Source organism: Trematomus bernacchii, unplaced genomic scaffold, assembly GCF_902827165.1.
Source record: "Trematomus bernacchii unplaced genomic scaffold, fTreBer1.1, whole genome shotgun sequence".
NCBI lineage: Eukaryota > Metazoa > Chordata > Actinopteri > Perciformes > Nototheniidae > Trematomus > Trematomus bernacchii.
This window is the reverse complement of record NW_022988058.1, coordinates 783,132-905,027: the sequence shown is the minus strand read 5'-3', so window position 1 is coordinate 905,027 and position 121,896 is coordinate 783,132. Positions and strand designations below refer to the sequence as shown.

The 121,896-nt window shown below is 41.1% G+C and overlaps 1 protein-coding gene across 2 annotated transcripts; it reads left to right on the top strand.

The window, feature by feature from the left end:
- Positions 1-837: 837 nt before the first annotated feature.
- Positions 838-78,682, top strand: LOC117474461 (leukemia inhibitory factor receptor-like). Of its 2 annotated transcripts, none has more exons than XM_034120259.1 (18): positions 838-1,042; positions 1,141-1,296; positions 9,943-10,094; positions 10,303-10,441; positions 10,546-10,815; positions 10,907-11,033; positions 13,416-13,555; positions 13,636-13,778; positions 14,063-14,216; positions 14,322-14,383; positions 15,944-16,154; positions 61,475-61,654; positions 61,752-61,853; positions 61,960-62,121; positions 76,592-76,720; positions 76,871-76,964; positions 77,072-77,123; positions 77,950-78,682. In XM_034120259.1, exons 2-18 carry the CDS (start codon positions 1,161-1,163, stop codon positions 78,433-78,435), a joined length of 2,739 nt encoding a protein of 912 aa, XP_033976150.1. In that variant the 5' UTR covers positions 838-1,042; positions 1,141-1,160; the 3' UTR covers positions 78,436-78,682. The 2 variants fall into 2 exon arrangements, with proteins under 2 accessions (XP_033976150.1, XP_033976149.1); XM_034120258.1 differs by having other exon boundaries at positions 10,291-10,441.
- Positions 78,683-121,896: the final 43,214 nt, after the last annotated feature.

Genomic DNA, 121,896 nt, shown 5'->3' with positions numbered 1-121,896 from the left:
CACAGATGACATTTTTTTATGGATTTTTTTAGTCAAAGCACTATTATATATATATATATATATATATTCATTGCTATCGGGATGTTAAGAGAATTCCATGGAATATAACAAAAAGTGTATCTCGAGCCGGTTTCTCAAACTTACCTACCCCACCTTTAACTGACACCAACTATATAATATGTACCTTGTTCATTAAAAAAAAGTTTAAAATTAAAGTATTTTTTAATGACAATCTAGAATGTGGGAAGAGGTGGGGCGGCGCCCGCCACTGAGTTTAAAACACGTAAATCATCATAAATGGTTTGTTCTCTCCTTAAACCAACAACCTCGCTGTTTGATTGTCGTAATTTAGCATAACAATTAATGTGCAGTTAATATATCCTGAATAGGATTTTTTGTACTCCCTAGGAGGAGTTGTAAAAGTTTGCTGAAAACACGAAAAACAGTACCATGAGCAATGTGCGTGTCAAATATTGTGAATATTTGACTAACCATATGTGACTACCACACACTAGGGGGGGGGGGGGGGGCTTCTGAGCTATTTTAATAAATATTTCCAAATGTTCTGTACATTCTCCAAATGGTCATTGGTTGAGACTTTTGTAGCTAATTCTAGGTCTTCGCAAATTGAGCAAACATCATGGGTCCTCCACTGACTTCTTTCTGGAGAGTGATTCGACTACACATCGTCCCTTGATCAGAGAGTGCTTAGTAACAGTCTGCTATCCTTAGCTGAACGTGTTTTTTCAAGTCATTTCCAGGAATCAAAACATTGTGAGCACATGTCTGATCTGGAATCTCTGACTCACTATTACCAGAAAGCAGCTTCCCATTTCCTGCATCAAAGTGTGCAAGGATCTCACAACCCTAATGACCTAAAACAGCAAATGGATTTCCAAAGAATGCGTCATTGGCTGCTTGTAAATGGAGTGTTTCTTCAGGGAGTAACTTGATACTTTCTTCTGTTGGATTCATAGCATCTCAAGCCTTTAGACTGAATGCGTACTTGTACCATCCATAACAATCAGTCTGACTTCTTCATGTAAGTACGATTTATGCATCCTTATAAAAATGCCTTGGGAATAAGCTTTTTTAAAGGATTTCTTTTTTTGACACTGACATTTTTATTTATTTCTTTAGGTATTAGCTGTGTGAAGTGGATGTTTTTGAGATCTTTTTTTATAGTGAAAGCACATTTTCCAAGAGGACTGACAAACTGGATTGTGATGATCATTTGGATTGTATTGCTTTCACTGTTCTGCAAGAGCACACAAGATGAAAAAAGCCAAGAAAATGGTGAGTGTGTTATCCTTTAACTTTGAACAGCATATAAGTACCAAGAGAGGCATTCTTTAAAGCAACTATACCATATAAATAGGAAAAACACACTTTTTGATGTCTTTTATACATAAATGTGTCCCCGGTGTGTAAGGAGACTAACAACGTGTCAGAAAATAAAACCCTCTCTCTTTTCCTCCTTACCCACATCTCTGAAAACGGGGGCACAACGGAGCTGATCCAGATTTGCTGCGGTCATGACATCATTACTAAAATAGGCGCGTTCACACCAAGTACTTTTCCCACAATAGGCGCGTTCACACCGGAGTACTTTGGAATACTTTTCCCACAATAGTTCATCAGAACTACGATATATTTGCGTTCACACCAAAAAGCCCCAGGAACTAAAGTAGTTCAAATTAGTTTGTCTGACCCGCTTTTCAGTCCCTGCTAGAGAGCAGGGACTGTTGTGGGAGAAAATAGTTCATACGTCTGATTGGCTGTGCGGAATGCAAACCACGCCCGTTTGACTCTGATTTTTTTTTTTAAAGCGGCCATTGTATTTGCTCGCTTCGGGCAGCGCACCCGAAGAGATTACTTTTGTGAAAGCAGTTATTATAGCAACACTAAATAAATCATCGGAGCGGTGGAGTGATGAGGATGTGTCGGCGCTTCTGGCGATTTACTCGGAGGACGCGAAGCGCCGCATTCAGAAGCTTCTACTGAATGCAGTTTCCGTGGCTCAGCAAAGTTAGCAGACCTGGCAAAGTCATGTCGGGACGACTATGAAGGTAAAATAAAATACATGCACTGCACTGTTTTAATCTGCACAATAATGGTCTTAGATGTACTTTTATTTGCTCAGTAGATCGAGCTAGCCATGCTAGAACTTGCTAACGTTAGGTCCAAGCTGGCTAACAACATCTAGCTAGCTAGCTATTCTCAGCCGTGCCCGCTATGAACACGTTTTGACTTGTGAATAAGTGTGCAATGTTCTGTAATTTGCTTCACTAACTCATGGCACTAATTGTGTGTTTCAGGCGAGGTGTTTCTCTCAGGATTAGAAACTAGTTTTCCCCTCCGGGATAAAACGATAATATAACGTTAGAAATTAGCATGCTAGCTGGACATAATGCTACCTCTAACAATACATTGTAGTTGCTATAATTTCAAGTCATTTGCAACATTCATTCTACATGTTAATGGTAAAAGCTTAAAGTTGATTACCTGCATGCCACAAAGACTGATGTTCTAATATGTTTTGCACATTTAAGTAGAAATGTAATTGAAATTCTATTTATTTTTCCTTTTTTTTATTGATTGTTATAATTGTACTCAGCCATGTTATGTTAGATGTCAATCCACTTACACTGTAACTACTCTGGCCTTGAAAGAAGGTTACACATCTAACTGATGTCCACTAATCCCTATAAAACAAAGTTCAAGCATACATTAAGCACAAAACAATAAATAAGGGCACTTTGATATTTATTTTTTATTTGATATTATTTGATCCTATCTTATCTTCTACTTTAAACCTGCATTTTGTACACTGTCCCTGCCTGCACCATGTCCAATGTTGGACAATGTTGTCTCGTTGTTGCGATTAAACTGATCTTGTATCTTGCATATTTCACCTTAGGAAAGTGGGCACGCGATGACAGCTTCCTTGACACCATCATGGCGATGGACCGCCGGGCCATGGTCAGCAAGGAGAATGAGGACCTGCGTGCCAAGGAGATGCACGACGAACGGCTGCTGCATTCACACAAGGCCCAGGAATCGAGGTGGAGCAACAAAATACCTTTCAGGCTGGGCTTCTGGCAGTGCTAAGCGATTAAATCCAACAGGCCTTCAATACAAAAATTAAGAAAAACTTGTCGTCGTTGATAAACTGTACAATGACTTGTTGGGAGGCGTGTGGTGCAGTGGTCTGGTGCGTTCAGGGGAGCACAGGTTCAAACCCTACTGCAGTCAGGATGTCGTTGTGTCCCTGGGCAAGACACTTCACCCCAAATTGCCTACACCTGGGACAGTTAATTTTGTATTATTGTGATTATATATATATGCCACTGTTATTAATACTGACACCTAACTTTGCACTAAGGTGTGTCTGCTGCTGAGCCTACCTATTGTTATTATATATATATATATATATATATATATATATTGCCACTGTTATTATATTGTTTTGATACTACTGACACTTATTGATCTGCTGCTGATAAATAAAAGAGAACCTACATGCACGGCACTAGCATCATGACTGTCTTTGTTTAAACCAGCAGCAGTGCAGCAGTACACAGACTAACCTGTGTGTGTGTAACGCAGTTCTTCAGGTGTGTATGCTTAACATGTATGTATTTATCACAGTAAAGATGGTATACAAAAGCTTTTTAAAGAGCTTTCAACCTCATCCCATTGTCTTTAACACACATTTAACATAATAATATACTCATATTAATATACAAATATACAGTATGAGTACTGTTTTGATACTGACATTTAATCTTTGCACTAAGGTGTGTCTGCACTATTGTAATTGTGTCTGTTGACTGTGGTAAATAAAAGAGAGAACCAAATGCACTGTACAAAAGATCAGCTTTATTGTCAATTTACAATTTCCATGCTGTTCAGATGCCTCATCAGGGCTGTGCGCGTGTCTTGCCCCGCGGTGATTTTTTTAGGTTGCGTCTCCCCAACGTTGCTTCCAGGCGAATACAGAGGAGTTGAAAAGAGCCCTTGGACATTCGGAAATCTTTGATCCACTGCACATTGGTGTACGTTGGCACTACCTTCTCCCACCAGGCCGATGTTCTATTGTTCACCCAGAGAGACGACACGACGCGTTCCGTAGTATTCGCATATCTGGAACACATACAAAGACACAAATTAGCCCTACATAACTCCATAAATCCTACATTAGATAGTATTAATGTGATTGCTGTTCTTTGGGCGTGATAACGGTCATCATCCTCAGCTGTCCTACGGTGAAACATGTCCATAGCGTGTGCTTTTCGTCGTCCAATCCTTTTGTTAAGGCTTCTTAACCGCCTTCGCCTCCGACTCAGCATTTCTATTGCATTTGAATGGTCGATCTGTATTTGTATTTGTGGCTGAGTTATTGGCTTAAATAACTCAGTTACGAAGCTGTATAACACGAGCACCAAAACGTCAACTCCATACCGTGTCTGAGGTCGGAAGGTAAACAGAAGCATACAGCGGAAGCGGAAGTTTTTTTTCTTCTTCTTCTCTCGGTTTTTTGGCGAATTGCAACTTTAAGGTGCATACCGCCACCTACTGTACTCGCCGTGAAATTGTTTGCGGCCTGCCAGTAAACCCAAAGCAGAAGAAGAAGAAGTGACGTCAGCGGCTCATTTGCCTAATCCACCCCCAGGAACTCATTTTGGTGTGAACGCGATCTGCTTTAGTTCATCAGAACTAAAAGAGCTCTCATGAACTAAAGTTCTCATGAGCTATTGTGGGAAAAGTACTTGGTGTGAACGCGCCTATTGAAAATGATTTGGGCCTACCTTTGATGATCAAATCACTTAAACACAAAGTCCATCCTCCTGTCCTTTTGGATGAAGCACTTGATGGCAGGGTCATGCAGCTGATCCTTTGCCACTCCAGTTTATCATTGTAACTCAATCTTGAAAATGACTTGGTTAATAATTTCGCAACAATGTCATCACTATCACTGACATGAGCCATCATGAACGAACTTATGCTAATCATAAATCTATCGATCATAAATCTATCGATTAGATTTGTGATTCGAAAATCATAAAAGTAGGGTAGACATGTAGATATTATCCGGCTGAACAAAACGTGCATTTATCTAACAGGTTCGTTTTCCAGACCTTATTTCGAGCTATTTTCCAAAATCCTATGGAGAAATCCCAATGCTTTTGTGTCGAGGGAACCCATGCGCAGCTTACTTCCGGGTTTTAGGACGCGTCACTGCACCACTTTATACACTTGCATAAACTTCACAGCGGGCGGAACTTGTCATAAAGTCCACGAAAATAAAGCCCACCCATTTAGAGGGAAGATATGATTGGTCAATTGTACTGTCATTTGCAACACACTCTCACTCCCTAAGCGTCCAGGAGCGATGCTTGGTCAGGGTCCCGTGGCGTCCAGTTGTGACGCGCCGAGGCTCCTTCAGCTTCATAAACAGACGCAAAGAGCTTTCAACTGATTGCAATGTATTCCCATCGGCGGCAGTATTTGACGCTTAGGGAAACACGGCATTCGTTTGTGTCGGAGGCTGTTAAAGGCAATGTGAGCGTCCATTCCCATTGGATAACGGAGAATTGTACACCCGGAAGTAAGTATTCCCCTTACTGTCGATTGATTTGACAGTGATATCTCCACTAATCATCAACTCAAAAACACCAGATTATCCTTGTTAATTACACAACATTGATAGGTTTTAGTGTGTGTACAATGCTTTTGTCACGTTTTCCTCTTCAATTCTGAGAAACAAGTCGTTTTCTATGAGTTTTGGATGGCCGAAGACATTACATTACCCACAATCCTCTGTAGCAACCATAGACTGTATACAAAAATTAAATAATACATTATTCCGAGTGTGCTTGCTTTTCTCTTTGAAAGTCATCACATACGTTTCGGCTGCATTAAATATGACATATCTGCCGTAGTTAACTATTTATAGAGCCCTGATGACAAGACTTCTAGACAAACAGGAACTGAAAACTTGACGTGGATCTTAAATATATAAGCAATTAAACAACATCTTACATTTCTTTTCACACAATACGTCTCCTTGCAGTATCAACACTAATTCGGCTGACTTTTGTATTTGATCCAATTGGTAGATAGGCTGTATTTACGCCATAACGGTGCACAGCTGATAGAAAGGGACACCTACTGGTTAAAGCACCTTATTGCATTTTATAATTGTATTATTAGATATTAATAGGATCCCTATAAAGTATATTCTTTACTCGTCGTTATTCTCTACTAATAGTTAATTAAAGACTGTATATAATGACTATTTTGCACATCCCTTTCAAGATTTCAAGATTTTCTAAGGTTTATTGACATATATTATACACAACTACGGTGTAGTTATGCAATGAATGAAAAACTTGGGTCACAGGTTCCTCAACAGTGCATTACAAGACATCTATCAATATGTGTACCTCCACCATTACATTGTCATATTCTAAACATTTCTTATACTATCTACATACATCTTATAAGAGTATAATACATATGTATAATATCAGTTAAAATAAGTGCTTAAACATAGTTAACATTACAGGAAAGCAATATATTAGACGTTAAGTACTTTGTCAGGCTTAATATTTATCTGTAGATACAAATGTCACTGTGTGTGCTGTGTGCTCTGCATGTGTGACCATCAAAGAGGATTTCATCCCTCCATATTCATCTTCTATACCCCCAAAGCTTTTTTCTTATTCAAAAGAAGACCTTAACCTAAAGTATTCTTTAATGTTTAAATAAAGCCTTATTAGTTTGTCTGTTTTGCACATCCTCCTATTAATATCTAATAATACAATTATAAAATGCAATAACGTGCTTTAACCAGTAGGTGTCCCTTTCTATCAGCTGTGCACCGTTATGGCGTAAATACAGCCTATCTACCAATTGGATCAAATATAAAGGTCAGCCGAATTAGTGTTGATACTGCAAGGAGACGTATTGTGTGAAAAGAAATGTAAGATGTTGTTTAATTGCTTATATATTTAAGATCCACGTCAAGTTTTCAGTTTTGGCGGCAGTTCCTGTTTGTCTAGAAGTCTTGTCATCAGAGCTCTATAAATAGAGTTAACTACGGCAGATATGTCATATTTAATGCAGCCGAAACGTGTATTACAATGCCGTTATGTGATGACTTTCAAAGAGAAAAGCAAGCACACTCGGAATAATGTATTATTTAATTTTGTTATACAGTCTATGGTTGCTACAGAGGATTGTGGGTAATGTAATGTCTTCGGCCATCCAAAACTCATAGAAAACGACCTGTTTCTCAGAATTGAAGGGGAAAACGTGACAAAAGCATTGTACACACACTAAAACCTATCAATGTCGTTTAATTAAGTTTTTGAGTTGATGAGTAGTGGAGATATCACTGTCAAATCAATCGACAGTAAGGGGAATACTTACTTCCGGGTGTACAATTCTCCGTTATCCAATGGGAATGGACGCTCACATTGCCTTTAACAGCCTCCGACACCAACGAATGCCGTGCTTCCCTAAGCGTCAAATACCGCCGCCGATGGGAATACATTGCAATCAGTTGAAAGCTCTTTGCGTCCGTTTATGAAGCTGAAGGAGCCTCGGCGCGTCACAACTGGACGCCACGGGACCCTGACCAAGCGTCGCTCCTGGACGCTTAGGGAGTGAGAGTGTGTTGTCATTTGACATTACTCTCTCATTGAGTTACTATAGCGGGCCCTCTGTGAATGTACAGAGGGACCAACAAGCTCTCCCGTCTTCACATAACTCGCAGAGACGGCATTCCAACAGAAACTGAACAGGCAGATTCGAAGGATTTATTTATTTGGAAATGTTATTTTAAATACAATTAAAACTAATGAAAAATATAACTAAAAAAATATTTAAAAACAAATGTTTTTCTTTTAAATGTTTTCAAATATTATTTTTTAGAATATCTTAGGCCCTCGGAGAGGGCCTAGAGGGCCCTGACGGCTCGCCACTGGTAGAGACAGTATAGGGAAGACTGCTCCATTGGCTCTAACATGCAGTGCTGGTGAGCTGTGCTGATGGATCACCTCATCTCGAACTTTGAAAACAGACACACAACTGAGGGTCGACAGGAAACCATCTCTGGGGGCCAGTGAGGTGGACAAAATATTTTCAAGGTTATTAATGGTCCACTAGGTTAAGAGGCTGCATGTGCCTTTTTCTTCCTGAATTCAGGGAAGAATTTATGTTCTCATCTGGATTTTAACACACTAGCATTTGCTTATAAGCATTATAGTTGCCAACTTTGCTTACCTGCCTTGCTACTAGACAAGATTTATGAAGTCATTAACTGACTTACTGATAAAGTCATAGAGACAAAGAGAGAAAAAGAGGGAAAAAAGAGGAAGAGAAAAAAGAAGTTCCACCAGGGCTGATAATAGTGAGGGGCATCTTTATGGATGGACAAGGAGCTTGAAAAGAAACTTCATTTTTATAGAATTTAGTCTATGGTCTATGTAGACTGGAGTCTCTGCTATCAGTGAGAAGAAGGATGACAGCTGTTTATAAGAATGCGATATGAACATAATATGAATTTGATAGTTTTCCAGATGTTTCAGTCTAATGGGTGGACCGTCATTACCATCCATCTATGACACTTGAATGGCTAAAAGCCTGTCTGCTTAACAACATAATTAACTATGGCTGCGTCTACCTTCACACCTTTAGAAGTCGAAATTCTTCAGATAATAAATGTACCCTTATATTGCATTTTATGCATACGGCTAATGCAGACCAACAGCTTCTGCTGTTAAGAGCAATTTTTAATATGAAGTACTTCACCATTAACTTCCTGTCAGCTAGTAACTTATTACATCTTGCGTAAATGGACTTGCATTTAAATAGCACATTCGTAGTCTCCCGACTCACTCGCTCTATATGACAACATTTACCCACACCAGAGGTTGTGCTAGACTTTTTCGCTGTCAAATGTACGTCAAAATCCAGTATTACCAGTCGGGGGGGGAACTGTTAGCGCCGTGTTATGCATGCCCACTGCACCTCGTGGGAGCGCGCACAGCGCAAAGCAAAAACTTGCAGACATTTCAATGATTTGTACGGCAAAGTTAGGTTTTGAAACGGTATCATTTCCTTTTTGGCGGGCATGTATAACATGGCATAACACCGGGGAAGCTTTGGCGCAGTTCCGAGTTTGTTCTAATCTGTCAAAATGACGGACTGCTTTCAGATTTTTCCGTCATTGTTAAAAAAAATCCGTCATAGACGGAAAATATTCGGTTAACGCGACCTCTGACCCACACACACATTCACACTGAGATCGTGGCAACATAATGCTTTGTGTTTTAGATTGTTTTTCATTTCTAATAGTGGGTGGATCCTGGGAAAATGTTAGTGGTGGATGCAGGTTTAAATCTGTATCATTACAAGAATACTGGCCAATAGTTTAAGTCTGTAGAGACTTGTCTTGGGAACTGAAGGGTCCTTGGTTCAAGTCCCAATCGGACTTACTACAGAGTGTGGACTGGTATTTCGAGGGGGGCCAGTTCATCCATTCAAGGCACTGCCAAGGTGTTTTTGAGCAAGACACCAAAGCCCCGAGTGCTCTTGGTTGCATGTGTGTGATGTGATGTAAAAAACACCAGAGTGAAAATGTAATTTCCCCTCAGGAACTACTACCGATAAATGGTTCATATCTAATATTTATGTCAAATATAAGGACACAGTTAGAACTTTTTTAAATTGTTAATCATTTACTTTCTGTTTATACAGAGGTTACAGATGCTCCACAAGAGATTTTGTTTGACGAACACAATAACAAACACAATAAATTGTCTTCATATCTGTCCTTTTTCTGGGCAGCTGATGATGTCCTGCCTTTGGTTTTTCTCTTTGCTCCTCATGATGAGGAAGATTCTTTAAATGTTCTATGATCATTTTCCTTAGGTTTCCTTTACTGTGGCCCTCAGAATGTGACCCTTCAGCACTCTGGTCGGATGCTCCTGTTATCATGGGAAGACCAGCCTTCATGCTCTGCAGTACAGGATGTGCTCATCTATCAACTAGTGGTTCTCAGAACAGGCCAACAAGTCCATTATGTAAGATCATTTTTATCACACCAACATTGCTGACTTCCATAACAATGCAGCTTCTGGGTTATTTTACCTAAACAAACATGTGTTCTTGTATGTTGTGTTGTACGCCAGATATCTTGTAAAGATAACCAAGACAAATGTAAACGAGTGATATTGGACAATATAATTCCATTTCAATTTTTGATGGATTGACTTCTAGTTTGGTTTTAAGGATGAAGTTTCTGTGACATCTGACCAGATAGAATCGACCCACTACTGGAACTGGACTTCCTCTTTGGCCTTGGAGTGTGCTTCCCATTCAGTCAGGCTCAGGTCCCAGACAAGCCCTTGGAAAGAGCAGACAATTCCTGGTTAATACTCGATCATCAAAAAAATATTCAAGCTATTATTATTCCACATTTCATAGTGCAACAGTCCTTCAGATGCTTTATTTCACATTATTATGTTTTTGCAGGGAAGCAAACCTCAGAAGGGCCAGAGGTTTTTCCAAAGGACGAATGGTTCAAGGTTGGCAGTACAGTCACTTTCTGCTGCATTCTGCCTTCAAGGGAAGCCTTCAGCACAATGTATCTGACTGGCTATGATGGAGCACCAGTGAACACTACCAGCTATCAGACATATGCCCTGACCGTCTATCTGAATCAAGTGTCAGAAAACAGCTGTACCAATGTAATATGTAAAACAAAAACAAACAAGGAGAATGGTGCCTGTGTTTATATTGGCTGTAAGTATGACTTGGTGCTGAAATGTAGTGTAATATCTGTGTAATAAATGCTAACCGTATAAATGTTTCTATCCTTGGCATCACCACTCAGACCCACCTCGTTACAGAGACCTTCAGTGTGAAACCCGAGATCTGGAATCAGTTGAATGTCAGTGGACAGTAGGAGGAGGAAAAGGCTGGCCCTTTAAAAAGCCAAAAGATCCTCAGCTGCTGGGAAGGTATATTAAAGAGGACATATCCTGCTCATTTTAGGTTCATTTTTGTACTTTCTGCTGGGTGTGTACTAGGACATGTCTTCATGCTTTACTGTTCAAAAAGCTCTTTATTTGTCTCATACTGCCTGTGCTGCAGCACCTCTTTTCACCCTCTGTCTGAAACCAGAGCCCAGTCTGTTCTGATTGGTTAGCTGGCCATCTCTGTTGAGATTAGTCAACTGCTTAGAGATGTCCCACCCCTTAGCCTATCACGTACAATGTGTTGGAGCACGAGGCAATGTAAGTAGAGTGTACAGGGATTTTAGCCTTTGCAGACCATTTACACACTCAAGGAAAGGGAAAACCCTGAAAAAACCCGTAAAAGAGCCTCTTTAAAATGTAAGAGAACCACACAAAAGAGTATTAAATCAAATTAGAGAATAAAGATTTGATATTTAAACTACTAGCAAAAAGTGTTCTACTTGAATTAGTGAAGCACACCATGTTTTCAGAATCATAATGGACAGTCCAATCTATGATTAAGATGTGTTGAGCTAGTAGTCTTGGGCAAGATGTTGAACCCCAAAGTTCTCCCGATGGTATAACCAACCATTTGATGATGATGTAGAGCAGCGGTTTTCAAAGTGTGAGGCGCGCCACCCTGGGGGGGCGCCAGAGAGCTTCAGGGGAGGCGCAGCGTGAGAACAAAAAAACGAGAAAAAGACGAGTAAAGTGTCACTTGCACACTTTTGGCTGTCTGTGGAGACCGAGTTCCCCCACCTCGCCAAAAAGGCTGTAAAAGTGCTCATTCCCTTCACCTCCACCCAGGGTCGTCAGCGGGCCGTTGACGACCGGCTCGTTCGCTGACGGCCGGCACCGCCCTTTATTTTTTAATGTTTTTAAACGGCATAATTTAAGTTGCGCTGACAGGTGACTGAGGTCCGTTCAGCGGCCCGTTTCCACACAGCGAGGCTCCCCCCCAGTTGACAGTTCACGAGAAACAGCAGTGAGTCATTTCAAATGGCGTGCTCAAAAAAGAGAAAGGTAGGCAGCGAAAACAGAGCATTTAATTACATTTTCTCTTACTGGACCTCTTTGAAATGCAATTGAATACACCTGCATTATAGCAACAACAACAATAATAATTAGAGATGTCCTGATCCGATCACGTGATCGGGAAAAAAAGTTTTTATAAAATATTTGTATTATTTTATTTAATGTTACAAAACAAAAATGACCATGTTCACGTCTTAAAGTCATCCTGAGGCCTTAGTTTTGGTTTAAAATTACACAACATCATGTATGTGTTGCTTCTTTCTCTCAAATCTGGCAACAGAGTGGGCAGGGCGCAGTGTCTAATAGTAGCAGTAAGCTAACGAGAGGCTACGTTCAGCTGGTGACTCGGGAGTCGGGACAGAGAAAATGTCAGGAGTTTGGAAGTATTATAAAATTGAAAGCGAAGGCAGTGTAACAGCCAGATGCAATGTTTGCAAGGCGGAGGTTCCGCGTGGTGGAAAGAACAGAGCTACATTCAACATGACCAATCTAATACGCCACCTGAGAAACAAACACCAACAACAACACAACGAGTACACAGCGGCCACTTAGGTAACGGCACTGAAACAACCGACACTTTCAGAGACTTTTAAAAGGAAAGAGAAACTGCCCCAGAACAGTGAAAAGGCCAAAAGAATAACAGCCAAGATAGCTGAATTCATCGCGTTGGATGACCAGCCGTTATCTGTGGTGGAGAACGTGGGGTTTAAGTGACAACTTGAATGCTTTTCTCCTTTTTTTTCTCTTAATGCATTGCATAAAGATTGGATCGGGAAAAATCGGTATCGGCAGATTGTCAAAATCAAATGATCGGATCACGAGCAAAAAAAGGTGATCGGGACATCCCTAATAATAATATTAATAGCAATAATAATTGCGAGGGGGTCGCGGCTGTTCTTATGTTCTCTGAGGGGAGGCTCACCTTCCCACACTTTGAAAAACCCTGATGTAGAGGAACAGGAAGATGTTTCAGAATGTGAGGATCACATTTCTGAGAATTCTAAGTCTGACAGTGACTTTGAAGAAGAGGATGAGATTGAGCATCAGCTAGTTACAAAAAAAAGACGAGCCACAGGACCAGCCGGTCAGCAGGCAAAAATACGAGTAGCACTTTCATTCATTAATGTGATCTAACAAATGTAAAAGGGCAAATATTAACCATATATATGATATATGATGTAGTAAACATCTATTGAGTATTTTAACATAAAATAGTTTGATTGTGTTGAATTGAAGCCAAAAAAGACAGCGGGTCCACCAGACCCACGAACACTGGCTGAGTAACAAAAATATGAACACCACACAAAGGATATATAAGGAAAGTGAGGTAAACTGTCTTTCATCTTTCAGGCCATGCCCAATGACGTCTGAGGGCAGATGCTCTCAAAAGGTGGAGAAAGTAGGTGTTGGTGAAAGAAACTGGAGATTGACAGCACAAAATGAGTTTGGGAAGGCTGAGCTTTCAGACGCTGCAGACCTATCCAAGAGAGGTATGCCTTTATTAAAACATGCATTGATTTGTGAAATTAGATTGCTGAATTCAGCTGAAGTTCTTTGTCTTTTGTTTCAGTGCATATGTTTGCTCCTAATGGAGTGAAAGCTTTGACTGTGAATGCCAGAAGTGTCATTCTGCAGTGGGATTGGACAGTGCAACAGTACAACATTCTCAATATTACTTGCCAAGTACACATGAGCTGTGGTGAAATTACCATTGTAAGTTGATAAAAGAAGGATGCTGATACATTAGCATTTTCATTTCTTAAATACATTTTTAGGCAAGAGAGTGTCTTTATTGGAGGTGCCGATTTGAAGGGGGGATAGAGGAGAGGACATTGCCTGAGACGTTCAGCAGGGCTCAGAAGTCAAACTTACTTGGGAGCGGACACCAACACCTCTAACCACCTAGTTATCCAACAGCTTTATTAGCTTTAAAATAAAGTAAAATCCTTTTCTGAACTACACTACCGTCTTCATTATTGTCAATATTGTGTTCCCAGATTGAAAACTTTGGAGTTGGTCTTAATCGTACAGTTTTGAATGACTTGATACCAAATTGGACGTATAATGTGACTGTAAGATGTGGAACAGCACAATATTTCTGGAAATGGAGTGACTGGAGCAAGAAAGTCCTCTTTCAAACCGATGGTGATGGTAGGAAACTTAAAAAGGAAAACAGTTTAAAATGTTATCCTATAATGGCAATTTAACAGACAATGTTTCCATTTTCTGGTCACTGATTGTATATTTGTCCCACAGTTCCAGATGCTCTTGATGTGTGGATGCAGATGGAGGGCAACCAAATAAAAATTATCTGGAAAGTAAGTCAGATTTGAAGGCATCACTTTGTCATTATTTGCTATTTATTAGTTGATATACTGTATTTGTGTACCCCAGAGTTCCCGTTAGCCGGTAATTACCGGACTATGACCGGTAAAATATGCTGAAGACCGGCAAATCTAAATCTCTCCGGTCAAAATGTCCGGTCAAAATAATTTTCCCTTAGCGCAATACCGCATCAGTTGCGCCACTTATGTGACAGACAAAAGAGTATGTGACAGACAAGAAGAGTCAATTCTAATGTCTAACACTTAATGTGGAGAAAGAGATGTCCTGTATGGGTTGATTGTGCGTTGATCTGTTGGCAATGCCTCGGGGTTCCGGTGGGCATGTAAACAAATGCATAATGCTGCGCTATACTTTGTGGCCTCACCCGGTTGCATAGCGACGCTTATTGTTTAGGTGTCTTTTAATAAGCAGGTAGTCATATCATTAGCTAGAACTAGCTAGATCTGATCGACATGGAGATAAACGCGAGTAAAGTCTAATCTGACGAGAGAGAGAGATCTGCTGCTGCTGACGAGTCGACACGCAGCTCTGCATGATCCCCTGCAGCGGCGAGCAGAGCAAAACACACTTCAGGTTAGAACATCACACGTAGCTATTTTAATTACCTCTCAGACTACCTAAACTAGTTAATTAATTAATTAGTTTGTGTTACACACACACTCATATGGAAGGGGCTGAAATATGTTACAGCATTACTACGTCGAAAACTGTTCCAATACAAATATTTCGTATATCAATATTTTAATAAGGTAGGACACTGGTTAATAATATTGTAGCGTGTTCAAGTAACCAAGGGATATAGTAGTTATCAAATAAGTATAAGATGTGCACAGTTATGATAAGTTTTACAGTTATGTAATGCACAGACAAACTGCATGAAGTCCAGTATGTTGCGGAAGTACAAAGTGTGTGGACCCAAAAGCACGGATGAAGATTGAAGGGATAAGATTGATGAAGATTGTGCAAGGGAGTGGGATGTCTTTAATTCTGTTTCCTCTACCTATGTCGGATACCCCCACTTTTTCCACGTTGGTTTCACCACTTAAGGAGGAAATGCATGTTGTATTGAATCCTTTAGTACGGATTGATTTGAAAAATGCGGCTCCGTGGATGGCTGCTGTGTCTCGAGCTCCTCTCCAACATTATATTTTTATGGTTTTATTTTGGTGTTTGTTTTTAACTTTTACGCACTGGACCATGTTTATTCTCCTGTCCGACAAGGATATAAAGCTCTCCCTGGCCCTCTATTTGGCAAATTGGCCCACATTTATTGTTTTTGATTTGATTTATTGTTTGCTGTCTTATATATATTTATGTTGCATTGTTGGAGGAGCCTGGGATTTAAGATTTTCATTTCTTGAACTACACTGTAGTTTTGAGATGTTGACCGCAGGTAGTATGAAACATTCCAGAGTACCAATGTGGAGCCAAGAGGACTGTTCCATAGCTGCAAACTCATTTTATACATTTTTCTATTAATGTTTCAGCAGGTAAGCTGATGTCCTAATGTTATCTCTCTCCGGATGACACAGGCCAAAAGACATGGACTCATCAAAGGCTATGAAGTGATCTGGAGAAAGACCACAGAGAAACAACAACACCATATAACCAACTTGGCTTTCAACAAACAAAGTTTTTCCCTCAGTCTGAACAGTACTAAAGAATATATCGTCACAGTTACAGCTAGGAATATAAAGGGCAGCTCAACTCCATCCACCATCACCATTCCCAGCCTCAATCCAGGTATGAAAATAACAGAATTACAGATTTCTTAATATCTGGCAAACATGGGTGTCACTTTGTTTTTAACCCGTTAAGCCCAATTCGCGGGCGGGGGAAAAATCGCAACATCTGCAAGAAACAGCGTCTGAGGGCTTCTTAACATTTAAAAACCTATTAATGTGTCATAGCCACTTAACGGGAAGAAACTCAGCTATCAATTAATATTAACCATTTTTAGCAAAACGAAACATAAGGATAATAACAAAGGCTCTGAATTAGCCCTGAGCGAACAAATGCTAACACACTTAGGATAGAACTCACGTTAAAATACCCTTATTACTTATCGTATCTGCACAAACAAGATATCGATTAGCAAACTGAGATTGCACAGATTTGAGGTATTGGTATCATTACTGACCGATCCGAACTCGCGACATGAGAAGCTAACAAAGACATCACACCACGTAGCATTAGGTAGCCAACACGGCAATATGTCTTACCTTTGTTGTTTTCTGATCAAAAAGGTGTCTTCAATGGCATTAAAACGATAAAAACGCTGCTGAAGGTTAATCCAATGTGTCACTTTGAAATGATTTCTGATAATCCATCAGCAATAAAACTAGTTTTCAGTGTTCAGATTTCAGACCGTAAGATAGGTTTCGCTTTGGGCAAACTGCGTGCGCATAGCCCCCACTTCTCAATGGTAACGTGTGTGTGTATGTGGAAATTCACCTTCGATTCTATTGGCTCTAAGGGTTCAAAAGAGATGTCAATCATCAAAATCGACCAATGGGTTCCAGAGAAACGGCAAATACACCCATTTCCACCCAAATGACCCCAGAGGTGTTTTTATTTTTGCTAAACCTCTCTAAAAAGGTAAAATGTCACTTGTTTTGCATCAATCTTGATACAGGGTACTTATTATATGTTATAGTTTGGATTCCTAAAGCTTTTAGTCTACTATCCCATCATTCAAGGGTGGTTTTCACTATAAGTAATGGTTTATTTTTGGACGGACACTATCATTTTTTTTTTTTTTTACTATGTTCAATCTGAATTTACTTTAAAATAAAAAAAATCTATATTGATTCTGACTTTTCTACATCCAACTCACAGGTTTATCATTGCTTTGAGGAAAAAGATTATTAATTTACGCCTTTTAGAAGGGAAGTTATTGTCATTTGTTCTGGGAATGTCATTTTCGAGCCTGAGACCTGAAAAACATTTTTACCAAAACAAAACACAAGTCTCGTAAGAAGCGTCTAAATGACCCCTGAGCGAAAAAATGCAAACTGACTTTGGCACACAATTCAAGATAAAGATACCCTTATTACTTATCGTAGCTGCACATACAATATATCCAATTAAAGCTGAGACTCCACAGATTATTTAGGTATAGTATCATCACTGAGCGATCCGAACTTGCGACAGGGGAAGCAAACACAGACATCACAACACGTACCTTTACGGAGCTTTTACAGCAGATCGTCTCACCGTAGCTGTCAATTATGTCAAAAGACGTGTTCAATGGCATTAAAACGAAAAGAAAAAAATGCTACAACTGTTGATCCATAGGTTGATAATGTACCTGTGCCTTTGAAAAAATTATTTATAATCCATAATTCCATTTTTATGTAAAAATCGGAGCGGAAAAGTTAGCTGCTAATGGTAGCCACCATGCAGCTTCCGGTTTTGGTTACGCGTCACTCTCACTCCTTATTTGTTAACCTGTTTCACGCCTTCCCCCCGGTACCGGGCGGATAAACGCGTCATTTGCAGGAAACAACGTCTAAGGAATCTTAATATTGAATAAAACTATGAATGTGTTATATCCATGTAACGGGAAGAAACTCAGCTAACTGATCTTTTTAATTTTTTTTTTCAAAAAAAACCCACAATGCTAGCACTCAGCCTCTGAATTAGCCTCGATCGAAAAAACGGGACCGACAAAGGCACATAAACTCACTCAGAACTCCCTTATTACTTATCCTAGATGCACAACCAAACACTATTTTTTGGTGTCCTGGAAACACTGAATCTAACGGTGCCCACCTCAACACTCAGTGATAAACATTCGCGACGCTATCAACGAAAGCGTACATCATCACATGTGGAGCCAAGAAGCTAAACATGTAAATATGGCTCACCTTGGTCAAAAGTGGTCTTCAATGGCATTAAAACGATAAAAAAACGATGCTGCAGTTAATCCATAGGTTCATCCTATGTGTCTGTGCCTTCTTTGAAATTATTTCTGATAATCCATAAGCAATACAACTGCGTTTTAGTTTCCAAACTCCAGAAGGAGACATTCCTCCAGTTTAGTTTCGCTTTCCACACGCGAAGCGGCAACATTTTTTCTTTACAATGTGTGTCTATGTGAGTATCCTCCTTCGATTCTATTGGCTCTAACGGTCACAAGGGTATGTCAACCAACCAGATCGAGCAAGGGGGGCCAGAGATAGGTCAAATCCACCCAAATGACCCCAGATGGCCCAGTTTTTGGCTAAATCTCTCTAAAAAGGTCAAATTTCACTTGTTTTGCATCAATCTTGATACAGGGTACTTATTATATGTTGTACTTTGGATTCCTAAAGCTTTTAGTCTACTAACCCATCATCCAAGGGTAGTTTTCACTATCTGTAAAAAAAAATTTTTGGACGGACACTATAATTTACAGTTTTTTACTATGTAAAATCTGAATTTTCTTTAAAATAAAAAACATTTATATTGATTCTGACACTTCTACATCCAACTCACAGGTTTATCATTACTTTGAGAAAAGATTATTAATTTAACCCTTTTAGAAGGGAAGATATGGTCATTTGTTCTGGGAATGTCATTTTCGAGCCTGAGACCTGAAAAACAGGCTCAGAGTGGAACAGGTTAACGTTTTGGTGTGTATAGAACTTTCCCTCGATTCCATTGGCTCTAGCGGTTATAAAGAGATTTCATTCATCAAAATAGGTCAAGATAGGTCAAATCCACCCAAATGACCCCAGAAGTGGGTTTTTTCACAAATTTCACTTGTTTTGCATCAATCTTGATACAGGGTACTTATTATATGTTGTACTTTGGATTCCTAAAGCTTTTAGTCGGACGGACACTATAATTTACAGTTTTTTACTATGTAAAATCTGCATTTTCTTTAAAATAAAAAACATCTATATTGATTCTGACTTTTCTACATCCAACTCACAGGTTTATCATTACTTTGAGAATAAAGATTATTAATTTAACCCTTTTAGAAGGGAAGATATGGTCATTTGTTCTGGGAATGTCATTTTCGAGCCTGAGACCTGAAAAACAGGCTCAGGGCTTAAGAGGTTAACTTCTGTGTCAGAGGATTTTAAAAACCTTTGTATCTCTGAATGTTACTCAGATTATAGACAGTCCTACTCGCCCTAACATTAAGTCCCCAAATAAATCCTCCTTAATTGATCTCATTTTAACTAATGTTCCCCATAAATACTCATCTGTGGGAGTATTTGCAAATGATCTGAGTGATCACTGTGTTGTAGCCACAATTAGGGACACAAAAGTCCAAAAGGTTAAACCTCGCATTATCAGTAAGAGACAAAAAACATTTTGTGGAGCAGGGTTTTGTACATGATCTGTTTGATTTTGATTGGGGTAAAATCGATCTGTGTGCTGATGTAGGAACGGCATGGTCTTATTTTTATCTTGGTTTTATGGAAATTATAGATAGACATGCACCCCTGCGTAAATTTAGAGTGAAGGGACGAGACAACCCTTGGTTTTCTGCTGACTTATCTAGTCTCCTACATGAGAGAAACAAGGCCTGGGCAAAGGCTAGGAAATCAGGCTCAGAGGTAGAATGGCTACGCTTTAGGCAGCTAAGAAATAGCTTCACATCACAAATAAAAAGTGCTAAGTCTAAGTATTATCTGTCAGTTACCACAAAGAACCTGAATAATCCTGAACAATTTTGGAAAGCCATAAAATCGATATCCACCCGTGATATCCGTAATGAGCTACCTCCGTGCATTACCACAGCATCTGGCTCTATATCGGACAGGGCCACCATGTTAAATTGTTTTAATGAGCATTTTGTGTCCTGTGGCTCTCTGTTTGATTCTGTCACTAACTCTGCTTCTGTGAACACCACAGAAAGCAACATAGCTTCAGAAAGCAACATAGCACCATCACTGCCACAATGAAAGTGGTGAATGATGTGGCGAGTATTTTAGATAATAAGCAGAATTGTGCAGCTCTATTTATTGACCTGTCCAAAGCGTTTGATACCGTCGATCATCACATTTTGAAGCAGAGGCTGGTCAGTATTGGCATATCCAGCCATGCAGTGGGGTGGTTTGTGAACTACCTCTCTGAAAGGTCCCAATGTGTTCATTTTGATGGGCTGTCTTCTGAGTGGTTAAACATTACTAATGGTGTTCCTCAAGGTTCTGTTTTAGGTCCACTTTTATTCTCCATCTACATCAATAGTTTAGGTGAAAATGTCGATGGAGCAACCTTACATTTTTATGTGGACGATACCGTTATGTGAGGGTTAGGCTAGGTTTCTTCTACAGGAACAAGTCCTGTTTCTCGCTTGAGGCCAGGAAAAGGCTAGTCACTGTGACCTTTTTACCTGTACTGGACTATGGTGAATTGATTTATATGAATGCACCTGCCAATTGCCTGGTCAAGTTAGATGCTGCGTATCACAGTGCACTGAGATTTGTGACAAACTGTAAAGCATTAACCCATCACTGTACCCTGTATGCAAGGGCTGGTTTGCCTTCGCTAACTGTACGGAGGCTCAGTCACTGGTACATTTTTATATACAAAGCCATGTTAGGGAAACTTCCATCCTACATCTGCTCCCTGATCTCACGGCGAATTGTAAGTGGCTACTGCCTGAGATCGCATGCTGTGGTTTTATTAAATGTGCCAACTGCTAGGACTGTCTTAGGGAAGATAGCATTTAGATGCACAGCTCCACTGTCTTGGAATAGTTTGTAATTGAAATGGAAACTGAGCAATCTGGTGCCACTAAATGTTTTTAAAGCTCGGTTGGATGCTTCTCAATCGGAAGCTGTTGGTACCTGTGCATGTGGATAGTATGTAAATTGTAATCCCTGTAATGATGCTGTATGATGTCCTTTTTGTTGTTCTGTTTATGTTTTTATGTTTCATGTGGAACTTACTTAAGCAGGTCTCCCTTGAAAAAGAGATCAATGATCTCAATGGGATACACCTGGATAAATAAAGGTTTGAAATGAAGTTGATTTACTTCGATCTACTGTACTGTGTAAAAACACTACAACAATATTACAAAAAAATATACTGCATAAAGCAAACTATTGTAAAGGTAAAAGTATGAGCATAAACAATAAAGAAGTGTAAACATTTACATTATTATGATTATTTAATATATAAAGACTATATATTATTGAATTACAATTAAGATAATAAGATTAGATATACTTTATTTGATCTAAAATATTGATGTTTTTTCGTTATAGCAGCCTGTGAAAACCATAACAAATAAGTGATTAAATGCTACAGTATTCAGCAACACAACTGCAGAGCTGCAACATTGCAAACAGACTAAGTTCTACAACACCAAGTTGTCTGTGTGTATTTGTGAATGAAGCGCCATCTCATGGTTAAATCCTGTAATTGAACAAATGGGGAAATTTGGCAACGCCCTCTAGCAATTTGGCAACACCCCAGCCACTGGGATCCGCTGGGTTTCGCTGGGTTTTTGGTTGGGACACACCCATTGGAGTCCTATCTGGAGTGCTACATCTGTACCTACCTACCTACTAAACACTGAGAGAGTCCTTTACCTCACTGAGCTGACGTTATCTGACAGGAGAGGACTTTCCTTTCACTTAGTTGTATAAACAGCTTCTAATATCCGTTAGCGCAGCAACAACAACCTTGCTCTCTCGCTCGCTCACTCGTCTGCTCGTGCCACACACACGGAGCCGAGCTTGAATGAAACACCCAGAAGTAGGCTACTTGTACTGTACTGTAGCATATCATTTTCGAATCAATCATTTTTCAAAATATGAATTTCACATATATAAAAAAAAAACATACAGTTCTTGGGGTTGCTTAGCAGTTGCAAGGCCAATTGTTGGTGTTGCTGTAGCAACTGCAAGCTACCGCCTGGCGCCGCCCCTAGATAGATAGATAGATAGACGGATGGATGTATAGATAGATGTATAGATAGATAGATAGAAACAAGTATAAACATAATAACATAAAATACAAATAAAAGCAATAGACAGGAATATATGCATATACAGTAGAAAGGACACAATGCATATTATAACATTTAATGTAGCCTTACTATGAAGGCTTACCTAAATACGGTGCTTTTCTACAGATTACCTTACCACTGCACTGGTAAGGTAAAACTAGGCCGACTAATAAGTGCTTTGTAACTTTGACCCGCTTGACTGAATACACAAAAAACAATGAAGAAAGAGTTATCTCTGGGCTGCTTCGCTGCCAGCTGCTCCCCCCGGGACCCGAAAGTGGCGTAGCCTGTACTGTACTTCAACATCAATGCATACGAATGGGCTCGATATATGCTGTATTGAACCAATAAACTAACACAAACTAACTATATCACTATAACATGATGATGAGGGTGATAAAGAATGCATCTAATGTTCCGCTGTTCATTATAATACAAAAACAGAGCATTAAACAAACCATCATGCTCTTACTTTGAAATCGTGCGGAAATGTCGTCATCAGCAGGCTATCACGTGGTTTCCGAAAATAACCGAGTGACACGAGTAGATTTTAGCTGAGACCGGCGGAATATTTGTCTCAAAATTCCATGTGTGTAAAAAGACGATCCACAAGCAGAGATTTGAGATCCACAAGCAGAGATTTGAGATCCGTAAGCGCATTTTTGGTTGACAAATACAAAATGGATTCACAAATGCCTGATCGAAAGTTGTCAATGTTAAAGAGATATTCACAGATCTTTTTTTTATTTGTGAAAATATTTAGCGTATTTGCAGATCCGTTTTACATTTGCAAATGTATTTGTGAGTTTGAAAATATTTTAAATGCATTTGTGGATGGTGTTTTACATTTAAAAATCACATATTTACACAAATTATTTTTCTGTTCACACAAATAATTATGAGACATATCTAAGCCCATACACGTCAAGATACGGCTCGAGAAGCTGACTCAGAAAAGGAAATATATGATATTATGATGTGATATGATTGATGATATGAAATGAATGATAATGGGACACACATCGACGTCTGCACTCACCGTGTCGCGGACCGTACGTAATGTTACTTTAATCCGGTTACTTATGTTGTGGCAGATATTTAAGTAAGCTTTCTTAACGCTAATGTTATAATAGTCTGATTGCTCTGAAGATAGGAGGTGATATTCCAACCCAGTCTCACGGCATTTCGTGTTATAGTCACGAAATTAATTAAATCTATTGATTCGTGTTCACCAACACGATTTTCGCATTTCTTTCGTGTCACACGGAACGATTAAAAGCAATGTATTCGTAGTATGTTTCGTGCCTGCACCACGTCTTTTTGTCCGGTCGGGTCCATTGGAAGACCAGAAGCTGTGTGGTTCATAAAAACATTTTCTCACTCAATATCTTACCTTAAGCCTAACCCTATCCCTTTTATTTTAAATTGTATAATGTCGGAGTTATTTCTGTCCGCGAGGAAAAGAAATGGGGCTCAGAGCCTCAGAATACTGAAATCTGTATTTTTTGTCATCTTTTTTTACTTCTAATTTGTTATTATTTGGTGCAGGCACGAAACATACTACCAATATAAATACATTGCTTCTAAAATCGTTCTGTGTCAGAATACTGAAATCTGTATTTTTTTATTATTTTTTTCCTTCTAATTTGTTATTATTAGGGGCCCGAGAACGGAGCGCGAGGACCCAACGGCGTCCTAGCACGAAGTGCGAGGAACCTATTGTTATCCTAGGTATTATTCTTATTATTCCATTTCGGTATCCTGTTTTTGAGGGCTTTAGGATGCTTCAAAAGTTGTATAATTTTGCACAGATTCCAGGATCGGTGAAAAATTCAATATTCTGGAGTCAATGTGTTCAAATTGTCCAACATGCTCTCTAGCGCCACCTATGGCCATTTCCATTTTTGGAAAGATGTACAAAGTCGCACCGTAACTCCAAATGACCTGACATTTTGCACACTTATTCGGGTGGACCTGCTCTACATATAATCTCCTTGAACCCCAAAGCTCCGCCTTTTTAAATTAGCATACATTTAAAAACAGTTAAATATTCACTTAAATTTCAATTTTTAGTTTTTCAACACCAAACTTAGTATACAGCATCGGTGGAGGGTCAGACACATTACCGTAGGAAATGAGCATGTTCAGTCGATAAATATGGCCGTCATTACTCGGGGCGGGGCTTAGATAGAAATGCTCATAACTCATCAACAATGTATCCAAAAAACACACATTTTGGTGGTAAGGTGCAGTCTGTATTGGGGAATAGGCATTTTCTTTTTGAACTATAGGGGGCGCCAAAAACATGACAAATGTATAATTCAAGAACTGATGGACGAAATAATTATAATAAGAGACATAATTATTATTAATTATTATAATAATTATTATAATAATTTATTTTTTAGACATACTCTGGGGGTGAGTATGAACTTATATTTAAAGTGTTGCAACGAATGACAAATGTGGGCGTGGCCTGTACTTTTTTTTTTATGACGATGTGCTAAAATGTGCTTCGGAACGCAAAACTTACTTTTTTTGTTAACCTGTTAAGCCCTGAGCCTGTTTTTCAGCTTTCAGGCTCGAAAATGCCACTTACACAACAAAGACTATATCTTCACTTCTAAAAGGGGTAAATTAATAATCTTTTTTCTCAAAGCAAGGTTACATCTGTGAGTTGGATGAAGAAGTGTCAGAAATCAATATAGATGTTTTTATTTTAAAATAAATTCATATGGAACATAGTAAAAACATGTAAATTCTATCTCCGCCTAAAAAAAAACCATTACAGATAGTGAAAACCACCCTTGGATGATGGGTTAGTAGACTAAAAGCTTTAGGAATCCAAAGTACAACATATAATAAGTACCCTGTATCAAGATTGATGCAAAACAAGATACATTTGACCTTTTTAGAGAGATTTAGAAAAATAAAGTCCAGGCGGACTCACCTCTGGGTAATTTGGGAACCATCAGTTCCATTTGACCTTTTTCACTGTAAAAATCATTTTATTACTTTGAATTATCACTATAGGTATTCATTCCATCCAAATACAACTGTTGTAAAAAAAAAAATATATATATATATATATATATATACACAAAATGAAGTTTAACTGGAGCAGATTTATTTAAAACTTTACAACTTAGCATGCCATTCCTCGTAACAATTTTTTTTGGAAGTGAAGCACAGAGGGACCTCACACTTCCTGCAGTACACAGCTGTCTTCACCTTCTTTTTGCCAGCATCATGGCAGTTCCTGCAGTTCTTCCTGATCCGGACATCTTTCCCATAAAACTTGGGCCCGCATGTGAGTGGTGGTGGGGGTGGTGGGGGGGTGGTGGGGGTGGTGGGGGGGGGGGGGGGGGGGGGGCTGGAGGTGTTCCAAATTCCAACATTTCTGCAGCAAGCTGCTCCCTGAAAGTCTTCTGTGTGTATGGCTTTGTCCTGCTGGGGTCACTCGTCATCTTGTGCAGCTCCTTGTGGAGAATGAAGCTGTTCACCACGGCAATGTCCACAAAATGGTAAAAAAAAGTCTTGTACCATTTCATAGTTTTGTGGAGAACGCTGTAGTACCCGATCAAAGCGTCAGACACATCCACGCCACCCATGCTTCGGTTGTAGTCCAACACAGCGTCAGGAACGGGAACAGTCTTAGTCTGCCACACACCAGCCTGTTTCACTTTCCGCTGGACCGTCTGACCGCTGAAGGCCTCGTGCACTGTGGAGCACATGGTCACTTCACGGCTGTCCATCCACTTTATGAACAGGAGTTTGCCTTCCCTTATCCACCGCAGTTCTCCCCTTTCAGCCTTCTTTGGTAGGCCATTCAACTCCGTCTGTGGGAAACCAACTCGATTTTTTCGAATGGTCCCACAACAGCCAATGTTTCTTGTGGCCAAATCCCCAAAGAGGGCAGGGCTAGTGTAGAAATCGTCCACAAAGAGTGTGTAGCCCGCACCGAGCAGAGGGAGGGGCAGGAGGTCGGTCACGGACGTGTAGCTGAGTCCCTGGCCTGAGAGGAACGTACTCTTCCCTGTGTACACATTGAAGTTCCATGTGTATGCCGTGGAGGAATCCGCCAGCACAAACAGTTTGTATCCCCACTTAGTTGGTTTATCCTTCATGTACTGCTTCATGCTGATGCGGGCCTTTGAGGCGACCATCCTCTCATCTATTGAAATGTTTTGATGGGGCTGGAAATGTGCTTTGCAGGCAGTAACGATGTCCGTGTACAGGGGCTTTATCTTGAAAAGTCTGTCGTACTCAGCAGTGTTCCTTTTGCGATCGTTTTCCTCGTCTTCTTCAGGGTTGCTCAGGTGCAGTGACCACATGATGGCTCCGAAGCGGTCCCGGGACATCGAATCACCTGGGAATTTGAAGTTATATGGCCATTTCTTCCTCCAGTAGTCCGATCGGTTGGGAACGGTGACGAGGCCTGAGAAAATTATAATGGACAGGAAAACATAGAAATCCCTCACAGTCAGCATTTTCCAAACATGCTTCTTTCCAGCCTGCAGTCTTTTCAGGGCGTTGGCGTTCGTGTTGGCAATGATTGTATGAACCACTGAAGCGCTAAAAAAAAGTCTAAAAATGGAGAGGGGAGACCATGCTACAGTGGGGTCGAGCGCTGGGTCTGGGACCCTGGCTGGTGTGAAATTCAGTGGCTCTGGTGTTTGGTCATTCTCCTCTCTGTTGCCACCCGAGTTCTTCTTCTGTCGTTCTGGAAGAGGAAGAACCTCGGCCACGCTTCCTGCGTTTTACACATTTATCTGATGCTTTTCCTTTTCCTGGCTGAGGAGCGGGAGCCCCACCTCGGCCACGCTTCCTTTGGTTTACAGATGCATCTGACGCTGCAGAAAGCTGGTAGAAACCAGACGATGGTAGCTTTGGAAGTGAGTGCTTTTTGGATGCAGGCTGAGTGGCCAATACTGGTGCAGATCTCTTTCTAGAAGTTGAGGAATGTGATGGTGAGGCAGGTGTGGCAGGTGTGGGCTGGGTGAAAGTAGGCAGTGGTGAAGCCATTTCATCCTCATCTCCATCACTATGAAAAGAAATGTGGAAAAACAAAGCCATTAGATTAATTCCTGTTTCCTTGGCAGTAAACATGCCATTTTGAGTGTGTGAATGCAACACATTTAGTGACTATAGAGCCATTTCATCCTCATCTCCATCACTTTGAAAAGAAATGTGGAAAAACAAAGCCATTAGATTAATTCCTGTAATTCCTGTTTCCTTGGCAGTAAACATGCCATTTTGAGTGTGTGAGAAGTGTATAGAGCCATTTCATCCTCATCTCAACACTGTCTCCTAAAAATTATGTTCCCACAGAACTAAACTCCAACTAAATACGTTTATTTTCTACAGATGAAGCGTCTTATTTTGGACAGTTTAAAGTGCGAGGGTCGTGATCGGTTCGTGCACGTTCCGTGATGGCCGGCCGGCCCCCAGTCTGACTTGATACCGCCCCCATGATAAATACATTTAATTATTGTGAAGCCAGCTGCAATGGATCATTGATCCACCAGGGGGTGCAGTGGGGTTCCACACTGGAGTCATGTGAAATCAACTTCTTTGTTGTTAATAATGTTGTTTAGTCGGAAAAAACGAACGAGCCGGCTCTCCCGATTTTTAATCCTAATTTAATCATCATCATTGATGTTTATGTTCGCCGAATTGACATGAAATCACTGACAAATATGAATATTCTGTATTCAACTTCATTGAAACGATCAGGATGGGTGTTATTTTTCCCCACAATGACCAAGTCGCTGCAAATGATCCCATGTATTACATGTACATGACCATATTCTCAACAAAGTTACGTAACGAAACATTCTGTATTCCTTGCTTACTTTTTATTTAATGCTTTATAACAGCTGGAATAGTTCGTTTAGAACAGGCACCTCACTCGCAATCTGCTCCTCCGCAACGCCTACCACCTACCTCCGGCTGAAATTATGAATGTACAGTAAGGCATAGTAATCATAGATAACACGGCAGGGTCCGTTACAGTTTGTTTTCATCTGATTTCAAATATTTCAAATGTCTGAAGTTAATAAATACATTATCAGTGTTCAAGTCAATAATAGTCATATAAGAAAAGTACTGATCTAATAACAGAGATTTTATAAGGACTTTTCAATGTTCGACATCGCTCATGTGAAATACAGTAAACTGGATGTTGTGGTGCCGAGAGGCGGGGTATCAAAAGTACAAGCTAAACTTTTATTTAGCATCTGAACACACTTGTAAACAACGTGATGCCCGGGAAGCGAAGACCCGGCGGAAACAGCTGGTCTGGTTCACTAAAATGTCCGTGTACAGTATATCTGGTACTAATGTATAGCGGATCTTTGTTAAGATCCATATGTCAGTAGAGATGGGATGGCAGAAGGTGCTATATATATATATATATATATATATAATTCCAAAGCTGGTAAAGACCTTTCAAATTTAGCAATAATAGTCATATAAGAAAAGTACTGATTTGTTCTTGAATCAACTTTTTTATAGAAAATGTTTTATGTAATTTTATTTCATTTTAAATAAAATGAAAGACATTCACAGTTAATGTAATTAGATATACATTATTAATGCCATACATTTTTAAATGTAATTAGATATACATTATTAATGCCATACATTTTTGCATAAATATTTATTCAGTATGATAGCTGTCTAACAGAAGTTAAATCCATTTCTCACTTATTCTGACAATGTACTTAACCCCAAATAAAAGAACCCAATAAAAATAGTTGTTAAATAATAGTGAAGTCACGTTGTAATAACAATAACTCATCTCTCTCGGTTTTTTTTGTTTTCTTTGTGTGCTTTGCCAAAAGCCACTGTGTCAAGTGTCCTAGTTGGGTTGCCGTAACGAACAGCAGCCGGCTCTCGATTTTTAATCCTAATTTAATCGTTTATGTTCGCCGAATTGACATGAAATCACTGACAAATATGAATATACTGTATTCAACTTCATTAAAATGTTATTAACGTGCCTAAACTCAGTAATTCAATAAAAATTACTGATCCCTCCGCGTCGCGTCGCGGAGGGATCTTGATCCCTGGGTGTTAGTTTTCCCCATAATGACCATCCAATCATCCAATGACTGTTTCCACTCGGACTTCAATACAGCAACACCATTGTTTGGTTTCCATGGTAGCGTGTCTCTTTAGTAGCGTGCACTCCTTTCCTGTAAATTACAGGTCCAGCCAGGCAAAACAGTAATATGAAATATGAACGTTAGTTTTTAACTGAAATGATCAAATAAAGTCAAAATGTCACAGTGTTTACAAACATTGACCATACCGTTCACCAGCCCCCACCCCACTATGTTGAGTATAGCCTACTCTTTGTTTAAAACGAATTGGCCATCGGAATGTGTGTGTCCCAACCCCCCCCTGTGATATCTCTTCACAGGGGGGAGAGAGTTAGACGCTCGTGAATTGTCAACGGGGGGGGGGGCTCTCTGCACGGAGGAGCCGCGGAGAAGTGAATCACAGTGATCTGCTATTTTAAAGTAAATTCAACACATATCGACCCTAAATATAGCATATATTAAGAACGAGAAAGTGTTAACATCGTTTTTTGTAAACATATGACCAATGTGCGAGGGTGATGACATCAGAGCATCGTCCTATGGGCTTAGCCCCGGACAGGTACAACAGGTATTCACTCAGAGGGGGGTAGTTACTCATTTACATGTCAAAAAGCAACATACAGTAGGCGGGTGGGGGATGGTGAACGTTTACATTTCTCTACAGCAGTGGTTCCCAAACTTTTTGTGCCCAAGGCACACCAAAGGACAAGTAAAAATCTCAAGGCACACCTATTGTGCGAAATAGCCCTTATAACACGTGTTATCACTCATATCATGTAAAATATCTGTAAATGTGCATAATTATTTACTAATGCCAAATAAAATGTGACAAAGACAACTATATTACTCATGGAATATTTATTAACGAAATATTTCAGAAATTAATTTGAAACTTTATCAAATTAGGCTTCATCAAAGCACAGGGATGAAACGTATACCAATATAATCTCAGGGCTCGACATTATAAATGGCCCGCTGGCCCGGAAGCATTATTTAGACACCGCGGCCAGCATAACGTACTTTCAACTCGCCCCACAGCTGTTTGCTGCGGAGCGCAGCGCGAGCAGTCTCCCGTGAGCGGGAGCGCACTCCTTCACTACAGACTGTCTCTATCTCTCTCTCTCTCTCTCTATCTATAACTATCTATCAATATATCTATCCATCTATCTCTCTCTCTCTCAATCTATCTCTCAATCTATAAGGAACCGCAGTAGACAAAAGGCGTTGCTATAGCAACACGTTATGTTTATATGAAAAGGGGTGGGGTCAATATGACCCGCTGGGCGGAAATAGGTATAAATTGACAATTTTTAACAACATAGGGTGCTACATAACACACTTTCAGGAAAAGTCACGGACTGGAAGACTTTAATATTTTATTGAAAAAAAGTTACACAGTTCTAGTGTTGTCCTTCAGCCTTCGATGTGTCACGGTCTTATAATTCCCACCTGCAACTGCATTAACAGCGAAATATGGGGTTCTGTGAGGATTTTTTTTTAAATAATTATTTTTAGGTATAGGGTTTGCCTCTGTATTATGAAATGAGTGCATACAAAGTACTGATAGAGTAAATAAAAAAATTATTATTTTTGTGTAGTTGTATATTGCAATAATAAGCATTGCCCTTCTCCTATTCAAACCAAAAGAGAAAATGCAGATATTACACTCTGAAAAGAAAGGGTAGACATATCTGTACTCTTAGTGCCAAGTAGCTAAGCTATTCATTTGCAGAAATGTAAAGTGATCTATCTAAGTTCTATTCATATTCTTGACGGGAAGAGTTAGTATACAATAGAGTTAGAGTTAGTATAGGGGAGACCAGGGATAGTTGCAACACTTTTTGGGTTTTTCCCCAATAAGTAAAAAACCATTTACAATAGGATAGCCATTTTGCTATATTATACATTATCAATATGTCAGCTACTGAAACAATGTATTTAAGATGTTTTTATGAAATAAGTACAGGTTGGAAAATGTATTTAAAAAAAAAAACTCAACTGTTACAACTGTCCTTGTGTACAGGGACAGTTGTAGCACATGCCAGGCACGGTTGTAACATGTTAATAACGGTTACCTTTTTTCACACTACATGACAACAAATAGGGAAAGCAGTCAAATTCTAAGGCAACAAGATTTTAATGGGGTTTCACACATCCTCCAACAAACAATGAACAATTAACAGAACTTGAACAGAACTTAAAACAGAACACCAGAGTTAATCAGATTCACAGTTGTGGCAGGTGTAAAAGGCACTTCCATCTGTGCAGTCCTTGTGTGCCCAGGCTTTACAGGAGCAACACTGCAGCCAGATCTCCTTGGACCTGGAGTAGCTCTCCAGGCACACAATGCAGTATTGAGCCTCATCTTCATCAGATGAGTCCTGTATCTTCTGCTTCTTGTTGGGTTTGTCTGACTCTCCAACCTCAGCCTCTTCTTATGGAACCGGTACAGGGTGACATGGCATATATCCAGGGACTTTGCCACTTCCCTGAATGATTTGCCCTCCTGAACTTAATTTGAGCCCATCTGCAGCAGAGCAAGTGGCACTCCCCTGTCTGTCTTCCTCTTTCTGACATTTGGCATACTGTAAACACACACACACACTTTAGGCCTACTGTACAGTATTTTATTCTGTTTATTTTTACAGGGACAATGCACACCAATCAACAATACAACTGTATGCTTGAATGAACAATTGATAATTCAAGCAAATGAGCCATCATTGTAAATGTGCCATGTTACAACCGTCCCGTTACAACCGTCCCAGGACCACCAGTCTTGCTTTCACCCCCTGTGAACCTGCCTGATTGCTAGCTTGACCCATATTTAGCTAGTTATATTTGTAGCTTACAAAACAGTGATTCTAATAATACTAGTTTGGATTCCTAGACATTTGAACTCAAGACAGTATCCAAAAAATACATCATATCATTTTAGTTAATATTTTACCTCAGAAACACACTTTTGCCGATATCTTACGCGAGAAATTCAAACGTGGCTCCGTTTTTTCTCATCGATCTCACCATCTAACTGCGCATGTGCAGAGTGAGTGTCATCACTCTAGCTTGTTTGTGATTGGAGATATTGAAGGTGTTACAACCAACCCGTGTTCCAACTGTCCCTGGTCTCCCCTACTTTAAAAGCCTTCTCCAAATCAAACCAAGATATCTTGGGTATTCACTCAGAGGGGGGTCGGTGAACCGGGCAGAGTTTTTAAACATTTAAACATTTATAACTAGTTTAGGTTGTTTGAGAGGTACAGCTACCATTCTTTAATTAGATGTTTGATAAGTGCAGATCACATAGTAAAACACGTACACAGATACATTATTTTGTATTTTTATTAAATTCGACAATGTCAATTTCACTTTCCACTATGTCCACCGTTGTTTTTCACAACCAATGGCAGAACTTTATTGAGGCCTGTAATTAGTCAACTACAGGTCTCTTGGGTCAGTCTTTTTCTTCCAAAAAGCTTGTGACAAGATGTTATTGCTCTTGGGGCATTAAAAACAAGATTTTAACTTTAGTTTTTTATATAATATCGGCATTTTCTATTGTGAAAAACGAAGTCTTAGTTATTTAATATATAGCGCCATCTCCTGGTTAAACCCTGAAATTGGAGAATAGTGGGAGGGCCTAACATTCCTGAATACTGGTCTTTGGCAGGCAACTGGCTGGCAGTCGGCAGGAAGCTGTATGCTGGGGTCCAAAATAAGAGGCTCCATCTGTACATATTTTTGCCATTTATTGTCTTGCTTATAATAATGATAATAGTCATTTATAAATACCATTTTAGAGCACACATTTGAAATCGATGATCGGGCTCGATATATGGTTAAATTAAAATCAGTAGGCGAGGCTGTAATTTCGCCAGCTCTCTCATGAGCAAGGCAGAAAATAATAGTTTTATTATAGCGCTGTATTATTATTTATTAACTATATGAATAATCGTACACCAAATAACTAAGTAATAGATAAAAACAGAGAGATTACATACCTTTCCCGTGGTGGAATTTCATCATCAGAGTCACAACGCTCCGGGTTCCGTTCTGGTTGCAAGAGATCCTCGTCGTCTGACTCAGAATCAACAGGTAACATATCTACATCGCTGTCAGCATTAGTCACCATTTCCATTAAAGTCGTAAGCATCTCTTTCCTGCAAGCCATTATTACAAGTATAGCAAGTATAGCAAAAGTCCTAAACGCCAATCTTGTAGTCTGCTCCGTTATCTGCTGTCCGCTCTGCGCTCTGGGTGCTGCTGCAATTCCTCTTGTTTACGTACTAAACACTGCGTAGAGTGTGGTGCGTAATGTGTGTGCCGCTGGCATTCACAATTTATACTTTACGCAGGACCATATCTATGGAACCCATTGGTCGATTTGAGTGATTTACACCTTTTTCTTAACCATTAGATCCAATAGAATCCGATGGGCAGTTCCAAAATCACGTAAACATTACCATTGCGGACGTAATAGAGAAGCAAACGAAGCACATCTGAAAGTACAAGCCTTGACTGCAAAACTTTATACCCAGTTTATTGCCATAAATATGATGATGTATTATCAGTAAAAAATTCTACGTGACACAGACACATTGGATTAACCTTGAGCGGCGTTTTTATTCCGTTGAACACAACTTTTGATCACAAATCAAAAAAGGTAAGATGTAATTATTGTAATATCTTTGAAACCGGATGTTGTTTACTTTCTCTTTTCTGGCTGAAAGCTCCGCAAATTCGGGGTCGTACAGTGATGACACTACATGTATGGAATCTGTGGAGTCTCAGCTTTAATCGGATATCTTGTTTGTGCAGTTACGATAAGTAATAAGGGCATTTTGAGAGTGAGTGCTGGTGCTACACATTAATAGTTTCATAAATTTAAGAAGCCCTGAGACATTGTCTAAAAGAAAAAAAGTGGGAGGGGTCCAATGGGGGGACCGCCGGGCTTAAGAGGTTAAAACAGCTCAGTAGCGCCCCCTATTGTGTGGTAGTCACATACAGTTTCTCAGAACTTCACGAATTTTGGCACATACATTCCTCATGGAATTACGGACATATTACTATCTTGCTTCCATTAGCCCCGCCCCCGACAAATACGGCCATTTTGAAAAATGTGCGTTTTTCATGCATTTTAAGCACATTCTTGCGAACTCTTCCTAGGGGAATGATCAGAAAAATTCCAATCCAGGACAAGTTCAGCCCCTATCCAATATGATGCTCAATTGCGGAGCACATTTTTGATAAATTAATCGTGGAGGTCGTAAGCTAACAGCGAATACACCATTTTTGACGATTTACATGTCGCAAATTACTCCAAACTACTCGAATATAGTTTTTCCGATATTCACGAAACGCTGTATACACATTGCTCTTATGATTGCGGACATATTTCAAATTGGCTTTCATTAGCCCCGCCCCCCAGGAAGTTGGCGATATTGAAGAATGTGCGTTTTTCATGCATTTTAAGCACATTCTTGCGAACTCCTCCTAGGGGAATGATCGGAAAAATTCCAATCCAGGACAAGTTCAGCCCCTATCCAATGTGATAATAAATTGCGGAGCACATTTTTGTTAAATCAATCGTGGAGGTCGTAAGCTAACAGCGAATACACCATTTTTGACGATTTACATGTCGCAAATTACTCCAAACTACTCGAATATAGTTTTTCCGATATTCACGAAATGCTGTATACACATTGCTCTTATGAATCTGGACATATTTCAAATTGCCTTCCATTAGCCCCGCCCCCCAGAAAGTCAGCAATTTTCAAATATGTGCGTTTTTCATGCATTTTAAGCACATTTTTGCAAACTCCTCCTAGGGAAATGTTCGGAAAGATTCCAATCCAGGACAAGTTAAGCGCATATACAATGTCATGCTACATTGAGAAGGAATAGTCCTTCGCTCGAACAGGGAGCTCGTAGGCTAACGGAGAATGTAGAATATTTTACCATTTATATGTCAGATAAGCTACTGAGACCTGCCTGTCTGCCTGGCACATCAACTCTCACACACACACACAAACAGACACACAAACACACACACTCACCTACTGTTTGTCCAACAATGCCCTTTGCTGGCGGCATATGCATTACAACAGACACCTATACACTCCCTAACCCTAACCCTACTGTTTATTTGTAGATATCTCCTAAAGCCTACAAATAAAGTGTGAAATGTAGGCTTGTTACATATATTATTGAGCGATATATATTATACACACTGTTCTGCTTTCTGCACTGACCTCAGCAGCTGTTCTCACTGTAAACATTGCGTCACAATGAAAGCAGTTGTATAAAAAAAATAGCCTAACATCCAGAGGAGATGTGATTAGTGAGTAAACAAATGGTAAAGGGCAGAAAGTCTGATGCACATTTGATCTTCTTAAATAACTTATAATCACAACAGGAACAGTTTGCAGAGCTGTGCTTCGTTGACATAAGTCCAGCCATGCGTCACGCCTCTTTTAAACATCATTGTTGGCTGAAATCGACTCCGGAGAATACATCGGTGTACCCTTGGTTATAGCTCCTCCAGAGAGACTCCTCTCTCCTGTTGTAGCAAACACTGTGGATGGTGGCTTAAAGCCCACCTCCGCTACGCGCCGTTCATTAGATGAGCCTGGTTATATTTAATAAAAAAAGGAATTCAAAACACCGGAATAAAGGTTATAACAATAATCTGATTTTACTGGTAAGAAACAAAACACGTATACAAGTTTACAGAGTACTCCGGACTTCAGGTTCTACTGCTGTGCGATACAGGTATCGGGACCAGCCAGTCAGAAACAGGAAGCATTTTACATGAATAAACAACAGTATTCATAGACATTTTTGGGGCGGAGATGTGTTGACCCTTCCTTCCCATTTTACTCCGAAGCGAATCAGAGAGTCCGTGGGGAGGAGCTGTGTGAGCTGCTCACTCCCCCAGATGTTTTTACTGGTTGGATTCACTTCTGGTCGGGTCCAATACAGCGAATCAGAGTTCTGGAAAAAAGTATGTTTTCTTCTGAGCAGAGCGTGAGATTCGGAAGTTCACAAGGAGAGAGTCAATCTTATCTCTGCACCTATATTCACTCCTTTACTTTCCCAAGGAATATTTCACACAAACTATTCTTTCCCAGACAATCAAACATTGTTCACAGATATATTGATGCCCAGAAAGGACCTTGAAAAGAATATGTGTGTGTAACAGGATCTCTGGGTCAGTGAGTTGTAAATGAGAAAGACAATATATATATGGGATTACTTAAAACAGTTCAAACAATACATGTTCACTAAAATAAAATTCAAAATAATACATGTTTACAGTTTAGAACCATATCTGTTTACTTGAATCCCTCTTTTGATCTCACCTCACGAGATCAACATATACACAGCATTTGAAACATAACCACTGTCATTCTTTTCTACTGTGTCTGTCCCAACATTTATATAAATCCATCAGAAGCTGGGATTTAGAGCACTTTAAACCTTTACGAACAGTCCACCACAACAACTTCTTATGACAGTGGAGGGAGACCAAAATATGTTAAAAAAATTCGTCCTTGTCGGCTGAGTCATCGTACTCTTCCCCCTCCGATGCATAAGCCAACAAGGGCATTTGGTACGAAGGGGAAGGGGCAGCTTTTCCCTCAATGGTGGAACTGATGAGTCTAACACACAATGATAGGTTTTTAATGGTAAATGCGGGTCCCCACATATGTCAGTAGTCTGCCACCAACTGATCCAATTTAGCAGGGGTGAGGGAGCTACCCGGGTTTTATTACCTATCTCACGGAGGTCTTCTAAGCGCCTCTGAAAGGTACTCGTGTTGCTCGGAGTCTGAAGAGAGATTCCTGTGTCTGCCCCAAAAGAACCTTTCAACATTTCCTGGAACCTTTAACACATAGTTCTGTAGAATAAAAATAAACAAATCCCTTAAACAATGGGCAAAAAATATACAAATCCCTTAAATTATGGGATAAATCAAAGTCCCTCAAATTATGGGATAATAAAGCAAAGTCCAAAGTTCCTCAAAAAATGGATTGTTAAAACAAAGTTCCACACCGGCTATATCAACCTGTTTCAGCGGGAAGTGGAGTCCCCTGTGCCGTCTTGGTTTGCCGTGTCTTTGTCCCCCCAGCCCGCTGACGGCGGCTTCTGGGCTGCCTGCTAGAGAGATGTCTTCTGGATTCTCCTCCTCCGGCCCGCTGATGGCGGCTTCCGGGTCGATGCTGGAGAGATGTCTTCCCGATCCTCCTCCTCTGGTCCGCTGATGGCGCCTCCTGGGTCGACTGCCTTGACGAGGGCCAGATCTGTCCTGATGTCGTCTAGGGTCCTCGCAGGTGTTTTCCCGACCGCACACTGGCTCCAGTGGTACCAGTTGTCTCCCTTTCCTTCTAGGCGGGCTGCGTGGGAGGTCCTTTGGGTCACTCGGTAGGGGCCGGAAAACCTGGGGTTGAGCCACTTAGGCCTGATGACTTTCAGCCAGACGAACTCTGCTGTGTTGGCCTCGTGTTTCTCGGGTCCCCCTTTGGCGTCAGCAACCTGTGTGGAGAAGTCTCATACCAAGCCCTTAAGTTGCTGGAAATATGGTTTTGAACTCATGACCTCTACTTTCTTTCCTACGCTCAAGGCTCCGGGGCCTGGGAACTGATGGCCGTGGGTCAACTAAAAAGGGGAGAAATCTATCCCTCGGTTAATAGAGCTTCTGATTGACATAAGAGCTAGGGGTAGTGCATCTAACCAGTTCATGCCTGTTTCATCACATGCCTTGCTGAGCTTCTTTAAGCATGGATCTTATCCACCCTGGGGGCAGGACAGGTTCCCATCTGGGGAGAGCCATATCCCGTCCTTCTTGGTAGCTCCCCTGTCTAACCATACTGATTTATCCTGTGGGGAGCCTTCTTCTTCTTCTTCTTTAGTGTTTATTGGCGGTTGGCAAACCAACTTGTAGGTGCATTACCGCCACCAACTAGACTGGAGTGTGGACAAGAGACTATGCAGAAAACAATAAACAAAAGAAATAAAACAAAACCAAACAAAAAACAAACAAACAAACAAAACAAAACAAAAACCAAAACTCTAGATTCTTTTAAATGTATCAATTTCTCTTAAAAACGTAATAATCTCACATACATATTGCCTGATGTTTTTTCCTAACAGTCCTGATAGCGACAAGTCATGGAATGTTGCTTTCTTCAGTGTCTCGAAAAGCACATCTCTCTGAGTACTATATTTCTTGCAAAGCAGTAAAGAGCCTGCTTCCTGTGCTTCTTTAAGAGTGTCATCTGTTACGGCGGGCAGCAAGTCAGTGGACTTCATGACGAGCATTTGGAACTGTCAACTCTGTCCAGTGTGATACTTATGTACATCAATATTGACCTACATCCCCCCTTTTTCTGAAATAGAATGCCGTTAACGGTGTTCTCATTTTCAGAAATATCGAGCCTTATATATCAGTTATTAAATATCAGTTATATATTATATATTATTATTACTTATATATCAGTCATTAAATATCAGCCTTCTTCCGGTCCCCCAGTTTGATCCCACTAACGATCAATCTCTCTGTCTGCCCCCACTGTTCTCGTAGACTCCCTGGTACTGGGACGCCTAGCTGTTGTTCTTCTCGTTCAAATTCTAAATATAATATAATATACAATATGTCCAGCAGATGGAGCCAAACCTTAATTTACCATTAGTCTCTGTTTGTTTTGTGCCACACCCTGTTGGTAGCACCTGACCAGGAATGAGCTTCACTTCAGACACAAATTTAAAAAAAAAAAATGTTATTCCACTGAAAATCAATCTCTGTCTGTTCCCATTGCTCGCGGAAGCTTCCGGAAATTGGAACGCCTAAATCACTTTTTTTTCAAACTCTCCTTCCATGATTGACTTTGTTTCTATTATCTGACTAGGTTGATATGTGTTCGCTTGTATTTATTTAATATACTGGACAATTCTTGTCTTTACTCTTAACGTCCTTATCGTATTTATTGGAATGCCCTGTCCGAAAATTAAAGTTGTCCAGCGTAAAACAATGCAGAATATTGTTACACACCCTGTTCGCCACCAGAGGGCAGCAGCTGACCACGAATGAGCTTCCCCTCTCTGGTGGAGCTCCGCACAGTTTATCTCCACTCAACTACTTCAGCTGTTTTCCTTTCAATTATTACACAGATTTGACGTAAAAAATCACACAGAGTTTATTCCCTTATAAAGACTTCGTACTATCTGAATTCTATCTCTGTGTACTACTTATTTTCTAAGTATGTACTGTGTACAGAGTGGTGTTCTTAAATTATGTTTGCAGTTTTACATATATTTATCCCCGTACAGTCAGGCAGATTTTTATTGTGCGATGTATATTTCAACAGATAGCGTGACTTCCTGAAGCAAGCTTCTACAACCCCCTTACGGCGGCTGCGGCTTCAGGCAAGGAGTCGGAATCCAGTCAACAAAATCTCTTTATCGTCACGTTTAATGAGCCTGATTAACCCCACAGCAAAAGTTGTGATGAGATTCGGTCGTTCCAAATCGTTAGTTGGAAGTCGCGTATCTCTCCTCTCGTATTACCCACATATAACAATTCTAGCAATTTTCAAAGAGGGATTGCCCACTCGATTGTTATTCAATAGGAAGTTCTTTATAACAACCTTTTACCTACGAGACAACCGCATAATCCTTACTTGATTTGCGGGGACTTTAACCCATCTGTTTTTTACGTCCTCGCAGTCTACACATTTAAAGCACTAACAAGGTAACCGTATAATCTTTACTTGATTTACGGGGATTTTAACCCATCTGTTTTTTACGTCCTTGCAGCCTACACATTTAAAGCACTAACAAGGTAACTGTATAATCTTTACTTGATTTACGGGGATTTTAACCCATCTGTTTTTTACGTCCTTGCAGTCTACACATTTAAAGCACTAACAAGGTAACCGTATAATCTTTACTTGATTTACGGGGATTTTAACCCATCTGTTTTTTACGTCCTTGCAGTCTTTCTTTAGTGAGTGAAGGCACGGGACTTAGCTACCCGCCTCTTACAAACACGTTATAACTTATAATTCTCTTTGTGCCTTAGGTACAGGAATGCTCTACCTGACTCTAAGCACTTTCCCAACTAGAATATGTATTGTATTTCTTACCGTGACTAAGAACACTGAGAACGCCGCTGACAACTCTAAAATGTTGTAGTATAGTCAATCACAGATTTTGGTAATCAAAAGAGGTGTCTGCTCACCTTTTGTATATGGCCATGGTTTAGTTGTCAGCAGTGTCGAGGTGTCCTCCCCTGGACTGAATTCCGTCCGCTGGCTGTCGGTGTTCCTTTCTAGAGATCAGCACACATCACGTCGCGGGTCACCATAATTGTTGTAGCAAACACTGTGGATGGTGGCTTAAAGCCCACCTCCGCTACGCGCCGTTCGTTAGATGAGCCTGGTTATATTTAATAAAAAAGGAATTCAAAACACCGGAATAAAGGTTATAACAATAATCTGATTTTACTGGTAAGAAGCAAAACACGTATACAAGTTTACAGAGTACTCCGGACTTCAGGTTCTACTGCTGTGCGATACAGGTATCGGGACCAGCCAGTCAGAAACAGGAAGCATTTTACATGAATAAACAACAGTATTCATAGACATTTTTGGGGCGGAGATGGGTTGACCCTTCCTTCCCATTTTACTCCGAAGCGAATCAGAGAGTCCGTGGGGAGGAGCTGTGTGAGCTGCTCACTCCCCCAGGTGTTTTTACTGGTTGGATTCACTTTTGGTCGGGTCCAATACAGCAAATCAGAGTTCTGGGAAAAAGTATGTTTTCTTCTGAGCAGAGCGTGAGATTCGGAAGTACACAAGGACAGAGTCAATCTTATCTCTGCACCTATATTCACTCCTTTACTTTCCCAAGGAATATTTCACACAAACTATTCTTTCCCAGACAACCAAACATTGTACACAGATATATTGATGCCCAGAAAGGACCTTGAAAAGAATATGTGTGTGTGCTGGTGGGAGGAGGTGTATGTGTGTGTAGGGATATCTGGGTCAGTGAGTTGTAAGTGAGAAAGACAATATATATATATGGGATTACTTAAAACAGTTCAAACCATACATGTTCACTAAAATACAATTCAAAATAATACATGTTTACTTCAATACAGTTTAGAACCATATCTGTTTACTTTACTCCTCTAAATCAGTGTATCCTCGGTTACGGCTCCTCCAGACAGCCTCCTCGATAATCGATCCTCGACGAGCCTTTAGAGAAATTGTTTTGCTTCGAGACGGCGCGCGGACATCCGTTTCCGGGTCGCTGCCGGAGGGCCTGGGAGGCTGGGACGCGAAATTTATAGAAATGACAAACGGCTCATTTCGGAGGCCTCGCGCGCGTCTGCTTGACGCCGGGACGACCGGCCGCCCTCCCCGACAGGCGCACACACTTCTGTGACCGCAGTTTTAATTTACATTGCTTTTAAAATCGTTCTGTGTGACACGAAAAAAATGGCGAAATCGTGTTGGTGAACACGAATCAATAGATTAATTTCGTGACTATAACACGAAATGCCGTGAGACTGTGTTGGATATTCTATACATGTTCACGTTCGCACAGTCGGTGATTTTTGCCGGCCGTCTTCCCGGCATACGGTTTGCCGTATATTTCCTTTATCCTGTAATATGACTTGATAGCTTTAAACTCCCCACACTGAGCTCTGATTGGTCAGCAGGCAGTGCTTTCACTGGGTTGATATCTTATCTCCGGAGCAAGTTAGGTGTTCAGCATAAGTTATCATGGAGACCTACCCCGGTAAGAAGTGAACCAGCGTCGTAGGACCGGAAACCCAGAGTTAAGCCTGAAGTTACCTCGCTAACCGAAAATCCGGTTTCGTAGTACAGGGCACTGGGATCTCCTTGTATGGTTTATTTTTGTACTTAATATAAATAGAAGGGGATGTAGATGAACAAGCACATATGGTGTTACAGCATTGTCTCATGGGAATTGTAATCCTGTTAATGTGTGTGAGTGTGTGTGCGCGCGTGTGTGTGTGTGGTTCTAAACGAAAAGAAAAAACTTCAACATGAAATCTAACAACTCTCTACAGTTACAACTACAGATACATATGCACAGATAAAGGCTGCCTCTCAATATGAACTTACTTTTAAATTATACATAAACAGTTGGTAAACTACAGACTTTATTTGACAAATTACAGACAGAAACTGCTATATTTAAATAACAAACACATCACATACTTGAGGTCAAACACACACACACACGCACAAACCAAACTGAACCTTAACTGTGAACATTGTTACAAGCCAGCAAGCATTAACACAAAGGGAAAGTGGCCTAGCATCAGATCACATCTCTGTCAATGCTTCTTCACATTAGATTAAGCTTTTGTACAACTTGGTTTCCCTCTTTAATGTTGTTAACCTGACTTAACCGCGTACCCGATGTTAACAGTGAGAGCATGTAAATCTAGGACTAGTAGAAACTATTTCAATAATTCGTAAATGTTTCCGATCAGTGCATACTGCAGTGCCTGTTGCCCCCTGCTGCACAGCGGGAGCAATGTTTGGTTTTCTAGATTCTCTTATTTACTTATATTAAATGTTTCAAATTAGGGCACTCGGAGCATAATAAATGGTGAGAATCGACACCATGTCCTTGAGATTGTACATGTTCTCTTGTGCCAATACACCTTTCTCAAAGTGTTGTCATTTATTATGTTTATCCAACCCACTCTCTTCAGTCTGCGTACAAATGACACGACTTTACACATTGGAAATGCGTGCAATAGATACGCAGAAGTCCGATTTTGCGTGCATATGATACGCTAACCATTCCCATTGAGATCTGAGGCCGAGTTTTGCGTGCAATGATACGCCACATTAACCCACTCTCTTCATTATCTCAAATACGTTTATTTTCTACATATATTGAGAGAATAGTCAGGGGATTTGGGTGATGGGAGACACATCTATGGAATCACAATTTCAATAGCTTACCATTAAATGACGGATATACCTTTCTGTCTGTGATGTTTTACAAATCAGATATTAATGTGTAGAAGTAAAACATGAGAAATAATATAGCAATATCCTGTAAAATTATGTAAAAACATGAATAAAACTACACATCTTCAGATGTTATACATACATAAGTGTCCTACACTAATAATACAAAGTTATTATGTGTGTACCTTGTGTGCACCGCCTAGTGATTAAAGCACGTTATTGAATTATTTTTGTTGAATAATGTTATTTTTCTTGAATAATGTTATTTGATGAAAAAAATATTAAGAGTACATACTTTCATAGGGGGAAAGTAGAAGGTCAATGATAGAAATATAGAATATAAAAAATCAAGAAGATACTGTAAGTGATCTCTACAATAAAACAGTTTAGTGCCGGATGTACAAAGATATTAATATGAGGATGTGCCAAACAGACAAACTAATTAACCTTTATTAACCTGTTAAGCCCTGAGCCTGTTTTTCAGGTCTCAGGCTCGAAAATGACATTCCCAGAACAAATGACCATATCTTCCCTTCTAAAAGGGTTAAATTAATAATCTTTGTTCTCAAAGTAATGATAAACCTGTGTATCTTTATCTTGAGTTCTGTGCTAAGTGCGTTAGCATTTTTTAGCTTAGTGCTAATTCAGAGGCTTGGTATTACCCTTGTGTTTTGTTTTGGTAAAAATGGTTCATATCTTCAGTTAGCTGAGATTCTTCCCGTTAATCTGGTGCTACACATTAATAGTCTCATAAATGTTAAGAAGCCCCCTCGTCCTTAAGAGGTTAAGACATTAAAGAATACTTTAGGTTAAGGTCTTCTTTTAAATAAGAAAAAAGCTTTGGGGGTATCTACACATAAATATTAAGCCTGACAAAGTACTTAACGTCTAATATATTGCTTTCCTGCAATGTTAACTATGTTGAAGCACTTATTTTAACTGATATTATACACATTAAAGTAGGGTAGGTAAGTTTGAGAAACCGGCTCGAGATACACTTTTTGTTATATTCCATGGAATGCTCTTAACATCCCGATAGCAATGAATATCTTAAGTGCTTTGACAAAAAATCCATAAAATAATTTCATCTGTGGAAGCCGTAATACTGTAAAAAGTACGACCAATCATTTTAGCCGGCCTGGCTAAAATAACTGGATGGCCTACCTGCCCGTCAGCCTTCCATCTGTGCACAAAATTATCTCGTGCCCTCATTGGTCCTGTGCGCGTTCGTGTGTGTTGGAGGAGGGGCTCTATAAGGAAGTGGCAGATTTTCTCCGGTTGTGTATTTTCAAATTCTAGCGATCTCAAGCCGGTTTCTCAAACTTACCTACCCTACCTTTAATTATACTCTTATGTATGTAGATAGTATAATAAATATGCAGAATTTGACAGTATAATGGTGGAGGTATACACACATATTGATAGATGTCTTGTAATGCACTGTTGAGGAACCTGTGATCCAAGTTTTTCATTCATTGCATAACTACACCGTAGTTGTGTATATGATATGTCAATAAACCTTTGAAAATCTTGAAATCTTGAAAGGGATGTGCAAAATAGCCATTATATACAGTTTTTAATTAACTATTAGTAGAGAATAACGAGTAATGAATATACTTTATAGGGATCTGCAGATAAATGTTTAGTCTTCTCAAGCACCAACTATCAAATATCTCTCCTGATTGTTGGCACTTGACAATCACCTTCCCTGAATTTTACTCAGGTGTAACTAAAGTCTGCTTTAAGTGTTGTTTATATTTCACATCATTAATCAGAATCTGCAAAGTAACTAAAATAAATGTAGTGGAGTAAAAATACCAGGTTAACCTCTGAATTGTAGTGGAGTAGAATTACAAAGTAACAATGAGCTGTCATGTGGGTATATATTAATGCTGCGCATTATGTACACAAGCGATTTTCACCCATTTATTAAAGGTGGGGTAGGTAAGTTTGAGAAACCGGCTCAAAATACACTTTTTGTTATATTCCATGGAATGCTCTTAACATCCCGATAGCAATGAATATCTTAAGTGCTTTGACAAAAAATCCATAAAAAAATGTAATCTGTGGAAGCCGTAGTACTGTAAAAAGCACGACCAATCATTTTAGCCGGCCCGGCTAAAATAACTGGATGGCCTACCTGCCTGTCAGCCTTCCATCTGTGCACAAACTTATCTCGTGCCCTCATTGGTCATGTGCGCGTTCGTGTGTGTTGGAGGAGGGGCTCTATAAGGAAGTAGCAGATTTCTTCCGGCTGTGTATTTTCAAATTCTAGCGCACTCGAGCTGGTTTCTCCAAAATTACCTACCCCACCTTTAATGACATGTTTTACATTTGTACACACCAATTTGTTTCCTATCGCCTAAACCTCCAGGGCTGTACACAGTTTAATACTGTCAACTTCTAATTTTGGGAAAAACGAAAACGTCTTTTAAAACTATAATTCCCAGTAGAGACGTGCCATAAAACATGTTGCGAAACACAATAGCCAGCATGTGTAGTTCTGGGGGGGGGCGTTCAAGTCCAGTTTTGGTTAGTCTGCCGTGGTTTCGTTCCATTTCAAGAGCTGTTTGACGCTCTGTGTAACCTTGGCGCACTGCCACTCCAACATCCAATCCCAGAGCTTGAAGATTAATCACGGGGTTTGTCAACGGCACTGTAGTCCCCCTCGATTAGCATCTCCTGGAGACACAGAATCGTTTGGTGCCCACCTCAACACTCAGTGATAAACATTTGCGACGCTATAAACGAAAACGTACATCAAAACATGTGGTGCTAGGTAGCTAGAAACGCTAACATGGCTTACCTTGGTCAAAACTGGTCTTCAATGGCATTAAAACGATAAAAAAACGATGCTGCAGTTAATCCATAGGTTAATCCAATGTGTCTGTGTCCTCTTTGAAATGATTTCTGATAATCCATAAAAAATAAAACTGCTTTTTTGTTTCCAAATGTTAGAGCGAGAGATGATGGGTTCCATTTATAAAGCACTTCATATTCGAATTCAAATCCCGAAGTGCTACAGGCAGTGAGCAGGAACAGTATAAATAGACATGACACAACACGGTAGAATTAATAGAAAGCAATAAAAAATAAATAAATAAAAATAAAGATAAAAGGATGGTAAAAGGGGTCTAGGCAAAGGCTCTTTTGAAAAGATGGGTTTTGAGGCCTTTTTTAAAAGCCTCCACACTCTGTGGTGCTCTCATGTGGTCGGGGAGAGCGTTCCACAGACTGGGGGCAGCCGAGCAGAAGGCCCGGTCTCCCATGGTACGGAGCTTAGTCCTGGGGGGTTTGAGCAGGTAGGAGTTGCTGGAGCGGGTGGTCCGCAAGGAGGTATGGGTGGTGAGGAGTTCCTTGAGGTAGGGAGGGGCAGTTCCATGGACACACTGGTGGGTGAGGACGGAGACCTTGAATTCTATCCTCAGTTCTACGGGTAGCCAGTGTAGTGCTTTGAGGATGGGGGTGATGTGGTCATATTTGCGCACCCTCATCAGGATCCTAGCAGCGCTGTTCTGTATGTACTGGAGCTTCTGGATGCTTTTGTTAGGGATCCCGATGAGGAGTGCATTGCAATAGTCCAGCCTGGAGGAGACAAAGGCGTGGACCAGTTTTTCGGCGTCGGACAGAGTGAGTGTGGGGCGGAGTTTGGCGATGTTCCTGAGGTGATAGAAGGAGTTCTTGCACAGCTGTTTAATGTGGGCCTCAAAGGTGAGATGGGCGTCCATTTTAACACCCAGGTTGGTGACTATTGAGGAGAGGGTAATGTCCTGGCCGGAGAAGGTGATGGTGGTGATGGTGGATGACTGAACCTGGTGTGGGGTGCCAACTATAATGGCTTCGGTCTTGGAGCTGTTGAGTTTCAGGAAGTTTTGCTTCATCCACGCCTGTATCTCCTCCAGGCAGGCAGTGAGTGTGGGTGAAGGCAGGGCTGATCGCTTCACTCTGGTGCAAACCTGCATGCGGGAAGCCCCCACCGTTTGTTTTCACAACGAGTGTGTGTGGGGGCCTCCCCCTTCGATTCTATTGGCTCTAACGGTCAGAAATAGGTGTCAACCATCCAAATTGACCAAGGGGGGCCAGAGATATGGAAAAAAAAACATTTTCACCCAAATCACCTCAGAGGTGGAGTGGTTTTGGCTAAACCTCTCTAAAAAGGTCAAATGTCACTTGTTTTGCATCAATCTTGATACAGGGTACTTATTATATGTTGTACTTTGGATTCCTAAAGCTTTTAGTCTACTAACCCATCATCCAAGGGTAGTTTTCACTATAAGTAAAAAAGGATTTTTGGACGGACACTATAATTTACAGTTTTTTACTATGTAAAATCTGAATTTTCTTTAAAATAAAAAACATCTATATTGATTCTGACACTTCTACATCCAACTCACATATGTAACCTTGCTTTGATAAAAGAAATTATTCATATAACCCTTTTAGAAGTTAAGTTGTAGTCATTTGTTTTGGGCATGTCATTTTTGAGCCTGAAACATGAAAAACAGGCTTGGTGCTTAACAGGTTAAAAAAATACAGATTTCATTATTCTGAGGCTCTGAGCCACATTTATTTTCCTCACAGACGGCAAAAAAAGTCCGACATTATACAATTTAAAATAAAAACAATAATCGTGGCTTGGTATTGAGTAAGAACATGTTTTTATGAACCACACAGCTTCCGGTCTACCAAGAGCCGACCGGACAAAAATAAGTGGTGCAGGCATGAAACGTGGCGTGTCATATGCACGCAAAACTCGGCCTCAGATCTCAATGGGAATGGTTAGCGTATCATATGCACGCAAAATCAGACTTCTGCGTATCTATTGCACGCATTTCCAATGTGTAAAGTCGTGTCATTTGTACGCAGACTGAAGAGAGTGGATTGGTTTATCAGTTCAGACTTGCATCAGTCTGGCTCTAGGAGCACAGAGCAGAGTTGTTCAGATCGGGTCAATTTAATTCTATCAATACTAACGGGGGCTTACCAGTGGATACTTAGACTAATCCCTGTTTTTGACATAATCTTAGTTACTTCGAGAGTGACTGCATTGTATTTTTAGATTTCATATTGAACTAGAGAATGCATTCCTCAAGAAATTGCTAGTGGGAATGCTTTATGCTGAAAAGCTGACGCTAAACTGCTATGCTGAAATGTAATGTGTAAGAAGAAAGTGAAGAATTTAGATGAAATGGTTAGGGCTGTCAAGTTAACGCGTTAATAGCAAAAAAAAATTAACGCCACTAATTATTTTAACGCGATTAACGCATGTGTATTTTTTGTCCTCGGCCGCCCCGTAGTTTCAGAGCGCATCGAATTTAAAATACCATCTACAAGCTGATGCTGACAGCCCCGCTCCTGCCGCCCGCTTGTGGCAGACCACACTTCCACGCTCACCGGCAGGCTGGCCATCGGGAGGACCGGGAGCGAGCGAGGCACACCTTACGTGTTGTTGTTGTTGTTAGCATCTGGTGCTAGCTAGCTGCGCTAACGGATATAAGGAGCTGTTTCAATGAAAACAGAGGAGCGACATTTCGCCGACAACTGCGCCGAGCACTTGACCTTATGCAGGTAGCCAGACAGTGGGACATTGTACGAAAAGTCAGCACACTCAGCACGGATAGTGCGCGCAACATGATTGCAGCGTCCAGGCAGCTCCCGTTCGAGCATATATGCCTTGAGCTGCACCAGAGATGGAGTACTTGAGTCCTGGACTCGGACTCGAGTCGGACTCGAGTGCCGATTTTCGGGACTCGTGACTCGACTCGGACTCGCGCACTGATTGACGCGACTCGGACTTGGACTCGTGAATTCTCGCGCACGATGACTTGGACTCGGACTCGGACTCGTGAATTATCGCGTACACTGACTTGGACTCGGACTCGTGAATTTTTCCCCCCCACAATGACTCGGACTCGACTTGTACATTGACGCTCCGACTTGGACTCGGACTCGAGCAAGTTTTCTATGGAGTCTGATGTCCTCTATCCCTGCGTGTGCACCGGCTGCGAGGCAAGTTCACGTACTGGGCCCCGCTATTCCAGTCTAAAGATGTCTAGAGACACACCCCGCATTGTGCTGTATGCTTTCACACATTCTGCTTCCACATTGGAAAAGAGCAGCGCAAAATGCTCTATGTGGAAACAATATTGAAGAGAAGGCTCCGTAACACATTACTCTAAACATCGAGTTCAGACATATAGACTGTCTTGAACACTATCATCAGAGTAACGCAGTGTTGTAGTCAAGTCACCAATTCACGAGTCCAAGTCCAAGTCACTCTCGAGTCACCACTCTCCAAGTCCGAGTCACCAAGGGAGAGTCATAGTCGAGTCCGAGTCCAAGTCCGAGTCACCCAAGGAATGTCCGAGTCGAGTCCGAGTCCGAGTCATCATTACCTGTCCGAGTCCGAGTCCAAGTCCGAGTCACCCAAGGAGTGTCCAAGTCGAGTCCGAGTCCGAGTCATCATTACCTGTGTTCGAGTCCGAGTCCAAGTCCGAGTCACCTAAGAAGAGTCCAAGTCAAGTCCGAGTCACAAGTCTTCATGTATTAATCTTCGTGGATATATGTGTTGAAATGTAGCTGCTCCTCTACATTGCTTTTATCCTGTCATGTTATACTAATCTGTCTATTGAACTGCTGTGAAGCCAGTTTGGCTACAATTCTTGTAATAGGTGCTATACAAATATAAAGCTTATTACTAATATTAATATTATTATTATTATATATAAATAAACTATGTTTAAAATGAGTTACCTTTTAGAGAAGTGATTATATTTGTATGCCAATATTTTCCTATGGTAAAGTTTTCGTTTTGCACTTTTATTTTGATAGTAATAAGATCGGGACTCTTATTTATAAGAGGAAACAGCCTATGGTGAGATCTCAGATTTGGCGTAGAGCTGTTGAGGCATGGACCAGTGATATACAAGCGAAGTTTGGGGGCGATCGGACCGTGTCCATTGGAGTTAAAGCGACATCGTGTTTCATGGCGAGTGGTCTGTCGCCATGGCAACGGCATTTGATGACACCCCATACTACGCTTAGATGCGTTGATGGCTGCATCGTTACCAAACCTGTGAAGTTTTGGGCCGTTTGGAGCATTTTCACTGAAGTTATGAGAAAACCGTGTTTCATGGCGAGCATTGTGTTGCCATGGCAACGGCCTTTGAAGAAACCCCATAATTGACGTAGAGCTGTTGAGGGCTGGACCGGTGATATACAAGTGAAGTTTGGGGGACGATTGGACCGTGTCCATTGGACTTACAGCGACATCGTGCTTCATGGCGAGTGGTCTGTCGCCATGGCAACGGCATTTGCTGACACCCCATAATACGCTTAGATGCGTTGATGGCTGCATCGTTACCAAACCTGTCAATGTGACATCGTGTTCCATGACACAGGTGTTTATATTTGAGCTAACGACGACAGCTGTGTGTCACCAATAATGTATAAAATAGGTGGAACATGTTGAAGTCAGTATGAAGTCTCCATCAGACAGAAAAGAATAGGCTCAGACAGTCTGTTAAACTCCCGTGACCACGTCGTTAGCTCAAACATGAACACCTGTGTGTTATGACATCATGTTCCATGACACAGGTGTTTTGTTAGGTTGCGTGGAAAGGGTAGGACCCAAAAGCAGACTACAAAAAAGGTAAAAAGGTCTAGAAACAAAAAGCGAGCTTTATTTTAAAAGCTGAACAAAAACATGGCATGAAACACATAGGTACTGTAGCACAAAAACTGACCGTGACCAACATGGAGGAAGACAAGAAAAACAATGAACCGACAAGGCACACAGGGGAAGACAAGACTAAATACAGAGAGGGGTAATCACAAGACAAGACACAGCTGGGGTAAGGGAGGCAGAAACACAAGGGCAACAGGTGAACACAATCAGACAATCAGACACACCAGGGAAACTAACGACAGGAAGGCAAACACAGGAAGAAGGATCAGACAAGACACAAGGAGGAAAACATTTCAAAATAAAAGGTGGAAAATGAAAACAATCAAAAACCGTGACATGTTTATATTTGAGCTAACGAGGTGTGCAGAGATCAAAGGTTTCCATTGTTATGAATGAGAGATAAACCTCTTACATGTGAATGTTTTGTCGAAGAACCGTAACAGATATCTGTGAAATTTCAAAACGTGAAGCATGTCAAGGAAGTTGAGTATCTGAAGTGTAATTTTTGTATACTTTCGGGTTAATAATGTGGCCTTTTTGGCAGTTTAAAGTGGACCTATCATGCTATATTTAAATGATATATTGTAGGGCCATACCTATATAAGGTATATTTATACGTTTCTGTTTTCAAAATACCAAACAGATCATGCATTTTAGCCATGCCTCATTTCGCTCTATGTGCTGTTTGCTGTCTACGGGTCTGATTCTGCTGACCACGCCCCCCCTGCAGGAGAGGGTAGCCGTGCTCTGATCAGCTGCTGGGCTGTCAGAAGAGGGGGAGAAAAAGAGATCTCCGTCCTCCGTGTTTTATTATATAGAGTCGTTATTCATTTGTTTTAAAGCTCAATAAATAACAAAGAACCGGCACTTTTCTAATTTTGTCCGGAAGATTTAAACATTAACGGACATCTTGACCGGCGAAAGAAACTGAAACTGAAACTCTGCCGCACGGTCCCCTCGTTCCTTGGAAGAGGCGGAGAGGTGGGTGTTTGTCATCTGCTGGTGGACTAACCGGAGAGAATTACAGTGCTTGCCTCGACGGGGAGGGATTGCATTGAATTAAAGCAGCGGGAGCAAACGCTTGCCTCGGGGAGGGAGAAAAAAAGCCACAGCGGAGAATAAACAGAAGGGTAACCATGGTAACTATGGGCGGGAAGTCTTCTTCGCTGCTTTTGTGGCAGACTACAGCGCCACTTACAGGCCTGGCATATGTACTACAGCGTCTCCAGCGCTTTCGAGCGGCAATGGCCGGCCGTGGCCCAACCCCACATTCCCCTGATAGGTGGAGAGTTGGCCCAATAGCCGTAGCGCCACTTCTGTGACAACATAGAAGTGTTCAAATCTGGATCAGTTTATCAGATCCGTTGTAGCCCCTTTTTTAGAGATTTGGGTATGGAGGAAAATAGAGAGGGTTGTGTTTTCTGACACTTGGTGAGTTCCCTGGAACACCGGGGACACATATTCATGTATAAAAGACGTACAAAAGTGCATTTAGCATGATAGGTCCCCTTTAACTAAAGGTGTGCGGCTGCTACCGTGAGGAAATATCAACCTGAAATTACAATGGGCTTTAATGGAGGCATGTTGAAAGTTTTTGTCACTTCATGCCCTCAAGAGGCATTTTGTTTAATTATTTGTCATTTTTCAAGCTACGAGATGTTTTCCTACATTTGTCATGAAAAATGATGTCTCAGGAATGTAGGGTTTGGGAATTATGGCAGTTTTAAAAAATATATGAAGGCAAATTTCAAAATTTCCTACACTCTAGCTGTGACATCACGCACTCTAGTTAATGTTAAAATCTGAAGAAAGCCTCTTTACCAAGGTCTGAACAATGTTTAATATCTCTAAAAGTAAGAATCAGATTTAAAAGTTGTGTTACACGAATAATGTCAGAAATATGTGTAATATTTTAAAGTTGGAATGAGGTTTCTGAGTGAAAGTATGAATGAACAGTTAGCAGTTGAAGTCGCATGAAGATTTGTTGAAGTCTGAAGAATTTCTCCATTGAGTATCACTCGGGAGGGGGAAAACCGAGCCGATAAACCCCCCCCCGGGGTCTAGACACTGGTGGTGGTGGAGCATGAAGGGATAGTTGAAGGTCGGTCTGAAGAGGAGTGGTTTAGCTTGACCCTGGATTTGGAAGAAAGGAAGGTGGAAGGGGTGGAGGAATGTGCCTTGAATTTTGAATAAATCACCAACAGTGTTACCAGCAAAACCCCCCCACACCATCACAATTCCTCCTCCATGCTTCACGGTGGGGAACCACACATGCAGAAACCATCCGCTCACCTTCTCTGCGTCTCACAAAGACATGGTGGTTGGAACAAAAATCTCAAATTTGGACTCATCAGACCAGAGTAGAGATTTCACAATTCTCTTCTTCTTCTTGTTCATCCTCAGTAGTGGCTTCTTTGCAGCAATTGGACCATGTAGGCCTGATTCACCCAGTCTCCTCTGAACAGTGGATGTTGAGATTGTCTGCTACTTGAGCTCTGTGATAATTTATGTGGGTTCTAATCTGAGGTGCTTTAGTTTGAGGTTTCTGAGGCTGGTAACTCTGATGTATATATACTCTACAGCAGAGGTAACTCTTGCTCTTCATTTCCCGGGGGGGTCCTCATGAGAGCCAGTTTGATCATAGCGTTCGATGGTTTTTGAGACTGCACTTGAGGATATTCAAAGTTCTTGACATTTTCCGGATCGACTGACCTTCATTTTTTAAAGTAATGATGGACGGTCGTTTCTCTTTACTGAGTTGAGTCGTTCTTGCCATAATATGGATTACAACAGTAGTCAAATAGGGCTTTCCACTGTGCACAACACAACTGATGGTCTCAAACACTTTCAGAAGGCAAGTAATTCCACAAATGTACTCCAGTCAGACAACTTACGTATTTCTTTAACATGTTTATTAGAAGCAGCATATAGTTGAGTTTGGCGACTAGGCTCGGGCATCATCACTCCACAGATATACATAGCACGATGAGTGATGATTAAATAACTAACCCCCAAAACTGCGTGGAGATTAGATACTATCCCCCAAAACTGCTTAGCCCGAGCCTGACACTGTAAGACTGATAAGTAGAGGGCCTGGCGAGCTGCCACGTGGCCGTTCCCCCTAAGCACAGCGGCTTTAAGGGGAATATACTACCTAGTGACTGCTATGTGAAAGCCCGGGAACGCCCCGAAAGCCATCCCCCCCCGGCACAGCGGCTTTGAGGGGAATATACTACCTATATATGCTACCTAATGAAACTGCTATGTGTAGGCCCGGGAACGCCCCGAAAGCCATCCCCCTCCCCAGCACAGCGGCTTTAAGGGGAATATACTACCTAGTGACTGCTATGTGAAGGCCCAGGAACGCCCCGAAAGCCATCCCCCCCCCAGCACAGCGGCTTTAAGGGGAATATACTACCTAGTGACTGCTATGTGAAGGCCCGGAAACGCCCCGAAAGCCATCCCCCCCCCAGCACAGCGGCTTTGAGGGGAATATACTACCTAGTGACTGTTATGTGAAGGCCCGGGAACGCCCCGAAAGCCATCCCCCCCCCCAGCACGTCGGCTTTGAGGGGAATATACTACCTATATATGCTACCTAATGAAACTGCTATGTGTAGGCCCGGGAAAGCCCCGAAAGCCATCCCCCCCCAGCACAGCGGCTTTAAGGGGAATATACTACCTAGTGACTGCTATGTGAAGACCCGGGAACAACCCGAAATGCCATCCCCCCCCAGCACCGCGGCTTTGAGGGGAATATACTACCTATCGAGACTGCTGTATCTAGTATTGAGGCAGCGACAATGAGCTTACTCCCCCAAGCATGCAGCTATGAGGGGAATACACTATAATGAAATAAATATAATCTAACCCAGCAACCACCTGGTATGCAATAACAGAATCCTACAGATATACATCTTTGAACGTTTACTCATCATAGAGTAATGCAAGAGTTCATGGTTGTTTGTGCTGAAAGGATCTCATTCCTGTGAAGCATGATGTAGCGCTGGTGGGCAGAAGATGACCGACGGCCCAGGATACTCAGGGTTGAGGTAGGCGGATATAGCACTGCAGTTGTGGCTGCGCAGATTCTTAAACAGTGGGAATAGCGATCTGGGGGCAGGTCGCAGCTTAGGCAGAGATCACGCAGCTTGGAGGAGAACCCTCGTCGTTGGTTTTGCAGCCATCGAATACACATGGGTGCCGACCCATGTGTCAGAGGGCAATGATGCGAGAAGTTCAGCATGGAAGATAAAGGATAAAGAAAACAGTGTTAGTTTTAGCAATGATTATTCGGGGTTCCTTGACTCCACAAACAGAACAGTCAGACATTGAATGTTTCAAAACAGTGTGTATATTTGATCTACAAAGTTAATTCAGTAAGGGTGAGATTAAGCTGAGGATTAAAAGGTGAGAGGTCTGTGTATATTCGCCACCTGAGAAACCCATAGAAAGCTGTAACAACTGCATCTGACGTTTATCAATGTATAGTGAAACCCCTTTGCCTGAACTTATACATTAACCTTTGCACGGGTGCAAAGTTAAGAGGCAGTCTTTATCATTGCGTGGAGGACGTGCCTTCTTAAGGCCCTTGAGGAGCAAATGAATGAACTCTAGTGTGGCTTTATACTTAGCACTTGAAGATGCAGGATTCAAATGAAAATACAATTAATGCATGAACAACTATTATATCTATTGCATAAGTACACAGGAGGTTGGGACAGAAGAAGATACAAGTACCAAGCTGAATTGTATGCTTTGAATCATGCTCTTGGTTGGAGGCAGAATATGGGAAATCCTTGAGGGGCTTGGCGTGTAGAATCAGAGTCATTTGGTTGAACAAAGGGCATGGCAAGCTGGTGGGGCAGACCACTCACCATTGTGAAATCCCCCAAACCAGCAGAAGGCGCAGCATCTGTAAATAACTAGAGGATCTGAAGACACCGCAAGGTCATTATAAAAGAATGAACACAACATTCCACTCGTCGCAGAGGGGCTAAGGACCAAAGATCTGAGCAATAACCATCTCTAAGGTTGCATTCATGCCGAATAGTCCGCGTCTTTACACCAGACGCAAGTGTATTACATCGTTTCATTAGCAGAAGGTTGGGTTTGCGTTCACCCAAGCAACCTCAAACGGACGAACTGTAAACTAAAGTCATTGTACGGAGATGCTTTTCAACAATTGGCGGGACATTAAGCGGGTAAAATGCAGATCCCAGCAATTTCTACAGTAGCCTGCATCATAGAGCATTGGAAGTTATTTCATGCTGCTGTTAATCTGGAGAGTGTATCAACAGACTCTGCGGCCGGCGCATAGGATTACAAATCAGACAACGTGCATAAAAACATTAACACATATAATGAGACGTTATGCAGTGAGGAGGTTTCACCGATGACAGGTGGCTCTGATTTTATTGTACCACTGCCTTTCTCTGTGAGGTAAGCCGTCACCAGAATGAATGCATGACCCTATAGGTTACTGGATGTTGCACACATGGCAAAACAAGGCGATAACGCGCAAATAGTTTGTTTCCTAAGTTTGATGCGGACTACGTCACACTAGCAATGAACCGCTCCAGAGTTTACTAGCGAGCGACCCGAGACCACCTCTTTAGGCGGAGCAGAGGTATCGGACTGCTTCCGCACCAATCCAACGAACCGCATCAAGGGGTTAACGCTCCAGGACCGATTCAATAGTACTAAACAAGGCAGGTGTGAATGCGACCTAAGACTATGGTGCCTTAAAGGGGACCTATCATGCAAAATGCACTTTTGTACGTCTTTTATACATGAATATGTGTCCCCGGTGTTCCAGGGAACTCACCAAGTGTCAGAAAACACAACCCTCTCTATTTTCCTCCATACCCAAATCTCTAAAAAAGGGGCTGCAACGGATCTGATAAAAACTGATCCAGATTTGAACACTGTCCTGACGTCAGGACGGTGGCGCTACGGCTATTGGGCCAACTCCACCAATCAGGAGGAGACAGCCACGGCCATTGCCGTTCGAAAGCGCTGGAGACGCTGTAGTACATATGCCAGGCCTGTAGATGGTGCTGTTCTCACAGAATCTGCCCTTGCAAAAACAGAGCTAAAAAATGTCAAATTGAGCAAAATGAGGCATGGCTAAAATGCATGATCTCAAAAAAAGTATAAATATGCCTTATATAGGTATGGTCCTACACTATATTATTCAAATATAGCAAGATAGGTCCACTTTAAGGTTTGGACAGAAGGCTAGAGCTCGAGCTAGTTTTCTTATAAATATAAAACATCTCTTTTAGAGAGACTACGAGTGGAGACCATGATTGAAGGCAGTAATCAGTATTGAATGTATTACAAGTCTAATATGTAGTATAACGTAGAGCACTTTGAACACTTGGAAAGGCGCTAAATAAATAACATGAATTGTAATTATGGCTGTTCTGATGCGGGACAGCTTGTCTGGTGGCAGTGAAGCTTGCATCAGCACACTATCGAAAATGATAACGATAATTCTAGACGTGTTTAAGGGCTTCCATTTCCTGTCTGAAAGAGGTAGGCCTAGCTGTTGAAAAGGTTTTAACTGGGAAAGTCAACTACTAGGAAATGGTTAAGAGATGGACACACCAAGGGGTGCTTGCAGGTGTTGTAGAGAATCCAGCATAATGCTTCTGACGAGGTGTCAAAGAAACGTGGGCTCCTACGGCAACCAAGTGACTTGAGTATAAAACTTTAAAATATATATGCCACAGAAGGCATATGATATGTGATGTCTGCTTTCCCTGCCATGTCATCTACAGAGCATAGAAACGGGAAAAATCTTTAGTAGTTATTAATACTCTTGACAGAATAATCGTGAGGAACTAACGGCTCAATGAAGAAACGTTGCTAGAATAAATCCTCCTAGCACTAGGCTAGGGGCCTGTCATGTTTTTAAACGTTTAAATAGCAGCACGAGTAATACTCCTCCTTCAGTGCAACTTCAGTCTTGAGTGCAGGTTTTAACAGACATGGGTCCCTGGGAGCCAGCATAACCTGCTAAGAAACCTTGATTTAAGCCTGTGATAAGGTCATTTGACAAACATCTGATTTAGAAAGCGCTTTGGAAACGATTTGCAGCATGAAGCCTCCTGAGGCACATCCAGCGAGGGGGCAGAATATTGCAGGTAGCGCTTAATTCCTGTGGGGAAAAAACTCTTCTTTGGTAGGTGATTAGATGTACATGGCCGCTTGGCAGAGAAGGATTCATGGTATCCATAGAAGAGCCACTGTAGGGGAGATCGAAGTCTAAAATGATGGTCAAAAATGTATCGAGCTTCCCTTCATATTAACGTAATGGAAATTGATTAATTTATTTCCATTTAATTTAATTGATTTATAGAAGTATAAATACTTATAAACTTACAACTTCTGTATAATTGCCTCAAATATGACTTACTGCAGGCTAAATATTCCCATAATAAAACATAGCTTATGCAGAATTGTATTATATACCTGCTAAGATGCCATTCCTAAGGAATTGCTGCTGCAGGGGCAGGAAGCTAGAACTCGTGGCTGGATCTGGGACTCCAATTCCCAGCATCCTCGGGGGGGTGACGTCAGTGGCACAACGTGGTTGAACGCGGAAGTAGAAACATTTGTTTACATTGCAGGCAGAGGAAATCGAGTTTGTTCAAGGGAATATATCGTGGAATTAAAGGCTTCAAGCGCTGATTAACTTTGAGAAGGTAGGACAGGATGGCAGGTACTTGGGAATGCCGGAGTCCGCTTGCTCCTGCCTTTTATGGTGTTTAAATACCCGCCGACCGAGAGACAGTGCCACTCTTAGCTGACACACAAGAGAGGGGTTGTTACCGGTGCTGGCGTAGAACTCGGGACTTCCTCTGGCCCAAAGGATATTAAAAGCTACTCCAGATGAGGACGGAAGGGACACCCGGATGTGTCTCGTGCAGGAGCTGTGGCTCGTTCCAGCGGCGTCTGAACCATGTTCTGAGCTGGCCTGTGTTTCGGGAATGAGGCATTTCTTACGGCTTCTTGCGTATGATGATTCGGTTCCAGAGTCGGAGATTGCAATAGACATTTGCAAGGACAGCACCGGCAGGCAAGCAGCAGGCAAGCAGCAGCAGCATGAAACACAGCAGTAGCAATGTGAACGCAATAGCAGGGCACGAACGCAGCAGCAGCAGCAAGCAATGCATGGAGAGAGATCTGGCAGGTTAAATAGAGCGGCATATTAAAGGTGGGGTAGGTAATTTTGGAGAAACCAGCTCGAGTTCGCTAGAATTTGAAAATACACAGCCGGAAAAAATCTGCCACTTCCTTACAAAGCCCCTCCTCCAACACACAAGAATGCGCACATGACCAATGAGGGCACGAGATAAGTTTGTGCACAGATGGAAGGCTGACAGGCAGGAAGGCCATCCAGTTATTTTAGCCGGGCTGGCTAAAATGATTGGTCGTGCTTTTTACAGTATTACGGCTTCCACAGATGACATTTTTTTATGGATTTTTTGTCAAAGCACTTAAGATATTCATTGCTATCGGGATGTTAAGAGCATTCCATGGAATATAACAAAAAGTTTATCTCGAGCCGGTTTCTCAAACTTACCTACCCCACCTTTAAGGAGACTCTGTTTGGTTGGTTGTAGAGTGGCAAGGGGCATTATGTATGAATGCAGCGTAAGTGCTCGAGTTGACTGCCTGAACTAGCTCGCAGGCTTCGCCCCATTCTTGACAAGGCACAAGTGTTAATTGAAAACCATTCCAGGTGACAACCTCATGAAGCTGACTGAGAGAAGCCAAGAGTGTGCAAACCTGTCATCAAAGCAAAAAGAAGGCTACTCCTTAAAATCATATTCTGGACTTTTTACACTTTTTTGTTTACTAGATAATACCATATGTGTTCTTTCATAGTTTTGAAGTCTTCAGTATTAATCTACAAAGTATAAACAAATACAAATACACAAAAACCATTGAATGAGAAGGTGTGTCCAAACTTTTGACTGGTACTGTATGTCTACCAAATGTCAGACTTGTAGGTGAAAGCACAACGAAACACTGCTTGTTAGGGGGCGCTATAGAGCCATTTTGCATGCGCCAATTATGAAAATATCAAATATCTCCCAGGCCTGACAAGTGTGCGAAGAATCTCCACATTTTGAGCATGCTAAGGCCCTCAAAAAGGCAATTCATTTGGTAGAAAAATAATAATAAAAAGAAAAATAATCACAACGATTTCAATAGGTCTTCACTCCGACTCTGTCAAACTCAGGCCCTAAATATCATTTTCTTATATATAGCCTAATGCATAATATTAATTGTTTAAAGGAAAACTGCTCATGTATATTCTTCAGAAAGATTATATCAAACTAGTAGCCCTCTCTATTCCTCGTTATCCTTCAGTTAGCTCTGTGTCAAAAAGGTTGGTGACCCCTGCTAGTGACTTAACAACAGATGTTGAAACTGCTAGAAGTCTTTTCTTTTTTTTTCACTCACATTAACTGTAAATGTCAAGTTTAAATACATTTGTATTAAGGGTGAGTTATACAAGTAATTTTCATTTAAGGAGTAGTTGGGTTAAATACGCTTACAAAGGGTTTAATACTAGGAAAAATGCAGCTCAATCATCACAGATGAGTGGGGGGGAGGGGGTATACTTCTGAAGTTTGCACAGGCATCTAGGCGTGTGCTCAGGGCCAACTTTCAACTTATATCCAGAGAGAGAGAGTGGTAAAGATCATCAAAAGTATACAAAACGAACATACTTTAATATATTTTTAAAACATAATTCAATGGAGGAAACATTAAATGTATTTATGTAATATTGCCAGCTAGCAGGAGTTCTGTTTTCCTGTTTCCACAGCAACATGAAGTTGATATCGGTAACTTATTTCACTGTAGCTCCAGATTTATTCAATTCAAAGAACTTCTGTGATGACTATTGGTTCGATGGTGATGACGGTGGTTTGTTTCTGCTTGTTGCTGTGAACTTGCAAATCATAAATTCACAATAAATTGTTCTTGTGCCGTTTTATAATTATATGGTGTGATGGAAACATTATATAACAAATATGTCTTGAGAGTAAATCCTATTTAACAAATGTCAACCATTTGTTTATCGCTGTGGCTATGATTAGCAAAACTGTTAATGTATTTCTAATGCCTTTATGGGACAATGATGTTAAAGGAAATGTTAATAATTAATATAATTATATTGCTTTTAAGATATGATCTACTCTGCAACAAATATTAACCAGATCATTTCAGCAATACGTTTATGTCAAACCTAAGTTTCAAAGAGTCTTCATTTTCAGCTGGACACAGAGTGAACACTTCTCGGATCATTGGCAGTAACGGGGGCTTCGTCCTGTCCTGGTCTGCCAGTCCTGCCGCCAGCTGTGGGTACATAGTGGACTGGTGCCCTACGTCAGGGCCTTGCACTGTGGACTGGCTGAGAGTGCCTCCCAATAAGACCAATGCCAAAGTATTTTCAAGTAAGTTTTATTCTTTTCCCACAAAACAGTTATCAATGTAACATTACATTTGATTGTGTTACAGCACAACAGCTCTCCTGTTATTTCTCTACCCCAGAAAACTTCACCGACGGACAAAGATTCTCATTTTCCGTGTACGCCTGCACCCAGGGAGCTCCACTGCTACTGGACAAAAGAGAGGGCTATTTCACAGAGAAAAGTATGATTGAATCATTTGACTTTTCTGTGGACAAATGCTTGCATTACAAATGTGTCAGTGGCATAAAATAGCACTTTCACTTACACTGTTTTACCCATTTCGTCAGGTATAAAAGAAGGCCTGTTTAAGTCATTGAAGGGGAAACAGCAGGATTCCGATTTCGAAGTATCCTGGGACCCTATATCTCTAAAAGAGCAGACTGCTTTCATACAAGGATATGTCCTGTATTGTTTGGACAACAGCAATACAGTCATCAAATTCAGCACAGGTAATGATAATAATGCATTTTATTTATATAGGCACCTTTTTAAGGCTCTGAAAGTCGTCGTAAAAAGGTACAAAAACAAAATACCTGCAATAAAACAAGACAATATAATCAATAAGAACAGAGGATGTGTGATGAATAGTGATCAGGGTGGATATGTCAGTGTGAAGAAAAATGTTTTGAGACGTGATTTGAAAATGGAGAGAGTCAGTATTCCGGATGCCCGGTGGGAGGAAGTTCCAGAGGGGGGGGTGCCGAGCGGCCGAAGGCTCTGGTGGTTAAGGGAGACCAGAGAGAAGAGAGTTGCAGTATTTGATGCGTGGAGGGACCAGGGCAGTGGCGGCGCCAGGGTATGGCTGGGGTAGGCTACAGCCATACCAAGAAATGGCTGAGCCCCACCTTAGCCACACCATGAAAAATGATGTTAAAGTAAGCAAAATAAAGTCCGCCAACTCGCGCAAAGTAAATTGCACAGACAGCAGTTAGTAAGATTGATTTCAGTAGCCACTTGTCTGGAAATACCGAAGACTAGAAACGGTTTTGAAAACTTTTGTTACGTAGTGATCATCTTCTCAATAAAACATCTTTGATAATGTCTTCTGACGTGTTGAAGTGAGGAAAATAAAATGGGTTCATTTTCCAACTTTTTGTCTGAGTCATCAGTATCAAGTGTTTCTCACATATCCTCCACTCTGTGTAAACCAGCTGTCTATAACTTATCGGTTAGTAGCCAGCAGGGCTCGTTGCAAAAGCCTGCAGTTTTTAATCTATCGGTTAATAAACTGCAGAGTTCGCTAACTAAGCCAGCTGCCACCAATCTGTTGATTAGTAGACAGCAGGGCTCGCTGCAGAAGCCTGCTGGTTTTAACCTACCTAAACCGCAGAGCTCGCGGCATTCCTCTGTCCGAGATACGCCTCCTACACACGGTCATAATAAACCCATGAGCGCCGTTATAACGCCTCATGTGAACAGCACTGCATCCACCTCCACTCATCCCCTGAGCGTGTACGCCTCATGATGAGAGCCGGAGTGAAACGCAGCGTGTGGAGGCTCCCTCACAGCCCTTTCGCTCCGGGCCCACCTTGGGTTGCCTCACGGGCAGCGGCGGCGAGGGCTCTGACGTGGCTCGTCGCCATGACGACCACAACACATCTCGAGCATGTGCGCCCGCTCTCAGAGTATTTCTCAGAGTGGCAGCGCGTGTGTCTGATGGACAGATGGATGAGCAGGCTGATCAGCAGAGGGTACACCCTGCAGTCCGCCTCTCCCCCCCAACAGTTCAATGGGATACAGGAAACACTCCTGTCATCCCAGGAACAGTGTCTTGCGCTCCAGGCAGAGCTGCGGGAACTCCTGTTGAAAGAGGCTATTTCCAGGGTTCCTCAAGGGGAAGAAAATCAGGGGTATTACTCCCGCTATTTTCTTGTCCCGAAAAAGACAGGGGGAATGAGACCCATCCTCGATCTGTCAGTTTTCAACAAGGCAATAATGAAAAGGCCTTTTCACATGCTGACGATCAGACAGGTGCTGGAGTGTGTTCACCAGGGGGACTGGTTCACATCGATAGACCTGAAGGATGCTTACTTCCACATAGCCATCATCCCAAAACACAGGAAATTCCTGCGTTTCTCATTCCAGGGAATATCGTACCAGTACAACCGTCTGCCGTTCGGTTATTCCCTGGCTCCTCGCACTTTTTCAAAGTGTGTAGAGACGGCGCTGCAGCCGCTACACAGAGGAGGGATGAGAGTACTATTTTACCTGGACGACCTGCTATTGCTAGCTCGATCCAGAGAGGAAGTTGCTTTACAGACGGTACAGCTCGTATCACATCTGTCAAAGCTGGGTTTCGTAATAAACTGGAAGAAGAGCTGCCCTCTTCCCTCCCAGAGTATTATTTAACTGGGTGTGGAATTGAACTCAGCCCGCATGAGAGCGCGACTCTCACAGCAGAGAGTGGAGGCACTGACAGCTCTTCTCCGACGCGTCACACCTCGCAGCGTGGTGACAGCCCTCTCCGTGATGCAGCTGCTTGGCATGATGGCAGCTGGTCACGTGGTGATTCCCCTGGGTCTCCTTCACATGAGGAGACTCCAGAGGTGGTTTATTCGCCTGCGCATCGACCCCGTGCGACAGAAGAGGCGCATGGTGGCCATCCCTCCTTCCGTGGGTTCAGACTTAACCTATTGGAAAAGTCCCCACGTCCTGTCAGCGGGTGTGCCCCTGGGCAGAGTTACGTCACACATCTCGGTGTTCACAGACGCATCTCTCTCAGGGTGGGGAGAAACGTGTATGTCGCAGGCAGTGGGGGGACAGTGGCCGGCTCACATGTCCCTCCACATAAACGTGCTGGAATTGCTCTCCATACGGAGAGTAATCCAGCATTTTGCCCCGTTGCTGCTGAATCAGCATGTGTTGATTCGCACAGACAACAAAGCCGCGGCAGCCTACACTGTAAAAACTGTTGCTTTGGTAAAACTTAAAAAATATGTGTCAAGCGATTCCAAGCAATTTTAAGAGTTTAGTCAACTTTTGCAATTTTTGAGTTGGTGAAATGTACTTTTTTTAGTTTTCCTCTACTCAAGAATGTGTTACTTTGCTAAAACTTAAAAAATATGTGTCAAGCGATTCCAAGCAATTTTAAGAGTTTAGTCAACTTTTGCAATTTTTGAGTTGGTGAAATGTACTTTTTTTAGTTTTCCTCTACTCAAGAATGTGTTACTTTGCTAAAACTTAAAAAATATGTGTCAAGCGATTCCAAGCAATTATAGGAGTTGGGTAAACTCACTAATGTGATTTTTTCTGCATATGAAAAGATGAGATGAGCCTACAATTAAAAGCCCAGATATTAAGTGTAACCAATGCAAATAACAATCTGCTAAGAACCACACGAGAATAAAGTAAATTATAAAACACAATTGAGTTGCCGGAACCTATATACGACAAACTCTTCCTGATTTCAATCCAACCCTTTAAATATTTGATAGCATTGAAACATTGCAGATTAAACAAATAAATTAAAAAAGGGAACGTTATGGACATGTTAATACATTTTATTAAAATGTGATTATTTCAAAACAGTTGTCATAAAAGAGTAACAAGTTTGTTTAAAAGCACAACACATTAACATACATGGAGACACATGGTTATTACTTGATGGTTATAACTGCATCTGGCTCTTGGGCAACGTATCACTTCATGCTGTGCATCACGAGCCTGTTGCACTTCGACCTCTGCTGTTCCCTGTAAATACAAATAAAACACTAAATTGAGTACAAATCAGGACACACCATGTGTTTTCCTCAAAACAAAAATCAAATCCGTCTTGAAAACATAACGAGCCAGTTTACATTAGCTGTTAACAGACAAGGTTCAAGGTTCAAGGTTCTTTATTGTCAATCTGACATAGCTACAGAGTAATTATGCAGTTGAAAATCTTATGTCACAGGCTTCTCCAACAATGCAACATAATAACATAACATAATAACAATAAGAGCAAGAGCAATACAAAAATAATAATAGTTATAAAAATGAAATAAAGTTATGATGTGGAATAGTGCAGTATGAGTCTATATACAAGTTATTGGAATGATATATATATATTAGGTATTAGATACATACTACTGAGTAGCAGTTGAATGTTTGATGTTGTTTCAACAGTTCAATTGTTTAACAGTCTCACTGCCCGCGGGAAGAAACTGTCTCCGAATCTTCTTGTCCTTGCCCGGATGCTGCGGTAACGTCTGCCAGACGGCAACAGAAAGAACAGTTTGTGGCTGGGGTGATGGGGGTCTTTGATAATCCGTAGTGATTTCTTCCTGAGCCGCTGGGAGTAAAGGTCCTCCATGGATGGCAGCTCCGTCCTGGTGATGTGCTGTGCAGTTTTCACCACCCTCTGTAAAGCCTTACGATCGAGGTCGGTGCAGCTGCCGTACCAGGCCGTCATGCTGCCAGTGAGGATACTCTCTATCGTGCACCTGTAGAAGTTGCAGAGTATCCTGGAATCCATTTTGAACCTCCTCAGCCTGCGGAGGAAGAAGAGCCGCTGTCGAGCTTTCTTGGTGATGGTGGTGGTGTGAAGAGACCATGTCAGGTCCTCAGTGATGTGGACCCCAAGGAACCTGAAGCTTTTGACTCTCTCCACCGTAGTCCCATTGATGGCGATGGGGGCGTGTCCCTCTCCCTGCTGCTTCCTGTAATCCACAATCAGCTCCTTTGTTTTGCTGATGTTGAGATGGAGGTTGTTCTCCTGGCACCAAGATGTCAGGTTTTCGACCTCCTCTCTGTATGCCGTCTCGTCATCGTCTATGATCTGGCCGATGACGGTCGTGTCATCAGCAAACTTCACGATGGTGTTGGAGCTGTGTGTGGCCACGCAGTCGTGGGTGAACAGGGAGTAGAGGAGAGGGCTGAGCACGCAGCCTTGAGGGGCACCGGTGTTAAGAATCAGGGTGGAGGATGTGATGTTTCCCACCCGCACTGCCTGGGGTCTGCCCGTCAGGAAGTTCAGGATCCAGTCGCAGAGGGCGCTGTTGAGCCCGAGGTCTCTGAGCTTGATGGCCAGCTTGGAGGGCACAATGGTGTTGAATGCTGAACTGTAGTCAATGAACAGCATTCTCACATATGTGTTCCTGTTCTTCGGGTCCAGGTGTGAGAGGGCAGTGTGGAGGGTGAGGGCTATGGCGTCGTCTGTGGACCTGTTTGCTCTGTAGGCAAACTGCAGGGGGTCCAGAGATTCAGGGAGGGAGGAGGTGATGAATAATTTGACTAACCGCTCAAAGCACTTCATTATGATGGAGGTGAGTGCTACTGGGCGGTAGTCGTTGGGGCAGGTGATGATTGTCTTTTTGGGGACAGGAATGATGGTGGAGTGTTTAAGACATGTGGGGACTACAGACTGCAGCAGGGACCTGTTGAAGATGTCTGTGAACACCTCTGCCAGCTGAACTGCACACACCCTGAGAACACGGCCAGGGATGCCATCAGGTCCAGGAGCCTTGTGTGGGTTAACCCTTTTAAAGGATTTACACACATCTGCCCTATTTAAAACAAAAGGGCAGTGTAGCTCCTGGTCCCTCTGTACCTCCACAGCCTGGCTGCTCTCAAAGCGTGCAAAAAAAACTATTTAGCTCATCTGGGAGAGATGCGCACGCAGACACTCCCGCAGCACCCCCCGCTGCTCCTTTGTAGTCAGTCATTGTCCTTAGTCCCGCCCACATATTCCTAGTGTTACAGCCTTTGAAGTCAGATTCCACCTTCTCTTTGTACTGTCTCTTTGCATTTTTTATTGCTCTCCGGAGATCATACCTAGACTTCCTGTACTCCTCCAAATCTCCCGCTGTGTGCGCGAGAGTGCGCGCTTTCAGTTTGCCGCGCACCTCACCGTTTACCCAGGGCTTTTGATTTGGGAATGTCCGTACAGAAACCTTCGGTACCACGTCATCGATGCATTTCCCAATGTAGCAGATGACAGTGTCCGTGTGTGTGTTGATGTTATTGTCCTCAAACACACTCCAATCCGTAGATGCAAAGCAATCCTGCAGTGCTGAATCTGACTCCTCGCTCCATCATTGTACTGTCCTTGTTATCGGTCTGTCCCTTTTAAGTTTCTGCTTGTACGCAGGCAACAACAGTAGTGAGATATGGTCTGATTTGCCGAAGGGAGGGCGAGGGAGAGCCTTATATCCATTCCGGAAAGGGGAATAAACATGGTCCAGTATGTTTCCCCCGCGCGTCGGGAAGTTGATGTGTTGGTAATATTTTGGCAAAACCTTCTTCATGTTGGCGGTGTTGAAATCTCCGGCCACAACGAATGCCGCATCTGGCCGTGAAGTCTCGGTTTTATCAATAAACCCAAACAGCTGATCGAGTGCCGTGTTGTTGTCGGCGAGTGGCTGCGGCGGGATATACACTGCTGTTATCACAACAGATGTGAATTCCCTCGGCAGATGGAAGGCCCGACATGAGATCATGAGGTGCTCTAGCTGTGCGGAACAGTCCGATGAAATAATCTTCACATCTGAGCACCAGTTGTTGTTAGTCATTACACACACACCGCCTCCCTTACTTTTCCCCGAGTTTGCAGTCCGGTCCTGACGAAAAATAGAGAATCCGTCAGGGACAATAGCGGAGTCCGGGATAGCGGGGTTGAGCCAAGTCTCAGTGAGAATTAACACGTTACAGTTCTTAATGTCCCGTTGAAAAGCAATCCGGCTTCTGAGTTCATCTAGCTTATTTTCAATGGATTGAACATTAGCCAGAAGAATACTCGGAAGAGGGGGCCGATTCTCACGTTTTCTTAGTCTGACCAGCAACCCGGCCCGGCATCCTCGCTTTGTCTTCTTCTTGCGTCTCTCAGGTAGAACAGCAACAGGTAGCCATGGTGAATCTCCATTGTCTGTCGGAGGGTTAATATTGTCCACGAAGTTTCGCAATTGGAGAAGTTCCTCTCTGCTATATTGTATGGCAGAGTAGGTGCGGTCGGCTAGCATGTTGCGAACCATGTTAAAAGTAAAACGGCAAAAGTAAAAGAAATATGTACAAAATACGAAAATGGGCAAAGTTGGAGAGGAGCACGAAGACGATGCGGCCATCTTCACCGGCGCATCAACGGATCAGACGGTAACAGAGGTGCTATTCACATGCATTACAAGGGGTTTAAGCCATCAAAAAAAGGCTGGTTTGCAAGAAAATGAACCAAATAGTCATGATATTGATATAGTTCATAAAATGTCCAACTACTTCTTTTTAACCCCACCTCATGCTCAGAGATGTATATAAAGTGGCACATGGGTCCTAGAATAAAAAGAACAGACGATTATTTCAACTTTTATCTTGATAAGTGAGAGCGCAGGCCAGTCTACATGAATGCAGGGCAAGGCACGTTTCTGTCCAAAGGTTCCATGATGGAGTCGATAATGTTTTAAAATATCACTTTGAGTGGTGACACTAGTGCTGCATAGTTTACATCTCCATCCCATCTGTGATTCAAAAAATAGAAATGGGTACGTTTACCTGATGCTCATTATATTAGTATGTAAACATAACACGTCTTGAATTAACCTCTGAAACAACAACTCTGACACACTCAAGGGCTTACCTAATGTGAACCTGAAGTCCATAGCAGGAGGCAAAATGTCTTCAAGAGGAGGTGTGTTTTCTGGTGAGGCAAATGAAAGAACAAAATAGTTACATGATGACAATGTAACAATCATTTCAGTAGAATTCATTAAAACATATTTAATTCAATTAATGGAATCAAACATTAAAACACAATTACCATTTAAAACGGTATTGTATTTATATACATTTATAAGGATGGCATTGTTAGATACCAGTACAATTCCATGATTCTCTACACAGCAGATCCTAATTACTTCAATATACACTCCTTTATCTCGTTTGCATACTGTCTAATATCTACTTTATGTTGTAGTAAAACATCTCCTTAATAAAACTGTATTTATTGATATTTCTCGCTAAAGACTGCATTTTACTGGACTACATTGAACACATCTTGCTGACGTTATACATGCCTCCTCGCCCAATACACACTTTTACTGAATTGCGCCTGAATGCACCTTAACTGAAATCACCTCCGTCACTTTCTACTGAGAGCTAACGTTAACTCTCCTGCAGATTCCAACATGGATAGCGTTGCAAAAGCATGAAAAATATAGTTTGCACTTAATTTTGTATAATAACAACTCGATGCTGTAACTGCAGACTATGAGTTTAAATTGGGTACACTAAGATTGTTGAAAGATAATTCATTGCTCACAGTAAAACAAACGGCGAAATACATATAGAGGAATTAATATCAAATAGGCGCATTAGTAACTTACTCTTACATAACCGCTGGGTTATAAAGTAGTAGGGAATAGTTTTAACGGAGGTATTTTACCGCACAACATGCACGGCAGGAGAGCCTCTGAGCCCCGCGGCCGCATCACGGTGCCCGGGCCAACGCTTAGAGCGGCATAGGGGAACAGTTTGCGGAGTTGATTCTTAATACATACTCTTAACTTAACCACTTTTAACAGAATTGCGTCGGTAAGCACTTGATGCAAACTTTGCCCAACAACTTTGCGTGAAGAAATAGACTACATGAGCATGACAGGGCTGAGTCTAACTTTAACAGCAGTAATGGCGCTGGCATGCATTAAAATGTCGATGTTTCGTTCAAAACAGTGAATACAAGAAAAGTAAATAACACTTTCTAGTTAAAAAGCAGTAATTAATAACTCAGGTGGCATGCTTACTTGTTTTACGATGGTTTGAGGAGGATCCAACGCAAACACGTGTCCAACTGCTGAAGAACCGCTGCAAAGAGGAACAGGAAGTCTCACACTTTTTTGATTATTATTCAAAATTATTATTCTCGTTTGAGGGCGTGGCATGACCGTGGCGTTGAAAAAAGCATTTTTATTACGTTTTCCAAAACGTCTTTTTAAAGAAAGTTCAGAAAATGTGATATTAATTTACAAATTAATGAGTTCTTAAAACATGTTCTCATTGTTGCTTACGTGTTACTTATTTAAACGCACATTGAAAAAAAACTAATTTAGCGCAAGTAAATTACATAAAAAAATTGAGTTTTGTTGACTTCACCATCGGAACAGTTTTTACAGTGTACATCAATCGCCAGGGCGGAGTACGCTCAGCACAGCTTCTGAACACAGACAGGCCGCTGTTGATCTGGGCGCGCGCACACTTGCTCTCCATCAGAGCAATGTATGTTCCCGGCGAACTGAACAAAGGGGCAGACCTCATGTCCAGAGGAGGTCCTCGCCAGGGGGACTGGAGCCTCCATCCCGAGCTGGTCTCCCAGGTATGGAGCCGGTTCGGGAGAGCAGAGGTGGATCTGTTCGCCGCACGCGGGAACGCGCAATGCGCCCTCTGGTTCTCCCTGAAAGCGCAGGACCACCCCCTCCTGGGTGTTACGCGCACTAAGCAAAGCCCCATTTGAACCTTTAGATCAGGTTCCCCTTAAACTGTTATCAGCCAAAGTAGTACTACTTTTGGCTCTAACAACAGCAAAAAGGGTGAGTGATTTGTCTGCTCTCTCTGTGGCTCCGTCATGCCTCCGGATCCAAGGAGATGGCAGTTCAGCTGTTTTACGGCCTAACCCGGCTTTTATGCCAAAGGTCATCACAAGCTCTTTTAGTTCAAGAGTGATCACCCTGGATGGCTTCTTTCCCCCTCCTCACAGGTCGGAGGAAGAAGCCACGTCTCATCTCCTCTGTCCTGTGCGCAACAGGAATGTCAGTGGAAGACATTTGCACTGCTGCATCTTGGTCTTCCCCCTGTTCATTTATTCAATTTTATTTGAGGGATGTCTCCCATTCCTCTCTGACACACCCTGTGCTGAGTGTGCTGTCAGAGTGAGTGACGTCAGGGATCCAGCTGTGCGCCTCTCTCCTGCCTCTCGGCACACGAGGAGCGGCCCTTTTTCCCTCTTATGAGAGGGATGTTTCCTTTTTTCCTCTGACACATTTTGTACGGAGTGTCTTGTCAGAGTGAGTGATGTCAGGGATCCAGCTGTGTGCTCTCCTGCCTGTCTGCACGCAGAGAGCTCACCTTGTTCCCCCTCTTTTTGTCGCTGGGCAAAGTGTGACCTTCGTCTCTACTTTCTCACAGCGGCAGGTATGTATTATTCCCAGCCTTCGTCCCCTCATGGTAAATATTCATGTTATCCTATATTCCAGGGACTGTGATGCGCCATTCGCATGGCGCAATAGGCATGGGTTATTATCTGAGCAGGTGTGTCTGTGCTTCTAGTACCGGGCGGACCCAGTGGGGCGCAGACCACATCTTGCTTCGCCCTTAACCCAATAGCGATAGCCTTAGAGGGCGAAGCCATATACGAAATAGAACTGAAGTTACCTACTGTAACTCCAGTTTCTATGAGTATTGGCGTAGCCCTCTAAGTTCTGGGCCCCACTGGCTCCACGAATAGCTGAAGAAAAGTTGTTTTGTGTGGGAGCAGATTGTCGGGCCTCCTTCCTATTTATACCGGAAGGGAGCCCGAGGGTGGGGCCCACCTTGCGGGCGGGCGTGGACTACAAGTGTTTCAGTGCTGCGCGGGTGCGCAGGGGGATTACCCAATAGCGATAGCCTTAGAGGGCTACGCCAATACTCATAGAAGCTGGAGTTACAGTAGGTAACTTCAGTTCAGCTTTCAGAACAAAGTAACAAAAAACAAAAATGACATTCATTTTTTTAAATGTGTAGTAATAGATTTACTTTTTTTCTTCTCAAGAGAGTACCAGAATGTGTATTTTATGTTAGTATTTCAAAAAATCTCCTGGGGGAGAATCCCCCCAGACCCCCCTGCAGGGGTTGGGTTTTCAGCATGTCAACTCTTTCACCTGTGGGGAAATTGTAGGATTGGCTCCAGGTCGCCCTTTTTATTTACTACAAGACAAATGTGCCTTTTTATTTCATACAGTTCAATTTGGATTGAGACAGGGAAATAATCTAAACCTCACGCGTGGCGTTTCACTGTCAAGGGGGGCGATATAGCGTGTATGTAATTACATTGCAAATACTGACTTGAGCCCCACCACTATATGGGTTAGCCCTACCATAGATTACCCAACAAAAATACTCTGGAGCCGCCACTGGACCAGGGTGCGAACAAGGATGGCGGTTAATGCTACGTATATGGAAATAAGCAGACCGAATGACATAACTTATGAGAAATTTGAAGGAAAGTGTGCTGTCGAGGATGACACCCAGACTCTTAACCTGAGGGGAGGGGGAGACTGAGGAGTTGGAAATGGAGAAACTGTCAGGTTTGGTTAGGGTGGATTTGGTGCCAATGAGGAGAAACTCGGTCTTATCACTGTCATGAGGAGGTCGTTAATGATTTTCACCAGAGCTGTTTCTGTGCTGTGAAGGGGACGGAAACCAGATTGAAATTGTTCGTAGAGGTTATTGTCCGACAAATGGGCAGGGTCCTTGGATGCATTTGTTTTTTTGGGGTCTGCACCAGGTTTCTTAAAGATCTCCTATCATGCTATTTTTAGGCATATATTATTGGTATCAGATATATAAATATCATGCATTTTAGACATTCCTCATATCCCTCTTTCAGCCCTGTTAGAGAATGGCTGATTCTCTGCTGGCCCCGCCCCCTTTTGAGCACCACCCACACTGTGAGTTCTGTGACTAAATGCTGTCGTGATTAAACGCTATATCATGTTCCAAACCACTTCAAGGATTATTTCTGAAACAGTATGGAGCTCAAATGCTTCTTTTCTTGCGGGTTTACTACAAGGTGAGTTCCTTTTTTTATTTCTTGCTTTTTTACACATACTTTCTCCAGTAAAAAAAAAATATTTAATCGCGATTAATCGCATGATGTCCATAGTTAATCGCGATTAATCGCAAATTAATCGCACATTTTTTATCTGTTCTAAATGTACCTTAGAGGAATATTTTTCAAGTTTGTAATACTCTTATCATGAGCGGACAAATATGCTTTATGCAAATGTTTGTTTATTATCATTGGAACAATGACAAATATTCTCCTGAATATTCTCAACACAACAACCTCTGAACAATGACAAATATTCTCCTGAATATTTTCAATACAACAGCCTGGAACCTCTCTCTCTCTCTCTTACACTCTCTCCCAACCCTGTCTACTTCTTTGCACTGAGCCAGTTGCTCAAACAGACAAGCCTGTTTACAGTTGTCGGCGAAATGCCGCTCCTCTGTCTTCATCTTCAGTCAAAGTATGAGACTGTGGGTCAAAATAATAATGCGATCCGAATTATCTAACGCAGCCCCTCGTCCTCCACAATGTTAAGCTGTAGCCACCCATTTAGCTATCGCTGTTGTTGTCCAGGCGTCTCCCCGGCAAACTTTCAAGCGTGGTCTGCCGGCAGTCAGCATCAGCTGTGTGCTTGGCTTGTTGTTTAAAACACCTTTTTTTGTATCCATATCTCTCGCTAGAATCTCCCACCATCCAACTAACAACAACAACGTCAAGCCTTTTGGTCTCATTTTCATGAAACTACGGGGCTGCTGAGGACAAATACACATGCATTAATCGCACGTTAAAATAATTAGTGGCGTTAAAAAATGTGTCTGTCAACTTGACAGCCCCAGATATTACGTCATATCGGACGCACATCTGGATCAACTCTGTTGTTCCCCCGTTTTTAGAGATTTGGGTACGGAGGAAAAGAGACACTTTGTGAGTTCCCTGGCACACCGGGGACACATATTTATGTATAATGTATTATAATGTATAATGTATGTATTATAATGTATAATGTATTTATGTATTGGGCCGGTTTTGGCACAGTGGGTTAGAGTGAACATCAGTTCGAAACCCGCCTCGGCCGCCACTGCGTCAGGCCGTTGTGTCCTTGGGCTAGACACTTCACCCTAATTTGCTCCTGTGGGTATTGTCCACAGTAATAACTGTTACATGTCTAATATGTGTGATATGTCATGCAAAGCGCTTTGAGCACCTGGAAAAGCGCTCTAATGAAAATGTAATGAATTATTATTATAAAAGACATCAAAAAGTGCATTTTGCATGATAGGACACCTTTAATGGGCCAATCCCTACTATAGTTGCCACTGTCTACTGTACACCTAAGCCAAATAATGATTTCATAAATGCATTTGCTGCTTTCCTCACACATCTCTGCACACTCTCCCCTAACATAATATTTCTGGGAGATTTTTATGAAATGTGGATATTATGAACAATGCAAAAAAAAAACGCAAGAGAAAAAGCATTTGAGCTCCATACTTTTTCAGATATAATCCTTGATGTGGTTTGGAACATGATATGGCATTTAATCACGGCAGCATTTAGCTGTATTTGCCAGAGCTCAAAGTGTGTGCCTGCGTGCTCCAAAGGGGGCGGGGCCAGCAGCTACTGACCCAGAATCACTTCTCTAACGGCCCCTACACACGGCGGCGTGCTTTGAAGCTTCAACGCTTCTGCCCATTCACTTTGAATGGGGTGACGTCACGCTTTGCTCGCGTTGCTCGCTTCAACGGAAGCGTCAGCCAATCGAATCATATGCCAGTACAAGCTCTAGCCAATCAAACAGCATGCTTGTGTGTCCGGGGCGGGAGATTCATGTGATTGGCTGTTGGTCGAGCGTCAGACACGCCCGCTGGCAAGCTTCAACGCACGCCGGCGTGTGTAAGCTCCGTAACAGGGCTGAAATAGAGGGATATGAGGGATGTCTAAAATGCATGATCTGTTTGGTATTTTGAGCAAAACACATCATAGACATTTTTTTATATATTTTTATATATCTGAGACCCATAATATATGCCTGAAAATAGCATGATAGGAGATCTTTAAGTTGTAAGGCAAGCGATTCAAATGAGCGGTGCACAGAAACAGACGAGACTTTAGATTCTTGCGGTAAATCAGCAAGAGACCTCCCCTCTCCCGGTGGCAAGTGGTTGACAGACAAACCCAGGAGGAGTAGATTCATTCAACTGTGAAAAGTCATTAGGTTTTTGCCACGTTTCAGCCAAACAGAGAAAGTCAGACTTACGTCAGGAGATCTTGGAGAAAAGGACCCTTGCTCGTAAGAGAACGAATGTTGAATAATCCAAAGTTGACATCAGTGTGGTCGTGTTGTTGTTTAGTTCTAACGTTAGCGGACCTGGCCTAAAAAACATTAACATATTTTAGACCACTTAAAGGTCCCATGAGATGGCCATTTCTAGTGATCATAATTCCATTTTTGAGGTCTACTAGAATAGATTTACATTGTTCAATGTTCCAAAATCACATTGGTTTCTCATACAGCATCTCTGTATAGTATGTGTATTCACTCTCTGTCCTAAACGGCTTGTGTGAGCTGGATTACTGGTGTCGTTTCCTGGTTGCTACGTGGGGTCTGCGGGACAGCGAGACACCTCGTTACAGGGTGTACTTTTTGAGGGTTTGTGACTTTGCAGACCGTTTACACGCATAAAAAGCTACATAACACACAAGGTGACGGGTAATAACCAGAAAAGCATGTAATGGGACCTTTAAATACACACAACCAGGAATCTTATATGCGGTTATCCAGATGTTCGACGCTTCATTTATTTAGATTACTCATTTATCCACATGCAAATAGGAAAAATAAATGAGCAACTTGACTTCTGTTTACTACATAGTGATATAAAAACAACCATCCCACTGTAAACACTGTCCTAGAGTAAATACTGTGCATTAAAAAATACTTTGTATGTCCTTACAGCTGCATACAGTCACAATATATTGTGTAATAATATATCATTTCTAAAGTGTTTATATACCACATATATTCTGATATATAGAAAATAGTAAATTGGTATTTTTGATGGAGTGTTACTTTTATATTTACACATACAAGGCAAAGCACAACAATTGAATTGGGTTAAATTGTGAGCTTTTTGGGTATTCAGGATGTTTATTAGTAATAATAATCTCTTTTGCTCTGCTATTTTGCTCAGACGATCCTGACGCCACCAGACTGAGAGCAAGAAACCTTAAAATGGGTTTCTACAATTTCACAATGAAGGCACAGACGTCAGTTGGAGAATGTGGCGCTGCATTCATTACTGCCACCATGAACTCACCGAGTATGTCTTTCTCCCTTTCAGCTTACAATTTCTCTTTGTAAACAAATCCGTATTCTTGACTAAAACTATGGAAACACTACACAGTCATGTATTTGTTTCTTAATTTGAATGACCTGTTCCTTATCTGTGCTGTTTGTTTGAACTCACCAGCTGAAAACTTAATAGGCGCAGTCCTTATTCCCCTCGTCACTGTTTTTGGTCTCCTTTCCCTCACAACTATGCTTTGCTTCAGACACTGGACATGGTAAGTCAAACTATCAACTCTTCTGTGCAATTGGCTCAATTGTTGCTTCTGATGGTTACATAAAAAAAAACGTGTGACTTATTGCCATGCATTCTTACATTCCACAGTATTAAACAGAAGGTCTATCCTCCAATCCCAAAGCCGGTGTTGACATCAGTGGTAGGTCCTTACAACCATGTCTTAAAGGGGCACGTTATGCATAGTTTATTCGCCCTGAAGAGTATTACTCAAACCGAGAACACTGTTATTTCATGTATATAATATAGTGGCTCGGCAAGGAGGTTACTAAAGTCTAATTGAGCTTGAGACATTAAAAGGGTGAAAATTGTGATCATTTTAAAAAGGCAGGAATGCTTCAATAACAGATGACATGAATGGAATGGGATTTAGTGTTTTTGGATCTTGGCTTGTGCTAGGACCCTTGTCAAAAATATATGCATTGATTTTTACAAATATGATCGATTTAACCACTTCAGCCCAAGACTGAAATATATCTTTAAAAATGTTGGCTCGAATGCCTTGCTACTTTTGTGATTTCTTAACTTTTGCATTATCACTAATAACATGTTCCACTTTTCAAATACTTTGGTTTATGATCGGATACCTGCAAAACTATAAAAGTAAGATCACAAAGCTAGCAAATGTTAGCATGGCACATAAGATGCAAACATTTTTAAATATGTTAGCATTATTAATTGTTAACATTTTGAAAAGATGTACAGTTCACTTAAAGCTGGCATTGCCTCAAAGTGCACAGCTTTGCAGATTTTCTAGCATGGCTGTACACTCTTAATCTTAGTGGGTCTCTTCTGAGTCCCCTTTATGGAAGTGCAACACTAAATTGGGGGCATACACCTTTTAGATTTAGTTTAAGTTAGAAGTTTAGTCTCCCTACTTCGCTGCATCATTGTTTCAGAGGTTATCCACCTTTTTGCACTCCAAGCTACCACCCACTTTTAAATTAATGTACATTTTTCTCCCCAAGGGTGAACATGGATGTCATCTCCTTTACATGGATCAGTGTCATCACAGTGACGTAGATATTGTGGATGTTCTGGAGCTAGTGTGTAGTGAAGAAACACCAATTAACGGTTCTGTCCGCCAGGAGAACATATTATTTGTTGTTTCCCAAACTCCAAAGGGTTACTACAACCAGCCGCAGAAAAAGTGCCCCCCAGATCCCCTGACCGCAACAACTACAGAACTCCCATCTTTGAAAGGATTACCATCTTCTCCATTTGGAAGTGTATTTTCTAACCCATCCTACAACCTGATAATGAAGCCTGGTGATCAGCAGTCCAGGTCATTTCCTGAGCTTCAGGAAGGAAACAGTTTAGACAGAAGCATCGATGGATACCAGCCTCAGGGTCTCACAGAAACCTTCAATATAAACCCGACAGAAGAGGATCCGGGGAGTCCTATGTCCTGTGTATTTACTTATGTTGTGTTACCACAGTCACTTTCAAAATAGCTGGTTCATGCGCAGCCTTTATAAGTTGCAAAACAGAAAAACATATATATAGTGAAACACTTTGTGACAGAGACATTGTCACTATTTGCGTATGACACATGGTAAAAGGCACACTCAGTACAACACATTCAAACACACAGTCATTGTGGCGAGTGCATGCACTACAATTACTTGACCAACACACTCTCACTCCATAAACGTCCAGGAGCGACGCTTGGTCAGGGTCCCGAGGCGTGCAGTTGGGACGCTCCTAGGCTCCTTCAGCTTCATAAACAGACGCAAATAGCTTTCAACTGATTGCAATGTATTCCCATCTGCAGTGGGATTTGACGCTCATGGAAGCACGGCATTCGTTTGTGTCGGAGGCTGTTAAAGGCAATGTGAGCGTCCATTCCCATTGGATAACGGAGAATTGTACACCCGGAAGTAAGTATTCCCCTTACTGTCGATTGATTTGACAATGATATCTCCACTACTCATCAACTCAAAAACACCAGATTATCCTTGTTAATTAAACGACATTGATAGGTTTTAGTGTGTGTACAATGCTTTTGTCACGTTTTCTCCTTCAATTCTGAGAAACAAGTAGTTTTCTATGAGTTTTGGATGGCCGAAGACATTACATTACCCACAATCCTCTGTAGCAACCATAGACTGTATAAAATAATTAAATAATACATTATTCCGAGTGTGCTTGCTTAACACATAACGGCATTGTAATACACGTTTCGGCTGCATTAAATATTACATATCTGCCGTAGTTAACTCTATTTATAAAGCCCTGATGACAAGACTTCTAGACAAACAGGAACTGCCGCCAAAACTAAAAACTTGACGTGGATCTTAAATATATAAGCAATTAAACAACATCTTACATTTCTTTTCACACAATACGTCTCCTTGCAGTATCAACACTAATTCGACTGACTTTTATATTTGATCCAATTGGTAGATAGGCTGTATTTACGCCATAACGGTGCACAGCTGATAGAAAGGGACACCTACTGGTTAAAGCACGTTATTGCATTTTATAATTTTATTATTGGCATGGGTGACAATATTTCTTAGAATTAAATATGTAATTGTTTAGGGCTTTAATGGTCAAAAGTAGTAGCATATGATGACTTCTTCGATTTATTGTGCTTCATTATTTTAAGATACATTTGAATAAATGTGTAATTATTTAGATTCATTAATTTGATTGAATAGTTGTTTGGCCTATCTAAGTCTAATAGTGGCTAACAGTGGCTGTAGAGCAGAGAGGTATCTGTGAAATATGTTCTGCAAGCCATATATATATATAAAGATATATATATGTGTGTTTTGTTCTTCTATTTTATGTAATTTAGTTTTTTCAAAAATGTTCTGTAAATAAAAGCACTAAAATATATGGCAGTAGTAGGCTACCACAAGAACAGTAATTCTCCCATAATAACACTTAACACATATTATCTTTTCTTATGTAACAAGACGTGAAACTATAAGTGTTAATTGTGTCTAAATAACAAAAAAAATTGTATTTCTATCTAAGAACATGTTTTGGGGTATTGACAGTTCAGCTACCAATAGTAAGGTGATATTGACATGTATGTTTCATATTTGCACATTTATATTTTTGTAAAATGTGTAAAATGTAAAGTTTTTGGTTGGTTATTTACAATGTTGAGTTGACAGCTGCTCAAGCTGTCGATCCGCTCCCTCCCCGCCCCCACCACTTTTAACAGACAGCAGAGCAGTAGGAGCCGGTTGGTCAAACCCCGACCCGTATTGCGCATGCGCAGATCTAAGATCCAGTAGAAATGATAAAAAGTAAAAGTCTGCTGCTTATTGTTCTACTAGGCCAAAATAGAGTCAAAGAGTATATGAGAGTGAGAGTGTGTTAATTAATATATTTGGCAGTTTAGAGTAAGTCTGTAGATTTGTTTGTGTGTGTGTGTTTCATGTATAGGCCTCTCACGATAATTAATTTTGTTGGATACATTTTCCCGGAAATTATTGCGATAAACGATAATATTGTCGGCACCATTGTATGACCATTTTAGACCACTGAAGTAGTTATAAGGATGCGGCATCCATCACATTAGTATGCATAACAAGTGACAGGTCACACCTCCCCCCTTTCATATGCTAATGACCCCTTTGTTCGAGGTGTTATCACATGTAGGTGTGATATCACAGTTAGGTGTGATATTCTTTGATTTGAGGGTTGAGGTGTTATCACATGTAGGTGTGATATGTCCCCCTGTAGTAGACCCTTTGTTGTCAATCTAATCTAATTACCCTTTGATGTCTGTCCTTTGATGTAAGGTGTTATAACGTGCAGGTGCGATATCACACCGGCATGTTATAAGCCTTTGATGTAAATCTAATTAGCCTTGATCTATAATCGAATTAGCCTCTGAAGTCCGTCCTTTGATCAGTGTTTGTAACTAGTGTTAATTAAGGCAGTCTCTTTGAAGTTGTGTGAGACTGTCTCGCACCCCGTCCCCCTCGCACCCTGTCTCCCTCTCACCCCTTCCTGTCCCCCCCCCTTCCTTTTGCTGTGATACCAGAAGATAGTGGGGGGTGGAGTTAGGTAGGTTAGGTTTTTATGCGGACGATACCTGTGTACTGTGCATGTCCCTCCATTAGGGGGGCTGTTGTTGAATTGCAAACTGCTTTTAACATTATTCAGACTCAGCTCTCTGAACTAAAGCTTCTTTTAAATGTTGATAAAACCAAGGTAATGCTCTTTTCAAAAGCCAAAAAGACACCAAAGCCTGTTTTAGATATTTTAACTACGCAAGGAATAAAACTTGAAGTGGTTGCCTGTTACAAATACCTTGGTATCTGGCTTGATGATTGTCTCACTTTTAAACGTCATGTCAATAACCTGCTTAAAAAACTGAGGGTTAGACTAGGTTTCTTCTACAGGAACAAGTCCTGTTTCTCGCTCAAGGCCAGAAAAAGGCTAGTCACTGTGACCTTTTTACCTGTGCTGGACTATGGTGATCTGATTTATATGAATGCACCTGCCCATTGCCTGGTCAAGTTAGATGCTGCGTATCACAGTGCACTGAGATTTGTGACAAACTGTAAAGCATTAACCCATAACTGTACCCTGTATGCAAGGGCAGGTTTGCCTTCACTAACTGTACGGAGGCTCAGTCACTGGTACATTTTTATATATAAAGCCATGTTAGGGAAACTTCCATCCTACATCTGCTCCCTGATCTCACGGCGAATTGTAAGTGGCTACTGCCTGAGATCGCATGCTGTGGTTTTATTAAATGTGCCAACTGCTAGGACTGTCTTAGGGAAAATAGCATTTAGATGCGCAGCTCCACTGTCCTGGAATAGTCTGCAATTAAAATGGAAACTGAGCAATCTGGTGCCACTAAATGTTTTTAAAGCTCGGTTGGATGCTACTGAATCGGAAGCTGTTGGTACCTGTGCATGTGGATAGTATGTAAATTGTAATCCCTGTAATGCTACTGTATGATGTCCTTTTGTTGTTCTGTTTATGTTTTTAATGTTTCATGTGGAACCTACTTGAGCAGGTCTCCCTTGAAAAAGAGGTCAATGATCTCCATGGGATACAACCTGGATAAATAAAGGTTTGAAATGAAATGAAGGTAAAAAATAAATCTGTGCAAACTAGATAAAAAGCCAGTCATTTCCACTCACCAAGTCACCTAAACTTTCAAAAAGAAAATGGCTAAGAGACGCATCGATATGCGTTTAATCAGTGAGACGCCTGTGACAACTTACCGCCATCCGTCGGGAGCGCCAATCAAGAAACGGATGCAGTATCTGTGCAGGGTTCAGACCCCTCCGTCTGAGGCTCTTCATGAAAAATGGAGTCTGGATGTGTGAGACTGTCTCCCCCCGTCCCCCTCACTCTCCCCCTTCCTATCACCTCTTGATTTTGATGTTATCCTATAACTAGCCATTAATTTTCACTCACCAAGTCACCTAAAACTTTATTGTCCTCTCTAAATTAGATTAGTTTTTTTAATATGATTTGTGTTAACTAAAGATGTTCTCTTAAGTTGTATGGCTTGTGAACTAATGTTTAATTACTTTACTAACTACAAGGGACTCTCTTTTTGAAAAGAGGGTAATAATAATTAAAAATATGTTAATGACCCCCTGATATTGTATTTCTAATGTTTAATTACTTCACACAACTATTAAAGAATCCCCATATGAAGTTATGTGAGGTTGTGTTGGGGTAATACGTTTTTTAAATGAATTTCTGCTGTTGTATTCATTCCAGGGCGGATCCAGGGGATTGATCAGAGCAAAGAAAGGCTGTAAACACTTAAAAATGCACAGAATTAAGAGTGTGGGTGAAATGAAATTATTCATTTCTAAACATACAAGGCTTCGTCTACTGAAGATCAATGTAAGGTTATAGTTTCACTCTGTGTGGAGACAAAAGAAGCACTCTAACGACTCGTTAACCACACCCAAAACACACTCTCTGGACATGGGACAAAGGACTCTTTAAAGTAGAGACAGTATTACTGATATACACCTGAACATCAGCAGGAGAGGACTCTTTAAAATAAATACACTATAAGGTTAAAAATAAGATATATATATGTTCGGTTGTTTATGATAAACAGGGTCAAGGACTTTGGTGCTTCAAGTTAAGCACCATATTTTTTTCTAGCTATTTAAAAAAAAACTTTTCACGATTTATTTTCTTATGAAGATAGAGAAAAAATTCTACAGTCTTTTTCAGTGTGATGAATTTTGTTCAATTTTTTAACATAATTACAAACATGTATTATCTACATGTTTGTAATGTGTATCTACATATTTTTAATGTGTATCTGCATATAACATTTTTATATATACATTTTTATATATATAAAAGAATAAGTTTAAAAAGTATTTTCTCTGCCAGAAAAACATGCTAATTTGTTAAACTATCAGGACTACACCGATTGGTTCTCAGTTTTTTTAGCCATTGACCAGGCTATTGTTATTTTGGTTTATAAGGGGCAGGAGTTCAACTTTAAAAATGCACAGGGTCATTCTAAGAAAAGAGAGGGACAATGAGTGACATTCCTACCTCTCTGCGCTTTCTTGACCTGGATCTGATCTTGAAAAACTCTGGTAAGTACTGTTATTTTATTTTATAATATCATGTAATTATTTAATGTTGTTTGGTGTTGTGGAGGCTATTTTTATATAACATTAGAAAGACTGAGTCTTATTATTACATTATAAGCTTATTGTGCTCATTTATGTGGCTGTGACTTTGGAATAAATAGACCCAATCACCCCCCCCCCCCCAAGTTTTGATGGGGTGGACAGGAACGAAGGGAAAAGTTACATGAAAAAGTGTTTAGCTTGCAATATTGAAAGTAGCAAGGTCGAGTGCAGAGACTGAGAGAACACAAAGAGGTAGTCAGAACAGCACATCGCACCGGCCTTGACTTTGTATGGGAGCCGCGCTCCCCCGCAAAGCTAGGAAGCAACATTATGGTTTCCCGCTATATCTGAAGAAACGTTAGAGAAAACAAATTAGTATGATGGTGCCAGAGTAGGGAGGGACTTCCACAGGCCGGCCGAATGCTGATTGGAGGATTGTGTTGCCAAGAGACCCTATCTGAGTCTGTGCACCAACCAAAGAGAACCAAGTCTAAACCGCGGTATCTCTTCAGCTAGTCTTGACCAATCAAAAATGTACGGGCAACGCCCTGTGTAATAAAATGTATTGTCGCACGAGGTTCGAGGCTCTTGACGGATTTGGTGGTTACAGATTACAGCTTTGCTGCCTGTGATTCCCAAAGACGTGATGAGTCCTTGGCCAAGTGATATATATATTTTGCTCTCTTTACAATAAATAGTTAAACTTAGAAGTTGTCTGTCTTTTCTGGAATTCTGAACCCAACAAAATGGTGATCCACGACGTGATTCCAGAAAGACGATTGGGAACTCCCGTCTTCGAGTCCGAGGGACTGAAGGACGGCGGAGACCTCCTTCGGATTCCTATCAATACTCACAGGGCCAAAATCAAAGGTAAGCAGAAGCCTGTTGTATAACTACCAACATTCTGCATAGGTAGAATAGGACTGTTAGAACTGTGAGTGTTGGTGGATGAACAGAGGAGGTAATGTAAAATATATGAGACAACTGAAGTGTGGGGGGAGCAAGGGATATATTTCTGATAAGTGTGCACATAGTTTAGGTGTCCGGGACCCTGGATTTAAAGATAAGAGTCTGGGACCTTATAGATGAATTCAAGATAAGAGTCTGGGACCTTATAGAATTAAAAATAAGAGTCTGGGACCTTATAGAAACATTTAAAATAAGAGTCTGGGACCTTATAAAATTAAAAATAAGAGTCTGGGACCTTATAGAAGAATTAAAGATAAAGAGTCTGGGACCTTATCAGAAAAGAATAGGGCAAGTGATTGGATTTAAAGTAAGATATTTATAGTAAGTGAAGACTTTTTACGGAGAGCCTGTCAGGGACGGCATAGGTTTAAAAGGGTGATTACGTTAGGTGAGTGACGACAGCTTAATAGTCTCATTCCTTCCTATGAACTTACTATATTATCCTAAAATGGTGGCAGGGACAGCTTAGGGCATTTGAACAGAAAAATATAGCATTTGGTTGTGAAAAATATAGATTTTTACATTGTTTTGGTGTAAAAGAACAGAAAAATAGATGAGAAAGTTTGGAAAAAGCTTATGTGAGTGAAAAAAAAAAGGGAGTCAGAAGTATTTGTGGCTGAAGTGAAGCTCATTCCTGGTCAGGTGCTGCCATCTGGTGGCCAACAGGGTGTGGCACAAAACAAACAGAGACTAATGGTAAATTAAGGTTTGGCTCCATCTGCTGGACATATTGTATATTATTTCAGTCAGAACTAGAACTACTGGGTTCAAACTTAGAACTATTACATTTAACACATATTTGTATATTTAAAGCATTACACATAAATCATTTTGATCAGAAGTACAAAAGGAATTAGTAATTAATCCATAATAATTTAAAGAATCTTTAGAGTGTAAACAGATAGGGAAAAACACAGTTTTACACTCAAACAATTTGCATGTCTGGATTAAGGACAGGGCATTTAGATAATACAAGTGTTCACTAAAAGTGATAATATTAATAATTATAATAGAAAGAAAACATAGGCCTACTCTTCAGTCAATTTACATTGTTGTGATCTGTTAGTATGCTTTCTGCTGGTTTTTACTGTTGTTCTAAGTAACAGTAGGATTTAAAATATTAGAGAATATATGGAGATTTTCTTTTTGTAGTGTGTGAAATATATGGTGCTTGAAATATGTGAGTATTTCATTTTATAAGAGAAAATGGTTTACTGAAAAAGTTGTTTTGAGTAAATGTAACCGGTGTGGTTAAGCGGTCTCTGCGTTGTGTTGATAATGGACGAGACCCGAGCCAGCGTAAAGTTGAGACGATCTGTTTAATGACTGACAGATAAAAACGATCAGTTTTACATCAGTTTCCCTCAGTGACTCCTCTCACGTGCAACGTTTACAAAAAGGGCAGAGGAAACGGGAGGGACACAATATATAGGGGGGAAAGTCCTCACAACAATGAACTCCTGAGCACAGCGACCACACTTCAGAGGTTCCGCCCACTGATCTCCGTCCTTGCCAGGTATTTGACATTCAATAAAATGAAGAACACAGAATAAAATAATATAAAACACAGAATTTGTGTGATTATACAATATTAAATTAAATAAACCCCACTGCATATTTACATCTGTTACATAAATATGTTACAAATGGTTGAAATAATTTATAAAAAGGAGTTCTGTAATATCATTAGGAGACATTCATTTTGTTGTTAAGATGGCATTTAACAACCAAGACAGATAGTATGATTAGAAAAAGACAGAGTGGAAAGGGTTGGATTTATTTAACCACAGTGTGCTAGAATTTCTATAGGTAATGCGTCCCGAGACCTGTATCAGACGGCTAAGACCCCGATCTGCCTGAGCAAACAAAGACCTAACCCAAGCCAGGAGACTGCTGCTTCTCCATCGAACAGACAGAGAACCAGAGCTGAACCAACAACAACAAGACTGCATCCAGAACTGCATCCAGAACAATCTCCACCTGTGGCAGCCAGAACCAAAGCTCCATAAAACAGCAAAGAGACTGTTCACAGTCTCTTCTAATTTCATCTCCTCCTTCAGGAGGAGATGAAATGCAAAGCAGTACAAGAACAGAGGCATAATGGGGGCTGCAGATGTAACTGGGCAGATGGCTGCATAAAAGAGTTACAGAGGATGGATTCAAGAGCTGATGGACAAAGGGGGAGAAGTCAGAATCAGAGGAGTTCAGGGTTCATACACTTTTTCACCAATGATTTTCAATGACTTTTCCATGACCTTTACCTAATTTTCCATGACCAAAAAAATTACTCTTTCTCAGCGGTACCACTGAAAATGGTTTATTTTAAAATAAGGTCTGAAACATGTTGTGCCTATCTAAAACAAATCAAATAGTAGGCTTACTAGCTTCTACACGCTAAAGCAACTAAAATCTCTCACCAGCAAAATCAGTTAAATGCCATTTTACGTTTCATTACTATACGATACAGTATTTATTATCATTATAGTATTACTATTTCGACGATTAGATAAAATATCAATTATATTTGATGCAACTTTAGTTACATTTCTATGACTTTTTCAAAACTTTGGGAAAAATATTGTTTTCCATAACTTTTCCAGGGCCTGGAATTAGCATTTTGAATTTCCATGACTTTTCCAGGTTTTTAATGACCGTAAGAACCCTGGGAGTTGGTCGAGCAGAATGTGAGGAGGCCGGGGTCATGGCTCGAGATAAACCAGAGGAGACGGGAAGGGAATCAATCGGAATGAGTGAGTTTGCACATAAACACACTTTTTCACAAACGCACATAAAAATAACCAAATTTAAAGAAATTGAATTGACTTGATAAATAAGTAATGATAAAAAGTTGTATTACCCATTAATTAATCAATTGGTAAATAAAAAATAGCAGTAAAGAGGAAACTATTAAAGTAAAATGAGAAAATAATCCTAAAACACACTGAAGGTACTGTGGGATAAAGGGGGAGACATGATGGAAATATTCACTACACTTTAAGCAGTGGGTGTTTTGGAGTTAGGAGTACAGAGTAGAACATATTCTTCAATCTTTCCATCATGTTTACAAATTATTCTTTTAGAGTTTTTATTCATGTGTGAATTTGGTAGTGTTTTAATTTGTTAAAGATTGATCTACAGTTTAAAGGGAGAGTTTTAGTAACCACTCTATAAAATCAGACAAATATTTATTTATTTGAAGGGAAAGCTAGTTCTAAACAAAATATAGTATTTCAATTTGAGATATTGGTTTCACCATTGTAGCATATATTACCACATGAGAACTTTTTATGGGGAAATAACTGTTGTTTTTAGTCCAAAATGTGGAGTTTTAAATAAAATTAAAATAAAAAACAGCACATTTAATTTAGAAAAAGCAATATAATTGGAAAACATGTGGGGCCTTGGATCAATGGGTCACTCAACCCACCCTGCAGTGGTTCTTAAAATCTTACTTGCAGCTTCACAAGGAGCGCACGGCACCAGATTATGAGTTTAAAAGACAAGCGCCACCACCTCCTAATGGACATCCATTTAATTAGTGATGACCTGTAATTTAGAGATGTTAAAAAACATACCTACCATAAGTGATAATTCCTAAATTCAACTACAAACCATTGATGAAATTACTTCTGTTTTTAAATCCTTGATAAAGGAAGGAGTGATTGTTACATGTTCGTACACCCAAGGTTCCACGCACTGCTAGAGAGGTTAACATTGTTCTTTAAGTAGACCAGAATTGAAGATAAATGAATATAATGAGTTATGAAATACATGGCAGAGCTACACAGATCCTAATAATGTTTTGACTCAAGAAAATAATTATATGCACAAGTTTCTGAAATAGATCTATTAGACATTTTAATATAGATTAGATGTCAATAAACTGCAGTAGTAGTACTATAAGGAAGTTACATTTTTGGCTAACACATTTCAGGAAATGTGGGAAACAGCTGTCCCAATGAAAAGTTAGAGATATCTTGAAAATTATAGTTGTAATCGTGTATTAATAAATGATGGCGCTCCATATATGACAGATTTTTGTAGACAAAGGATACTGGCCTATGCTGAAATATCAAAGTCTCTGCAGAGCACGACACATGGCTAAAAAGACTGAGACCAAATGACCTTTGACCCTGACTGACAGTGTTACTTGAGAAAAGCACTGTCAATGACTGACTCTGGGGTGAACCTGACCAAACTTGACCTTACAACCTGACAGTGTGAGTGTGAATGTATGTCTGCATGTGATCAGTGCAACTGCATGATTTAAAACAATGACTAACCAAGCATGTTTTTGGACTAACACATTATTCTGGGGCTCTGTGGGAAACGAGAGGTTTCCTAAAATTCCACAAAATTGGAAAACCGCAGATGTGACCCGTTTCTAATCTACTTGATGCTATTTTACTCCCACAGGCAGCGGCGGTTTGCAAAAAGTGAAGCTCAAACTAAAATCTGAAGATTCTGTTTATTTTAGGACTGAAAGATGGAGAGAAACACTTATTTGTGTTTACTGTGGAAAATAATGGATGTAAATGTGTGAATAATGTTTAGTATTTTCTTATAATCAATGATTACCTGAAGGTTTTCTTCCCATACAGGATGTTGTTACACATGAGTTCATGTGTAAAAAGGGGGAGTGTGTGTATAATGTATTATATCAACATGGCTGTCAAATTCACAATCTACATTTTTCATTTAGGGATTGAAAGAAACCTGCCGCCCCAACTCGGATGTTCAATCTGACCATTGATTGACAGTTTTAGAATGAACCTGCTTCATGTCTATAAGACACTGTTTGATGAATGTTGACATGTTTCTAAATATTGATTGAATTATAACAGGTAACGCAGATGCAGAAGCAGTGGCCAAGGGGCTTCTGTGAGAGATGTGATTCCAGAATGGGAATATCAAAGAAGCTGACCTGTGATGATGAAACAATTTTGTAATGTGGACACTATGGTCCACAGTGTCGAAGGCAGCTGTCAGGTCTAACAGCACCAAGACAGCTGGGCTACCTGAGTCGGCGGCTAGGAGCAGATCATTAAAAACTCTTAAAAGGGCTGTTTCAGTGCTGTGCATGAGTTTGAAGCCAGACTGAAACTTTTCATGGATTCCATGCGTGGTTAAAAAAGACTGCAGCTGGGCGTAGACTACTCGCTCCAGGGCTTTTGATAAAAAAGGTAGCTGGGAGATGGGCCTAAAATTTGCGAGAATGGAAGGGTCGAGATTTTTCTTTTTAAGTAGTGGCATGTTTGAAGGCAGCTGGGACACATCCTGAGCTAAGAGAGGTGTTTATAAGTAATAAAATACTTGCTCCAACTGATCCTAAAACATCTCTGAGAAGGCGAGAGGGAATGCTGTCTGAGGTGCAGTTTGTCGGCCGCAGGTGCTTGACTACGTCCGAGAGAGAAGAGAGGGATACAGGCTCAAAGTGGTCGAGGACAGCAGGGCACAGAAAAGGAGCAGGATCTGGGGTAGCACTAGTGTGGGCTAGCCTAAGAGCTGATACTTTTTCGATACAAAATGTAAGAAACTTATCACAGAGAGCAGTCGATGGGACAATAGAAGAAACATCACAGGGATTAATGATCGAGTTGAGGACATTAAAAAGAACCTGAGGTTTATGGCTGTTTTTGGAGATTAACAGAGAAATGTGCTCTGTTTTGGCTGCTTTGACTGCCGTCTGGTAGTCAGAAAGGCAAGCACGAAGGATTTCTAGGGAGACATGGAGTTTATCCTTTTTCCATTTTCTCTCTGCACGCCTGCAGGTGCTTCTAAGAGCGCAAGTACAGTCATTGAGCCACAGCTCTGAGAGAAGGTGCGTCTAAGCGTGAAAGGAGCAACAGAATCCAGTATTAGTGTGCATGTCGAGTCAAACATGGAGATAAGCTCATCAGCATTAAAAACACAGTTCACCTCTAATTTACAGATCGGAGAAGCATTAAAAAACATCAGAAAACTGTGAGGCAGTCAAGGGGTTAATCGAACGCAGACGACGCGCAGGGGCACGTGATTCGACTCCTGCGGAAGGGATGGAGGTTGTAAACAGAACCGGTAAATGGTCTGAGATACGCGTTGCTGCACATATTTCATCCACAGATACAGACAGTCCAAACGATAATACTAAGTCCAAGGTGTGTCCTTTTTCGTGTGTTGGGCCAGCCACGGACTGAACGAGACCAAAAGAATCAAGGAGATTTCAAAAGTCCCTAACCAGAGGTTTGGACTCGCAACACACATGGACATTGAAGTCTCCGGAGATCAAAACACGATCATATTTCACCATGATCCCGGACAGAAAGTCAGAAAAGTCATTTATGAAATCCTTATTGCACTTTGGCGGACGATACACGACTGTGCAGAGTATAGGCGAGCCCGGGTTCAGTTCAAAAAGCTGCAACTCAAAGCTAGCATAGCTAGTTACAGGGTGAAGCAATCGGCATTGGAGGCTAGCTCTAAACACTGATGCTATGCCCCCACCATGGCCGGTGGCACGGGGGGAGCTGAAGAATGTACAGTCAGGAGGAAGAAGTTCAGAGAACGGTGTATACTCGCCAGCGTGGACCCAGGTCTCCGTCAGAAACATAAAATCCTGTTTACGAGAGGTGAAGAAGTCGTTTAGCAGGAACGTTTTGTTTGCTATCGACCTAGCATTTAGCAAAGCCATGCAAAGTTTTCGCTCCGGGCTTGCCGAAGGTGTAGTGCGTCTCAGCTGACGAAGATGTGCGTGTTGAACGCCGCGCGGGCCAGGAGCAGTCAGTCGGGCAGGAGGAGCTGCCAGCGGGCCCAGCAGAGTCCGCAGCTCCGGAAAAACAGGGCGATCCCTCACATGGCGTGCAGCGGGAGGGCCATGACATCCGAGGCGTGGATAAGTCCCAGAAGAAGCCGTCAGGTATGCCTTAAGATGGACCAGTGCACCACCACGCTTTCCCCGTCGTCTAAAGTGCTTTCGGCGAGGCAGGATGCAGGGCAACCGGCGCAGGTAGGTGGGAATATTCTACAGTAGAGGGGGGGGGGGACGATTTATGGTTGCCAGATGTAGGTTTGGGCAGCAATATCAACTCCAGTGAGGGTCTGAGGTGGAGGAGAGCTTGGCGATCGTAAACGAGCAGAGCAGAGACATTCTGACAAACATAAAACAAAAACAGGATAGCTAAAGGTAGAGAGCTGAGGGAGCGGCGAGCCGACACAGGCGCCATCTTGAATCACGTCAGAGAGCCAGACAGACTCATCCCCTTTCAACGCTCCCCTTCAGCAGCTCTGGTGCGAACCATCAACACAGATTCCGCCTGAGATTCAGGCCGCTTTTGAACTTTTAAGCGAGATCTTAGATCCGCTCGGGGTTGACCCCATCACAGACACACTCCTAACAAGTCAGACAGACTCATCCCCCTGCAACGCCCCCGTTCAACAGGTCTGGTGCGAACCCCCAACACAACTTCCGTCTGAGAGTCAGGCAGATTTTTAACTTTTCAGCGCGACCGTAGAGCCGCTCTGAGGTGAATTTGTCACAGACACACTCCTAACGAGTTATCATACCGGTAAATTACTTTTATGGTTATTTTATAAGATGATCGCTAAATGAATTGTTGTTAAATGTAATATTTCAGTGTTTCAAATACTTACCCCTCTTTTTTTATTTCTGTCTTTTTTCTGTATAGATCTGCCTTACGATTATCAAGAGGAGCCCCATTGCTGTTACTGTCAACTTTATGGTTACACCAACTGAATAAGCTGGAGGCGTCTGATGTAAATTGCTATTGATGTATCCGAACGGTATGTTGACTTTATGTCCATAAATGTAAAAAAGCGGTGTGAAATGTTTCTTCAGCTGTGACAAATGTATTTTTGATTTCTTTTTTTTGCTGGGGTGATTTCATAAACGGTCAAACATGGATGATTTAGCAGATAGAGAAACGTCATTTCTTCAATGCCTAAATGATATAAATCAGGGGTTTTCAAAGTGTGGGAAGGTGAGCCTCCCCTCAGAGAACATAAGAACAGCCGCGCCCCCCCTCCCAATTGTTATTGCTATTATTATTATTATTGTTGTTGTTGCTATGATGCAGGGGCATTCAATTGCATTTCAAAGAGGTCCAGTAAGAGAAAATGTCATTAAATGCTCTGTTTTCGCTGTCTACCTTTCTCTTTTTTGAGCACGCCATTTGAAATTACTCCGACTGTTTCGCTCTTCTTGTCTCGTCTCTGTGTTTGAATCTATCGTGCTGAGTCCCAGTCTTCTCTGATGTTACACTGCAACCTGCCTGGGAGACAGAGTCCAACCACACACTCTGTCTGTCCTGCAATACACATGCTGCAGCTGCCCAGCTACTCACTGTTTGTAAAAGTAAATAAATAGTATTTTCATTTCAATAATTTACTTTCTTTACACTGCTTCATAAACAATACTGACATCCCTGTGCTCCTCCGAGTCTGGGGGTCCGGGGATGTGAGGACAGCGCGAGGACACAGGGAGGCTGCTTTACTTCATAAAGGAAATGGCGGTCAATATTAACAACGTAGGAGCTAAAACGCTTAATAACCTTCATTACGTGTTAAAGAAAGAACATAAGAAAGGTTGACAAAGATGAGGCCGTTAAATGGGCAGCGGAGCCGCTGTGAGTAGAAAGAGAGAGAGAGAGAGACGCTGAGCTGCACCATGCAGCGATCAGCTGATACGGAGCATAGAGAGAGAGAGCTGCGGTCCGCGGGGCTCGGCCTCCGCCTCCTGTCGCCACAACTCTTATTATTCCCGGGACAATTGTTATTTGTTTGTTTGCTTCCCAACCCTGCCACTGTGCTACACGTCCCGCCCGCCCCGGTACAGAAAGCGGCGAGATGCATTTCCTTAGGAATCGACAAGCAGAAACTAAACTAACATTTATCGGCGAAAAACGTCACTTGTCCGTATGACACGTCAATGGAAAGATGTATTTGTCTGATATTATAAATAACACGTCCCGGACGATCGGACGTGTGCTTTTTCGCACACTGCATGTTGCCGCTTGCATAAAGTTAGCTGAAATTAACCAGCTAGATTTCACTGTTTCTCGTTATTTTTTTCTCACGCTGCGCCTCCCCTGAAGCTCTCTGGCGCCCCCCAAGGGAGGCGCGCCTCACACTTTGAAAACCGCTGATATAAATGACCTCAGCGAAGATGAATTCACATATAGAGAAATGTCATTTCCTCAGTGTTCAAACAATATTAACGAGTTAAATGACGAAGAACTAGTTGTAAACGAACCTTCCACCCCCTCAGAAACAAACTCAAGCTATCCAACAACATTAGATAGTGCGTTGGAATGGGTCCTAGACTGCTACCAAAACTCTGAAGCTTACCCTGGTCTTGTGCTTTTAAATTGGCTCGCAGACGAAGTACTTCAATTCAATGAGTCAAAAGATGTTAGCGAAGCTTCCGTCAATGTTGATCAAAATGACACCCTGAATGCTTCAGAATCACCAGTTTCCTCCGTGCAAAATGGTGGATACGTTGATCAAAATGGCATCCCGAATGCTTCAGAATCACCAGCCCCCTCGGTACAAAATGGTGGAAATGTTAATGACAACCAGAATGCCTCAACACGTGTTTTGTCTCGACCTGTATTCAATAACACAGGACTGAGTCAGTCTTTAGTCCTAACTCCTCCTAACGATGAAGCAGACTACACATCCTATTATGAGAGTCTGATGGACAATGTACATGATTTGTTAGATCAGGCTTTTTCACAAGCAGAGAGGGAAGATCTTGTACAGATTGAGCTACGGGGCGAGCAGCTACAGGCTAACGTGTCAGCCATTTTAAATGCCAACGATGATAATAATCTGAATGATTTTGAGGATGCCCTGTTCAATGCTGTGCAGTCAAATTGGGCGGTTATGTCAGACAGCAATCTTGAACTAGTGGTGCAGATTGTCCATTCCCCCCGTGGAGGAGGTGGTACTAGAACAGTGGTTCCCAAACTTTTTGTGCCCAAGGCACACCAAAGGACAAGTAAAAATCTCAAGGCACACCTATTGTGCAAAATAGCCCTTATAACACGTGTTATCACTCATATCATGTAAAATATCTGTAAATGTGCATAATTATTTACTAATGCCAAATAAAATGTGACAAAGACAACTATATTACTCATGAAATATTTATTAACGAAATATTTCAGAAATTAATTTGAAACTTTATCAAATTAGGCTTCATCAAAGCAGCAACACACTCATTTAAACCAGACAGGTCACAACATTAAAAATTGTGGAGGATCAGGCTTTGGTGGTCGGCTCCCATCTCGGCGCACAGCTGGGAGAAGAGGCGAGATTTCAGGGGCCTTGATTTGATGTAATTCACCATCTGCACAGCCTGATTCAGCACCTCAGTCAACTCCGGGGGCATGGTTTTGGCAACTAATGCCTCTCTATGCAAAATGCAGTGGTTTGTCACGATATGTGGGTTTTGTGCTCTCACCTGACGTTTGCCAGAAGTTGGGCAGCCCCACTTATGTCAGTAGATTCGTCTATTTGTAGGGAAAATCTGCCGCTCGCCTGCAGTTTCTCTGTCAAATGTTGCTCAATGTCTTCTGACATGTCGTCGATTCTTCTTTTGATTGTATTATCAGACGACGGCACTTTGGATAGCTCATTTGCGGCATCTGGACCCAGCATGACACCTACAATTTGTTTGCAAGCGGGGAGGATGAGTGTCTCCGCTATTGTGTGAGGTTTCTTCTGCTTTGCAATTAACTCCACTAGCATGTAACTAGCCTCCATTGCCTTTTGAGACACTTTCACACAATCCAACAAACGGTCTTGCTGCCTCTGGTTCAGATCCCGCGCTCTTTTGAAGTAGGCCAAGTTTCTCTGAACATGGAAGGGATGTTTGGTTTCCAAGTGCCTCTTCAGCTTGCTTGGAACCATGTTCGCATTAGCTAACTTCTCCCGACAGACGACGCACTCGGGCTGAGGATTGTTGACATCCCCGGTCCAACTGAAGCCATAAATAAGACAGGTCACTTTCATGATACTGTCTGCTGACAGTTTGTTTCCTCTTTTCTTTCGGTGGTGGGTTGTCGGCAGTCTCTGCACTGGTGGTTGGTGGTTTGCTCCGCACAAGAAAGCGCTCCATTTTCCCTCTTGCGTGTTTCTCTGTTTTAATGTTGTCCTTCAGCCTTCGATGTGTCACGGTCTTATAATTCCCACCTGCAACTGCGTTAACAGCGAAATATTGGGTTCTGTGAGGATTTTTTTTAAAAGAATTGTTTTTAGGTATAGAGTTTGCCTCTGTATTATGATATGAGTGCATACAAAGTACTGATATAGTAAATTAAAAAATAATTATTTTTGTGTAGTTGTATATTGCAATAATAATGTATGGTTGTCACAAAATCCCACGGCACACCCGGACTTGCCTCACGGCACACCAGTGTGCCGCGGCACACCGTTTGGGAACCACTGTACTAGAAGATTGGCTAGTAAAATGTTGGACAATGAGATTGTTAAAAAGAAGAAGCGTTTTCTTTACATTGTTCACAACCCCTCCAACCAGCTGTGTTTTGCTATTAATTTAGCTCTGTTGTTGCATAACAACCTCACTGATAGCGAAGGTTTTGAACGCGGTAGAGAGATTCAGAGGTGGGTGGGTTTGACAGATCAGACAGCTGTGACATTCAACGACATTGATAAATTCGAAGAGAGTTTAAAATGCAAGATTGTGGTGTTTTACAGAGGCGATGAAGATAGTGCCCTCTGTAAATTCCAGACAGACGGTCCCAAACGAGACAAAACTGTGTTTTTGTTCCTCTTCAAAAACCATTACTATGGGATTAAAAACTTGAAGGGGTTTTTAGGGTCTTCATTTGTCTGTGAACATAGTTACACAGGTTACAGCGCTCAATGGAATCATTCATGTATTGGCCATGTCTGTCTTGACCCCTCTTGTACTCAGGAAGAGTTTAAACCCATCTTTTGTAAAGACTGTAACAAAACTTGCCGTACGGTCGGCTGTCACTCTCGACATAAAGAACAGACACAGAGATCATCAGACATTGCCAGTAACTGCGATTTACACAAAAAGTGTCTAGATTGTCACCGGGCTTACTACAACCCCAAGAGTAGTGCAGATGAAACACACCAGCGCCTGGTGAAAAAATGTAAAACATGCAATGAAAAATTACCCTCTGCTTCTACAGGCGAGTGTGAAAAACATCTGTGTTACATCGGAGTGTTACCCAAAGAGACACAGTAGACCCTCCCAGGGGTCTTTACTTTCTAGTCCTGCCTTACAGAACTGCAGCGGGTAAGCTAGTGTTCACCCTCTGCCGTACATGCGCTGAGCTTAACAACCAACAGGGGCCCTGCATGCATAGCAAAGAGGAAAGAGCATTAACAGGAGTTCAAAAAAATCAAAAAAAGGTTGTGATGCGTGTGAAAGGGATTACACAAACGCATGAGTGTTGTGAACGAGTGAACTTTGACAGTCTTAAAGATCTGGTGGAAGGTTACGTTCAAAACTCTGAGAGGGGGAGGGTTCTTGAGGCCCCACAACACAACATTGTACGAAACAAAGAGGGTTTCGTTCTGAGAAATGTGTCATTTACCAAAAGGTTCAGAGTGGTGTTTGATAAGAGACGTCTGCTAGACGGAGGAAATACTTTGCCTTTTGGGTATTGATAAATAATAAGAAGAGACACAAATGTTTTCACCCAGCCAAATTGAATTTGAGCCCAGACTACGTGTTCCTTTTACTTGTTTAGTAGTTGGCCCCAGTGGGTGTGGAAAAACTTTTTTTGTCAAGAATGTATTGCAAAATTGTATTCATGTAATGGATGTACAACCTCAAAATATTGTGTGGATTTATAGTTCTTTCCAACCAATGTACGCAGAACTGCAGGAAAAGAATAAAGATATGAAATTCATCAAAGGTCTGCCTGAATCATTTGAAGATGAATCTCTATTTCCTCCTGATCAAAGTCATTTGATTATATTGGACGATCTTATATTTCAGGCCTCTGACCATCCGGAAGTAGTCCGAATTTTCACCCAATACCGCCATCACAGGAATATGAGTGTCATGATGCTTACACAAAATGTTTTTCATCAGGGGAAAAATAGTTGAACAATTAGTTTGAATACTAATTACATAGTCTTGTTTAAAAAACCCAGAGACAGATTACAGATGAACATACTTGCTCAACAAATATACCCTGGTAATAAATCATTTTTCCTACAAAGTTTTGAAGATGCCACCAAGGATCCTCACGGTTATTTAAATCGTAGACATGACCCCCAGCTGTCCAGACATCTACAGACTTAGATCGGGAGCACTACGTAATCAGTGGTTAGTTGTTTACGTACCAAAACCGAAAACTTGAAACAGTATGTCTGCTCGTTTAAAAAGAAACATGCCCCTGCTAAAGGCTTTATGTCAGGCCAGGCCATCGAAGCGTAAGGATATTCTCAACAACTGCTCCACGGATTTTCTTCGATCACTATGTGAACTGTCTTTGAATCTTCTAAAGGGTAACATACCGCTATCTGGGGCTCAATATAAGAAACTCAAAAAACAAAAGAAAATTATCAAACTCTTGGCCAATAAAAAGACCAACCTAAAAACTAAACACAAGGCCCTAAGAAAACAATCCGGGGGCTTTCTTCTGCCTCTGCTAGGTGCTGTGATCCCCATTTTAGGAAAACTTTTAGGAGGGCTTATTCGACCAAAGTAAACCATGGCTCAAAAGATGTTTTTGTTATCACCTCACCAGTTTAATCAGCTCAATCCGACTGGTGTAACTAACCCCCATAGTAAGGAAACAATGACACGTACAGCCGAAGATGTTCTGGATGAAAAAATGAGAGCCGTGCTAAACGAAACAGGAATACCCCCTTATGAAAAAATAAGAAAATACAACACCTTGCTGCAGAGATACCTGAACTTACTCAAGCAAGAAGGGAAGGAGGAAAGACATATTACTTGAACTCTACCTGAAGACACTGGGTTGCAAAAAGGAGAAGAAAAGGAGGGTATTTCCACTGATGAAATAAAGAATGAGGTACTTCAAAATCTTCCAAAACGTTACCGTAAGAATGCAGACTACATTATGAATAAACTAGTCCAAAGCAGCGATGGATGGAATGAAACGGGTGAATTTATAGACACGGGTAGAGCTGTGAAAGGATCCCACATGTTAGATTTATTAAAAAATCTATCGTGCTCATATAAAAATACAGAAGAACCTAAAGGATGGAAGGTTTTTCTAAATACTCTCAGAGGGTTAAATATTCCATCAACCGTTTTTTATAACCGCCAAGCTCGTGAACAATACAGTTTACTTAAACAGGTGAACTGACTGGAGAGCATACGACTGGAGAGCGTAAGACTAAAAGAAGAAGAAGAAGAGGAGGAAAAGACCAAGAAGAAGAAGAAGAAAGTAAAATAGACCCTCCTCCGACTGTAGTAAAGAAGAGATCAAGGAGAGTTAGACAGTTAAGCCCTCGATGGTTACATTTCCCCCCTAATTAATTTTGTCTCCAGACCTTTTGTATTTTTACATTTTGTAACAATCTTTAAACATTTGCAGAGAACAAACACTGTGGTTAAAATGAGTGTCTTTATGACGTCTCTCACACCGTTGGTATTTTTTCACAAAATTCGTTACAGCAGCATAATTTTTTATCACATCATCTTGATAGAGATAACACATTTTCGTAAGACACCCCAGACGCTCTTTTACATAGGTAAAAAACACAATGCTGACCACAGGCTGTAGACAAGACCTTTTTAAGCTGATGGTTGTGGTGTAAAATAGTTTTACATTGTTTTTCTAGAAATTGTAGGATGCTTTTAGGATAATGACTGAAATCGGGAGGAAATCCGAAAGAGTCAAAAAAAGTCCCCACATCGTCTCCTTCTAAAGTCACTGCTAACCAGTGTTCTCCGGGCATGTGGGAGGGGTGGGTGTTTACAATCATGTATACAGGGTATCTAAATAATTGTTTTACTTGGGGTAGCTGATCTGACGCCCACACACCACCAAACAAATCCCCCACCATATGACGCAGAAGACTGTCCAATTGATGATTATTCATTTTGTAATATTTTCTTAGTAATAATTTACCAACACTTGACGTTTTGAATGAATCTCCAGAATTGAATCAAAACAAGAATATACGATTAAAGTTGTAGTCTGTGGTACCGGTACTCGGAATCTCATTTCCAGTCTTAAACTACCGCTTGTAATAGGGGACAAAGCGTCAGCATCTTCCCCTGCAGTGAGATTAAATACGAATAATGAGTATCTTTGTTCGAAATCCTCTCGGTCAATACTCAGAGGTAGGTCTTTCATGTGTCTCCCTGTAGCGGTGAACATATTGTAAAACTCTCGGACTGAAGACCCACGGTTAAATTGAGGTTGGAATGCTTTGGCAGGTACCTGTCTACCGTCCTGACACAAAGCCAGATATTTCATATCATTATGAAGGAAATTAAAAGGTGAAAGCGTTCTCCTTCCGGTGAACGCTTCGTGATTTAACATACCCAATACTATGTATTTAGTAGGGCTGTCAAGTTAACGCGTTAATAACGCGTTAACGCAAAAAAAAATTAACGCCACTAATTATTTTAACGCGATTAACGCATGTGTATTTTTTGTCCTCGGCCGCCGTAGTTTCAGAGCGCATCGAGTTTAAAATACCATCTACAAGCTGATGCTGACAGCCGCGGGGCTGTCCTGCTGCCCGCTTGTGGCAGACCACACTTCCACGCTCACCGGCAGGCCCGGACTGGCCATCGCGAGGACCGGGAGGGTGTGTGTATGTGTGGCGCGAGCGAAGCACACCTTACGTGTTGTTGTTAGCATCTGGTGCTAGCTAGCTGAGCTAACGGATATAAGGAGCTGTTTCAATGAAAACAGAGGAGCGACATTTCGCCGACAACTGCGCCGAGCACTTGACTTTATGCAGGTAGCCAGACAGCACACTCAGCACGGATAGTGCCGCAACACAGCTCATACACACAGGCATATATGCCTTGAGCTGCACATAGCTCCAACGATCCTCCACATTCTCACACACACACACACACACACACACACACACACACACACACACACACACACACACACACACACACACACACACAGTATTGTATGAGAGAGGTTCTAGGTTGAATTGAGGCGAATATTTGTAATGTTCAGAGGTTGTTGTGTTTAATATTCATGAGAATATTTGTCATTGTTCAAATGATAATAAACAAACATATAAAGCATAGTTGTCCACTCATATGTTGATAAGAGTATTAAAAACTTGAAAAATATCCCTCTAAGGTACATTTAGAACAGATAAAAAATGTGCGATTAATTTGCGATTAATCGCGATTAACTATGGACAATCATGCGATTAATCGCGATTAAATATTTTAATCGACTGACAGCCCTAGTATTTAGGCATATTACCCAGAAAGAGATTTTCTTGATTACATATTCTGGAATTCACCGGGATGCTGTATGTTTTTATATTTACACGAGATAAAGGGTAGAGACCGTTGCCTCTCATCAGTGCCGCAGCATGACCTAAACGCACGGCAGGGGAAATGGTCGCTTTCTTGATAAAAAGTGAGGCCCCCAGTATTTTTAGACGGTATGTGGAGTCATTTGCACACATGAGAGTAAAGGCATCGTTAGATCTGGTGAGTTTGATTCTCAAATCTACAGAGTTCAGGAGAAGCCTCTTGCTGAAAAATATATCGGTGTGTAGAGCTCCCATCAGATGAAGCTCTCGAGATTCAGCGGTGAAAACAGCTCTCTTTACTAGACCCTTGTAAAATAAGCCGGCAGTGAACTGAGTTTTTAAAGTAGAATCAGAGTAATTCAATAAAGTTTCAATCATCGCTCTGTAAGGATGTGTCGAGCTGGACTGAGAAATCAGCCTGTCCCCTAGAATAACGTCACATTGACTAAAAATTGTATTCAGAGGATAATTAACGAGTGACACGGGAGCATCGACTGCCAGATTAGTCCCATCAGCGTTGGTTATTTTGATCCTGAGATGCACCAGGGTGTCATTCATATCAAGGTATTTATCCCCGTCCCCTGGAATGAAAAATTCAATGGGTCCATCCTCTGTAATGGCAGACAACGGAAGGACCTCTGTGTAGTGTTTTTCATCGATAGAAAGCTGCGTCATGGGAGCCGAAAACAAATCCAGCTCTGCCATGTGTTAGAAATTAAAATCAATGTTAAACAGCATAATTCAGTCTAAAACATATTGTCAGTTTAAAGCTGTTTTATTGTGGAAAAGCCCGGAAGTTCTCAGGAAATCAATGCCAAGCTTTTATTCTGAAAAATCCTTTATCCGGTTAGCTTGTGACTAATGTTGCGTTTTCTGAATGTAAAGTGAAAATGACTTGGAGTGTTACACACAAACGTACGGACTTTAACACTACATCGATAGACGTTAAGATATTATTACTGCTGAATATTAAATGAAGGTCTAGTCGATCGTAGTGTTTACAGATACGTGAGAAGCTATGACGTCAGAGGGAATTTCCGTAAAATAAGAACTGTGCCGGAGCGGAACCACTAGGACTTCTAAACTAAGTATTACAGCTGTTTATAAGGTATTAAATAGAAAGTCATGACAGAGATAATGAGGAGAAAATGCTTAAGGAAGTAGGCAGAGAATATCAATGTCGAAATCATCTGTGCTCTCGCGATATCGAACCGGCAAATGAGTAGGGGGCCACCCACTATTTGCACAGCGGGGGACAACGAGACGTGGATAAAAAGGCAGGACGAAAGATAACGCACGCTCTTCCCTTCGCTGCAGCCTCCCTCAAGACAACACCGGCTTTGTCTCTCCATTCACCATGCTTGTTCTTTAACCACGTTACTTAATTAAACTACCCATTTGAACCTTTTCAGAGACTCCATTAGTCTCGTTATTTTAAGTTTCTTTCCTGGGAGCGAGAAGATCACAAATTATCAACATTTGGCTGACCCAGACGTGTGATATCAACACTGGGAGAGAAATCGCTAGTTTCGACGGAGATTCCGCCAACCAAAAGACACACAAAGGGCCCATACACAAACGGTAAGGAGAAGCCAGTTATATCAAATTCTTCAATAGCTTATATAGAACCATTTAGATTTGTGTGTTTTGCGGCGAGCAGGACATCCTGAGAACAGCTGTTAATTTAATGTTAAATATAAATTTAAACCAAACCACGTGGCGTTGTTTTACAGCAAGCAGGGTGAGTCTATTTTCCTTTCTTTGATTCATTAACCAACTGCATGTTTTTTTAAACCAACTGCATGATTATAATGTGTGTTTTCCAAGCCGGATATATTAATGTGCTTTTAAGCCGGTATTTATATAATCTTTTTAAAAAAAAAATAATTAAAAAAATAAATAAAATAAAATTAATAAAAAATAAATAAATAGATCCCAGATATTGTTCGGATGACATAGGATATTTGTTATCAGGAGCGAAGGTACTATTCAGTAGATTAGTGATTCATCTTTGATACATTTAAGGACTATATCCAAACTACTTATTATATTGTGTTTGACGACTTATAGATGGACTCTTGTCGTTTTGTATATTCTCAAGACAGATGGTATCTTCTTGACAGAGAAATAGATGGTATCTTTTCTCGTTATTAGCAAGTTAAAGATGGAATCTTCTTGTTAAAGAGAGTTGATGGCATCGTCTCGTTTTTAGTCTCAAGATCAGATGGAATCGTCTTGTTTCATTGTCCCAAATAAGTGAGATGGTCTCTTGTTTAATTGGTGATAAGAGTCTGTGGAAGTCTGAAGTATACTCTTTAATCATTGCGTGTGCATTACGGAAAGAAATGCGGCATTCGTGCGTTAGATAGACGATATTCTCCTAATAGTGTTTGACTGGCTTCCCATTTGGTCGCATAATAGCGTGAGAGTTGCTCAGACGACCATAGGCTAAATAGTTTTGATGGTCTCTAACTATTTTGTATTAACTTGTTTAAATTGTATAGCATATTGAGAGCGTCGTGCTGTTATACTGCTCTGAAGTTTAGCCTGGAATGAGGTCTCCTTGTTGAGATCAACACCTCCAGGATTTCAACGCATCAGAGACAGCCATTCTTCTTGCAAAAAAACTCTTTGTTCTGCAGGTCAGCATTTGAAATCAGTTGCCATCTTGTTTTGACCTCATGTTGACAAACAATGACATGGCAGTCGCCATTCTGTGAAATGTAAATTCAGAGGACCAGTTGTTGTCTTTTTGAAATCCATTCAGTTTCACTCACATGAGGCTAATTCAATATTCATGACCTCCATAGTGTGTAGAAAAAAATCATTCTTCTTGAGTCAAAGTTGGAATTAGATATTCCATTTTGCTGAATCAGGTTATCTATACCGTTGGAGTTTGGTTTTTGAAGAAAAAGATTATTGTATTTTCTAAAAAGCTCAAATCTGATTTTTGAAATATTAGTCCTTGCAAAGGAGTTTTACCTGCTTATGCTTATACTGTGCAATGTGGTGTGGCTGGGATATGCTTTGTTGATTAATCCTAAAAATTGTGTGTGCTGATGGCTGTTTTTATGCTTTGTCCATTAATCCTAAACATTGTGATTGCAAGTGTATTCGCTGGTTTAAGTTTGACTGTTTAATCATAAAGTCAATTTCTTTCCCATATCAAAGGTAGTTATTAAGAAAATAAGCTTCTTGTTAAAAAGAAGTCCGTTTTTAGAAGAGTTAAAAAAGGGTGGAAAAAGCTGAAAAATTACAACAGCACACTCTGCTGGTTGTACAGAATTGTTGCACAAGAAATAGGGGTAAAAGGACAAACGTATAAATACAACACCAATTGATTATAATTATGCTAAGGTTTACTTTCAAGTATTATAGATGAACACGTACTTCATCACACATAGATAGAATCACAGGTGGTTCCTGATATTAAGATAAGAAACCTTACATAAGTCTTTCAACCTAGACTGTAGAATACCTAAACACCACACAATTGAAGTAAAAACATAGTTTATGACATTAGCATAATTTCATGCACTTTGGAATACACTATACACAGTAAAGCTAGATTTTTACGAGATTTCTATTTGCATATTTCAAAGCCAAGCCACTGTACAAGGTTTAAAAAAATAAAATAAAAAAAAAAAAAATTAAAATTAAAAACTTTTTTGCATATTTTTATTTTACTTTATTAATCTTTAAAAAAAAAAAAAAAAAAACAGGTATTGAAGTTAAGTTCGGATGACATAGGATATTTTCTATCAGGAGCGAAGGTACTATTCAGAAGATTAGTGATTCATCTTGGATACATTTAATAACTATATCCAACTACTTAAGCAATATGTCGCCAAAATACACTAAGTTAGGAGCACCCGCAGAGCCAGGGTCAACTGCAGACATCAAGGCAAAGGTACATGTCAGATCAGATGCCACAACACATGCATCAGACAGACAAAACAACTGGAAACAGATACAGGAATTGTTTGATCAATGGCAGACGAGAGGATTGATTCCAGCAGATGATCAACCTGGCCCAACAAAAGCCCATAGAAAAGCTGTAGTTGCTTATGAGAATGAGAGATACTTAGACCAGCAAGAAGCATGGATCCACACCAGACACCCCTTTTGGTATGGACCTGAAAAAAGCGCTATGAACAAAGCTGAAAAAAGAAAAACGACAGTTACAAGTCTGCTGCTCCATCTGAAATATGCCAGCCAGGGATTGACAAACAGCATACATGTGTTAGAAGCGGCAGATCGGCCAGTGAAGGAAGACATAGCAGAAAAAACTAAAGACGCTCAAGTTATCCAAACTCCAAAGCTGTATCTAAGCCTGGCCGAAGTCCCTCCTCCCTTTCCAAGTGTTGAATTTATAGAAGTATTGCAGTTCAATGGAGTCTCCACGGACAAAAGTGTCAAAGAATTGGAGTATGAAGTAAGAGTGCTAACCAGTAAATCCAAACAGCTGATGGAAGAGAAAAGACGATTAGAAGAAATCACAGAAGAAAGACGACGAGAAAGAGAAACACAAAACACAGAGCGGGAAGCGCTACAGATAAGACTTTTGAAGATACAGGTAGCTGTGAAAGACATTGAGGCTTGTAGGAAGAAGACAAGGAGAAGGGAGGAGAAGCTTTCAGAGATAGCCATAGAACCAGAGAAGGCAGGGCGAACACCTCCAACAGTTCAAACTCAGGAAGAACCAGAGAATCAAATGCAGAACCAACAAAGCGGAGGAGGAAGTTTCAGAGGAAGACGTTTCCAGAATGGTGGCTGCTACACATGTGGTCAGACGTCACATTGGTCCAATGAATGTCCCACACAACTCCGTCAACAGCAAGCACCTGTGTACCCAAGTACAGCCACAAGCACCACAGTATCTTCAACAGCAAGCACCTGTGTATCTTCCTACCCAAGTACAGCCGCAAACACAGGTATACCCTCCCATACAACGAAGGGGCAGAGGAGGAGGACGTTTTCAATCAACAGCAAGAGGTTCCCAAAGTGAAGGATGCTTCAAATGTGGTCAGCTGACACATTGGTCCAGAGAGTGTCCGCAGAACATTGCACCAAACAACGGCCCTCCACAAAGTTACCCAAGGGGAGGTTTCCATGACTATAACAGAGGCAGGGGGTCTCAGGGATGGCAAAGAGGAATAGTATTTCCAAACATGAATGTGTTGAATGTTATTTAATAATAGTGAGTAGCATATTGCATTTAAATATAAATCATCCACAGATTAGTATAAGAAGATTAAAACATAGTAGAAAATTTAGCAGACTATTTTTGTAATTATGAGAAGGAAAGAGATTACGAGTGATGTTGTTCCCCCACACAGAAAACTATTGTGCCCACACAGCTAGTGAGGTCAAGAAAATGGGTTTACGCCCAAAAGATGAAGATGAAAGCCTAGTCCTCGCCCAAGACGGAGGGTCCTTACCAAGTCCTCCTGTTTAAATTGACTGCAGTTCAAGGGGCAGTACAGGCTACACCTGATGTGCAGCTGCTAAGACCAAAAAACAGAAACTCGATTCTGCTGTGGTGAAGTCTGGCTACAAAGGGAGGTGTTTCAATAAGATCGCTTGTCTCAAACCAGTGAAGAAGTCAACAAGAACCCAGCAGAACTAGAGAGTGACTGTTAGCGGGAGAACAGTGACAGAGTGACAGAAACTGGCACAACATTTACCAGCCACCATAGATAGACCCCGTCAGAAGACCGGGGCTGTGTTTAAAGGGGAACTTCATTTATTAAGTTGAGGTATATATGGAGTCAGATTACATTCTCTCATAAACACATTTTTATAATAGGTCTGAAGTTTCTGATTTAAGGCATGAGCTGCAAACTAAATAACATAACACTGAGCTTGGATGAAGAAGTTGTAGGGTTTTTTTTTTTACAACAGTTTCAAGAATCAGTCTTCATTTATTTATGTTCAAGTGAATTTGTTGATTTATAAAGTAGTGCATAAAGCAATATCTATTTTTAAGTGAGGGACATCAGCCCTTCATGTTCTTCTGCGTGCAACCCTCTGTGAGAGTAGTTCGTATTTCCCACTAGTTTAAAGACATATTATTTTGTCATGATTTGTTTGTTTAACAGTGTCAGCCAATCTCTAATACTAGAGCTATTAAGACGTATTGGCAACACCAGTGTGGTTTTTTTCGCAGCAACACTGATACATAGTACCATGACAAAAGCCATTATTGAACTAACAAGAAGTAAACTATATTTTTGTGCTGATGGCAGATTTTTAGTCAATGTGCATTTATACCATTGGAAGACGATGCATCACACAACATCTTTGTACGCCTTGTGGGTACACAGAGGAGTTATATGTGTTTGCTACGACGTTATGGGTTTTCCATGTCCTATTCATAATAGAGTAATCATTGCGATATTAATTGAGCATTTTATGCTCAAAGGAGGGAAGGTCATGATTAGTCAGATAATGGATTTCGGTAACGTTGTAGTTGATAAATAATAACATGTTGTCAACAATAGGTCGCATAACAACAAAAGGTATACCAAAGCTTGGGCCTCCTCCAAGGAGGGAGTGCTCCAGTTTTAGATATTAGACAAATAGAAGTGGATGAATATGTCAGAGCTCTGAGTAATATTTTCCAAGTTTTTGTCTACACAGGCTAGGAAAGACTGCACAGATACCAGACGAGACATCAGAAGAGACTCCTGTTCGGCCAGGTGATTGGGTGAGGGTGAAAGTTCCCAAAACACAGTGGGCTGATCCCCGGTGGTCGGAACCGTGACAAGTTGTAAAGAACTTCACACGCGCTCCGGTTTAAAGGTAAAGAAAAAGGAGCAAATTGACACCACCTCACACATTGTCACCCTTCACTGGCAACTTCCAGAAAAGTTATTGGAAGCTAGGACTGATTTGGCAGAGCTGGAACAAAACAATAAATATAAATACGATTTAAGATAGCAACAGCTCAAAAGACGAATTGTCTTTAGATTTTTATAGATTGTACACTAAAGTGAAAACCTATTTTGTTTTTTCACCTGAAAAAGAGTCCAACGTTTTGTTTCTATTTTCGTATACGTTATTTTTGTACTCATTTACATTTTATAACTGACACAACCATGGATAAAATGTCAAGAACAAAGCCAAAGCAATTATGGGGTCCCCTAGGGATAAGAGTCAGAATAGCATTGTTGATTGTGCTCATTACACTTGGCACCTTTCTGGTTGGATGGGGAGTACAATATCATGAAAGACATGGATCCATTAGTTCACTCGTAGAAAATGCCCACATCACTAACAAAACACCAGCTGTGTTTCAGAGACTTTCACTTATCCCCAGAGCCAAAAGATCAGTTGAGCAACAAGAGGAGGAGTTAGAAATACTCGTTCCCAAAGATGAGGAGGTTAAAATCAAGATCATTCACCCCCCTATATGCAGTTCTTGTATCAAATGATGAGATGGGTTTAAGTGATCGGAATATTTAAGTGATGGGAATTTACAATTTAGGGGAATCTCCAAATACACTGGATCCATGTTTTAGTCTGTACCAGAAACACCCCCGTTAAGACTATGGACAACCGACTGGTGACCTGAGCAAAATTATTGAAAAGTTATTACAGTATAAACAGGGTACTAACCCACGAGGACAACTGTATGTACAAACTCTATGAACAAAATTCCCCAACAGATTGTGGCGACTGCACAGATGTATCCAGTCACAAAAGTTACTATTGTTCTAAATAATAGTGAGATTTAACATATTGGAGAATATATGGAGACGTCCTTTTATAGTGTGTGAAACATGTGGTGCTTGAAACATGTAAGTATTTCAATTTATAGAAGAAAATGGTTTCCTGAAAGAGTTATTTGGAGTAGATGTGTTACAGTGGGAGAAAAAACAATGTTTAGAGATATAGTACATTTATTAGTAGACATTAATTGTGTTTAGATGGCATTTAACATTTAAAACAGATAGTATGATTAGAAGATAGAGTGGAGAAGGTTAGATTTACTTTACCTCAGTGTGTTAGAATTTCTATAGGTAATGCGTCCCGAGACCTGGACTCTCTCTCTCTCTCTGCCTGTCAGACTGCTACGACCCCTATCAGACAAAAGACCTCACTACAGGAGACTCCTCCTCCTCCTCCATCGAACAGACAGAGAACCAGAGCTGAACCAACAACGACAAGACTGCATCCAGAACCTTCTCCACCTGCGGCATCCAGAACCAGAACAGCATGCTGACATAAAGAGGCATACTCTCATCAGTCCCTAACCCAGGACATGAAGTTCCAAGCTGAGCCACGAGATTTGGCACAAGAGCAGAGTGTGGGACATGAAAGCAGAATACGCCCTCCATACAACAGCGAAGAGACTGTAAAGAAGGAGATGAAATGCAAAGCAGTTGGGCCACTGAAAAGAGTACCAGCGAAAGGATTTAAGAGCTGATGGACTGAGGAGAAGACGGAACCAGAGGAGTTGGCATGGTCTAACAGAATGTGAGGGGGTCGTGGCTTGAGACAACAAGAGGAGGAGAAAAGGAAAACGGGAGTGAGTGAGTTTATACATAAACACACTTATTCACAAACAAACTTGAATTGACTTGATAAATACGTAAAGACAAAAAGATTTATTAGCCATGAATTAATAAATTGGTAAATTAAAATAGTAATAAAGAGGAAACTGTTAAAGTAAAATGAGGAAATAATCCTAAAACACACTGAGGGTACTGTGAGATAAAGGGGTAGACATGATGGAAATATTCACCACACTTTACACTTTAAGCAGTGAGTGTTGTGGGACTTAGGAGTAGAACATATTTTTCAATCTTTCCATCATGTAAACGAATTATTCCCTAAAAGATTTTATTCATGGGTGAATTTGGTAGAGATCTAATGTGTTACAATATTGATCTACAGCTAAAGGGATAGTTTTAGTGACCACTCTATAAGAACAGACAAATCTGTGTTAGTTGGACAATGTTAAAGGGAGAGCTAATACCAAGCCAAATATAGTATCCCAATCTAAAGTATTGTTTTCGCCATTGTAGCATAGTTATTACCATAGGAGAACTGTTAAGGTGGAAATAACATTTGTTTGTCCAAGATGTAGAGTTTTAAAGGACACTGGGCAAAGAGCGATTGCAAATTTAATTTTGGAAAAAGCAATATAATTGGGAGTAATACATGCGGGGCCTTGGATCACTCATTGCAATGATGCATATTTTTGACAACCCATATCGTTTAGAGAGAAGGGGTCACTCAACCCACCCAGCAGTTGTTTTAAATCTTACTTGTAGCTTCACAGGGAGCGCACGGCACCAAATTATGAGTTTAAAAGACAAGCGCCACCACCTCCTGATGGTCATCCATTTAATCAGGGATGACCTGAAATTTAGAGATGTTATTTAAAGTAGAAACATATCCGCCATAAGTGAAAATTCCTAAATTGAACTACAAACCATGGATGAAATAACTACTGTTTTTAAAATCCTTGATAAAGGAGGGAGTAACTGTTACATGCTCGGACACCCAAGGTTCCACACACTGTTAAAGGGGTTAGCATAGTTCTTTAAACAGACTAGAATTGAAGATAAATTAGTGAAATGAGTTATTGATATTCCACCGGTTTTCACACCATTTAAGGAACTTTATCACTGCATTAGAACGGACCACCCAAAGGTACTGAAGTAGGAACCATAAGTGATGAAATTCTCCAATTGTTGTAACTGACCAAAATCTTCTCCCAGAAATGACTGTCTGAAATGCCGTATCCCAGAGTAGATGTTTGATGGTATCATGGAACTAAACCCTTGTATGCAGTCTTGCTACAGGATTAGACTGGGACCTGTGCACTTGTACAGCCAGTGATGTTTTATATGCAGTACCAATGACAGTGGGGCAGTTAATCAACATGGCGAAACGCCCCAAAACCAGTAGGGCTAAGAGACCAGTCAAAGGAGGGAGTTTAGGCTCGACAGTGTACAAGGATAGCATAGGGGTGCCCAGGGGAGTGCTAGATGTTGGAGTTGCATTCCATGTACCCACACCCTAACGTACCGATTGATCACCACGGCCTTTTCTAGAGAACATATTACTTTCATACTTTAAAAAGTATGAAAGGGGGGAGGGTACATTTCTCATAAGGGAACAGTTTCAATTGCTAGCAGAACAAGACGACTCAACCCATATACAGATATTGATGAAAATGAAGACAGTGTGTAAATGATGTTAAATGATATGGATGATAAATGATGAGATTGTTCAAAGAATGTCCAAATCATGTGATATTTCAAATGATGAAATATATTTCAAATGATGAAATCATTAGAATGAAGAACCAGCTACAAAGTGGTATTACTTTGCACTATTCAAAAAAGGTTTCTAACTTTTATGTTTTATACTGTTATTAGTGATGCGATTTTTAAATAGTATGTTTTTATACTTTGTAAAACAAGTGCCTTAACACTGAATGTGGTATGGGAACGGTTTCTGTGAAAGGAGGGAGTAAGAAATGTTCTAATACCACAAGTTGCTGCTATTTTAAAAAAGTGATATTGAATGTTAAAACTAAAAGTTATGCACAAGGGAAAACTTTTACACCAGAAGACCAACCAATGTATTGTTTGTATTTTTGATGACGGTTATTTGAACCATTCCATTTTGATAGTATGTTTTTGATATGAGTTATGTACTATGCAAAGTTCAGATGAAGAACTCATTGATTTCAGTATTGTGTTCACACCTTAAAAGGTGTGAAAGGAGGGATTGTTAGAAATTAAAATTCAATGTTTTATGGCATGATTTAGTCTAAAACATACCGTCAGTTTAAAAGCAGTCAGATGAAGAACTTATTACTTTTAGTATTGTGTTCACACCTTAAATGGTGTGAAAGGAGGGATTGTTAGAAATTAAAATCAATGTTAAACAGCATAATTCAGTCTAAAACATATTGTCAGTTTAAAGCTGTTTTATTGTGGAAAAGCCCGGAAGTTCTCAGGAAATCAATGCCAAGCTTTTATTCTGAAAAATCCTTTATCCGGTTAGCTTGTGACTAATGTTGCGTTTTCTGAATGTAAAGTGAAAATGACTTGGAGTGTTACACACAAACGTACGGACTTTAACACTACATCGATAGACGTTAAGATATTATTACTGCTGAATATTAAATGAAGGTCTAGTCGATCGTAGTGTTTACAGATACGTGAGAAGCTATGACGTCAGAGGGAATTTCCGTAAAATAAGAACTGTGCCGGAGCGGAACCACTAGGACTTCTAAACTAAGTATTACAGCTGTTTATAAGGTATTAAATAGAAAGTCATGACAGAGATAATGAGGAGAAAATGCTTAAGGAAGTAGGCAGAGAATATCAATGTCGAAATCATCTGTGCTCTCGCGATATCGAACCGGCAAATGAGTAGGGGGCCACCCACTATTTGCACAGCGGGGGACAACGAGACGTGGATAAAAAGGCAGGACGAAAGATAACGCACGCTCTTCCCTTCGCTGCAGCCTCCCTCAAGACAACACCGGCTTTGTCTCTCCATTCACCATGCTTGTTCTTTAACCACGTTACTTAATTAAACTACCCATTTGAACCTTTTCAGAGACTCCATTAGTCTCGTTATTTTAAGTTTCTTTCCTGGGAGCGAGAAGATCACAAATTATCAACACATGCTACATTCAGCAGATTTGTGATCTAAAAGAGCCATATTTAACACTCTAAAATGTATCTCTCCCCAGTGCGTTCCTTCTTCGTGGGTGCTTTTTCCCTAATGATTTTCTCTTGGTTGAGTGCTTCCCCTTTTTAAAGCCTGCCGGAACCCGTTTTCCTGGAGGTCTCTTCCTGGCCCTTCTTGCTAAAACCATCAGACCTCCTGATCCTTCTTGAGACCCGTGATCCGGTTGGCCGCCAAATTTATGGACAGCCTTACCGATTACATCAGATGCAATATTTTTGGCCGCCGATTTAAGATGAGGTTTAGCTATGGCGAACCCGCTTCTCAACAATGGTGCTACAAAACGAAATAATCTTGAGAATATAGAACCAATGCCTCTACCGTACATAATGGGTGCTCCATAAAAACCAGGCAATGACCCTCCAGCTTGATTTTCATAGTAGCTAACAAAACGTTGTGGATCTTGATGAATCATTGTTTTGCAAATGATTGCCCCGCTTTTGAAGGTCGGAAATTAAGTTTCACTACACTCTTACCGTAGGTAAACTTTACTGGTTCGTTCTGATCGTTTTTTATCTCTATCTGTATATTTTCGATATGCGTTTTTGTTACCGGCAAGTAATACGCAGGACTAAAATACTGGGTGATGGTGTCACCGAATGTCCCTTTTATATCTACGGTTCTCAGGAGAGGAGCAAAAGCGTCACCTACCCTCTGATGACTGACCACGTTACTATAACAGTAGAAATGAGTTACGCCTGCATTTATATCCGCAGGGTAGGTTGCTGATTTATCATCAAATTTGAGCCACTGGTCTGGTTTTATTCCAAGCATATAAGCGACGGGTTTTGTAAAGCGAAAACAATGTTGTCCACCTCCCTGAAATTCAATTTTCCTGTGAATTGGACTATAGTAAAAATTGATGTCAAGAGTCAATTTTTCTGAAGCAGGACTCCAGTTCCGCCTTGAGCTGACTTATGGTGCTATAGTAACCCCCTCGGAACATTTGAAGCTTTACCTTGCTCACTATCTCGGTGGATTTTGATTTCTTTATCCATTCAAAATAGGCTACATCTAGAGGTAAGTTATACCAAGTGTGTGGGTATGACATTTCTGTCATGGCTACCTGCCACGAACCGTCTAAATGCAAAGGTTGTGCTAAGTTTACCTGGTAACTAAAGCTTGTATTGTTTTGAAATACATCAAGGCTGGCATTGGAAGGCAGCGTAATGTAGAACCCCTCATTTATCACCATGGTTGTAATGAATGACTGAGCGTTAAAGGTAGGGTAGGTAAGTTTGAGAAACCGGCTCGAGATACACTTTTTGTTATATTCCATGGAATGCTCTTAACATCCCGATAGCAATGAATATCTTAAGTGCTTTGACACAAAATCCATAAAAAGATGTCATCTGTGGAAGCCGTAATACTGTAAAAAGTACGACCAATCATTTTAGCCGGCCCGGCTAAAATAACTGGATGGCCTACCTGCCTGTCAGCCTTCCATCTGTGCACAAACTTATCTCGTGCCCTCATTGGTCATGTGCGTGTTCGTGTGTGTTGGAGGAGGGGCTCTATAGAGTGGTAGATTTTCTCCGGTTGTGTATTTTCAAATTCTAGCGATCTCGAGCCGGTTTCTCAAACTTACCTACCCTACCTTTAAGTCTGTTGTTTTTATACATCTTTGATTTCGCCAGCATCAACCCAGCTGTTGAATTTCTCGGGCCAGTTCTTCCAGCATACATACATCTGTTTTTTCCCTCTCACAACACGCCTTTTCAGAATTTTCTCAACTTGAAAAGCCTTGTCACGAGATACCTTCACTTTTTGTAACTCTTTCTCATAAAAAGTCCCCTTGATCTCTTCTCCATCATAATCTTTGAGTTTGTAAATAGGTGGTTGACGAGGTATGCGTTCGGACACCGTAAATAATTCGTCGGTATAACTCTGTTCATATTTTTTATCAAAGACCCCTCTCAACTTGGAAATTCTTACAAGTTCCCCCTCCTTAAAGTTCATTTTCGTAGCAACTTTTTTTTTTACGATGGCTAGATGGGGTATACAGGTTACGAAACACTTCAGCCGCATTTTCCTTTGTCACCTGCAGTGGTGTCATTTTAATACTTCGGTGATAACTATTATTGTAACTTAGAATTAGTTCAGGCAAAACGTCTATGTATCTATGAGTGTTTTTAGCTGTAAAATACGTCCACATTTTAGTTTTCAGCGTACGGTTAAATCTCAACCACACAAGCCTTCATATCACTGGCTGTTGCATAATGTGCAATACCTCGTTTCTTCAATAAGGCTTGAAAAACGTTGTTAAAGAATTATTTCCCTGCGTCTGTTTGCATCTTTTTAGGAATCTGACTGTGTGTTAAAATAGTATCAAAGGCTTTGGCAACCTCTATACCAGTCTTCTTCTTTATTGCCTGAGCATAGGCTTTTTTCGAAAATACATCTATGACTGTTAAGCTTCTTTTAAATGTTGAGAAAAGCAAAAAAGACTCCAGAGACTGCTTTGGATATTGTTACTATGCAAGGACAATTACTCGAAGTGGTTACCTGTTATAAATACCTATAGGTATCTGGCTTGATGATTGTCTTACTTTTAAACTTCAGGTCATTAATCTGCTTAAAAAGCTGAGGATTAGACTAGGTTTCTTTTTTAGAAACAAGTCCTGTTTCTCACTTGAGGCCAGGAAAAGGCTAGTCACTGTGACCTTTTTACCTGTGCTGGACTATGGTGATTTGATCTATATGAATGCGGAGGCTCAGTCATTGGTACATGTTTATCTATAAAGCCATGTTGGGTAAACTCCCAACTTATATCTGCTCTCTGATTTCACAGAGAGTGGCAAGTAGCTACAGATGTAGCAGCTAATTTAGGACAGTTTGAAACGCGAGGGTCGTGGTCGGCCCGTGGTCGGCCCGTGAACGGGCCGTGATCAAGAGACTGCCCCCAGTCTGACTTGAGACCGCCCCCGTGATAAATAAATGTAATTATTGTGAAGCCAGCTGCAATGGATCATTGATCCACCAGGGGGTGCAGTGGGGTTCCACACTGGAGCTCATCTGAAATCAACTTCGATACATTAAGCTGGATGTACAGTATGTCTGGTACTACTGTATAGCGGATCTTTGTTAAGATCCATATGTCACGGATAGGATCATAGTCTGTGCTAAATAAGAGACATGTAATCATTTACAAAACATCACCATGTTGTTATTTAACAAAATAATGTTGTTTAGTCGAAAAAAACGAACGAGAGGAAATGCAGCCGGCTCTCGATTTTTAATCCTAATTTAATCATCATCTTCACCACGATCATTTATGTTTATGTTCGCCGAATTTACATGAAATCACTGACAAATATGAATATTCTGTATTCAACTTCATTAAAACGTTATTAACGTGCCTAAACTCAGTAATTCACTAAATATATTTATATTTTAATGGAGCCTTGTCAGGCAGATCAGGATCCCGACGCGTGGTGTCCAGAGGTCTTATCCCGTGTTCCCACTTCCTCTGAGGGGACAGCACGGAGGGGGGGCATGAAGAGAGACCTGCACCATCTTCATTCACGCTGGCGTTGCTGTTATCACTTGCTCAGTGTCATTTCATTTGACCAAATGTCTTTACATATACATTTAATAGATTTTATTATTATCCACCTTTTTGTTTTATGTCCTTTTATTTAAAACATTCTTTGAGACTTCATCTTCTGGTTCAAATTTCAATAAATGTAATTTGTATAATCACTCTTTTGCCTTTATTCTACATGAAAATGTTAGAGATTCCTTTCAAATCTGTTGATTATTCATATCTTCCTCAGGAATAGTATGTCGAATTTGTAATGCTAAATGTATATCATTTTCTCACAGGATATAGAATGAGACAACACAGTTTTTATCCATTGTGTATGAATGCTTCAGCTCTTCAGACCAACATAGTAAGATGTGAAGCATGTTCCTAATTGTGTTGGTATGCAACCTAGGTCTGGTCTGTTTAATAAAGCAAATCTGCCACTTTTATATTGTAGAATTTGTTCAATTAAAGCAGTCTTTAATTGTTTGTCCTAAACATAGCAATATATGCTTTTGAAATGTAACATGTCTTTGAAAAAATAATAGTATACAGTTTATATTGTGTATCACCTTTAGCTTGAAAATACATAGATGTGTTTTTTTAATCTATAAAATAAATAAATAGACAGACAGACACTTTATCAATCCCAAATTGGGAAACGATTTAACAGCAGCAGTGTGTTCAGGTATTAAAATATTTAAAGTTGGAATAAAGTATAAACTACACAACACAAGTCTAATGCACAGCAATCCATAAGATAAGTCCGAGTGGACTCCGGAGTTTGCTGCATGAGTTGCACTGTATGATCTGTGGTGTAGAGGGCTGTCACTCAAAAACTGAGTAGCCAATGGGGACGCACCCCTGAAAGTCCCGCCCACCTGGGAGGTTTGTGTCAGAATCTCAAACAAAAAGTGAAGGAGCGCAAAAGAGAGTGCTGCAGCGAAAGCAAAAGTCTGATCATTGAGAAAGAAGCAAAGAGAACTGCAAACAAAAACCTATGTTAAAAAAAAGAAAAAAGACTTATAGTTTACATGATTACACAAATGATTTGTTTGCAACTTATAGTTTTATTTTTTAAATTAATTTTATTTTGCTTGATATTTGCTTTATCTTTATGATACAAAACTAATCCCATACAATAGGGGCGTTACCCACTTTGGGCCAACCTCTCCAGGCTTGGCTCCTGAGAGGGACAGGCTGAGACAGGGTGGACTGTCTGACAAGGTTATTCAGACTATCCACCGCTTATGACGCGTTTTTTGCAGGGGGTCAAGAGACAGCGCCCAGTGGTGCATGTCTCCACCCCGCAATGGGATCTGCCGTTGGTGCTCGAGGCTTTGGTCACAGAACCATTTGAGCCTCTGGAGCTCTCCTCCCTGAAGGCACTATCATTGAAAACAGCTTTGCTGAGTATGCGAGCTGACCGCTCTGTCGGTGCACTCGAGTTGCCTTTTGATTCGGGGTGACCGTAGCGGGGCGACACCCATCCGAACCCCTGGTTGTTCGACCTGAGGAGTTCGTTGAGCTCGAGGGCTATACAGTTAGACGGCTTTAGTCTTCTACCCCATACTGGGGACAGGGAGGCAAAATTGCACCTCCTCTGCCCAATTCGTGCACTGGCATGTTATGTAGGGCGCACGGCTTCCATTAGGCCAGCGTTTCTCAAAGTGTGGGGCGCGCCCCACTGGTGAGGCGCAGAGATGTGATAGGTGGGTCGCAAATGGACACGATGAAGGGGAGATTTTTATTTTTTTATTTTTTTACAAATACATTTTTTGGACTTCAGGCCGGAATCGAACCTGGGTCCTCACGGGCGGTAGTGGACTGTTACAGGCGGAGACTCGCAACGGCGGTGGACTTTCACAGCGCCGCTGCACCAGACCCGCCGGGTGTTTGCGGATGCGATACCGGCGCAGCGGCGCTGTGAAAGTCCACGGCCCACCGAAGGCAGCAGCCCACCAACGGCAGCGGCCCACCGGGAAAAATCCCTGTAAACAGCATTCACACTAATAAAGAAACAGAAGAACTATAGTGGAATGCTGTAAACAGCATTTGCACTAATGAGGAGAGAGAAAGAGAGAGTCGGAGAGTGAGGAGAGAGTGAGAGATAGAGATTAGCTGACTCACTCTCTCAGCTCTTGGATCGTTCAGCAGCTCTCTTCTTTTCTATGTGAGTATTAACCTAACCGTCCTAAAAGATTATTATTGCTGCTTTTAACAGCCAGCTGCTGTGTTGCATTGTTATAGCATAGTTAGCTGTTTAGGTTGTCAGGCGGTTGTGTTAATCAGATGAGCTGCTGCCTCTGGCTCAAGTTAACTGCTGCACGGAACTTTACCGGCTGTACAGGAAAGAGAAAAGAGATAAATCCAACGTCTTTAATATTGAGAGGTTATCACAATGAGTATTACTGTTTTCATTGTGTGACTCCTACTGTCACTGAACTTCTGAAGGGAAGCAAATTATTCAATATTGCATGGAACATCAATCTTTCATATTTGTCTTTTTTTATAATTTATAAAATGTTTGTTCTGGCAGCGGTTCCTGTCGAATGTTGTTGGGGAGCATAACTCTGGGATTATTGGCAGGCAGAGAGCAGGATGTTCCTCACTCAGTACACATCATCCGCTCGTTGCAGCTTGTGATGATAAGAGATACTTCAGCATAGTGTTTATCATTTGCGTGAAGCTTTCCGTCCTAAGTATGAGTGCCATTTGTCTCTCCTGTTCGCTAAAAACTCAGGTGTTTCCCGTTCTGCTCAGGAAGCGGGTGTGAAAGAGCTCAGTCATGTCTTCATGCCTCTCTGCTCTTCATTTGATATATTTTTCTTATTTTTTCGAGTCACAATACCGACAAGCTCTTATGTACATTGAAACGGTACGTATGGCATGTATTGTATTAAGACTGACACTATTCTCTAATTATATCAAATCAGTTTTACACCTTTATAATAACATATTTGTGATAACACCCCCTCCAACAGATCAGATTTATTATGTAGCCATGTGTGCTGCTGCTGTACACAATAATGGAATAAATATAGTCCATACATCAAAATATTGTTAATATTATGAATTAAAAAAAAAAAAATCCCATTAATAATAATAATAATAATACATTTTATTTCGGGTCGCCTTTCACAACGAAACCAGAGCTCCGAATGGTGACAAGGCGGAAGTTGGTGATTATTAGCAGGCCAGCTGAGGTTGAGTGGAGGGACGAAAAAGGGGGTGGACTCCTGATGACGTCTGCCAAATAGACGGGCCAGGTTATGGAGGGTTTTGTGGGTGAGAAGCAGGTTTTTGTATTGATGCGGGATTGAACAGGGAGCCAATAGAAATTGGATGAGGATGGGTTTGGAGGCAGTGGAGGGTGAAGCTTTGGTGGATTTGGAGCCAACAATCAGGGCTTCTGTTTTGCTGAGGAGTTCCTGCTCATCCAGCTCCTGATGGCAGGTGGAGAGAGAGGTGGGAGGCAGGGCAGTGTTGGGTTTGTCGAATATGCAGACCTGTTTAATCAGCATACATAGCAGTGGAAGTGAACATCATGGTGACGGAGGATTTCATTTCATTTCAAACCTTTATTTATCCAGGTTGTATCCCATTGACCTCTTTTTCAAGGGAGACCTGCTCAAGTAGGTTCCACATGAAACATTAAAAACATAAACAGAACAACAAAAGGACATCATACATTAGCTATTAGGATAGTGCCAAGAGGAAGGAGGTATATGTTGAACAGGAGTGGAACCAGTACTGACCTGGTCGTGGCTGAACCTATCACTGTGGTCCTGCCTGACTCTCATCATACTACTTCCCTGATGGCTCCCACAGGATTGTTGACATCCTCGTGGATTCATCTTATTATTATAGACACATGCATTTCCAAACATTTGGTCTACCTACGCTGTAAAATGTATTATCTCTTTGATTTACACACGGCATCTATTGCACGTCTGTCCGTCCTGGGAGAGGGATCCCTCCTCTGTTGCTCTCCCTGAGGTCTCTCCCATGTTCCCCTTTAAACTGTGGGGTTTTTCTCTGGAAGTTTTTCCTTGTACGATGTGAGGGTTGTTGGAGTAGAATACCTCTGCTACGCGCCGTTCGTTGGATGAGGCTGGATCTCTATTAAATTAAGAAAGGAATTGAAAACACCGGAATCAAAGTTATAACAAATTATCTGAGTTTACTTCTAGTAGGAAACCAAACACATATACAAGTTATACAGAGTACTCGAGTACTCCGGACTTTTAGATTTGTGATGCGATGCGGACAAATGCGTCAGGACCCGCCAACTCATCAAACCAAAAAGAAATTGGACTTCAGGTTTGTGATGCGATACGGACACAGTTCTCAGGACCTGCCACTCACCAAACCCAAAAGCAATTTTACACACACAAACATCAGTATTTCTATCTGTCTTTGGGGCGGAGATTTGTCGATTCTTCCTTCCCACTTTTCTCCCAAGCGAATTAGAGAACCCCTGGGGAGGAGCTGTTTAAGCTGACCACCTCCCCCAAGTGTCCTGACTGGCTGGATTCCCTTCTGGTCTGGTTCAATCAGAGTTCGGACCATAAAGTTCCATAAGGTCAAAAGTCAACCTCTATCTGTGATTAGAATCTTAACTTCATTTCTTTCCCATGAGTTCTCCACATATTTAACGATGTCTTTTAACGACTTAAAAACAGCACCTGGTCTTAGCGGTGATAAGGAGGATGTAATGTTGTCTTTAACGACCTCAATGACGACATCTGCTTTTAGGAGTGAACTCAAGGTTGGTGTGTGAAAACAGAATCTCTAGGTCAGTGAGTTTAAAAGTGAGAACAACATTCCTATATATATGATTACCCATAAACCGTTGTGATTACATAAAACAGTTCAAACAATACATGTTTACTTCAATACAGTGTAGAATCATATCTTCTTACTTCAGGGTCTAAGGACAGAGGGTGTCATATTGTCATACTGATATTCTGTACAAACTGTGAAGTCCACTGAGACAAATGTAACATTTGTGATATTGGGCTATATAAATAAACATTGATTGATTGATTGACCCGAGGGACACCCAAGGAAACAGTGGAGCACCTTGACCTGTGGTTGTTGAGTTGTACATATTATTTGCTGTCTGTGAGATAGGATGAAAATCCAAATCCCATTTATATTTTGAACGGTATTTACCTGATGGATATGATTTAGCACACACCTCTTAATATTCATCAACAGTATTGTGCTCACAATTCAATAAACAGGTATTTTACTGGTAAATCTACTGGCAATTGTACAACTAAAGGGCTAATTTCACTATTTAGTTAGTACTTTTACTTTTATACTAAAACTTCATTTTCTTAATTGTACTTACATACTTTAGTGAACATTCGAATGCAGGACATTAATTTGTGTCGTTAATAACATGCATTTGTCGATTTTTTTTTTAGCTAAATCAAATACCAAGAGGAACATTTGAATTTCCCTTATTTAAATCATGAGGTCCTAAAAGTTGTAAAATGGACGGATAGTTAAATTCAGATTCATTTTCGCATTCTCATTCAATTAAATGTGCAGAGATGTGATGCAACTTTCATTGGAATGAACCTGGTCCCACCCCT

Coding starts and splice junctions, on each gene's coding strand:
- LOC117474461 (XM_034120258.1), top strand. CDS start 1,161: ATGTTTTTGAGATCTTTTTTTATAGTGAAAGCACATTTTCCAAGAGGA. Junction 14,384..15,943: donor AAATAAAAATTATCTGGAAA/GTAAGTCAGATT, acceptor CGGATGACACAG/GCCAAAAGACATGGACTCAT. Junction 61,854..61,959: donor GGGCTATTTCACAGAGAAAA/GTATGATTGAAT, acceptor CCATTTCGTCAG/GTATAAAAGAAGGCCTGTTT.